This window comes from Ziziphus jujuba, chromosome 9, assembly GCF_031755915.1.
Source record: "Ziziphus jujuba cultivar Dongzao chromosome 9, ASM3175591v1".
Taxonomy (NCBI): domain Eukaryota; kingdom Viridiplantae; phylum Streptophyta; class Magnoliopsida; order Rosales; family Rhamnaceae; genus Ziziphus; species Ziziphus jujuba.
The window spans coordinates 24,856,348-25,000,526 of NC_083387.1; the positions used below are offsets into that span (position 1 = coordinate 24,856,348).

General features: G+C 33.6%; 8 protein-coding genes, 1 long non-coding RNA gene and 2 pseudogenes across 20 annotated transcripts; 3 read left to right on the top strand and 8 right to left on the bottom strand.

Annotated features, from left to right (window-relative positions):
- Nucleotides 1-15,979: 15,979 nt before the first annotated feature.
- Nucleotides 15,980-19,992, bottom strand: LOC125419837 (metacaspase-1-like). The gene is made up of 3 exons (XM_060811648.1): nucleotides 19,203-19,992; nucleotides 16,710-16,889; nucleotides 15,980-16,316 (listed from the first exon to the last, which is right to left on the bottom strand). The coding sequence occupies exons 1-3, from the start codon at nucleotides 19,308-19,310 to the stop codon at nucleotides 16,257-16,259; spliced, it is 348 nt and encodes a 115-aa protein (XP_060667631.1). The 5' UTR covers nucleotides 19,311-19,992; the 3' UTR covers nucleotides 15,980-16,256.
- A 7,013-nt stretch (nucleotides 19,993-27,005) lies between these two features.
- LOC132799423 (metacaspase-1-like) lies at nucleotides 27,006-28,979 on the bottom strand. Its single transcript, XM_060811239.1, has 2 exons — nucleotides 28,550-28,979; nucleotides 27,006-27,361 (listed from the first exon to the last, which is right to left on the bottom strand). Exons 1-2 carry the CDS (start codon nucleotides 28,977-28,979, stop codon nucleotides 27,006-27,008), a joined length of 786 nt encoding a protein of 261 aa, XP_060667222.1.
- Nucleotides 28,980-33,939: 4,960 nt separating this feature from the next.
- Nucleotides 33,940-37,226, bottom strand: LOC107421517 (metacaspase-1). Its single transcript, XM_060811647.1, is given in 3 exon segments — nucleotides 33,940-34,343; nucleotides 34,904-35,231; nucleotides 36,325-37,226. Coding segments are annotated over 3 exon segments (591 nt in total). The 5' UTR covers nucleotides 36,551-37,226; the 3' UTR covers nucleotides 33,940-34,306.
- A 10,006-nt stretch (nucleotides 37,227-47,232) lies between these two features.
- LOC107421552 (metacaspase-1) lies at nucleotides 47,233-51,920 on the bottom strand. 3 transcript variants are annotated; one of them, XM_060820169.1, is made up of 5 exons: nucleotides 51,175-51,904; nucleotides 49,865-50,084; nucleotides 48,687-48,798; nucleotides 47,960-48,151; nucleotides 47,233-47,572 (listed from the first exon to the last, which is right to left on the bottom strand). In XM_060820169.1, exons 1-5 carry the CDS (start codon nucleotides 51,587-51,589, stop codon nucleotides 47,513-47,515), a joined length of 999 nt encoding a protein of 332 aa, XP_060676152.1. In that variant the 5' UTR covers nucleotides 51,590-51,904; the 3' UTR covers nucleotides 47,233-47,512. The 3 variants fall into 3 exon arrangements, with proteins under 3 accessions (XP_060676152.1, XP_060676151.1, XP_060676153.1); XM_060820168.1 differs by having other exon boundaries at nucleotides 49,865-50,192; nucleotides 51,175-51,781; XM_060820170.1 differs by lacking the exon at nucleotides 47,960-48,151 and having other exon boundaries at nucleotides 49,865-50,192; nucleotides 51,175-51,920.
- Nucleotides 51,921-58,680: 6,760 nt separating this feature from the next.
- Nucleotides 58,681-65,083, bottom strand: LOC107427828 (uncharacterized). Of its 6 annotated transcripts, none has more exons than XM_048480809.2 (5): nucleotides 64,007-65,083; nucleotides 62,198-62,327; nucleotides 60,930-62,129; nucleotides 59,181-59,622; nucleotides 58,681-59,044 (listed from the first exon to the last, which is right to left on the bottom strand). In XM_048480809.2, exons 1-4 carry the CDS (start codon nucleotides 64,930-64,932, stop codon nucleotides 59,221-59,223), a joined length of 2,658 nt encoding a protein of 885 aa, XP_048336766.2. In that variant the 5' UTR covers nucleotides 64,933-65,083; the 3' UTR covers nucleotides 58,681-59,044; nucleotides 59,181-59,220. The 6 variants fall into 6 exon arrangements, with proteins under 6 accessions (XP_048336766.2, XP_048336765.2, XP_024933177.3 ...); XM_048480808.2 differs by having other exon boundaries at nucleotides 58,681-59,069; XM_025077409.3 differs by having other exon boundaries at nucleotides 58,681-59,622; nucleotides 60,930-62,039.
- Nucleotides 65,084-65,253: 170 nt separating this feature from the next.
- LOC107427824 (uncharacterized) lies at nucleotides 65,254-68,800 on the top strand. 2 transcript variants are annotated; one of them, XR_007243021.2, is made up of 4 exons: nucleotides 65,254-66,266; nucleotides 66,577-66,738; nucleotides 68,130-68,236; nucleotides 68,662-68,800. It is a non-coding gene; the product is annotated as an uncharacterized LOC107427824 (long non-coding RNA). The 2 variants fall into 2 exon arrangements; XR_007243023.2 differs by having other exon boundaries at nucleotides 68,134-68,236.
- Nucleotides 68,801-81,491: 12,691 nt separating this feature from the next.
- LOC107427823 (uncharacterized) lies at nucleotides 81,492-87,880 on the bottom strand (annotated as a pseudogene).
- Nucleotides 87,881-115,262: 27,382 nt separating this feature from the next.
- LOC107427819 (uncharacterized) lies at nucleotides 115,263-121,994 on the top strand. 4 transcript variants are annotated; one of them, XM_048481267.2, is made up of 7 exons: nucleotides 115,907-116,038; nucleotides 116,178-116,271; nucleotides 116,357-116,542; nucleotides 117,979-118,086; nucleotides 118,487-118,690; nucleotides 118,771-120,647; nucleotides 121,386-121,994. In XM_048481267.2, exons 3-7 carry the CDS (start codon nucleotides 116,429-116,431, stop codon nucleotides 121,942-121,944), a joined length of 2,862 nt encoding a protein of 953 aa, XP_048337224.2. In that variant the 5' UTR covers nucleotides 115,907-116,038; nucleotides 116,178-116,271; nucleotides 116,357-116,428; the 3' UTR covers nucleotides 121,945-121,994. The 4 variants fall into 4 exon arrangements, with proteins under 4 accessions (XP_015893700.3, XP_015893701.3, XP_048337224.2 ...); XM_048481268.2 differs by having other exon boundaries at nucleotides 115,916-116,043; XM_016038214.4 differs by lacking the exon at nucleotides 116,178-116,271 and having other exon boundaries at nucleotides 115,263-116,038.
- A 646-nt stretch (nucleotides 121,995-122,640) lies between these two features.
- On the bottom strand, nucleotides 122,641-124,910 carry LOC107427822 (2-carboxy-1,4-naphthoquinone phytyltransferase, chloroplastic-like; annotated as a pseudogene).
- Nucleotides 124,911-126,764: 1,854 nt separating this feature from the next.
- On the top strand, nucleotides 126,765-127,304 carry LOC132799424 (protein BIG GRAIN 1-like A). Its single transcript, XM_060811240.1, has one exon. It carries the CDS (start codon nucleotides 126,765-126,767, stop codon nucleotides 127,302-127,304), a length of 540 nt encoding a protein of 179 aa, XP_060667223.1.
- Nucleotides 127,305-128,810: 1,506 nt separating this feature from the next.
- LOC125424316 (DNA repair protein RAD5B) lies at nucleotides 128,811-130,893 on the bottom strand. Its single transcript, XM_048481382.2, has 4 exons — nucleotides 129,672-130,893; nucleotides 129,376-129,516; nucleotides 129,165-129,297; nucleotides 128,811-129,040 (listed from the first exon to the last, which is right to left on the bottom strand). The coding sequence occupies exons 1-4, from the start codon at nucleotides 129,845-129,847 to the stop codon at nucleotides 128,924-128,926; spliced, it is 567 nt and encodes a 188-aa protein (XP_048337339.2). The 5' UTR covers nucleotides 129,848-130,893; the 3' UTR covers nucleotides 128,811-128,923.
- Nucleotides 130,894-144,179: the final 13,286 nt, after the last annotated feature.

Consider the following 144,179-nt stretch of genomic DNA (forward strand, 5'->3'; position numbering starts at 1 on the left):
GGTATTGCATTTGGAGCAGCCATGTATCGGAGCTGTTCGAGGCACCGAAGGCAGAGCATTGCATGTTTTGCATTTTATGTTGTCGTAATCCATGCCTGCAGAGGTAATCGGAGAGGCGTGCTGTGGAGATCTAATCATCAATTGTTTGTTTTTCGGACAGCGAGTTGTAATCTCCTCTTGTTTGTTTTCTGGACACCGGGTTGTAATCCCTGCTCGTTTGTTTTTCGGAGAGCGAGTTCTAATCCCCTTATATTTGACCAAGCAATTGGTAGAAAACATTTCTTGAGGGAAGAAGCTATATAGCTTTTTAAGTTGATGATCAGAAAGTTATGACCTTGGTGTTTTATGTACGCGAGAGTTGGTCATTCATTTTGAGCAGAGCAGAGAAACTTTGAATTGAAGCTCATGAGGCTGTTGTAACAATAAAGCCTGAGTATTTTTATATTTTTTTTCTTCTTCTTCTTTTTTTTGCCTCTTCATCTTATGAGGCACTCCATCTATATTTTTTAAGTGCTAGCTGAGATATTTTCTTACAGACCTCTCTGAAGAAAGAAAGATGAATTATAACAATATGTGAGGATGAATGAAATATATGAGAAGATAATTAGTATGATGCTACTAGAAGATAAAGTCAGTGGCAATTTAATATCTTTAGAAAAACAGTGATTTTTATTTATTTATTTTGAAATGGAAAAGTGTGGATATATTTTTTAAAGAATTAAATTTTATTTTTATGGGAAAATATATAAGAAAATTATTCCTTTATGTGAAGATATCATTATAAGAATCCAATAAAAAAAATTTATATTTATTAAATAAAATCTGCATTTAATTTACTGTATAATATTAAATTTAATTACTTATAAAACTTAATTTTTCTAATTCTTACCAAATATAAAAGGAAAAAAATTCATTTCTAGAAATTATTTTTCAAAAACCTAAATTTCATAAATCAATTTTCTTTTAAATTTTGACATTTTCTAAATAGGATTTAAATTTAATTAAGATGATAATTTTAGACCATGCCATTTTTTCAGAAAAGAGTCTCCTGAGTTTTATTGGTTGACTAATAAAAAAATACCATATGTGATAATTTATCAAATTAATGGGTGGTTTATTAATTATTATTTATTGATTTGTTATTATTATTATTATTCTCGAAATGTAATGTAATAAGTTTAATGATCTCCAACTTAGTTTTTACTTATCTCAGATTTTTTATTTTAAAATAAACCATAAAAGTAATTTTTAAATATATTTTTATTTTAATATTTTAAAATGTTAATTTGACTTTTCAAATATAAAATCAAATTTATAAAATAAAATTGACTTAATTGATATATAATTAGCATATATAATTTAATCGTGAATTTGAAAGGCTAGATTATAAGGGGAGAAGGTAACTATTGTAAATTATAAATTATGCAAGAGTGAAATTTACCCTTCCTCATTATTGCCATATTTTTGTCTTTTAATATGGTACAAGTTGGCATGCTGTGCACCATTACTACAGTATTTTAGCTTATCTTTTAATGTTACTGTCATCCGTTTGATTTTTGATGGAAAACAAAGATATAAAACAATCAGAAAATGTGTAAAATTATAAATATTTATAGGAAGAAGTAAAAGAAAAAAAGAAGAAAAAAAAAACTCTTTTATCTAAAAGATGCTCTCTATTATTCTCTATTATTAAAAAAATGCTTTTCTTTTTCAAAGGTCAATTGAGGATCGATGCCGTTATTTATATATATATATATATATTTTTTTTTTTTCGTTTTTTTGGGTGAATACTTCCTTACATAGTCCGAGAGTGTGATATATTGCTTTTTTTTTCCAAAAAAAAAAAAAAAAAAACATTAAAGGGTGTAAATTGTTAATCGATTTGATGGAAGTATTATTATTTATGGTAATCAATTGAGCCAACAGTTGGCATGTTATGCAGGTCTGTACTAGTTTGTATTACATCTGTATTATTTTGTATGATATTAGTATGCATTGTATTATCATTATACGTCGTTTAGTGGAAATTATATAGTAAATATATATTATATATGTATTTTTTTGTATTACTATATTAAGTAATTTATCAAAATTTAAATTATATAAAAATAATACTTAATCAAATATTCTATTTTAAACTTTTAGTTTTACAAAAAATTAACAACAAATATAATTACAATATCTATAGCATAAATTATTTTAGAACTTTGGTTAAAATATTAGAAGGAAGAATTCATCTGTAACACAATTGAAAGATTTTATAATCAATCCCTTTTAATATAAAAATTAAATTTTAGAAAAGAATCAATTTCTATAATTATAAGTTGGAAAAAGGATATAATAAAAACTAATAACAGCATAATAAGTCAGCAAAAAAAAACAGGAAAAGAAGAAAAAATTCAAAGAAATAAAAAGTGATTCTTTGGAAAAAAGAGTTATTAAGTGAGAAGTAAAATAAGAAATTGAAAGATAAAAGGAGAAAGAAAAAAAAAAAAAAAACAAAGAAAGAAAAGAAAAGGATCGGCTTTGGTTTGTGGGCCCCAGTATTGTACAATTTAAACCCATGACCATGTGTCCCACATCAATTTTAAACATTGATTTTTTTTTTTATTTGACATTTTTTAAATCAAATATCAAACATTGAATTGATATTTGATTGTTTGTTTATGATTTTTTGTGCAGTTTAATACCATGTGCCAAACCTACAAATTAAGTGGAAATTAAGTGGGTGATAGACTCTTATTTCAGGTCGTTTGAATTTGATTATTATTAAAACGCCTATAACGTCAGAAAAATACCTTTTTTTGTAAGGGAAAAAAAAACAAAAAAAGTAAAAAGTCCTTTAATTGTCAAAAGCCCAAGCTCTCTTTGTTTTATTATGTTGGACTTGTATAGAAGGACTAGATATGTTGAAATATTTATTAAATTTATTTATTAAATAATGTAGTAGATAATTTGATAGTATTTAAATATTTTATTTTTTTAATTTATTCATTTAAAATTTTATATTTTTATATTTAAATTATATTAATATAACTATTAATAATATTTTAATATATATTATTTGATAAATAAATTTAATTAATATTTTAATATACATTTAACAATTAGCATCTCATCTAAAACTTTTTTTTTTTTGGTTTATTAATTTTTTTTTCTTCTAGATATCTTACATATTTGTTAGATTTTGTTTTTAGGATTTATATGAAATGTTAGTACGGGAACCCTCTAAATTGGGTTTTATGATTTATTTCAAGATATAATTTTTTTTTTTTAGCATTATGAATTTGGGAATTTTCTTTCATCTGATCAAAAAGTGCCCTATCTTTTGTGTTGGCATGGGTCTCGTACACAGTGACGCGTGGATTTTTTATGTCTTAATTACTTTCTCTATACTAGATTTTTCCATTTTTTTATTTTTTTATTTTAAATCGATAGTATTTCCTGATCAATCATCGGAATTGGGATACCTCTATTTTCAATATAATATATATATATATATATAGACACACACACACACATTAACATTTATCATATCAAATGTCGGTCCAAAAAGGAAAAAAAATAGAGTAGGTATAAAGAAAGGCCAAGAGAAACGAGAAAGCCAATCGAAGGAAAAAAATTTCAAATGTTTCCGGGAGCACTGAGAATTTGCTCCACCAGAAGAAGATCAAGCCCCATATCATTAAATTAATATGATAGAGAGGTTTTCTTATATCTTTCCTGTTGCTGCATATAGTACGTATAATATGAAATTAATTATACATGAGATCAGTATATATAGAATTTTAATATGATAAGAACGATATGAGAAACTTATGAAGAGAAACTTACGAAGAAAGACATACAACATGAACTGCTCTAGAAAAAAATATTTTACCAACCCTTCTTTTAAATAATTTTTTAATCAATTTTTATAAAGTTGAATTTATCATTAAATTAACACATAGTGCATGATATATTTTTTGTAGATTAATTTGAGGACACGGGTTATTTGTCCTCTTTGGTCTCCCTTCCTTCAATGAAAAATTAACATGTCATCTAAACTCTTAATTAGAGGAAACACAGTTTTATTTCCTTGGTTTCTTTTCTATTTTGCCGTCTACCCTTTCCATGGTTTTCCACATTTCTCTTCTCTTGCAATTTACTTTAACTGTTAAATCATCTAGAAACAGTATTTGTTGATTTCGGCAATGTTAAATCTGTCTTGAAATTTTTATGTGCTCATCCCATGAATGACTCCCAACCATTTAGCAGCCATGTACAAAATAGTAAGACTTGAAACCCCACAAGAGAAAAGGAAAGAAAGAGAAAGAAGGGGGGGAAAAGTTAGAAAAGCCACCACATGCAGTATTCAAGAAGGTCATGCCACCAAATGCCCAAAAACTATGTAATATTTTTAAGTTTTTAACCATGTGTGAAATTATCAAAAAAAAATAAATTAATAAATAAAACCATGGGTGTGCAGTACAATAAAGAAAAAGTTTGCAAATACACTAAAAATAAAAAAGAATAAAGCTTGCAGGTTTAGATGTGAGAAATCAAATATATAAGAAGCTATTTACCCAAAAAAAAAAAAAAAAAATCATATAAGAAGCTGAAGTAAAATATTGCGAGGAAAATATTGCGAGGAAATAGAGGAAAATAGAAAGGGGTGAATGAAAGAGAAAACCGGTAGTGAAAAGAATTCAATTTTCCAAAAATATTTTAAATGACATGTCAATCTCTTACAGGGGATAGGGATAGGGAAAAAGGAAAAAATCAGATGGTTTTTAGACTATCTATTTCTATACAATCTTCCTACGAATTTTTGACACATAACAAAAATTAATTAATATAATTTTAGAATAAAAAATATTGTTTGTGATCGTTGACCAATGAAATTTATATGCAAAGGTATTATAATTAAAGAGTTCACTTTTATATTTTTAAAATAAAATATAATAAATTAGATATTTTGATTAGATTGATATATAAATTAATAATTGTTATCAATCATAACAAATAATAAAAAAAATTTAAAATAATTAATATGATTTAATATTTTATTTTTTATTTTAATTTTCACTGAATGTGGCTTAAAGATCACATGATTTAGACGTGGAAGATGGGATAGAGGATGTGAGGATGCGCATCTTATATCTCTAACATAACATACTATATAATAATAAGTGGTGATTCTCATATATTTTTATGAATTGCTCTTTTCTCTATTTAGATTTTGTTTTCCAAAAATTTTAAAAATATTTAAACCATGCGTTATTATTTGATTGTGATGGATTGTTTTTGTTTGTTTATAATACATATAAATGTATTTTTTTGTTTATGACAATATTTGAATCCAATTTCTTCAACTCTCTCATATCATTAAAACAAGCCTTCATACAAAAGATTAGGTGATTTATTATGAAGAAATGTATAAACTCCATAAAATTTCTATAGATATTATTTCAATTTCAGCTTTATTTTCCTTTTTTCCCGCTTCACTCCCAAAACTCTGCAAATCAAGAAAACTAATTTGTACGTTGCTGACCGTAAATTGACATTATATCACATAAACACATCTGCATACATTGCAAAAATATTAAAAGTAATTAAGAATAAAAAATAGAAACAAAGAGAGTGAAGGTCCATGTTCTTCAAGAAAGAACAGCTATACCCTTGTTCCATGTTCTTGTCTGAGCAGCTTGATTAACGATGAGCATCACAGAATAAATTTCTTTGTGTTTACATCAAACTTTTCAGAGGACGATAGCATAGGTTCCTGCATAATTATACATATACATAATCAAATGTAAAACTATTGGTTGATTTCAATAATTAATTGTTGAATAATGAATTATGTGAATTAATCAAAACACATTTCATGAGTGTATGAGGTCTATAAACAGTACCATTCACCTCTCCCCTGATGTTTTTCGGTTTTCAGAAACTATAAATTGTACTTTAATTTCATCATAGGAACTACTTGTGGTTGGCACTGAGGAGCTAATTCAAGACAAATTTTAAGATTACAACAGAGAAAAAATAAAATCAATTGATAGAATTTTAAAACTATTTGGTTGCTTCTTGTGTGTGTGTGTGTATATATATATATATATATATGCAACAAGTAATGCATGAATAGGGAAATTAAGTATCAAAACCTGTATAACTTTTGTGACGGAACATTTTTCTACAGATGCCCGATTGGAGCATCCTATATGCATTAACTTGTTGGATGGCCTCGCTCATCTTGTTAAGCAAAGCCCCATACGTTATGTCTGGGTTTTGCTTCAATGCTTGACAAAGAATGAATGTCATCGCACCATTCATCGTCTTTGTTCCAGTTAGGGGTGGGTATGGATTGGGTTGGTTCGATTTTGGACTGAAATACAACCCAATCCATAGTTATCGTTTTTTATTTGTGGAATCCAAACCAAACAATTTATAATCGGATTAGTTTGGATTGGTTAATCGGCTTAAAACTTAATAATTTATAAATATATAATACAAATAAAAAAATTTTCAAATATAAAATATAAATAATAAATTATAATTATCCAAACATAAAATACAATTAGAATAATACAACATACTCTACAATAGAAAATAAAAAAGAAAATGTAGCAAATGTATATTTCATGCACTTATCAAATAGCAAGTATTAATGTCTTCATCTCACTCCTACAAAATCAAATTAAAATTGTTAGAACAAATAATGTAAAATAATATATTTATTAAAATTCATTCACTCAAGAATCAATGCATAATTCTTTTTTTTTTTTACCTTAAATTTTTGGCAAATCATAAGTTAATCAATGTTGACATGCTTACTAATTTTAGTTGATTCTGTAAGCTCTACAAAGATCAAAACAATAAAATTATCAATAAACTATATTTAAACATTTATATATATATAAGTAACAATTGGGTACAATATATGTAGATATATATATATATATTACCTGCATCCAATTTGTCATAATATTCCATATTTTCCATATAGAATCTATCAATAACCAAAGAAGCTTTAAGCCAATTTTGGGTGCACACTAAAACTTCCACCATCTTAGAGGTTAAAGAACTTCGAAAGGGATCAAGAATCTTTCCACTGGTGCTAAACGCACTTTCAGAAGCCACGGTAGAGACTTGGATTGCAAACACATCCTTTGCAAGTTTGGACAAGATAGGATACTTAGTACCATTAACCCTCCACCAATTAAGAACATCAAAATCCTTCTTTGATATATCTTCACAAGGATCCAATAGGTATCTATCCACTTCATTTTTAATCTCAATAGATTCCTTTACTGCCTTTTTCCTTTTAAATTTGGAAATTCTCAAGAGATTAATGTCAACTTCTGAATTTTTTTCATTAGTCACACAACTTTCAAGTTCTTTATCCTTTGAACTTTGATTGCAATCAAGAATCACTTCACTTGCCTTATACCAATCATACAAAGACATTAGAATTTCTTTCAAATTCTTAGTCATCAAACCAGCAACATCTTCAGCATAAATATCACCAAAACAATACTTCACATAGTCCAATTTATATCTAGGATCAAGCACAGCAACAATCAACAACAATGGATTAATATCATCCATTTTACCCCAATATTTATCAAACTTTCTCTTCATTTTAGTTGCCATATCACTTAAAAGATAATCACCACTTAAACTCCATGCATCTAATTGAGATTGAATTTAAACAAATTTCATGAAAATAAGCATTGGAACTAACATGTAGTGAAGACCTAAACTTTAAAGTTACATCATAAAAGCTTTTAAGGAACTTCACAAAAACAAGAGCATTGTTCCAATCAACAAAATTAGGTGGTCCAAGTCTTTTTTTCTACCACCATCGTCCTCTCTAAAATAGGATAGATAATGACCATCATCCTCTTCTAACCTTTCAAAAGCTTTTTGGAATTTCAAAGCTGCTTCTAACATTAAGTAGGTGGAATTTCACCTAGTTGGAACATCCAAAAACAAAAGAGAATTGCTCTCAATTTTCTCTTGAGCAGCATATTCCTTAAACTTCTGTAATCTAGCAGGAGAAGATCTAAGATATCTCACTGCATTACGAATACTAGCAATAGAGTCATGTGCTTCCCTTAACCTTTCAGACACAATCAAATTAACAATATGTGCACAACATCTTATGTGTAAGTGATCACCATCCAATACACACCTTTTCCAATTATTCAATTTCCTTTTAATATACTCTATTGCCACATTGTTTGCAGAAGCATTATCAACTGTGATTGTAAACACCCTCTCAATACCCTATTCATACAAACAATTCCCAATTAGCTTCCTTATTGTCTCTCCTTTATGATTAGGAATCACACAAAAATTTAAAATCCGTTTGTGAAGCATCCAATTAGAATCAATATAATGTGCGGTGAGAGACATGTAATTGATATTTTGAATGGAAGTCCAAGTGTCGATGGTAAGACTAATTCTTTGGCAATTCAAAGAAAATGTATTTTTCAATTGCAACTTCTCATCCAAATACAATGCATAAATATCTCTAACAATCGTTTTTCGAGACGGAGGATCAAATTTAGGACATGCTACATTGCAAAACATTCTAAAACCACGACCTTCAACAAAACTAAATGGGAGCTCATTTAAGATTATCATTTTAGCACATGCAAGCCTACATGCTTCCTTATTAAAACCAATAGCAAAAAGATTGCTCCCATCACTCTCATTTTGGACCCCAAAAGTTAAGATTTTTTGCTTTTTATCTTGCACTCTATAAGGGTACTTCTTACAATGATGATTTAAATGATTCAACAAAGTACTTGTCCCATATTTACTATTACAAGCATAGTCCACACCACAATATTGGCATTTACATCTAGGATTATGAGGATCTAAATTCTCCATTTTCTCATAATGATCCCACACCATGGATGGTTTCCTAGATGGTTTTCTTTTCCCTAAACTAGATGGTGGAAGTGGAAGAAGTGATGCAAAAGCTGCTGATTCTGATGGAGCACTATGAGTTTCAGTGTCATTACCACTATCCATATCTACCACACAAAACAAAATCCAACCAAAAATTACTAAATCTCAACACAAATATTACAATATCAAATATCAAATATTTTCAGTATAAATTTCCAATCAAATACAATCTCAAATACTTTCCTACATATATAAATTTACAATACTTTGCAGTTTGCACATATTACAATTTCACAAGCACATGTATATTCAATTAGATACATGGAGAAGGAAACAAAAAAAAGACTCATGGATAATAAATTTCATTTGTACTCCCACTGGTTTCTTAGGTATTTTTTTTTCTTTTAAATTTCAATTTTTTAATACCATCAAGACTCACGGGTCATATGAATGGCTCAGATTGCTATGCATATATTGAGCTGTTCCATTCATGACTCAATAGAGTTCATAGTAGATAAATCAACACAAAAGTTAAAAAGTAGCCCAAAAAAAGTTTTAAAAAAAAAAACAAAAACAAAAAAAAATCAATTATAGAACACACATTAACCTAGCTACATGTGTATACGTTTTGTTTTATTATTTTTACCATAATGTTGTTTGCTAAAAATACATGGATCGATCGAATGAGAGAGTAACACATTGTGAAATAATTGATATTTAGAATGAATCAATATGAACCAACCATTTATTATTCATTGTCTCGCAGCCTCATGCACTATTAAATTATTAAGCAACCTATGGAGGAAGATAATGATGAACATGTCAACAAATTAAGACAACAAAACAACAACTCTAGACAAAAATAGGAAACAAATAATTTTCTATATAAATGTAAAATACAAATGATTCATGGTCCCAATTACAGGCATCTAAAAATTGCAGCTGAATGAAACAACACGCAATCCTAGCTGCATTGCTTTTCTTTTTTGTCCCTTAGAACTAAAGATTACTAATTATTTGGCTTCTGCTGGGTTTCGAGAACAAGTTGCAGGGCAATTCTTAACCAACTCTATTTTTTCAAGCAGTGATTAAGTTTTTAGTTTAAAAGCATTGTAATCTTTCAACCTAATGAATCCTTCAAAAACCGATTGAAAAATCCCATGGATCACAAGCAACAGCAACACTCATCATCAACATGTTATTAAGAGAAGAACTTGACAAACCTGGATAAAATTCAACAACAAATGCGGTGAGACCTGTGAGACCCATGACTTTTGAAGCAGCAACTAGTGCTGGGTTCTAAAAAAAGAGAATGAGCAGATCCCATCATCATCATCATCATCATCATCAACAACAACGTGTTATTAAAAGAAGAAATTGACAAACCTGGAAAAAAATCAATAGCAGATGCGGTGAGACCCGTGAGTTTTGAAGCAGGAACTGGTGCTGGGTTCTGAAAAAAAGAATGAGCAGATGCCATCATCATCATCATCATCATCCTAACATGTTATTAAGAGAAGAAATTAACAAACCTAGACAAAATTCAACAGCACATGCCGTGAGACCCCTGAGTTTTGAAGCAGCAGCTGGTGCCGTGAGCCTTGAAGCCGTGAGCCTTGAAGCCGTCAGTCTTGAATCGAAGCTTGGCTTTGTTATGGTGATGGAGGTGGGTGGCAATGGAGGTAAGGTATTTAGTTTAGGGTTACTTACACGATTTGGGGGGATGTAAAAAAAAAAAAAAAAAGAAAAGAAAAAAATCAAAAATTAATATATAAAAATGGAAAAAAAGAAGTTAATATATAAAATAGAAAAAAATATTAAAATTAACTTATAAAAATAAAAAAAAATAAAAAAATATATAATTTTTTAATTATATAATATATTATTTGGATTTGATTGGATTTATATTTCCAATCCATAACCAATCCAATCCATACAATTTATAATATTTTGAACCCAATCCAATCCAATTGATGTGAAAATTCAATCCAAACCATTAAAAATGGATTGGATTGGATGGGTTGAGCGGGTTGGATTGGATTTTTCCCACCCCTAGTTCCAGTACCGAAAGCATGCCACCATTTTTAATTTTCAATTTATATATATATATATATAATTAGATCTAGCATTATTCCCTGGATATAATTAATTTTACATTTTCATAGAAAAATATTTAGTTTTTCTTTTAATCTTTTGTATATACAAGAATTCTTTAACTAGTGATCATCTCCAATCTATATATCTACATAGATATATATATATATATATATATATATATAAGTAGAAGAGTATGAGCCATGTGTTATCATATTATTATTCCAAATTTCCTCTAAAATTATCAATAAAAAAATCATCTCCATTTATTATTGTTATCTATGATTCTTTCAAAATAATTAATCAACAGCAAATGGAGCAGCTATTTAAAAGTATAAAATTTTTTACCTTTATTCGTTGTATTCAAAAATATATATCATTATTATTATAATATTAGATAACTGATTGAAAAAATATATAAAAATAGAATAGTTAATATCACATATCATCATAATATTCTTTCAAATTTTTTCCAAAATCATCAATAAAAAATTATCTCTCTTTTTATTATTATTTAAAATCCTATTAAAATATTAATTAGTAATAAATTGAGCAGTTATTTAAAAACACGAGTTTTTTTATCTTCTACTGATTGTATTAAAAAATATATATTTTTATTATTATAATATTATATAATTGATTGAAAAAGTATAAGATTTTCATATATGTGGATCTCGGACCTATAAATGGAGATATTCCCAAAACTCACAAAGAAAAAAGAAAATGAGTTAGACCAAAAGAGAAGAAACTTGGACAAAAAAAAAAGTAACTTGGACAAAAAGAAAGGAAGTGACTTAGACAAATCTTTTTTGTCGATAACCTTAGACCAATCAATTGAATATTGACTAATACATAATCGATCGAACACTATTTGAAAATTAAAATGGCTCTTCTGCTCAGAAAAATATATATTTATTATAATGTTGTTAATATTATATATAATATTAGGATTTTATAATATTATAATATTATATATGTTTCTTTATTTTTATATATAATAGATTTGCACAATGAAAGAATAATATTTATGTGATATAAAAAAATAATACTTAATCAAATATTCTTTTTTAAACTTTTAGTTTTACAAAAACTTAACAACAAATATAAATACAATATCTATAGCATAAATTATTTTAGAACTTTGGTAAAAATATTAGAAGGAAAAATTCATCTGTAACACAATGGAAAGAGTTTATAATCAATCCCTTTTACTATAAAAACTAGATTTTAGAAAATAATCAATTTTTATAAATATAAGTTGGAAAAATAATATGATAAAAACTAATAACAACATAATAAGTCAGCCAAAAAAAAAAAAAAAAAACGAAAGGAAGAAAAAATTCAAAGAAATAAAAAGTGATTCTTTGGAAAGGAAAAAAAAAAAAGAGTTATTAAGTGCGAAGTAAAATAAAAAATTGAAAGATAAAAGAAAAAAAAGAAAAAAGAAAAAAAAAAAAAAAGGATCGGCTTTGGTTTTTGGGCCCCAGACGGTATTGGGAGATTTGTCTTGTACAGTTTAAACCCATGACCCTTAGGAGGATGTGTCCCACATCAATTTTAAACATTGACTTTTTTTTTATTTGACATTTTTTAAATCAAATATCAAACGTTGAATTGATATTTGTTTGTTTGTTTATCGAAGATTGATAGGCACTATTTAATATCATATACAAGATATTTTGTGCAGTTTAATACCATGTGCCAAAACTACAAATTAAGTGGATGACAGACTCTTATTTCAAGCCGTTTGAATATGATTATTATAACATCTATAACGATAGAAAAATGCTTTTTTTTTTGCAAGAAAAAAAAAAAGACATAAAAAGTCTTTTAGAGATTTTTTGGCCATCAATTTTAAAATAGTTTTTTGTTCTACAAAATAAAAAATTATTTTTAAAATAAAAAATTATCTGTTTGACCATCAATTTTTAAAAATAATTTTAAAAAATCAATTAAAAAAATAAAATTTAGAAAACATTAAAATGATGTTTTCTGTTTTCTGTTTTTTAGTTTTAAAAATTATTTTCAAACATCACTGACCAAAACATCATTGTTTTCAAAAAACAAATAAAAATAATTTTTTTATTTTTAAAATAATATTTTGAAAACTGAAAACAGAAAATATGATTAAACAGGACATTAATTTTCACATGCCCAAGCTCTCTTTTCTTAATCATCTCTGACTTGTATAAAAGGAATTGGAAGTTTATATCAGCAACTCAACATTTTCTTTTTTTGGCATTTTTTTAATAATATTAGATTTATTAAATTTATTTATCAAATAATGTAGTAGGTAATCTGATAGCATTTAAATATTTATTTTTTTAATTCATTCATTTAACAATTCATCTTTTTATATTTAAATTATATAAATATAACTATTACTAATATTTTAATATGTATTATTTGATAAATAAATTTGATTAATATTTTGATATATATTTAACATTTGCATCTCATCTAAAACTTCATTTTTATTAATTTTTTTTTTCTTCTAGATATCTTACATATTTGTTAGATTTTGTTTTTTGGATTTATATGAAATGTTAGTACGGGAACTCTCTAAATTAGGTTTTATGATTTATTTCAAGATATATTTAGATATATAATTTTATTTTTTTTTAGCATCATGAATTTGGGAATTTTCTTTCATCTGATCAAAAAGTGCCCTATCTTTTGTGTTGGCATGGGTCTCGTACACAGTGACGTGTGGATTTTTATGTCTTAATTACTTTCTCTCTACTAGATTTTTCAATTTTTTTATATTTTAAATCGATAGTATTTCCTGATCAATGATCGGAATTGGGATACCTCTATTTTCAATATAATATGTATATATATACACACACATTAACATTTATCATATCAACGGTCAGTCCAAAAAGGAACAAAAAAATAGGGTAGGTATGAAAAAAACACCAAGAGAAACGAGAAAGCCAATCGAAGGAAAAAAATTTCAAATGTTTCCGGGAGCACTGAAAATTTGCTCCACCAGAAGAAGATCAAGCCCCATATCATTAAATTAATATTGTACTTTAATTTCGTCATTGTTTGGGACCGCTTGTAGTTTGGCAATAAGGAGCCAATTGATGACAAATCTTTAGATTACACAGGGAAAATCAATTGATCGAATTTTAAAACTAGCGAGTTGCTTCATATGTATTAATTAAAAACTTGAAGAAAGCATCGGTTGCTTCAAATCACTTAGCTTAATCAATTGCTGCACCTCAACATTTACTTTTCCTTTTCTAATGGGTCTCACTCATCTAGAACTTTTTTTTTTTTTTCCTTAATAGTTTTCTTCCAGATATTTTTTATATTTCTTGGATTTCTTTTTGTCAGATTTGATGAAATTTTTAGTTTTGGGAACTCTTTAAATTTCACTTCATGATTTATTTCTATATATATATATATATATAAATATTTGTCTTTTGATTAGTTTGAATTTGGGGATTTTTTTTTTTCATATAATAAAAAGGTTTTCTTATATCTTTCCTGTTGCCGCATATAGTTGGTATAATATGAAATTAATTATACGTGAGATTAGTATATATAGAATTTTACTATGATAAGAACAATATGAGAAACTTATGAAGAGAAACTTACGAAGAAAGACATACAACATGAACTGCTCTAGAAAAAAAAAATATTTTACCAACCCTTCTTTTAAATAATTTTTTAATCAATTTTTATAAAGTTGAATCTATCATTAAATTAACACATAGTGCATGATATATTTTTGGTAGATTAATTTGAGGACACGGGTTATTTGTCCTCTTTCGTCTCCCTTCCCTCAATGAAAAATTGACATGTCATCTAAAATCTTAAGTAAAGGAAGTTAGAAAAGCCACCACATGCAGTATTCAAGAAGGTCATGCCACCAAATGCGCAAAAACTAGGTAATATTTTTAAGTTTTTAACCATGGGTGAAATTACAAAAAAAAAAAAAATTAATAAATAAAACCATGGGTGTACAGTACAGTAAAGAAAAAGTTTGCAAATACACTAAAAATAAATAAGAATAAAGCTTGCAGGTTTAGATGTGAGAAATCAAATCATATAAGAAGCTAGTTACCAAAAAAAAAAAAAAAAAAAATCATATAAGAAGCTGACGTAAAATATTGCGAGGAAATAGAGGAAAATACACAGGGGTGAATGAAAGAGAAAACCGGTAATGAGAGACTTCAATTTTCTAAAAATATTTTAAATGACATGTCAATCTCTTCCAGGGAATAGGGAAAAAGGAAAAAATCAGATGGTTTTTAGACTATCTATTTCTATACTATCCTCCTACAAATTTTTTGACATATAACAAAAATAAATTGATATAATTTTAAAATAAAAAATATTGTTTGTTACCATTGGCCAATAAAATTTACATGCAAGATATTATGATTAAAAAGTTCGCTTTTAGACTTTTAAAATAAAATATAATAAATTAGACATTTCAATTAGATTTTGACATATATAAGTTGATAATAGTTATACAAATAATAAAACTCTTTTAAAATAATTAATGTGATTTAATATTTTATTTTTTTATTTTAATTTTCACCGAGTGTAAAAAATTTATGAAAAACCCATATAAAATAAATGGCTTAAAGATCACATGATTTAGACGTGGAAGAGGGGATAGAGAATGTGAGGATGCGCATCTTATATCTTAGCATAACATATTATATATTTACCCAAAAAAAAAAAAAAAAAACATATCATACTATATAATAATAAGTGGTGAGTCTCATATATATTTTATGAATTGCTCTTTTCTCTATTTAGATTTTGTTTTTCAGAAAATTAAAAAATACTTAAACGATGCGTTATTATTTGATTGTGATGGATTGTCATTGTTTGTTTATAATACATATAAATGTATTTTTTGTTTATAACAATATTTGAATCCAATTTCTTCAACTCTCTCATATCATTAAAACAAGCCTCCATACAAAAGATTAGGTGATTTATTATGAGGAAATGTATAAACTCCATAAAATTTCTATAGATATTATTTCAATTTCAGCTTTATTTTCCTTTTTTCCCGCTTCACTCCAAAAACTCTGCAAATCAAGAAAACTAATTTGTAGGTAGCTGACCGTAAATTGACATTTTATCACATAAACACATCTACATACATTGCAAAATTAAAAGTAATTAAGAATAAAAAATAGAAACAAAGAGAGTGAAGGTCCATGTTCTTCGAGAGAGAACAGCTATATCCTTGTTCCATGTTCTTGTCTGAACAGCTTGATTAACGCTGAGCATCACAGAATAAATTTCTTTGTGTTTACATCAAACTTTTCAGAGGACGATAGCATAGGTTCCTACATAATTATGCATATATGTAATCAAATGTAAAACTATTGGTTAATTTCAATAATTAATTGTTGAATAATGAATTGTGTGAATTAATCAAAATACATTTCATGAGTGTATGAGGTCTATAAACAGTACCATTCACCTCTCCCCTGATGTTTTTCGGTTTTCAGAAAATATAAATTGTACTTTAATTTAATCATAGGAACTACTTGTAGTTGGCAATAAGAAGCTAATTCAAGACAAATGCTAAGATTACAACAGAGAAAAAAAAAAAAAAAAACAAACAATTGATAGAATTTTAAAACTATTTGGTTGCTTCTTATGTGTGTGTGTGTGTGTGTGTGTATATATATATATGCAATAATTAATACATGAATGGGGATATTAAGTATCTAAACCTGTCTAACTTTGTGACGAAATATTTTTCTACAGATGCCCGATTGGAGGCACCTATCTTCATTGACTTGTTGGATCGTGTTAAGCAGAGCCCCATACGTTATGTCTGGCTTTTGCTTCAATGCTCGACAAAGAATGAACGTCATCGCGCCATTCAGCGTCTTTGTTCCAGCACCGAAAGCCTGCCACCGTTTTTAATTCTCAATTTTTATTTTATATATATAGATATATATATATAATTAGATCTATCATTATTCCCTGGATATATATAATTAGATCTATCTTTAACTAGTAATCATCTCTAATCTATATATATATATATATATATAAAAGTAGAAGAGTATGAGCCATGTATTAGCATATTATTATTCCAAATTTCCTTCAAAATTATCAATAAAAAAAAATCATCTCTATTTTTTATTGTTTATAATTTTATCAAAATATTAATCAACATCAAATAGAACAATTATTTAAAAGTATGAAATTTTTTATCTTTATTGGTTGTATTAAAAAATATATATATATTATTATTATAATATTAGATAACTGATTGAAAAAATATATAAAAAGAGAATAGTTAGTACCACCTATCATTATAATATTGTTTCAATTTTTTTCCAAAATCATCAATAATAAAATTATCTCCTTTTCTTTTATTATTTAAAATTCTATTAAAATATTAATTAGTAATAAATTGTGCAATTATTTAAAAACATGAATTTTTTTATCTTCTACTGATTGTATTAAAAAAAATATATTTTTATTATTATAATATTATATAATTGATTGAAAAAGTATGAAATTTTTTTATAAAATAATAATAATAAATACATATTATTATTTATTATATCATAATATTTTTATAATATTATATACTTTTTTTTTTTTTTATATATAACAGATTTGCACATAAAGTGAAAGAATAAAATATATATTTATGTGACATAAATTGTATTTGCATATATATGATTTTCTTAATTAAACATATTTTAAATATTTTTACATATATAAATGTGATTATATGGAAATTAATAAAGATATCTTACTATTTGTATATAAAAAATAATAATAATATCATAAATAATAACTATTAAACATGAAAAAATAAGATTTATATTCAAAATAAATTATTTTATTATTTTACTTACTAAATAAGTCAAATACATTTGGTTATAAATTTGTAAATGACATTTTTCAGTTATTTAAAATTTTGTTGTTCAATATTTTATTGCTTGCTATTATCTCATATTTCTATTGTGGTTATTAAAGTTTTTTTGTTTTTATTGTTTAATTTCAATTTTTTTTTTATGGATCCTAATTATGATCACCTTAATCATGAGCATAATGTGAGTCATGCTATGGATTTTTGGTTGAATTTGACAATGTTGAATCAAAATATGCTGTAAAATTGATCAAAAAGAAGAAAATATTTTTAACAAAAATTCTTTATTGTTTATTAATTCATCTTCATGTATTAACCTTTTCAGGATGATAGAGGACAAAAATATAAAAAAGAGAAAACATAAGAGATTATTCAAACCAAGAGAATATAAAAAAGAAAAACATGATCATTCTAGCAATCAGATGGTACTATAATTTCTGGAGTTTGTGATAACTTTATTAAATAAGAAGCAATTTAAGAATATTAAACGTTTAGCCTAGATAATATAGTTGTTTTTTTCCTCATTATGTTTTATTTTTTAATTGAAATTTATTGTATTTGAACAATAATATTTTAATTTTTATTTGAATTGAAACAAAAAGAAAAATAGCTTTATTTTAATTGTTATAAATTATATTATAATACCTTAATAAATTGAAATTTCATTAATGCCTAATAGACCACTCTATCCCTTAATGCCTTCTCCAATTTTTTGAGTAATAACACATGTTTGTTATTGTGTTCAGAAAAATAATATAACATAACATATAACATTTTCCTTATTATTATTCAATTATTATTTATGTAATTACATATATATTATCTCTATTATATATAAAAATAAGATAATAAATTTTTTTATCACATGTCATCATTATATTTAAATATAATTAATTATTTTAAATTATTTTTAAAATCATCTATTATCATTATATATACCTAATGCATGAAAATCTATACTAATTTATTTCATAAAGGATGATTAAATGTTAAGGATTTCATTTCCTATATATGTATTTTTAGATGTAATTTAAATTTAAATAAAAATTGCTAATGCATAAAAAAATAAATAAATAAATAAGCGCACATGTACTCGCATAAGCCTTTATTGTCAATCAACTGCATCATAATCCCCGATAGGAAATTGGCTCTATTTATTGATATGTGTATTTAAGCAGTCTTACTATGATGGGCAAATTTGGACATTAAATTATATGTACTTCTAATAATTAACTTGTTATTTATGTGTAATTAAACGGTAAATTATTGAAATTACATTATCAGCAAAATTTTGTATATAAAAATGTAAATAAATGTAAGCCATTAAGCTTACCGAGGTCTCAGAAGCCATTTTGTCATCATTGCAAGCACTAATACAAATCGCCAATCCACCACCAGTACCATTGTCAACTCCTGATGGAGGCCTATTGTCTACCCACATGCTCCTGAAACACTCAACAAGAGAATCGTATAAATTCTCCTTATAAGCTGGAAAATTACACTCTCAAGAGGAATAATATAAAATGACAACAGTTTCCATATGTTTAGTATTACGAGGCCAATGAATTGACAAAGCAATTGCAATCAATCATCAATTTCCAATTTACCAAACAAAAGAAGAAAAAAAAATTCTATAAACATTGACCAATATTCCAATATGCTGTGAATGAAATAAACATTATTCTACTACCAAGAAAAAAAATAAAAATAAAAAATAGAGGCCCTCTATTTGGGCCTTTTGAATTTTACACTCAATCATAGCCTACTTTATTTTGCTTTTTCAGGGCAACCTAGCATAGGCCTTTTAAAATGTAGCAAGCGTGCAACAAAAATCATAGTAATTAAGGACATGTAATTCCATCAGCTGAACTATTGAGTTTTGTTTGTAGAATGTGCTACTAAGTTCCAATCATTGGTTGAATTTAGAGACTCTAAACAATAATTTATGAAAATTGGGTTATTAAACCAATCCGACCCCACTCATTTCACATTTAATATTTTAAAAACCCAAAATCCATCCAAGATTGTCAACATGGGTTGGGTCTCTTATGCCCAATCCGACCCGATTGCCATCCTGTGTCGATGGATCAACTTTTTGCGGGTTGAGTTTGCTTATCAAGACGCAAAGAAAAGTAAAATTTAAAGTAGAAGAATGGAGTGTTAGATTTTTATGGATCTAAATATACATAATAAATTCCATAAGTCATAATTTACTAACCTCCAAACGCAGCCATTGATAAATTAGATCTTTAATCCTGCAAAATAGAAAATAATGTAAAGTAGTGCCTATGGACACACTACTCTCAAACCACTCTCAGATCTCTGAAAACCCTAATATCAAAATAACGTATGGCATCAATTGTTTGCTTGCCCTAGACCTTTAAATAGTCTCTGCAAGTCAGACTTATCCATTAATTTTGACACACATAAAATAATAATAATTTGATAATATAATTATACTAGGAAAAATATGGATAAGTCATTGGGCTTATAAAGAGAGTTGGTCCTCCAGTCCAATGGGCCAACTAGAGTCTTATAGAGAGTGTGTGACCAAGGGCCCTACTATAAAATAATAAAATAAGCCAGTCCCATTAATGGCATAAATAGGTCCTGTAAGTGAGTAATTGATTATGCCAAGTCCACAAATATTAATTTAATTCAACATTCTCCCACTTGGACTGCATAATCATCATCATATAATCCAAACTCACTTACTATAGAATCTCCCGAACCATAATGCCATTTCATCCAAATATATAGTATACCGACAGGGCACAACAATATACTAGACTAGGCAGTAGAGATTCTCTCAGTAAATCTCCCAAAACATGTTACCATTTCAACTGAGCACTTTGCATGCCATAAACTCAGTCTAGGTAGTAGAGATTTACCTAACCATGTGCAATCCCCCAACACACAAAACCATTTCATTCAAGCACATTGCGTATCGACAGGATACAACAATATACCCAAACTAGGTAGTAGGGATTCACCATGGCACCTATGGATCAACATACACATATACATAGACTAATAGTCTCAACAGGCCTGTAAATATAAGGAGCAATAATATGTGTAATAAATCATCTCATAAATAAATAATGATCCACATACATCAATGTATTAAAATATTCAAAGAAATAAATAATTCTCAACATGGATATTACTACAGAAAACATAACAAACTCCCACTGACCCACAGCAGTCTCAACTGCTTAACAATCCCATACGGGACACATGCTCCTCAAATATGCCTACCGGTAAAGCCTTGGTCAGTGGATCTGCCACCATGCTATAAGTCGGCGTGTGAACAACAGTAATGAGGCCCTCTTCAACTTTCTCCTTTACCACAAAATATTTCACATCAATGTACTTCGCACCAGGAGTACCTTTTAAATTATTGGAGAAAGACACCGCTGCAGTATTATCACAATACATCATAATAGGCCTCTCAATGGAGTCAACCACTCCTAAATCACGGATAAAATTCCGTAGCCAAACTGCATGACGGGTAGCCTCATAACACGCCACATATTCTGCCTCCATAGTCGAGGATGCTGTCACTGACTGCTTGGCACTCCGCCAAGACACAGCACCTCCTGCCATGATAAATATATAACCAGTGGTAGATTTCTTATCATCCACACAACCTTTATAGTCTGCATCACTATAACCCACTACTTCAAGAGAGTTGGTGCGACGATATGTCAACATATGATCTTTAGTACCCTGAAGATACCTAAAGACCTTCTTAACTGCTTGGTAATGAATAGGACCAGGATTGCTCATAAATCTACCAAGCACACCCACAGCAAAGGCTATATCAGGCCGTGTACAAACTTGAGCATACATCAAACTACCTACTGCTGAAGAATAGCGAACATTCTTCATTGCCATCCTTTCTCTATCATTCTTGGGGCACTGATCCTTAGAAAACTTTTCACCTTTCGTAACCGATACACTTCCAGGAGAACAATTATGCATATCAAATCTCTTAAGAATTCTATCGATATAAGCTCTCTGAGACAATTGCACTACATAATTAGTCCTATCTCGAACAATCTTGATGCCCAAAACAAAAGAAGCCTCACCAAGATCTTTCATATCAAAATAGTTGCACAACATCTGCTTTGTCTCAGCTAATAGGTCAGTGTCATTAGTAGCCAAAAGTATGTCATCAACATACAACACCAGAAAAATAAAACTGCTCCCACTGGCCTTCATATATATGCATCTATCAACAACATTCTCCTTAAAGCCATTTTGGATGACAACCTCATCAAACTTAAGATACCATTGTCTTGAAGCTTGCTTAAGACCATAAATAGATTTCTTAAGCTTACAAACCAAATTACCATTCCCCGTTTGTTGGAAACCAACTGGTTGAACCATATATACATCCTCATATAAATCACCATTCAGAAAAACAGTTCTGACATCCATCTGATGCAACTCCAAGTCATAATGCGCCACAATCGCCATAATAATTCTAAAAGAATCCTTTGTGGATACAGGAGAGAAAGTCTCTGTATAATCAATTCCTTCCTTCTGGCTAAACCCTTTAGCTACAAGTCTAGCCTTATACCTCTCCACTTGACCATTGGAGTCCTTTTTAGTCTTAAAGACCCATTTGCACCCAATAGGCTTGCTACCCTCTGGTAACTCAACCAAATCCCATACTCCATTTGATGCCATGGATTTACATTTCATCTTCCATTGCATCCAACCAAAAATTTGAATTTGAACTGCTTATGGCTTCCTCATAAGTGACTGGATCTGAATCATCACTTATGTCAAACTCATGCTCCTGCAAGTAAACCTCATAGTCATCAGGAATAGCTGATCTCCTAGTCCTTTGTGACCTCCTCAAGGGTATATTAGCATCTGCAATAGCTGGAATATCTTGCTCTTCAACAATGATTTCATTCTGACCAACTACTGGATCAACAATATCTCTATCAGGAACAACTATACTGGGAATGAAAACAATTTCTTCTCTAAATTGAGATTCCCTTGGACCATTACTATCATCAAACCCAAAATCATCTTCAAAATAAATGGCCCTGTCTGATTCCACGATCCTGGTGGTGTGAAAAGGACAAAAGAATCTTGAACCCCTAGATCCTATACAATAGCCAACAAAATATCCACTAATGGTTTTAGGATCCAACTTCTTAATTTGGGGATTATAAATCCTTACTTCAGCTTTGCAACCCCATATTCGAAAATGATGCAAATTAGGCTTTCTTCCTGACCACAACTCAAAAGGTGTCTTAGGAACGGACTTACTTGAAACTTGATTCAAAATATAAGCTGCCGTCCTTAAAGCCTCTCCCCACAAATAATCTGGCAACCTAGAATTTTCCAACATAGACCGCACCATATCCAACAAAGTTCTATTCCTTCTCTCAGCTATGCCATTTTGCTGAGGTGTACCAGGCATCGTATATTGCGCATCTATGCCACACTCACGCAAATAAATAGCGAAAGGCCCTGGGTTCCTTCCAGTTTCATCATACCTACCATAAAACTTACCACCTCTATCAGACCTTACAGCTTTTATTTTCTTATTCTTTTGAAGCTCCATCTTTATCTTAAACTCTTTAAAGGCAACTAAAGAATCTGACTTCTCACGAATAAGCTCAACATGTCCATAACGAGAGTAATCGTCAATGAAGGTAATAAAATATCTATAACCACCCAAAGCAATTGGTGTAAAAGGTCCACATATGTCAGTGTAGATTAACTCCAAAACATCTCCACACCTAGCTAACTTATCCTTTCTTACCTTGGCAGTTAACTTCCCTTTCACACATTCAACACAAGTCAACAGATCAGAGAAATCAAGATTAGGAAGTATCCCATCCTTCACTAACCTTTCCATTCTGTGCCTAGAAATATGTCCCAAACGTTTATGCCATAACATTGAGGAATTGTCATTAACTCTTGGGCGTTTGGAAGCAACAATAGAATTAACAGAGAAATTAAGACCATTATTAAATAAATCAAGCTTATATAAATTGCCACATAAAGTTCCAAAACCAACAACTTTACCATCCTTAAATAATTCAACTTTGTTATTTCCAAACAAAAAACTATAACCATGACTATCCAAAACAGAAATAGATAACAAGTTTCTTCTTATTGAAGGTACATAAGAAACTTCTTGCAACTCCAAAGCATATCCAGTGGAAAGCTTCAACTTGATTGTTCCCACAATGTCCACCTTCACTCTTGAGCTATCTCCCATATAAACATGCTGCTCAAGATTGGTTGGGCCCCTTCGGCTTATCATCCCCTGCAATGAATTAGTAACATGAATTGTAGCTCCAGTATCTAACCACCAAGAATTCATAGGCACATCAATAATATTGGTCTCAATCATTAAAATATTACCTTTCTTCTCTTGCTTTCCCTTTAAGGTCCAACAGTCTATCTTCTTGTGCCCAACTTTATTGCAGTATCCACACCTTCCATTGAAGTACTCTTTCCTTTCTCTAATCTGAAAACCACCATCCCTAGGTCCTTTAGGCTTCATACCAGAAAACTTCTTCCTATTGGGGTTAAAACCCTGCCCAGGCTTGAAACCTTGTCCTGGCTTGAATCCATGTCCCTTCTTTTGGAAAAACTTCTTGGACTTATCTACCTGATGTGAAACCATAGCAACAGACCTAGACTTACTTAATTTAATATCATCCTCTTCCTTGACAAGGATAGTAGTCAATTCCTCCAAACTACAACCTTCTTTCTTAGTATTCAAACTCGACCTTATATTATCAAACTGTGATGGAAGACTCCTCATTATAGAATAGGTTAAGAACTCCTCTCCAATGTCCATCTTAAGATCCTTCAGCTTATTATAATAGGAGGAAAGTAGCATAATATGGTCTCTTACTCCTTTAATACCATCATACTTGGTATTGTTCAATAGGTCCAAATAATGATGCTTCTCATTCATATCAAACTTGATAAACTTCTTTCCTATCTCCTCAAGAAGTCCCTTTGCAGTATCCACTTTAGGAATACTAGCATATATGGCTTCATCCATGTAATTCTCCATCATCATCATACAACACTTATTAGAGTGCTTCCAATCCTCATAAAGTTTCTTAGCTGCTACAGTACTTTCATCAGTCAGAATCTCTGGTGGATCTATCTCCAAAGCCAAATCCAATTTCATGAAGGTCAAATTCATAACTAAGGTTTTCTTCCATTTCTGATAATTTGTCCCATCCAATTTCATCATGGCAGTCATAGGCATAAGATTTGGGGTGCTACTAGCTGTAAAAATAGTAAACAACAAGACATTTAAAAAATTTAAGACAATTCAATTACTATTTTCCAGCCCCTCAACACAAAAACACAAACACAAATATCGCTTAGGGTCTTTGTAGCACTAAAGATACCCTTACGCGGGCCAGGGACAGTCAACCAAATAACCACAATCAAATGCATTGAACTGAATCACCGACAGGGCAACTCAGAACCTGCAATACATGGCATTTAATTAACTTCCACTGCCATTCCAGGCGTCATACAAAGCAACTAAAACTACCGACAGGGTAGCTTAATTACCCGCATAGACCCTGGTTAATAAATGGGAGAAAATAACATATTGGCAATTTCATGAAATAAGCAAATATAAAACATCCCATCCACTATGCCAATATACATTACATTGGTACACATAATGCAGATAAAATAAGTCTCACGACAGGTGAGTACCTAAAATCCCACACTACTATACCAACTAGGCACAAAGCCTCTTTGGGTAAGCTCACACAATCCAATTTTCCAATCACAAATATTTAATTTAATTTAATAAAATTGGAATGTGATAATTAAACAAATAAACAAACAATAAATAAATAAATTGAACAATTGAATCACTAAATTAATTAATAAATAAACAAAAATAAATCAATAAAAATAAATAAGTTTTTTTTTTTTTTGGCCTGCTGACGTCATCTGCTGACGTCAGCAAACGACGTGTCGTGCTGACGTCAGCAGATGATGTCAGCAACCACCCAGAACGACACGTCGTTTCTCTCTTCTTCTTCAGCCAACCGGGTCACGGGTGACCCGGTTCCAGTCCAAACAGGTCACGCGACCCGCGATTTTACCCGGCCAAATCTCACCTTTCCGGCCACCGTTTCCGACGATTCCGGCTGCATTAGTTTCGTTTTCCCTTGGGCAACGTTTCCCACAAACAAATTTGATTAAAAAACAACTCAAAATAAACATCCAAGCTAGGTTTATTTTCGGCCAAAAACACAAACAAAAACCCATGGAAACACAAGAAATTCGAGCAAATTTTAGTCAAAATTGATGCTGTTTGTTTCGTTTATTCTTGGGAAACTTTTACCCAAATTAATTTGGTCCAAAACCCAGAAAATCAGTATGTGAAATTCATGGCCGAAAACCCAGTTTTTTTTTTTTTTTTTTTTTGAACAAGCCCGATATTTACAAATAAATTTTTTTATTTTATTTTATTTTAAGAACAAACAAAAACGACCATGAGTATATATATATATATATTAGAACACTGATAATAATGGCAAAAACACAGATCAATATTCACATGCTAACTGCAATAAACTCCAAAGAAATTTACTATGCATATTAACCATGTGCTCTGATACCAATTGTTAGATTTTTATGGATCTAAATATACATAATAAATTCCATAAGTCATAATTTACTAACCTCCAAACGCAGCCATTGATAAATTAGATCTTTAATCCTGCAAAATAGAAAATAATGTAAAGTAGTGCCTATGGACACACTACTCTCAAACCACTCTCAGATCTCTGAAAACCCTAATATCAAAATAACGTATGGCATCAATTGTTTGCTTGCCCTAGACCTTTAAATAGTCTCTGCAAGTCAGACTTATCCATTAATTTTGACACACATAAAATAATAATAATTTGATAATATAATTATACTAGGAAAAATATGGATAAGTCATTGGGCTTATAAAGAGAGTTGGTCCTCCAGTCCAATGGGCCAACTAGAGTCTTATAGAGAGTGTGTGACCAAGGGCCCTACTACAAAATAATAAAATAAGCCAGTCCCATTAATGGCATAAATAAGCCCTGTAAGTGAGTAATTGATTATGCCAAGTCCACAAATATTAATTTAATTCAACATGGAGTGCTAACTTGTGATGGTCGTAGACATGGACAAGATCGAGAATAGCTCCACTTTGACAAGCATCGACAATCGCATGAAGGGTGACACCCTTCTTGAGGGGCTTAACAATGTCGGTATTTATATCGCTGTCGAGGATCATTCCTTCCTGCAAAAAATCAACGGGACAAATAGTTTCATCGAATCCATCCCCTTCATCATCTTTGAAATCAGGCTGCCTTAAGCCGTGTCCTGAGAAGTAGAAGACCAGTGAATCTCCAGCTTTACACCCATCCACCAGCCATTTAAGGGAGTTTTTTATGTTGTGCTTTGTTGGAATAAGCTCCCCTTTCTCATATTCTGCACATAATATATTCTGCTTTTCATTATTAAAATTTCACAAACTAATTAACAATTCTTAAACCAAACAAAACCAACCTATATATTATTACCCCAAAAAAAAAAAAAAAAAAAAACAACCTAGATACGTATATACACCCACACCGTAGACACCCTATGGTGATATAATATTATAAAGAGCATATGACATTAAGCAACGTTAAGTATTCTTTACTTTAATTTGCTGCGGGAAAAGAATTCAATTCCCCTTAAGCTTAAGAGAATCTTAAAGAAATAATCTTTTTGCAGAGCATATATCTTTTTCCACATTATTCTTTCTTGTACCACTTTCTCTCTCTCTCTCTCTCTCTTTATATATATATATATCTTAAAACCCCTTTAATATCGTCCTGGAGACTACTTTTTTTTCCCTCTTTATCTTTTGTTCCTTTCTCATCTACCCATCCATTCCTCCCAGTGCTCTTTGGATCTCTTAAAGCATCATCTTAAATAAAATATGGATTGAATTTTTAAAAAAAATTGCTTTAAATAAAATATGGATTGAATTTTAAAAAAAAATTGCTTTAAAATAGTAGTATTTAGAATGAATGTTAATTTAAGTATAGCCTGGACATTAAAGTGAATATGGGACTTTACAATCCTCTTCCTTTGGGGCCAATATGGACTTTACAATCTTCTTTTTTTGGGGTCCAGCGTCCTCGCTGGCACACCGATCCGAGTCGGCCCAGTCCACACGGTTTTACGTTCCCTCATGGGAACGCCTCGCAAAGAAAAGGTATCTACACGCTTATAAACCATGCTTAATTCCCTTTCCAATCGATGTGGGACTTCACAATATTTACTTTTAAAATTTTTTTTCAGACATAAAGAAAAATTTTCTTAAAAAAATCAAAATTTTCAAAAAATAGGAGTTAATAAAATATATAATTAAATTAATACTCATAAATAGTTTTTGTGTAAGTTAGAAAACAATTTTAAAATCGATTGTATATTTATATCTCTAAATTTAAATAATATCAATTTTCATATAGTATAAACAACAATTTACAATTATATGCTCTTGATTATTATATCAAAGATATAAAAGCTCTACTCGTTCTTAATTAACAATCAAATTAATTAGTACCCGTAGGTAAGGAAAAGGAATACCTCATATTAAACAAAGATTAAGCTAATTAATTTATTTACCTGTCATGACTTTAATGAACTCAGGAGGATAATGAAACTGATTAATCAACAACTCTTTCATGTTGATGACATCATTAACAGTTCCTTTGAGCCTGTATTTCCTTGTATTGTAGGCCACCCCGCAAAGAAGGGCACGCTTATTCCATCGTCTAGAGATAGTAACAAAGGAGCTATGAATATTGCCGAGAGAATCTGGGTAAGGAGAAATCTCTTCTTGTTTGTTTTCTGGACGGCGAGTTGTATTCTCCTCTTGTTTCTTTTCCGGACGCCTAGTTGTAATCCTCTTTCCTTTTTTTATCCGAACGCTTTCTACAACCCCCTTATATTTGTTGGTAGAAAACATTTCTTGAGGGAAAAAGCTATATAGCTTTTTAAGTTGAAGATCAGAAAGTTGTAGCCTTGGTGTGTTATGTACGTAAGAGGTAGTCATTCATTTAGAGCACAGCAGAGAAACTTTGAATTGAAGCTCATGAGGATGTTGTAACAATAAAGTCTGAGTATTGCCTTTTTCTTTTTTCTTTTTTTTTTTTTTTTTTTTTTTTTTTTGGTTATTTTGGCTTGTTCATCTTATGAGCCACTCCATCTGTACTTTTTGAGTGCCAGCTGAGATAATTTCCTACAGACCTCTCCGGAGAAAGAAAGATGAATTAGGACAACATGTGAGCTCGGGTGAATGAAATTTATGAGAAGATACTAGTTATGATGCTACTATGAGAAAACAGAGTCGATATTTAATTGAATAGTTCTACATAGATGAATTGGATTCCTGCATGCGTGTTTTTAACTCTAAGGTTCAATTGGATAATGGAAAAATTAATAATAATTTATTTTTTTTTTAAATAATAATTTTTTTGTTTATTTTAAAATGAAAAAAGTATAGAGCTAAAGAATTAAATTTCCAACTTTGTGGAAAAATATATAAAAAAGTGTTCCTATTTATGAAGGTGTTGTTATAAGAATTTTATGAGAAATAATTTTATATTTTTTAAATACAAATATGTCTTTAATTTATTATACAATATTAAAATTTATTACTTATAAATTTTAATTTTCTAATTTTAACCAAATATAAAAATAGAAAAATTTATATTTAGAAAATTAATATTTCAAAAATTAAATCTTATAAATCAATTTCCTTTTAAATTTTGACATTCTTCAAATAAAACCTAAGTTCAATTAAAATGATAATTTTAGACCACGGCATTTTGATGGAAAAGATTCTGAAAAATCTTACGGCATGTGGTAATTTATTAAATTAATGGATTGTTTATTAATTATTATTTGTTGATTTGTTATTATTATTATTCTTGGAATGTAGTAAGTTTAGTGATTTCCAATCTAAGTCTTTACTTATTTCATATTCTTTTTTTTTAAAATCAATCATAAAAATAAATTTTGATATTTACATTTTATTTTAATTTTTTAAAATTTTAATTTGACTTTTCAAATATAAAATCAAATTTATTAAATAAAATGAACTCAGTTGTAAACAATTTATATATATATATATATATAATTAGAAAATCATATATTCGAAATGCTAATGCTAAGGTGCAAGGGACGGAGGTAATTATTGTAAATTATAAAAATATGAGAGTCAAATTTACTTTTCCTCATGATTGCCATATTTTTTTTCATTTAATATAAGTTAGTATGCTATACACCATTACTACAGTAATTAGCTAGTTTTTAATGTTACTGTCATCCATTTGATTATTGATGGAAAAGAAAGATATAAAATAATTAGAAAATGCGTAAAATAATAAATATTTATAAGAAGAAGTATAAAATTAAAAAAAAAAAAAAAAAAAAGCTCTTAAATCTAAATGACGTTCTCTATTATACTTTAAAGTTAAAAAAATGCTTTTCTTTTTAAAAGGTGAATTGAGGATCGATGCCCTTATTTTTTTGTTTTTACTTTTAAAAAGCCAAAATATCCTTTTTTTTTTTAACTTTTTTCTTTTTTTTTTTTCTTTTTTTTTTTTTTTTTTGGAATACTTCCTTACATGATCCAAGAGTGTGATATATTGTTTTTTTTTTAAAAAAAAAAAAACATTAAAGGGTATACACTGTTAATAGATTTGATGGAAGTATTATTATTATTTTTTTGGTAATAAGATGGAAGTATTATTATTTGTGGTCAGCAATAGAGCCAACAGTTGCCATAGTACGCATGTCTGTATTATAATAATCTGCATTGTATTATCATTGTACAGGTATAAAATTATATAATAAACATGTATTATATATATGTATTTTTTCTACTACTATATTAAGTAATTTAACAAAAATTAAATTATATAAAAAATAATACTTAATCAAATATTATATTTTAAAATTTTAGTTTTAAAAAAAAAAATTAACAACAAATAATTTGTAAATACAATATTTATAATTAGAACTTCGGTGAAAATATTAGAAAGAAGACTTCATCTATAACACCATGAAAATAGTTTATACTTTATAATCAGTCCCTTTTACTTTAAAAGTAAAATTTACAAAAGAATCAATTTATATAAATATAAGTTGGAAAAAATATAATAAAAACTAATAAAAACATAATAAGTCAGAAAAAAAAAAGAAGAAATTCAAAGAAATAAAAAGTGATTCTTTGGATAAAAAGAGTTATTAAGTGAGAAGGAAAATAAGAAACTGAAAAATAAAAAACAAAAAAAGAAATAAATAAAGAAGAAAGGGTGCTTGAATCTGCGGATACCAGCGCCCCCCCCCCCCCCCCCCCCAAAAAAAAAAAAAAAAAAAAGTTGATTTTGGTTTGAAATAGATGTGGGCCCCAGTCGGTACTGGGGAGATTTTTCTTGTACAATTTAAACCAATGAGTCAATGACCCTTAGGAGGTGGTATTATTTTTATACGGGTCTCACATCAATTTTAAACATTGATTTTTTTTATTTATCAAATATCAAACATTTTTTTTTATTTGTTTGTTTGTTTGTTTTTTTTTTTTTTTTTTTTGGGGTCAAATATCAAACATTGATTTGATATTTGTTTGTTTGTTTATCAAACATCGATTTGCATTATTTAATATCATACAAGGCATTTTATGCAGTTTTATGTCATGTGCCAAACCTACCAATTAAGTGGGTGATAAACTTTTATTTTTATTTTTTGCTAAATATAGACTCTTATTTCAAAGGTCCGTTTGATATAATCTATGAAAATAGAATTTTAATTTATAAAATTTTATATAATAGATATTTTTGAAAAAAAAATTTTATTAACAAGTTAATAAGTATTTAACTGTAAATAAAAAAACTATATTAAATGCATAATGAATTTCCATATAAATTAAAAAAAATATATTAAATACTCATTAAGTTTTCATATAAACTAAAAAAATAATTTTTTTAAAAAAGCATCTAAAACAGATTAAAAAAATTAATTTTTTGATTAACAAATACTTGTTGATTTTTGTCAAATACTTTTAATTTTAACATTTGGCCTTAAAGTAAAATTTTTGAACCAAAAAATAAAAAAAAAAAGGCTTTTAATTCCTTCGTGCTCAATCTCTTTTCTTTATCATGTCGGACTTGTATAAAAGGAATAAGAAGTTTATATAAGTGACTCAACATTTTTTTTAAGGATATTTTTACAATAATATTAGATTTATCAAAATGTTCACCTAATTTATTTATCAAATGATATGGTATGTAATGTGCTATCATTTAATTTATTTATTTATTTTAATTCACTTATCCATTTAAAAGTTCATCTATTAATATTTATGATCATCAATAATATTCAAGTATATATCATTTAGTAAATAAATTTATGAAGATTTTGGTATATGTAGCATTTGCATCTCATCTAAAACTTTTTGGTTGTTTATTAAAAAAAATTTTCTTCTAGATATTTTATATGTTTGTTATATTTTGTTTTTTTCTTTTTTCTTCGATTTATATGAAATGTTAGTACGGGAACTCTCTAAATCAGGTTTTATGATTTATTTCAAGGTATTTTTTTTTTTTTGAACATCATGAATTTGGGAATTTTCTTTCATCTGATCAAAAAGTGTCAGATCTTTTGTGTTGGCATGGATCTCGTATACGGTGACGTGTGGATTTGTTATGTTTAATTACTTTCTCTATACTAGACTTTTCGATATTTTACTTTTTATTTTTTTATTTTAAATCAATAGTATTTCCTCTTGTTGTCGATGATCCAAATTGGATACCTCTATTTTCAATATAATATATATATACATATTAACATTTATCATATCAACAGTCAGTCCAAAAACAAAAAAAAAAAAAAAAAAAATAGGGTAGGTACACATTAACATTTATGTGCCAATCCCATGAATGATTCCCAATCACTTAGCAGCAATGTACAAAATAGTAAGATTTGGAAACCTGGCCACTGGAGAAACGGAAAGAAAGAGGAAAAAAAAGTTAGAAAAGCCACCATATGCATTATTCAAGAAGGTCATGCCACCAAAAAAAACTAGGTAATATTTTCGAGTTTTTTACCATTGGTGAAATTATCAAAAATAAATAAATAAATAAATAAAACCATGAGTGTGCAATACAGTAGGAATAAAAAAGTTTGCAAATCCACTAAAAATAAATAAGAATAAAGCTTGCAGCTTTAGATGAGAGACCAAACCATATTAGAAGCTGAAGTAAAATATTGTGAGGAAATAGAGGAAAATACACAGACGGCGAACGAAAGAGAAAACCGGAGTGAGAGAATTCAATTTTTTATAATTTTCTATAAATATTTTAAATGAGACGTCAATCTCTTATTGGGATAGGAAAAAGGGGGAAAAAAAGACATCTATTTCTACATTATTCTTCAACAAAGTTTTGATAAAATTTTAAAATAAAAATGGTATTTATTATCATTAGCCAGATTGGGATTTACATGTAAAATATAATTTAATTGGTTATTATTAAATAATTTGTTTTTAAAATTTTAAAATAAAATTTAATAAATTAAATATTTTAATTACAATTTACGAAATAAATTTATGATAATCATTAATAATATACAATAAAATCTTTTTTAAAATGATCAATGTGATTTAATACTTGAATTTTTTATTATAATTTCTGCCGTGGGTTAAAAAATGAGTGAAAAAAACTAAAAATAGATAGTTTAAAGATCATCTGATTTAGACATGGAGGATGGGATAGAGGATGCACATTTTATACCTTTAACATAAGATAATATATAATAATAACTGGTGATTCTCATACACATGAGTTGTTCTTTTTTCTATTTAGATTTTGTTTTTTTAAAAATTAAAAAATATCTAAATGATGGTTATTATTTGATTGTAATGGATTCTCATTATTTGTTTATAATAAATATATATATATATATATATATGTTATTTATAACAATATTTGAATCCAATTTCTTCAGCGCTATCGTATCATTAATACAAGCGTTCGTACAACAGATTAGATGATTTTTTTTTAATGAGGAAATGTATAACTTCCATAAAATTTCTATAGATATTATTTCAATTTCAGCTTTATTTTCCTTTTTCCCGGCTTGACTCCAAAAACTCTGCAAATCAAGAAAACTAATTTGTAGGTAGCTGACCGTAAATTGACATTAGATCACATAAACACATCTACAAACATTACAAAATTAAAAGTAACTAAGAATAAAAAATAGAAACGAAGACAGTGAAGGTCCACGATCTTCGAGAGAGAACAGCTATCCTTGTTCCATGTTCGTGTCCGAACAGCTTGATTAACGATAAAGATCACAGATCAAATTTCTTTGTGTTTACATCAAATTTTTCAGAGGACGATAGCATAGGTTCCTGCATAATTTTACATATATATTGGTTAGTTCCAATAATTAATTGTTGAATAATGACTTGTGTGAATTATTCAAAATACATTTCATGTGTATATGAGCTCTATAAACAGTACCATTCACCTCTCCCCTGATGTTTTTTGGTTTTCGGAAAATATTAATACTACCTTAATTTCGTCATCGGAACTACTTGTAGTTGGCAATAAGGAGCTACTTGATGACAAATTATAAGATTACAACGGAGAAAAAAAAAAAAATCAATTGATAGAATTTTAAAACTATTTGGTTGCTTCTTATATATATATATATATATATATATTAATATCACATTGGGATATCCAACAGGTTTTCCCAAATCCAATTCGACCCCACTCATTTCAAATTTAATATTTTAAAAAACTAAAATCCATTTTTAAGATTGTCCACATGGATTGGGTCTCTTGAGGCCCGGTCCAACCCGATTGCCATCCTATCTTAGATTGATGGATCAACCTTTTGCGGGTTGAGTTTGCTTGTTAAAACGCAGAGAAAGTAAAATTTAAAGTAGCAGAATAGAGTGCTAACTTGTGATGGTTGTAGACATGGACAAGATCGAGAATAGTTCCACTGTGACAAGAATCGACAATGGCATGGAGGGTGACACCCTTCTTGAGGGGCTTAACAATGTCTGTATTTATATCATTGTCGAGGATCATTCCTTCCTTCAAAAAATCAACGGGACAAATAGTTTCATCGAATCCATCCTTTTCATCGTCTTTGAAATCAGGCTGCCTTAAGCCATGTCCAGAGAAGTAGAAGACCAGTGAATCTCCAGCTTTACACCCATCCACCAGCCATTTAAGGAAGTTTTTTATGTTTTGCTTTGTTGGAATAAACTACCTTTTCTCATATTCTGCACATAATATATATATTTTGCTTTTCATTATTAAAATTTCACAAACTAATTAACAATTCTTAAACCAAACAAAACCAACCTATATATTATTACCAAAAAAAAAAGAAAAAGAAAAAAAAAACAACCTATATACGTATATACACCCACACCGTAGACACACTATGGTGACATAATATTATAAAGAGAATATGACATTAAAGCAACGTTAAGTATTCTTTACTTTAATTTGCTGTGGGAAAAGAATTCGATTCCCCTTAAGCTTAAGAGAATCTTAAAGAAATAATCTTTTTGCAGAGCATATATCTTTTTCCGTACATTATTCTTGCTTGTATCTGTCTACATCTATATATATATATATATATATATAGATATAACTTAAAACCCATTTGTACTATCTTTGCCTCTATACAAATATGGTCCTGGAGACTATTTTCTTTTTCTTTCTCTATCTTTTGTTCCTTTCTTATCTACCCATCCACTCCTCCTAATCCTCTCTGGATCTCTTAGAGCATCTTAAATGAAAATATGGGTTGTGATAAGTAATTTTAAAAAATTGCTTTCAGATCATAGTGTTTATAATGAATAATAATCTGATGTAGCTTAGACATCAATATGAATGTTCACTTATAAAAATTCTTTTAAATGTGAAGAAAAATTTTCTTTTAAAAAAAATCAAAATTTTCAAAAATGGAAGTTAATAAAAATATATAATTAAATTAATAACCATAAATAACTTTTGTGATATTAAAAAATAATTTTAAAATTGATTGTATATTTATATTATTTAAATTTGGACAATGTCAATTTTTATAACACATAAAAAGCAATTCATAATCATTATTGGAGATGCTCTTAATTATTATATCAAAAATATCAAAGCCCTATTTATTCTTAACAAACAATCAAATTAATAGGTATCCAAATGAAAATAATACCCATGAAGAAAAATAATAATTGATAATTTGTTAAAATAATTTTCCCCCCAAAAAAAAAAAAAAAAAAAAAACAAAAACAAAAAGAACCAAACAAAAAACATGAACAAAAGCAATACCAAATATTGCACAACTATTAAGCTGATTAATTTATTTACCTGTCATGACTCTAATGGACTCAGGAGGATAATGAAACTGATTAATCAACAACTCTTTCATGTTGATGACATCATTAACAGTTCCTTTGAGCCTGTATTTCCTTGTATTGTAAGTCACCACGCAAAGAAGAGCACGCTTATTCGATCGTCTAGCCGTGGTAACAAAGGAGCTATGTATATTTTTGAGAGAATCTGGGTGAGGAGAATCAATCTCCTTGTCTTTCATGTATTTGGAAGCAAAATCTCTCAAGGAGTTACAAGGGCTGCTGTATCTTTGGTGTCAAGCAATTGATGCTGTTGCATATAGAGCAGCGTTGTAACGAAGGTCAAAGCAAGAACACCGCATGTTCTGCACGTTATGGTGTAGTAATCCATATATGTATGATCCATAGGTGCCTGATCAGATATTAACTCCATGCCTGCAGAGGTAATCGGAGAGGCGTGCTGTGTAGATCTAATCATCAATTGTTTGGTTCCTGGACAGAGTTGTAATCTCCAGCTCTTGTTTGTTTTCCGGACATCGAGTTGTAATCTCCTTTCGTTTATTTTTGGGACAGCGCGTTCTAATCCCCTTATATTTATGGATCAAGTAATTGGTAGAAAACATTTCTTGAGGGAAAAAGCTATATAGCTTTTAAGTTGATGATCAGAAAGTTGTAGCCTTGGTGTGTTATGTACGTAAGAGGTGGTCATTCATTTTGAGCACAGCAGAGAAACTCTGAATTGAAACTCATGAGGCTGTCGTAACAAATAAGCATGAGTATTGCTTCTTTTTTTTTTTTGCATGTTCATCTTATGAGGCATTTCATCTATATTTTTTAAGTGGCAGCTGAGATATTTTCCTATGGACTTCTGAGGAGAAAGAAAGATGAATTAAAACAATATGTGAGGGTGAATGAAATATATGCGAAGACACTAGCTATGATGCTACTAGAAATAGAGTCGATATTTAATTGAATAGTTCTACATGGATGAATTGGATTCCTGCATGCGTGCTTTTAAGTATAAGGTTCCATTAGAATGATAAAACTAACGGAAATCTAATTTATTTGGAAAATTAATGATTTTTCTTTGTTTATTTTGAGGTGGAAACTGTAAATCAAAGGAATTAGATTTCCACCTTTACGAAAAAAACATGTAAAGAAATTATTCCCTTCTTTTAAAACATCATTATAAGATTTCAATGGGAAATAGTTGTATATTTTTTTAAATATAAATTTATTCTTAATTTATTCAACAATATTAAATTTAATTACTTATCAGTTTTAATTTTCTTAATTATTATCAAATATAAAAGAAGAAAACTTATTATTAGAAAATTAACTTCTAAAAATCAATTTTCTTTTTAAATTTTAACGCTTTCAAAATAAAATTTAATATATCTATTTGAAATGGCTCATTTTGCACCAGAAAAGCCGATGTACGAGTAAAGATTATTTTTACTTCCCTACCTAGCTACTTTAGGTTGGAAGGTAGGTTCTGGAGGAAAGCTCTAGACACGTTTCCATATTTTGTATTTGGAGTAATTCACTAAATTCTCTCCACCAATGATTAAAAAACTAGATAGTTGAAAAATCCAATTTATTCTTTTACCATAAAAATTTAGAAAGAAGACTTCATATATAACACAATGGAAATAGTTTATAATCAATCCCTTTTACCATAAAAATAAAATTTAGAAAAGAAGCAAGTTCTACAAATATAAGTTGGAAAAAAATATAATAAAAACTAGCTAGTAACAACGTAATAACTCAGCCAAAAAAAAAAAAAAACAAAAAAAAAATTCAAAGAAATAAAAAATGATTGTCTGGATAAAAAGAGTTATTAAGTGAGAAGTAAAATAAGAAATTATAAGCTAAAAAACAAAAAGAAAAGAAAAAAAATTATAAAAAGTTGGTTGAATTTGTGGAACCCAGCCACAACAAAGAAAAAAGGTTGGTTTTGGTTTGAAATAGATGTGCGCCCCTGTCGGTATTGGGGAGATTTTCTTGTGCAAATTAAACCCAGACCCTTCAAACATTGATTTGATATTTGTTTGTTTGTTTATCAAACATTGATTTGCAGTATTTAATATCATATACAAGACATTTTGTGCAGTTTTATACTATGTGCCAAACCTACCAATTAAGTGGGTAATAGACCCTTATTTCATCACCAAAAAAAAAAAAAAAAAAAAAACAAAGACTCTTATTTCAAGTCGTTTGAATTTTATTATTATAACGCCTATAACATTAGAAAATGTGTTTTTTTCCCCAGTAAAAAAAAAAAAAAAAAAAGTTCTTTTAATTCCCATATGCTCAAGCTTAATTTTCTTTATCATATCTTACTTGTATAAAAGGAATTGAAACTTTATATCAGCCACTCAACATTTTTTTAAAGAATATTTTTACAACAATATTAGATTTATTAAAATATTTATAAAATTTATTTATTAAATGATTTGTTAGGTGATGTGTAGCAATTAATTAGTTTTTAAATTTATTTATTTATTTAAAATTTACCTTTTTATATTTAAATTATACAAATATGATCATCAATAATATTTTAATGTATATTATTTGACAAATATTTTGATATATGTAGTATTTACATCTTATTTAAAACTTTTTTTTATTAAAATTTTTTTTCCTAGATATTTTATATCTTTGTTAGATTTTGTATTTTTGGATTCATATGAAATGTTAGTACGGGAACTCTCTAAATTAGGTTTTATCATTTATTTCAAGATTTTTTTTATTTTTTTTATTTTTTGAGTATCATGAGTTTGGGAATTTTCTTCCATTTGATCAGAAAGTGCCCTATCTTTTGTGTTGGCATGGGTCTCATATACAGCTACGTGTGGACTTGTTATGTTTAATTACCTTCTCTATACTGGATTTTTCGATTTTTTATTTTTATTTTAAATCAATAGTATTTCCTCTTACCAATGACCCGAATTGGGATACCTCTATTTTCAATATAACATATATATATATATATATATATTTTATGTCAGGACCCGTCCAGAATTCCTTCCCCGGAACCCTAGACAAGCCCTGATCCCAGGGAAATACTACCGAACCTTCCAACGGAAAATCCGGCAGCACCTCCCCTAAGGGATTTACTTACCACAAATTACCTGCACTGAAAACACACTTCTATAAACATTCCCTTATTCCTCCCGCAACTACAAATTGATTCCACAAATTTCAGCACTTCAAAATAAATACAGTAATCCAGTGCAAAATAAATACAACAAGAGTGAAGAAATAGTGCAACTGCAATAAAAGAAGAACAGGGCACAGCACGAACTAAAATAGCAAGGAATGTCAGATCCGCTCCGAATGAACACCGACAACCTGGTACCTAGAGGAACGGAATTTAAGAGTGTGAGATGCTAATCTCAGTGAGTGACCCTATCTACTACACACTATAATACCACCGTAATAAGTAGATAAATAATAATAAATTGAAATAATAATTTCTCTCAAAACCCTTACATTCTCTCAGTTGGAAAAGTTCCCCTTTTAAAACATTTTCACAAAACCCTTTATTCATATTCCCCGAAAACCAAGACATCAAATAAATACCAGAACAGTAATAGTTAATTTTTAATTCCCATACATTTTCAAAACATTTTATTTTTAAAACACAGTTCTGAAATCATTTGATGCACCCACTATATACCAATGGCGCCAGAGTACCCAGCGTCCCGAGGTACTGCCAGACAGGAGGTTATAGAGAGAAACCGGCATACGGTCGCGTGGCGTCCCACTGCGCCGCTGCTAACCTGGTGTCCCGGCCAAAGGGGGGTGGCCGCCCTCTCCGATGGCATCCACAGGACACCCTCATAATATCAACCGCGCGCTACTCACACCCACCTGCGCGCTAATCACATCACCTGCGCGCTAATCACACCCACCTGCGAGCTAATCACAACCGTGTGCACACTAACCATATCACATATACCATATCACATAATCAGAACACCAGTACGTGCACGGTGCATCTAAAAATCATAAAATCCATAAATTTAAATCATAAAACAAATTTCACATTTTTCATAAGCATAGCGGGCATAATCCATCCGCTTGAACCGGGAAATTCTCCACAATTTCTTTATAATCAATGCCATAAATTCCATGATTTTCAAATCCACCAACTCCCAAATCCATCAATTCAAATATCCACATTTTTCCAAGCATAAATAATTTCTCGAAATATCATAATCAAATCTCATAATATTCCACGGGCATATTTTATAAAAATTGAAATCACCAACATAACCAAATATTTTCCTTGGAATTTGAAATTCAAATCGTGCCCAATTTAACATTAAAACCACACCAATTTCAAAATTCTCAAAACCATAAATTAATTTCACATGGCATAAATTTGTAAAATGCACATTTTCTTAAATCCAATAATTTCATAAATAATTCCACAATAAATCCAGTAAATATTTGGCACATAGGAATTAAATTCCAAATATTTAAATCACATATAATATATTCACCAATTAATTTCCCAAAATTAATTTGAAGGTGGGTCACTCACCTAGAGCACGCAATTAACCCATGATCCACCACGGGATCAATTCTACGACTCACCGGTGCTCCTAGAACAAAATTCACAGACAGTCAAATAAATTAATATTTTAATCGGGTAAATAATACCCGGTACCCGGGGGGTCAAACACAAACGATAACTAAAATTTACGAATCATATACCGAATCGAAGCTCGAGTGATGCTAATCACAGATCCGGTCTTAATTTCCGAGGATCGTACTCGACGGGGTCGGAATTTCGCCGGGAAGCTTTTCGGGTTTCGGCTCCACAATTCTCCCAAACCATCACGAATTGGCGGAAACGGAAGCCGGATTCGGGTTCAGGAGGTCGAACACTGCAGACTGGAGCTGGCCGGAATTTCGGGTACTCGCCGGAACAGTAATTTCCGGCAGGCCGCCACGGTCACCGGCAACCGTCGCGGGCGGTGAGCCGTTGGTGGTGCAATTTTGCAGACTTGTAGATCGTGAGGAGAGCAATCCAACGGGACCGGCGGTGAGCAAAACGGAGGTCGGACGGCGGAGAAATCACCGTTTGAAGATTTCCGACCCCTCGCCGGAAAACGCTCCGATCCCGGCGCGTCGGTGGTCCGATGGCCGTGATTTTTGGTGGGTAGGCCGGACTTGAGGAGAGGGTGATGGGTGTACGGCGCGTGTACTGTATATCGGCCGGAATAGGGTCGATTCGCGGTGGCCGGCGGTGGAGGGGAAAAACTCGCCGCCGAACTTCGGAGCTCCGATCCGGCGCGTCCGACGGCCGTTCGCCGTGAAATTTGGAGGTTTTGCCGGAAATGAGGTGGGCAATCTGGATGGCCGGCGCATGTACAGTAGCTAGGCCGGAAAACTTGAAAAAGTCCGGCGGCCGGCGGGTCCTCTCTCTCTCTTTCTCTCTCCTCTCTCTCTTTCTCTCTCTTCTCTCTCTTTCTCTCTCTTCCCCGAGAGTTTTAACAAATAAAAACCCTGTGTGACACTGTTCATGCCACGTGGACCAATCAGAAGCTGACACGTGGCGTTACTGTGCACTAAAGCCAAATATATTAAAATAATACGGTACCCGGCGAATTTCAAACGTCCGTAACTTTTTAACCACATGTCCGATTTAAGCGTGCCGCTAGTCTATGAATTCATATCGACGAGTACTTTACAACCATACAAGAGTCAACTCAAAATTACATCACAAGAAAAAGTCAACTCCCGGCACCTTTTGGACAGTTTGTACCGCAACTTGTTTCATCCATAGCTTTCAAACCGTAGCTCCGTTTTCGACGTGCTACTAGTCTACGGACTCAGGGCGTCATGCACTTCGCCACGGTACCCTAGTCAACTTGAAATTCCCACTAGAGCAAAAAGTCAACTTTTGACCCCCTTCGGTCAACGGTCAACTTCGGTCAACGTGCACGGATTCCGGTGCGATTTGGGACGAGGTGTTACATTTTACATTAACATTTATCATATCAACAGTCAGTCCAAAAAGAAGAAAAGAAGAAAAAAGGATAGGTATTAAAAAAAATTAATAAAAAATAAAAACAATATGAAAAAAAAAAAAAGCACTAAGAGAAACGGGAAAGCCAATAGAGGGAAAAAAATTTCCAATGTTTCCGGGAGCACTGAAAATTTGCTCCACTAGAAGAAGTTCAGCTCCACATCATTAAACCGATATTGTACTTTAGTTTCGTCATTGTTTTGGAACCGTTTGTAGTTGGCAATAAGGAGCATTGATGACAAATTTTAAGATTACGATAGGGAAAATCAATTGGTACAATTATAAAACTAGCTTAATCAACTGCTGCACCTCAACATTTACTTTTCCTTTTCCAATGGATCTCACTCATCTAAAACTTTTCTTTTTTAATGGTTTTCTTTTAGATATTTTTTATATTTCTTGGATTTCTTTTTATCAGATTAGCATGAAATTTTTAGTTTTGGAAACTCTCTAAATTTCATTTGATGATTTGTTTCAATATACGTATATACTTTTGTCATTTACTTAGTTCGAATTTGGAATTTTTTTTTTCATCTGATTAAAAAGGTTTTCTTATATATTTCCTGTAACTGTGTATAGCATATATAGTCTGAAATTAATTATATATGAGCCTAGTATATAGAGTTTTGATATGATAAGGATGAGAAACTTATGAAGAATGGCATACATAGTGAATTGCTGTAGGAAAAAAAAAATTATCTAACTTTTTTTTAAAAATAATTTTTTAGTCAAATTATATAAAGTTGAATTTATCATTAAATTGAGAGCTGATATATTTTTGGTAGATTAATTTGAGGACCCGGATCATTTGTCCTCTTTGGTCTCCCTCCCCTCAATGAAAAACTGACATGTCATCTAAAATCTTAATTAAATGTAACATCCCGTCCCGAACCATGTCGGAATTTTTGCACGTTGACCGAGGTTGACTGTTGACCTTTGACCGAAGGGGTCAAAAGTTGACTTTTTGATCCAGTTGGAATTCTAGGTTGACTGAGGTATCGTTACGAAGTACACGTTGGCACGAGTTCGTAGACTAGTAGTACGTTGAAAACAGAGCTACGGTTTGGAAGTTATGAGCAAAACAAGTTGAGGTCCAAACTGTCCAAGGGGTGTCAGAGTTGACTTTTTATTCATGCAAAGTTGAGCTTTGACTCATGCATGGTTGTGAAGTGCTCATCAATACGAGTCCGTAGACTAGCGGCACGTCCGATTTGGACATGTGGTTTGGAAGTTATGAACCTGTAGAGTTTTTCAAATATCGTATTATTTTAATATTATTTTTAAAACGCGTAACGATGTGCCACGTGTGACTTAATGAAGGTGACCATGTGTCACCATGCTGAGAATCCACATGTCAACCATGTGTAATATCGAATTATTTTTATTATTATTTTAAATAATAATATTATTATTTGATTATTTGATTATTTTTATTTTCTTTTTTCTTTTTCTTTTTCTTTTCCTTTTTCTTTTCTTTTTCTTTTTCTTTTTCTTTTTCTTTTCTTTTCCCCATGTGGGAAAACACCTCCTTTTTCTTTTCTTTTCTTTTTTTTTCTTCTTCCCTTCTTCTTCCCCGAGCCATCAAAACACCAGCAGTTATTTTCTCTCTCTCTCTCTCTCTCTCTCCTTTGACTCTTTCCCTCTCTCTGTTTGACAGATCGGTTGGCCGGATTTCAGTCACCGGAATGCCACACGCGCCGGCCACCGGTGTAGCCCATCTCCTCGCGATCTCGGCCTCCAAATTTTCCGGCCAGTCACCGCCGGACGCGCCCAGATCGGGCCGGTGAAGTCGGCGGCGGCCGGTTACGTTTTTCCGGTGATTCTCGCCGTTTCCGACCAACCCAGCCCGACCCATACCTCTATTGCATCATTTTTGACCCCTCTGAGTCCATTTCCGGGGTTAGATTGCCCAAAATCCCCACCGTTTGAAAGATCCCTCAAGTTTAAATCCGGCCGAAGCTTTCCGGCCAAATTCCGGCCATCTCCGGCGGAATTGGGGTCGATGGAGACCGGATTTGTAATCCTCGTCGCTCAAGCTTCGATTCGGTATATTATTCGACTATTTTAGATAACGTTTGTGTTTGACCCCCCGGGTACCGGGTATTATTTACCCGATTAAAATATTAATTTATTTGACTGTGTGTGAATAAATTCTGCTCATGTGGTACAATTTGGTTATGGTTTTACTGTGGTTTAAATTATTTGTTATGCATGAGCAAATTATATTTCGGTAATAATTGTACGTGGTTTTAAGTATTATTATCGGGCATAATTGGGTTAAATATTTTATGAAAATATTTGTTTAAATTTTATAAATTATGCCCGCGGTATTTTTATTGTATAATCTCGTACTTCGAGAAAATTGTGGTTGTTTATTATCGAGGTTTCGTACCGGTTTAGTTAAATAAAAATATGTGGGATGGTAAGTGTGAGAATTTAATGTATTTCCCACGGTAATTTTGGAAAATGGTACGGTTGGTTAATAACGAGTATTTTAGACGCACCCATACAGTATTGGTGTTCTGGTGTATGGACATGTGGTAGCGCGCAAGTATTATGTGGTTTAGCGCGCAGGTATTATTTCTCCCATTGTTGCCATTGGACCGTGGGCAGGCAAGTTTGTTTTTGGCCACAGCCGCCCCCCTCCTTGGCTGGGAGATGGTTTTAGCAGCGGTACAGTCGGGACGCCGAAGTGCCGTTTGCAAGTTTCTCTCTTTAATCTCCCCGCCAGTCGGTGCTCGGGATGCTGGGTATCGGAGGGCATTACTGGTATATGGTGTGGTGTGTCAGGTATAATTTTCAGATAAAGTTTCAAACCCCAAAGAGTACAAAATTATTTATTATAATTTATTACATTTTAATTATATATTGGGGTATTTATTATTTATTGTTTATCAAATGGTTTGATTCCTTGGTTTTCGAGAAGTACGAATATTGGGTTTTATGAAAATATTTTAAGAGGAGAACATTTCCAACGGAGTGAATAGTGAGGGTTTTGAGAGAAATTGCTACTTCAAATGTTTATTTATTTATTTATTTAATTGTTCGGTATTGATTAATTAAATCCTTTTATTTGGTATACTATTAATATTAAAGGTGTTCAGTAGTTAGGGTCACTCACTGAGATGATTAGCATCTCACACTCTTAAATTCCGTTCCCCTAGATCCAGGTTGGAGACGTTGATTGTCCGGGGCAAGCCCAACGTCTCAGTTCGTTGCCGAAGGTTCAAGAAGTTTTTCTTCCCTTTTTCCTCTCTATCTTGTATTACTTCTCATTTGTCATTGTATAAATTCTACATTTAATTGTATAATGCTCTGTATATTGTATTGAACGTGTAGTTTTTGTTTATGCATTGGGTTGCTGCTGTTTTTGTTGTGAAGTGCTGTAATTTGTGGAACCATTTATAGTATTGTGGGAGGAATAAGGGGATGTTTATAGAAGTGTGTTTTTAGTGCAGGTAATTTTTTTGTAAGTCCTACCCTTAGGGGAGGTGCTGCCGGATTTTCCGTTGGAAGGTTCGGTGGTATTTCCCTGGGATCAGGGCTTGTCTAGGGTTCCGGGGAAGAAATTCTAGATGGGTCCTGACATAAAGGTAAGAGAGTTTTGATTCCCTGGTTTCTTTTCTATTTGTCGTATACCCTTTCCATGGTTTTCCAGATTTTCTCTTCTCTTGCATTTTACTTCAACGGTTAAATCATCTAGAAACAGAATTTGGTGATTTCAGCAATGTTAAATCTATCTTAAAACTTTTATGTGCCCATCCCATGAATGATTCCCAACTACTTAGCAGCCATGTACAAAATAGTAAGATTTGAAAACCACACAGGAGAAGGAAAGAAAGAGAAAGAAAGGGAACAAAAAGTCAGAAGAGTCACCATATGCAGTATTCAAGAAGTTCATGCCACCAAACGCTTAAAAACTAGGTAATATTTTTAAGTTTTTAACCATGGGTGAAATTAACAAATAAAAATAAATAAATAAATAAAGTGTGCAATACAGTAAGAAGGAAAAAGCTTGCAAATACTATAAAAATAAATAAGAATAAAGCTTGCCCGTTTAGATGTGAGAAATCAAATCATATAAGAAGCTGAAGTAAAATATTGTGTGGAAATAGAGGAAAATACACAGAGGTTGAACAAAAGAGAAAACCGGTAGTGAGAGAATTCAGTTTTCCATAAATCTTGTAAATGATGTGTCAATCTTTTAATGGGACAGGAAAATGAGAAAAAAATAGGTGGTTTTTGAGCCATCTATTTCTATATTATCTTTTTACAAATTTTTTATATAACTTTAAATTGAAAATTGTTGTTTGTCAGCATTTGGTCCCTAGAATTTATATGTAAAATATATTTTAATTGGTTATCATTAAAAAGTTTATTTTTAGAATTATAAAATAATATTTAATAAATATCCTAATTAGAATTTATCATCTAAACTAATGATAATCAATAATAATGATAAATAATAAAAAAAAATTAAAAATAATTGATGTGATTTAATGTTTTGATTTTTTTATTATAATTTTTATTACATGTCAAAAATTTTATAAAAAAAAAGATCATATAAAAGTAATGGTTTACAAATCATCTAATTTGGACATGGAGGATGGGATAGAGGATGCACATTTTATACCTCTTACATAACATAATACAAATAATAACCGGTGATTTTCATACACATTTTATGAATTGCTCTTTTCTATATTTAGATTTTGTTTTTTAAAAAATTAAAACATATTTAAATAATGTGTTATTATTTTATCGAGATGGCTAGTCATTATTTGTTTATAACAATATTTGAATACAATTTCTTCAACTCTCTCATATCATTAAAACAAGCCTTCATACAAAAGATTAGGTGATTTATTATGAGGAAATGTATTAATCCCATAAAATCTATAGATATTATTTTAATTTCAGCTTTATTTTCCTTTTTTTCCCGCGTCACTCCAAAAACTCTCCAAATCAAGAAAACTAATTTGTTCGTAGCTGACCGTAAATGGACATTATATCACATAAACACATCTACATACATTGCAAAATTAAAAGTAATTAAGAATAAAAAATAGAAACAAAGAGAGTGAAGGTTCCATGATCTTCGAGAGAGAACAGCTATCCTTGTTCCATGTTCTGGTCCGAACAGCTTGATTAACGATGAGCATCACAGAATAAATTTCTTTGTGTTTACATCAAATTTTTCAGAGGACGATAGCATAGGTTCCTGCATAAGTATACATATATATATAATCAAATGTAAAACTATTGTTTAATTTCAATAATTAATTGTTGAATAATGAATTATGTGAATTAATCAAAATACATTTCATGAGTATATAAGTTCTATAAACAACACCAATCACCTCTCCCCTGATGTTATTTGGTTTTTGGAAAATATTTATTGTAGTTTAATTTCGTCATAGGAACTACCTGTAGTTGCAATAAGGAGCTAATTGATGACAAATTTTAAGATTACAACAGAGGAAAACAAAAAAAATTCAATTGATAGAATTTCAAAACTATTTGGTTACTTCGTGTGTACATATATATATATATATATATATATATATGCAATAATTATTGCATGAATAGGGAAATTAAGTATCGAAACCTGTATAACTTTGTGACGAAATATTTTTCTACAGATGCTCGATTGGAGGCACCTATGTGCATTGACTTGTTGGATGGCCTCACTCATCGTGTCAAGGAGAGCCCCATACGTTATGTCTGGGTTTTGCTTCAATGCTCGACAAAGAATGAATGTCATCGCACCATTCATCGTCTTTTGTCCAGTACCGAAAGCCTGCCACCATTTTCAATATTTATTTTGTATATACATATAATTAGATCTATCATTTGGATTTAATTAATTTTTCATTTTCATAGAGAAGTATTTAATTTATATTTTAATCTTTTGTATATATAAGAATTCTTTAACTAGGAATCATCCCTAATTTATTTAATAAATAAAGGATGATTACACGTTAAGGATTTTATATCCTATATGTGCTTTTAGATTTAATTTAACTTCAAATAAAAATTGCTAATGCATAAAAAATAAGTAAATAAATAAATAAGCGCATCGCCATATACTCGCATAAGCCTTCATGACTAATCAACTACGTCATAATCGCCGATAAGAAATTGACTCTGTTTATTATAATGGGTAATCTTGAGCAGTTTTACTATGATGGGTAATTTTGGCCATCAAATTATATGTAATTCCAATAATTAACTCAGTATTTTAATGTAATTAGAGGGTAATTTATTGAAATTATGTTATAATAGCAAAATTATGTATATTAAAATGTAAGTATATGTAAGCCGATTAACCTTACCGAGGTATCAGCAGCCAATTTGTCATCATTGCAAGCACTAATACAAATCGCCAATCCACCACCAGTACCTTTGTCAATTCCTGATGGAGGGCTATTGTCTTCCCACATGGCCCTGAAACCCTCGACCAAAGAATCGTATAAATTCTCTTTATAAGCTGGAAAATTACACTCTTAAGAGAAATAATATAAAATGATAACATTTTCCAGATATTTAGTATTACGAGGCCAATGAATTGATAAAGCAATTGCAATCAATCATCAATTTCCAATTTACCAAACAAAAAGGAAAAAAAACAAAAAAAACAAAAAGAAACAAAATTCTATAATCATTGAACGAATACTCAAATATGCTGCAATATGAAATACTCAAAATATACATTATTCTACTACCAAGAAAAAATAATTAAAAAAAGCCCTCTATTTCGGCCTTTTGAATTCTGCTTTTTCAGGGCAACCTACCTTAGGCCTTTTAAAAAGTAGCAAGCGTGCAACAAAAAATCATAGTAATTTAGGACGTAAAATTCCATCAGCGGAATTATTGAGCGTTGTTGTTAGAATGTGCTAAGTTCCAAGCATCGGTTGAATTTAGAGATCCTAAATAATAATACATGAAAATTGGGTTATTAAACTTTAAGTGTTAATATTTTAAGGGTGGAACTTCAAAACTCAGTATTTGTAACACTATGTGCTTAATCATGGTCTATTAAATTCACAACTTGATAAGCATAATAATAAGATTCTTTGTTAATGAATTCCATCCACCTATGCATTGTTGCATGACAATGCAATTGTACGAGGAATGGCAATCAGATTGAATAAAATCAGATTCGAAGAATTCCAATCTGACCCGTAGGATTTCATGCCCTAATACAATCTGACGTGGTTAAAGGGGGATAAAAACTCCAAAAAAACATGAATGTCTACCATATATATATATGTTTTTTTTTTTTTTTTTAATATCGCATGGGAAATCCAACGGGTTTTCCCCAATCCAATCCGACCCCATTCATTTCAAATTTAATATTTTGAAAACCTAAAATCCATTTAAAATTGTCCACATGGGTTGGGTCTCGTGAGGCCCAGTCCAACCCGATTAATTGATGGATCAACCTTTTGCGGGTTGAGTTTGCTTATCAAAACGCAAAGGAAAATTTAAAGTAGAAGAATAGAGTGCTAACTTGTGATGGTTGTAGACATGGACAAGATCGAGAATAGTTCCACTGTGACAAGAATCGACAATGGCATGGAGGGTGACACCCTTCTTGAGGGGCTTAACAATGTCTGTATTTATATCATTGTCGAGGATCATTCCTTCCTTCAAAAAATCAACGGGACAAATAGTTTCATCGAATCCATCCTTTTCATCGTCTTTGAAATCAGGCTGCCTTAAGCCATGCCCTGAGAAGTAGAACACCAGTGAATCTCCAGCTTTACAACCATCCACCAGCCATTTTAGGGAGTTTTTTATGTTTTCCTTTGTTGGAATAAACTCCCCTTTCTCATATTCTGCACACAATATATATATTTTGCTTTTCATTATTAAAATTTCACAAACTAATTAACAATTTTTAAACCAAACAAAACCAACCTATATATTATTACCAAAAAAAAGAAAAAAAATAACAACCTATACACGTATATATACCCGAACCACAGACACACTATGGTGATATAATCTTATAAAGAGAATATGACATTGAAGAAATGTTAATTATTCTTTACTTTAATTTGCTGTGCGAAAAGAATTCAATTCCCTTTAACCTTAAGAGAATCTTAAAGATATAATCTTTTTGCAGAGCATATATCCTTTTCCACATTATTCTTGCTTGTATCTGTCTTTATATATATATATATATATATATCTTAAAACCCATTTGTACTATCTTTGCCTCTGTACAAATATGGTCCCGGAGACTATTTTTTTTTTCTTTTTTCCTTTCTCTAGCTTTTGTTCATTTCTCATCTACCTATCCACTCCTCCTAATGCTCTTTGGATCTCTTCAAGCATCTTAAATGAAAATATGGATTGTAATAAGTAATTTTAAAAAATTACTTTCAAATGATAGTGTTTATAATGAATATTAATTTGATATCGCATAGACATTAAGATGAACATTCACTTTTAAAAATTCTTTTAAACGTAAAAAAAAAAAACTTTTTTTAAAAAAAATTAAAAATTTCAAAATACAAAAATTTATATACTATCTAAATTTAGACAATGTTAATTTTTATAATATATAAAAAGCAATTCAATCATTACTAAAAATGCTCTTAATTATTATATCAAAGATATCCAAGCCTTATTCGTTCTTAACAAACAATCAAATTAATTAGTACCAAAATGAGAATAATATCCATGAAGAAAAATAATCATTAATAGTTTGTTAAAATAATTTTCCCCAAAAAAAAAAAACAGAACCAAACAAAGAACATAAAGCAAAAGGAATACCACATATTAAACAAAGATTAAGCTAATTAATTTATTTACCTGTCATGACTTTAATGGACTCCGGAGGATAATGAAATTGATTAATCAACAACTCTTTCATGTTGATGACATCATTAACAGTTCCTTTGAGCTTGTATTTCCTTGTATTGTAGGTCACCCCGCAAAGAAGAGCACGCTTATTCGATCGTCTAGAAGTGGTATCAGAGGAGCTATGAATATTGTTGAGAGAACCTGGGTAAGGAGATTTGAGCTTCTTGTCTTTACAGCATTTGGAAGCAAAAGCTCTAAAGAAGGGACACTGATATTGATCATTATTATTATTAGCAGAGGGCTGCTGTATCTTCGGTGTCATGTAATTGATCTTATTGCATTGGGAGCAGCGTTGTTGATAAGCTGTTGGAGGCACCAAAGTAGAAGCACCGCATGTTTTGCATTTTATGTTGTCGTAATTCATATATGTATGATCCAAAGTTGCCTGAGATAACTCCGGGGCTGCAGGAAAATGAAGGAAAAGGAAAAGATGATGACAATATGTGAAAGAGCTTTAGGGAGATCGTGATGATGAAATATGGAAATAGGGATATTCAGGTATAAATAAGGCCAAGAGCAAATAAGAGAAACCCCAAAAAAAAAAAAAAAAAGGGACCAGGGTCATTTAATCGAATGGTTAATTATATATAAGCAAAAAAATAAAAAAATAAAAAATAAATAAAAAGAGACCAGGGTCATTTAATCGAATGGTTAATTATATATAGGCGGTTCATGGATATAACTTTTCATCAAAGCTAAGCTAAATGATGATCACGAGATCAATTCATGATGATTTCACAGCCCATTTCGGAATCAAGATTTCCATTTCTTGTGGCGATTTAATTTTCGTTCAGTATTAAATATCTGATTAGATATTTGTTCATGAGGTGACCGATTATTATTTTTCATTTTCAAATTAATGGGCGGTTATGATTTTATTGAATATCTTTTTCATTTTCTATTATTATCATTACTATTACTGTACCAGGGGCGGCCAACAATATCCCACGGGCGGCTGGCTATATCCCAAAAAGAAAAAAGAAAAAGGAAACTAGATATATACACTCAGAAGTGATTTTTTGGAACTATATCTCTTATTTTATCTTAAAAAATATAAGGTAGACAGTAAAAATTGGATCAGCGTTCTATTTGATTTTACATATTAATTCTTTAATGTTTTTTTTCATTTTAAAAATGTAATATGGAAAAAGCATTTAAATTTTTATATGGTCCTGTGCATCCTACTTTTAATACAAATTAACATATCTTCGCTAGGAGATAATAGAACATTTGTAATATATTCATGCATTTAACCATTCTTTTGGAATGTGTGCAAAATTCCCTATATATAGAGCTCTTTCAAGAACTCAAAAACTTATTAATTCATATAATTCTGGTTAAGGCTGTCAAGCAATAATCTAATAACATTTATTACATTCTCTGTAAATGTGAAAAACAGAAAAATCATAAGTTGCTTGAAGGATTTCTATGGATGGAGTCATAGAGATTCATCGATCCTTGAAAAACCACAATATATATTAGAATAGAAGTACTAATACTTTTTCAAAACATCCAATATTTTTGTAGCCAATTTAAGAATATATATATATGGACTTCAGCCAAAGCACAGCTAGCTAGACTTTCCCAGCCAGATCTTGCTTTAAAATTCATTAGTCAATGTTAAATTTGATCGAAGACTAATCATTTCGCGCTTTTGCAGCTTATAAAAAGCATTTCTGCTTCATCTTTTACAAGTTCCCAACACTCACAAACTTCATATCCAAATGCATATATATAAATTCAAAAAAAAAAATGCATATATTTAATTCTCGATTATTTCCTTAAGGTATTTCTAAGCAAAAAAAAAAAAAAAAAAAAAAAAAAAAGGAAGGAGAAAAAAACTTTATTAAAAAATGCTTAAGAGATTGCTGTTACACTTTTGCTTTTATCTTCATATGGATCGTCCATTGATGTTCGCACTTCACAATCAAAATCAACAAAACGGAGGAATCAATATTATAGTGAAAACACAAAAAAGTCCATGCCTTTTTAGTAAAAGATAACACAGTCCCTTGGAGCATGTCATAGCTGTCAACATTCAAGCCCTTCTTTTTCTTGCCAGCATATTATTGAAGCATGATGTAGTAGACTATACAAACTTTCTGGGGGTCACTTTGAGATTTCAAATGCCATTGGTTCTTGTTAGGTTAACAAGTGTATAAAACCAAATTTAAACATTGACTCACAGAGAAATAACAAGAGGAACATGTAGGAGTTAACACAAGGATTTTACATGGTTTAGCTGCAAGTGAAGCAACCTACGTTCTCGGACAAAAATAAGGAAATATAGATTTATAACTTTCAAGAGGAATATAGATTTAAGCTTAGAACAGCTTATCAATGGCATATCATAAAACAAGCTAATGGACTCTCGCTAGACAACTTTCTCAAGAAAAAGAATGTTTTCAGCTCTAGCTCATTTACACATCACACACTTCACCACATTCATAAAATATATTAATATGCTAGCCCTCATGCCATGTAACTATTCCACCTAAGCAGCAAATCTATTTTGGAGTTATAAATATTGCAGTTTTGTTACTCTGACACCGAATATTAATAAATAAGTGCCACACAATCACAGATCTTCAATGTCGTATATTTTCAATTTCCTGCATTGCATATAAGATCGAACTAATTAGCTATTTATTACATTATGATATGAAAACGATTAATTAATTGAGGGTAGCTACATACTTTAACTTCTGAACTATACCCTTTTTTTGTTTGTATTTTACCGTTAAACCACAAAACCTCTTGTATTATATATGTCTCTTTAACTATTACTTCTTTCTTTTGTTTGCTTTCTAATCAAGCAGTTTTCTCTAATAAATTAGACAAAAATTAGTCATACATTAATTATATATGAACAATGTTATCAAATTTATTTTTCTAAATGTATTATTGACTAAACTGATGAAAATGGTAAGAAAATGAAAAATAAAAAAATAATTCCTAATCTAAAGGGGGTAATGTGTAGGTTTTTTTACTTTAATGGTCAAAGTATAAAATATGCTACAGTTTTGGTCATAACAATAATTCCTAATCTGAATGGAAAAGAATAATTCCTAAGCTAAATGAAAAGAGAGGCTTGTTTTGAACCATTACTTTGAATATGGGGCAATGTATTAAATATATGGTCCAGTTCAGTGGCGAAATATTGCCCCACTCATTTCCTAAGCTCTTTTAAAGACATAATCCAAATTAATTACAATTATTAATTAATTATAATGTGTTTGTATTAACCAAAAAAAAAAAAAAAAAAAAAAACGAATCTTGTCAAAGCATTCCCAACCTCTACTTTAATACATATATATATATATATATATATTTATGTATATATGTAAGAAATATAGCTTGAATGTTCTTAAATTTTTCTCGTAGGTCCACCTTTCGACATTTGGACATTCATACTCTAGCAGGTTAACGAATACGTCACTTATTTTATATATATATATATATATATATATATATATATTTTTTTTTTATATACTAAAACGAATATGTCACTTATGATGGTTAAGGTGGACAACATCTTTATGGCTTATACATGCATGAAATAAATATTTCAACGTTTAGCCATCGTGTCTTCATGTTTAATTGACCAAATTTTTTTGTTTCTTTTCTCTTTTTTGTTTAATTACACTTTTATAAATCTTTTTTAGAGGACCAAATAAAAATAAAAATTAACTCTAAATGTAATATATTAATTTTGTAAGTTTAAGTTTTGCAAATATATATGTATTTGTTATATATATATATATATATATAGTTTATAATTTTTTTTTTTTTTAAATATCTATGATCAGTTATCCCCCCTCTCCCACTGTACGTTCTAGAAATTCATGCTCATTTACTTATAATTTCAAAAGCTAAAAGATTTATGTATTCTACGATTGAAGTAATTTACATATATAAAAATGAAGTTTTGATGGTAATGATCATAATAAAAAAATGAAAGAGTATTGGAAATTTGGAACTAAAAAGCTAAGTTAAAGTAACGTTGAGCGACAACAATAAAGACAATTAAAGATTTTCTTTTGTGGGAGTGGGACAGCTTTTACCCCTCGCTTGCGCATTTGAATTGTGTTTTTAACCTTTTTTTTTTTTTTTTTTTTTTTTGGGTTGTCTTTTTGGGTTTCAAGTTAGAGATATTCTCATTGTGCCTTGCTTTTATCTTTTGCTTTTGTATTGTCATAAAGAAGATCGTCCTTTAGACAGGGTGGAATGAATAGTGAGAAGACCATTCTTTAGACAGAATATATGGGTTAGCAATTTACCGCTTTCTTTATACGACTTTATCCCAAATTGTTGCATGCATGGATTGCATAAGTGGGCAACCTGGCCTCTCTCATAATTCTATTTTTAAAGAAAAGAGGAAACTGTTTTTTAGATTAACAAGCAAATGCCATCTGTTATGGAAATTATTCATTTGGAAGTTTAGTTATAATTTTCTTGGTTTGCTCTGAATTAAAAAAATAGAATTTAAGGGCTGAAAAATTGAACGATGAATGATTGTTGGATAAGTGAGGATGGCCCAAGTGTGAAACCTCGAATACCCATGCTCTTGAAATTGTTGGCTTGAGTCACCTGAATTTAAAACAGCTGTTGGATTCTATTTTGAATTACTTTTTTTTTTTTAAATAAAACCTAAATAAGGAAAAAAAACAATGCATAAAATCTGTGGGATCTAATATTAACTTATTAAAATAAAACTTATTATTGGTAGATTCAATTTTTTTAAAGTTAGATTAGTTTGCACTTTTTTACTATATAACAGAAGACAAAAAAAAAAAAAAAAAAAAAAAAGACAGCGGATCATAGCATTCCATAAGGTAACAAGCATCATTCTCTGCCGACATGGCTTTATTGTTTGCCATGCTAAGCAAGAAGTATCAGATGCCTTGTCTTTTCCAGCTGACGGACTCTACCTCGCTTTTTTTATTTTGGTGTCTTTGATTCCCATGATTGGAACAGTGTAGCCATGAAATATAACAAGAATTCATATAAATTTAGTATTTGCTTCATTACCATATCTTCCATTTTAATTTTAAATTTAATTTTTTATTGATATTGGAAGTGAAAAAATTAGCACTTGATCATTGTCTAAGAAAACGGAATTAACCATTAAATTTTCCCTGCAAAAGACATTTATTTTAATTTAAAAGATTATTCCTAAAAAAATTAAAATTGTATATATATATATTATATAGAGCATAATAAATATACAAAAATGTAACTGTAGGCAAAGTTGCCTACTCGACAGGCTAGAGAATTAACATAAAATATTAAATATGCCATACTTAAAATTATTGATCTAATGGGCAATTTGCTAAACTGGCAACCATGATTAATATGGGCTTAAAAGTAAGTGTATAAACATAATGTCAATGGAGAGAAAGAGAGAATTAACATAATGCCATATGTTATTTCATATTCTTATTCTTATTAATCCAATTTAATCCCAAAGAAGCATTAACTTTGATATCTTATTCTTATTAAACCAATTTAATCCCAAGGAAGCATTAACTTTGATGCGGGTCATACCGCTTTCTGAATTTGCTAAAGGTATCTGTTGTAATAATATATTTTAGTTGCACAATCCGATCACTTCAATCGGTTTGGTCCTTTGCTTTTGCTATAATACAGTTAATCGAACCAATTATTCTTCAAAACCGAATATATTTAGATATTATTCTCTAATTGAATTTCTTTGCCAAGATACAGTTCGTGCTTTTTCCTATTTCTTTTTTCCAAGTCATGCATGGCAATATATTCTTCCTTCAAAACATCACACATTTTTTTCTGAAAAATATTGGAAAATTTTATTTATTACTTGCTTTGCCTCTAATTGCATATGAAACACCCACAGTGGACTAAATCTCCCACCGAATGGTGTGGGACTTAAGAGGGGGAAAAAAATAATTAAAAAATAAAAATAAAAAGAAGAAGAGGAAGAAAAAGAAAGAAGAATGTGGTTCTACGTCCCACAAAATGTGTCACCCACCATTCAGTGGGCAACCTCATCCATTTTAGAAAAATTATATATATATATATAGAGAGAGAGAGAGAGAGATGGAGCGGGAGTTCAATGAAATTTAGAACAGAATAATTTAGCCATCTCAACTTTTTTTTTATTTTTTTTTTTGTGGATTTCATAATAAATCTACCATTTCCTAAAGCTACGAGGCAGTACACAGATGATCACCATCTCAATTCTATTGTACCAAAATGGACAATAATATATATATATATATATATATAAAACAGGCCTTTATTACCTCAGATCTAGGGTGCCACTCTAGAAAAACCTCTTATCACCATATTAAAACCCATTTCTACAGCTAAATTCTGCATTCTACTGAAAGCCAATGAAAAGTAAGCACTTTGACATAGCAAATCACCTGCCAAACTAAAAATAATGCTTAATACCATTACAGCCAATAAAAGGAAATGTACATTATACTAGGAAAAATGAACCAACTTTTCAACTTTAGTAATACTAATGATCCAGGCAACCAGACATTCGAATATTTTACGATGCAGAAACTAAAATAAAAACACACAGCATGGATTCGTAGCATGCAATATCATTTCATTTCTTTAAAGAGTACCAAAACAAACAAATTGATCAACAACTATCCATTTTACAGCCAACCCCAAACAATGTTTTCAAGGACACACGGTAATTCAGATATCTGACAAAGATACATTTCACAACAATTTGCAAATCCAAATGACTCTGCAAAGGCATAGGAAAACTAAAAAGACCAACAGATTTGAACTTTACCATACATACCAAAAGCTTTAATATTTATCTCCGACCATAAGAAACCAAACATGTAGAGTTGTTTCAGTGAATCTCCCTATCCTCCATTAATAAAGTTTAAAAAATCCATCATATAGCATACCATGTGCAATAAAACAGTGATCTAGAAAACTCAAGGTAAACTCTGCAACAGAGTAACCATTATTCAAAAACTGCATCTACTTTTGAACCAAATGGTCCATAATGTTTCAAATATCCATATAATAATATGTACTAAGTGCCATGAAGTAACAATTTACATGATTCATAAAAATCTAGAAACAATAATCAATATGTGGAATTAGAAACTAGAAAGATCTTAGGGTATGTTTGATATGGCATTCTATAAGGATTAGCTCTTCTTGTGTTTAATATCTTTCTCCATTTCTAGAAATAGCTATGCTTTCAATTTTAAAGAATAATTATCCCTTTTCAAAATCACATACTACGCATTCATTCATTCTAATACGGATAAACTTTAAACATATGCTTTATTATATTTTCCATAAATTTTAATTTGAATGGATTATCTTATAATAAAATGTATAAACATACACAAACCTAACTTTAATTAAACATGAAGTTTTGAAAATAAAAATAAATAAAAAAATGAAAATTATAAGGGCTAAATATTGAATCTCATCCAATGTTGCATTCAAACAACTAAATAGGAATTATTGCTCATTTTTACAATTTTTTATTCCAGAAATAGCTATTCCTCTTCCATAAAGTATATATACATGTATATATTATTGTTAAACATAGTAGAACAAAGAAATGAGTGCAGCATCCTCTGCCCCCTCTCACTATGATCAACGATGACATCTATTAAGGTGTCACTTCATCTACTTCATCTACAGCTAGATTTATTACATTTATATATCAAAGTAAAAACATTTTACTTCGCCATAAATGTCCATGATGCTAAGGTTTCCCTCCTCCTTGATGATACAAAATACTTGTAAAGTAGCAAAATTCACCAATTTCAATCAAATAGTGGCCAAGCAAGAACTGGTCATGACAAATGGAAGAAAACCTTCATGTACCCGAAGGGAAACTGCCGTGATTATACAATTCTAAGTAATGAATGTAAAATAGTAACAACATTCCTAATCAGCAATATCATTTGAAGAGAAATAGAAAGTACCTAGGATAAAGGAACACATAAAATAAAAGAGCACTCTAGCTCAGAGACTATGAGGATGCACCGGAGAGCCACTATCCAACACATTAAGTTGCCCAGATATTTTTGCTTTGCAATTTGGACACATGAAACCTACAGAATCTGGTTGTAGTTCAGAATCGACAGTCTCATGGTTAAATTCTACTCCACACCATACACACACAGTTGTAAGCTGATGTCTGCCATCCACATTCAACATCACATCTTCTGATACAAATTGAACAGAGGAACCAAATTCCCCTTCCATCTCTACAGTACTTGTCAACTCTATGGGTACCTCCTGAAGGGGAAGAGACTCTTGCACAGTTTCAAAGTTATACTTCATAGCTTCAAGTTCATCCAGTCTCAGCTCCTCAAACCCTGTTATATTTTCATTTTTCTGATCAACACCAGAAACTTGTTCACCCTGCCAATCAACATAGAACAATTAATTAACATTAGAACATTAAGTGTATAACATAACAAATAAAATGTTGGCTTGATGCAAAATGGAAGGAAATATTTGAATCACGTAAAATAAATGTGAAGCATACTTTTACGAGAGAAAAAATATCTTTAAACATGGAAAGTAATGTCTATTAAGACTTTACATTATCAGATAATTTGTCATTTTATGTAAGCAGTCAAACTCAGTTTCAAACACCAAGCTTGGAAGGAATAACAGAATATAGGAAGGACATGGACGGTAGAAAAAGAGTGCAAGGACAGGGATATGTAAGGCCATAATCTTTACCTTCTTGATTGCTAGAAAAAGTAGGAAAAAAAAAAAACGTACATATACAACTTATATTTATGCTAAATTAAACACCCTGCCCCTGCTCGCTCAACTTTGAGCAAAATGATTTAGGTGGTCAGGAGATACAAGGTCCATAGTTTTTCCACTTTTTATCTCTTCTCTTTTTTCCATCCCTCCCCCTTTCCTTCCTAATAAGAATATGGAAGGACATTTAGAACCAATCCAAATTGCCTAACATTTTTTAAAGTATTCACATTAAACTCTTTTAAATACATGGAAATGAAGTCTCCAAAGTTAAGACTTTTACAATAAGCTCAACAAAAACATAATTCAAAATAGGTCAAGTACTATTAATATAGAAAGGGTACATTTTTACATGTTACATCTTCCATCCTCAAATTGAAGTTTTACTCTCACCCAAGTCACCAAACCTTTTCTGTTTCATGGGAGAGGTAGTTGATTCAGTTAGCTTTGCACACAAGTTCAATTCTCACTTTGGTAGAACTTTCCGACCTTCCTTTCATACCTTACAAGCCACACCATGCCCAGTCTGACATTTTCAAGAACACTTTGGGCAAGGCTGTGCTCGAGTTGAGGATTACTCACCTCAGGCTAAGCTCAGAGATATATCTCAACTGAGATTATTGGTGGAGCCTTCTTCCTTTCGACATTCTATAAAGTCATATTTTATTACCAAAGTGAATAACAACTAAATTCCTATGATAACTATAACTAAAGGCTTGCCCTTACTAAAGATATGAAAAGCAATAGCGAAAGTAACCTCAGACACACTAGGAAAAATATTTTGGCTCTCAGCAGAAAGTCTTATGTTAGAACTTTGTGAGACAAGAAAACAGAATTTTCCAAAAATACAGAGAGACAATATCAATTTCAGTTAAATACTTGGGAAAGTTCCCAAGTGTGTTCAACAAACTGTGAACCCAAGAATATAAAAAAAAATATAAATTTCTCAATACCTTATCAGATGCTGCATCAAATGGGGGGAAACAGTGTGATTGTTGCACCATGGACATTGAAGAGTCAGATACCCCACCTTGGAGTTCCTTTCCTTCAGAAGTTTTCTGTATGGAGTCGGTCATAATATCATTAGTTGGCCTATCATTGCTGCTATCAACATCAACTTTCATTTCATTGCCCTTGTTATTGATTTCAACAGGACTCACACACTCTAAATTGTCATTCTCATTTATATTTGCTTCACTGTCAACATCACAAATAACATGATGACCTGAAGGAGAAACTCCACCACTTTCAGAAGCTCCTTCCCTCTCAAAGCAAGACTTGTTTAGTTCATGTATGATAAATGCTAAGCCTTCCTTTCCCGAAAAGGTTTTAGATGCATTACCATCTTGCTTTTTAATAGGAAAGAGATTTGTATCATCCAGACAAGCATCCATCTTCACATCTACGATTTCACTTCGATCACTGGGTTTCTCCATACTTCCATCTGCGCTCATATGCGCACTATCTTCTGGATCATTTTCCTTTTTAATCATTCTACCTTCCAGTTCCTGTTCACTCAAAGGAGAATCAAAGTTCATTTCTTGATCAGAATTGGAAGCAGGAATTTCTGGACTTGAAATTGGGTGAGGTTGATCAGGTGCAGAACCACTTTTGGATCTTTCATTAGGTCCAGCAGTAGCATTTTCTAAAATTGAACTCTGAGCAATTTCTATCAAAGCATCCATTTTAGAAATCCTAGAAGTTGAAGGCAAATCATCCCTGGGTGGAGATTGAATTCTCTTTTGACGTATAGGAACAGGCAATTCTTCTACCCTCCTCACATAATTCCTTACATGGATACCCACATGACCATTGTAGCGACGCCTTTCCAGAAATACCTTATGGCAGAACTGGCATTCATATTTTCCATCTTTAATTATCACTCCATCCCCAACAGAAGAACCAAGTCGATACCTTCTTGTGGTTCTTTGGTGAAAGGACAAAAGATGCTGCAAATATGAATCCTTCTCATCAAAAGTCATACTGCATTTGTGACACTCAAAAAGGTCATGTATCTGAACCTCTGCAAGGTTCTCCATCCCCAACAAGGCAATTTCCTTCTCCTGCTCGTTAGATATATTAGTAGATAAAGGTAAGCTGGAATTAATGTCTTGCTTTTGATCTCCATCCCAATAGGTTAACCCTGCATGCTGCTGAAAATCCCATAAACCTCATTGTAAATGTTAAATATACCAAAGAGCAGAGCAAATAGTTCACTTACACTTTCAGCAGTTGGTCTGTACTCTGGAATATTTTCATCCCTCTGACCATTTGGCCGTGTGGAACTGATACCAAAAGATTGCAAATATGAAGCAACATCTTTGCAGCATATGAAATGTTGTCCGGTAGGGCTGGAAAATATTAAACAACAGAACTGTTAAGGCCAATCCACAAAAAAATGAAGAGAGACAATAATACACGTACAACTTTGTAGTTATAGGACATTGAGAAAGAATTGTGCGAGAAAAACATTAATAATTACAAGAGTTATGCTTTCTGTAAGAAATAAAAACATAAGACTCAATCAAGTTGCGACAACTCCACTACAAAATTAGTCAATGACCACCAACAAGCAAACAAAAACTGACTATATTTTTAACTGAATACTTCCAAGTAAGTCAACAACCAATTTTTTCTAACTGAAAATTTCCTAATAATTGTTTGATGTGCAGCTAAAATGCATACTTTTATAAATAAAAGCTTTATGCATTGGTCATTTTTACATAGGCATTTTGATCCTCTCTCTCTCACAACAACATTTTTTGAACAATTCCAAATAATAATTTATCTGTGCAACTAAAATGTATAGTTTTCCTAACCAAACCTGTACCAGTTAGTCTATTCTACATGCTCTCCCTCCCTCAAAACCTAAATATATATACTGTTTCTGCTTCTTCTGATACCATTATAAAATTTATATCAATTGATCAACATTCATCATTTAGAATCCCAAACACAAACATACACATAAACCTTCTTGTTTCTGCATGTTGTGACACCAGTTTAGCAACAGTTTACACAAAATGAATCATGATTCTCTTTTAAAAATACAATATATTTTCTAGCCATAAAAGTTTAAAAAAAAAAAAAAAAAAGTACCCACCAAGCGATGATCAACATTTCATTATGGCATTAGTTGTTAACCTATCAGGCTATCTCTCCAATGCAAATACCATACCTTGCCAGGTGTAGTGATTAATTCCCAAAAATTGTGCAATTGTAGTAGGAGACCACCCGTGCAGTGATTGTTAAAATTCACTGCAGTACATCCAGTCTCTAACCTAATTTAAATAACCAAGAACCTCTTTCTACCACTAATTTGCCAGAACATAGGGAACAAACAAGTTTAAAGCTAGCATCGCAAATTGAAAGTGCATCTGTAGCCTGTTAGTAATATTGTTTTCATAAACATCCAATGAAGTTATTTGTGTGTTTCATTTTTTGGGTGAATATTCCCTTTTGTTATTCATTTATCTAATAAATATAACAAACTAGTACATCTTTAACCTCTTCCTAATATGTATGCCGAACATCTAAACTCGTAATTTTGGATGTATTTTCACAAAAGTAGCTTAACCCGTTATATTATTGGTACATTATCATTAACGTTTTCCAGCAGTTTTTAGTACAAGAAGAAAATGAAAGTGCAGAAAATGAAAGTGCATATCCGTAATCTACTATAGAGCACCAATACCACATGCAACTACTGATATAACAAACCTAAAACAATATTTGTGCAAAGTTCCTGAGATGAATGAAGTATAAGCATAAACCATACACCTTCAGTTTAGTTTTATCAAAGGAAAAATGCATTGAGATTAACATTAACCAGCATTCACTTCATGGTAGATCAAATTAATTGAAGAGGTTATTTATCAACAAGTTGCTATCAAATATACTAATAAAGTTAATCTTTTTTTTCCAAATAACTCACTACTCAAATTTTTATCCCAAAAGCCAAAAAAATCAAATCCAGAAGGTTTAGTACAAACAAAAACCAACCAAATGCAGAAGGCGTACAAACAAAAACCTTATGTATCTGCGGCAGTAAATCCATGCACGACCTTCTTTCCTTTTGAGGCCCAGCAAAAGCTTCCAACCCACCGGCAAAGCATCGCCGAATTCGCTGGCATCTACAATCTTCCTCTTCTTCCTTCTACTCCCCCATTGACCACTCAATTCCCTCATAAACCCCAACAGCTTCTCTTCGCTATCCAACCCAAAAGTTCTCCTCTTCAACTCCTCTCCATAAGGATCTTCCATGTTCGCCAAACTTAGAAGATCAACAGCAACACCATTCCTATTCACCATCTCCAAACCCAAATAACCCTGAGTCTCCAAATTCAAAACCTTTACTTTGGGCTTCCTTCCTCTCTTCCTCTTCCTCTCACCACCAAAACTCGGCAAACCCATTTCACCTCTCCCTTCAAAAACCCCAATGCTGCGGTACTCCACCGGATTCTCACCAATTTCAACCATCGACGCCGACAACGACGGCGGGGACAGTTCGACGTAATCAAATTTGGGATCTTGGGAAATCAAATGCTTGAGGTGATTGAGGATAGCACGATTCTCATTCCGTTCGGGATCGTCAGCGGGTACGGGAGGGAGTTTGGGTACGGGAAGGAGGCCGGCGACACGGCGGCGGTGGCCGGTTGGAGCGATTGCGGCGACGGAGGAGGAGGAGGTGGGAGATGAGGATTGAGATCGGCGGGGGCGAGAGTAGGTCTGGCGGCGGGAACCGGCGCTCTCGTTGAAGAGAGAGCGGTCGATTTTCGGGACCACGAGCTGGTCGGTACGGCGGAGGTCGAAGGCGGAGGAGGAGCAGAGGGAGAGGGAGTGGAGCTCGGATTGGGAGAGCGTGGATGTGTCTATATGGGCTAGCAGGGATGAATGGAGTTTCAGAGAAGGTTGTGGTGGTGGCGGTGAAGGATTGGAGCTAACCACCATCGCCATTGGAGGATATGGAACTGCAAAACTCTCACACTCTCTCTTTCTCTCTACCAATTTAGGATTTCATGGAAGGACGATTTCAGTTCCCACACTGTATACAACTGAGTGATGATTACCTCCCAAATTAAACAGTCTGTAATTAATTAAAAATATATTGTATAAAAAAAATATAATAATAGACCAATAAAGATTTACATTTTACATTTTACATTTTAATTTCATCAAATTGATAAAAAGATATTTGATTGACCTAAAATTATAAAAACCCAATAGTATGTGAAAAAGATTTTATTATTTTCGGGGCTTCTTTGTATAATTAAATTCATTAAACATATAAAAATACAAAAATACAAAAATCATCAAATTTACATATATTTGATTAGTTGAACTAAAATGATAAAAAATAAATAATTATAATCTCTGTAAAAACATTCTATTGGCTTTTATTCTCTTCTTTTCTTTTTTTTTTTAATTATAATTTCAGTGGCTTTTCTTGATTAATGATTGAAAACAAAAATTCAAATTCCCGCCCTCCAATATTAAATAAGATGGTAATTATTATATGTTTTTCTTCAAGTAATAATCTAATAATGATTTGAAATGAATTTTATAATTTTGAGGGGACTTGGAAACTACCCTGGTCACTGGCTGCACACCACCCTCTTGCCCAGCCGACTGCACAGTCGCCGGAGTTTCCACCGGAATCTTGGAATCCGAGCCGCCGGTCATGTATTACATAATCTAAAATCACACACAGGCACGTTGCCCAACACATCGTATATAGGGGGAGGGGGGAAGGTAAGAGCGTTCATGGAAAGAACTTCAGCAGCTTGTGCGATGGAATGGAGCATTGAACTGGAAAAGGGTCTCCGTTCCAAGTTACCAGGACGACCTTTGGAAGCTATCTCACGTTTGGGTCCAGACTCCAGCTCTGGAGCCAAGACCCAGAGCCTACTTTGGCTGTATACCACATGTTCGATCTTAGTCCTGGGGAGGACAGGCTCTTTGCCAACGCCATCCTCTTGCGCCTCGCTGAGGCTTTTCGGGTGGGCGATGAAAAAACCCGGGTTTGTGTTGTCAAGGTGTTTCTATCAGAGTACAAGCATCGCAAACAGAAAGGGAAAGGGTATAAAGGGTTGTTGTCCAAGTCCAGAGCGCACAGCCAATTGGAGTTGCTGAATAGAGTGAAGGCTTTGTTTGATAATGGAGATGTTAATTCCAGGACTTTGGCTTTAGCTCACTTTGGTTGTTGGGCTGACTTTGCCAACGACAAAGCTGATTGATAGACGTTACTTGGTTCTTTCCAGTCTTGTCCCTCCTCATGTTTTGGAGGTGAGGTCAGTGTGCTTTTCTTTTTGTTTTAACTTTTGTTTTTTCAATGCTGTTTTTATGATTTGAAAGTGAAAGAATAACTGTGCAACAAAGTTCTGCATTTTGTTTTTATAATTAGTGTGTTTTTCATTTATAGGGATGTCTGTATCTATAGATACATTTAGAGTGCATGTTGGAAGATCTTTTCTTGGCAGTCATAACGTTTCTATCACGGCCTTTTGCAGTGTTTGTTGAATTTTGAAGTTCTGAAATGATTATGTTTTGCAAAGCTCACTGGGCTTGGTTTTGACCATTTGATTTATTTGGTTCCTACAGGTAAACATCTTTATTTGCTGCAGGATGCTTTTGCAAGCTATCAGATGACTTTTCTTGTATTCTCTTGGAAATGCTGCCTAACGTGATGGCTTTATCTGAGCTGCAGCTCGAGTCTTTGCAAAAATGGATGCCACGTATTCAATTACCAATAAAGCTTACAAGGTTCTGTACCTTAGATTATTTCTTTACAAGAATTTTCCATGAAAAGAGTTCACTTATCATGTTGCTGTTTTACGTTTATTCAAGTTTCTTTTTACTATTAAGATTGGAAATTCTTCCATAATTTCAGCTTTTCTGGAAATCGGCTCTAGTTGTTACCTATGGCTATTATTTTGGATTGGAATCTCTCTGTTTTACTTTGTGGTTTTTTGTAGTTTTTTATAAGTTCTCTAGCCGTTCGGTTAGAAATCCAAATCTTAGTAAGTGAGGAGTACTAGAAGCATACATCAATGAGTCATGCATGGACGTACATCTTTGTTGGAAAATAAGTTTAATGCTATTTTCCTTTGGTTTCTCTTTTATTTACTTGATTCAAGCCCTACTCCATGCTCTTGTATTTTTCTATTTCATCAAGATTCAAGACTATTATTCCCTTTCTTTTTGAAAGTCCAATTCTATCTACTATAAATAATCTTGAGAATCCAACAAAATTTGCTACCTTTTTGTCTTGGTTATTTTTCACTTGTAACTTTCACAGTTATTTTAAAAATCATCTCTTTCCAGTCTTAAATAGACTTCCAAACCCATTTAAATGTATGGTAGAATTTGTGTTCACATGTTGTCCACCAAATAGCCTTAAGACTCATGGTTCTTTGGTTTTTATTTTTATCATATTGTCTACATGATGAATAAATTCATCTTCTTTCCATCTTAAATAGACCTCTAAACCAAATTTCAGTTTCCTGTATTTTTAAAACCGCATAAGCACAATTTTAATTTTTACCTGTTTCGAGTAAATAGCTTCAAGATCTTCATTTTTTTTTTTTAATTTCTTTATTTTAGTTTTATTATTGTTATATTTTTATGGTAATGGTTATAACACAATGATGAATCATTAATTCTCATTTCCTTAATCCCATCCATCCCAATTTATAGAAGGAAAGCTAAAGTGGGCAATTAAAAGATTACACCGATCTCTCTTTCCTTTATGGCCATCTTTCATATCCTTTCCTTGTCTCTTCTTTCTAATTCCTCCATCCACACCCTAGAAATAATAGTCTTTATCCTATAAATATAGATTTCATACAAATATGGAAAGAATTTTTATTTCTGCTCAAGAAAAAAAATGTGATCTTTTTATTATTTTCCTAGGTTCATTACATATTTGTACGCAGCTATTATTCTCAAGACTGTAACATAATTGCTTACTGTAAGTCTACAACTGATTATTTGTGCTTCGGTGTACTTAGCACTTGAAACGTGCAAGATACTTTGACTTGATCTCCAAGCTGGATCCCTTTTCTGGTCATGTTATTTCATGCTGTGGATATTGTACAAGCATGTAAATTGCTGCTAGCATGACCTTGGGCCCAACTCACTTAATGTTGTTACAGACAGGTCTACAGTTGTTTTTAGACACTTCAGAAGAGGATTTTCAGGTTGCAATGCTGGTCTCCTTTCAAAGCATGCTTCCATGTCCATGATGCTAATCTCTAAGCAGGTACCTTGGTGCAGTCCTGGAATTTACAGGAATATATTTTGACTAGAGCTAGGATTAAAATGCAATTTCAGTCAGTAATGGATATGTTATGTGATGAGAAAATAAGGACAAAATGAATCAAAGTCTTGGAGTATTCCACCTCCATGCATGGGTTTGGGAACAAATCTGATCTCAATCATTGAATGATTGATTGCACTAGAGAGAGGAATAAAACTTCCAAACATGTTTAGAACAAAACTTTAACTGTTGAACTTATCTGACAAACTTTAACTGTTGAACTTATCTCATAAATTTTACATACTCTAGTTCAAAATTTTGCATTGAATTTTATAAATTAAAATATTCTCTGCATTTGCAGCTTATGTTCTTGTTTGTTAGGAGTATTTATTAATTATTTTCATCTGATTATTGATATCTTAATACAGGTTGAATTTCTTTTCTCATTCCTTAACCAAGAAAAGTCTTTGCGTGTACGAGCAACAGCACTAAGATGCCTTCTTTTCATTATCAGTAAACGAGCGTGTCAATTTCCTGTTAATGCATATATGGTTAAAGCATTGTCTATCATGTGAGATGAACCTGAGCTTCCACTAACCATGCAATGTGAAGCTTCAAAAATAACAAAGTGCAAATAATCCAAAAAAGTGCTGAAAGTTCAGTTATTTCACATACCTCCACTCAAGAAATAGTACACATACCAATTAGTATTGAATGAATTTCTTAAAGCCTATACACCACCACAAATTAATTAAAAGTCAACCATGTGTAATTCTAGTCTTCTTCTTTAATTTTCATATATTGGTTGGTTGCCTAATTAAAATTCTTCTTTTATTACCAATAAATGGTAAGGTTTAGTCTCAAGAGCTTTTAAGACCCAAAATTGTAGTTAGAAAGTTGAAGCATTAATAAATATATCAGAGTAAGCTACATCTTCATTTAAATATAAAATCGATGTAAGGGGAATTTCATAACCTTGGTTGGTAAAGGGTCACACTTCTTTTGCTTGAACATACCCTAACACCACTAACAGGTACCCAAAAATATATAACCGATGTAGAAACATATACGTATTTAATTTTATTAAAAACCTTATTAAATTCAAAGACTGCGCAGTTTAATAAAATTAATTGTAATCATAAACTTAATAGACCTTGAGTTTGTATGACAATGGAGTAGCTATTTAGCCGTTTAATTTAAATTTGGCATAACAACTTGTACATTTTAAATTAATGCTCCTGACATTTTCCAGGATTAATTAGTAGTCCTCCAACTCAAATTATAATTATTTCTTACTACTTGTTTTGTCAGGCCTAGAATGCAGGAAACTCAAATTATTATTATGACATGACCAAAATCCGATTATATATGTCTGACCATACTTAACATATATAAAATCTTGAAGTTGAATATGTATAACCACTACCAAAAAAAAAGTTCAAAGCAAAAAAATGTAAATAAAAACTACCACAAAAGTCAAAGTCCAAAGAGGATGGTCTGGTTGCTGCGAAACTATGTGTGATAACCAGATCACCATGACATGGCCGCAAATAGAAAAATTAGCGTTATATAGACTTTGGTTTTTTTGATTTATAGAGTTTGCCATATAAACTTTTAATTTTTAAAACTAACAATTTAGGTTTTTAATTTTTTAATTTATTACAGATTAGTTTAATTTTTCAATTTAGTTAAACAAATTCGTAATAATTATGTTAAAAAACTTGTAACAAAGATTAGAGTGTCAGAGAAGAATGTGATAATGTGAATAAAACTATAACCAATTTATTTTGTCAAGTTTAGAATTGAGGATGTAAATTGCTATATTTGAAAGTCAAATATCTAAATTGTGAAAGTTAAATATTTAAATAGTAAAATTTAAAAATTTAGAATATCAAAACGTAATTAATTCAAAATTATATGATATTAAATGAAAAAAATAGTATACATAATAAATACATATAAATGAAAACAATAATGCTAGGGGTAGCACTGTTTACTGACTTTTTCAACACCCAATTAATTTTTTATTTAGTTTATGTTAATTTTTAATTAATTTTTTACTTAGTTTATGTTAATTTTTCTTTAATTATTAATATAACATCAATATATGACCACCATAAAGTTTGCCAATTGATGTGGAAAATTTTGTGACACTATTATATTGAAAATAATTGGTAAACAACTTGATCACAACTTCATTTATGTAGCATTATTTCGTCAATATAATTCTTACTTCCACAATACATATATATATATATATATATATTTCTTACATAAACCTACAAATTTGTATGGTATAGCCATTTATATTATTGCATTATAATCAAGGTTCAAAATTTTGGTATCGATGGAAATATCGAAAGTTCCAAATATGAAAATTTTCATGAAAATATCGGAAGATATCAAATATCAATAAAAATTCACAAAAAATTATGAAAATTTATTTTAAAAAAATGGAATTTTTGTTAAAATTTTAGTATTAACTTATTTAAACAATCAATTATCAAATTGATTATAAAAATTGTAAAAATATTGAATAGATATTATATTTTTCTTAATCAATTTAGTTTATAATAAATGGTAACAATCATAAATAAACTATTATTGATAAAAATATGCCCAAAAAAAGTATATATTTGATAAATTGTTTATTAGTTAAGATAAAATAATCATTATAATTATATTATATTTTATAAATATTATCTTAATACTCATAGAATTTTTAGATAATTAAAAATTATTAGTATCTTTCTCGTTCTCATTTTGAGTTGTGAAATGTGAAAAATAATTATTAAAATATGTATTTTTTTAATAATTTTTATGTCATTATTAATATGTCAACCATAAAAATCTTGTATTAAATATAGTTGTCCTTGATGTTTAGTATAATATATTATATCATATTTTTATTTTTATTTGCTTAATGTTATTAATTTAAATGTTATCAATATCAATTCTACATAATATTGTATTTTTACATTATTATTTTTCATTCTTATATAATCATTTATTAACTTGTAATGATGAGATTCTAATAAATCTATTTTATACAAAATGTATAGCAAGTATATATATTTTATCAATGAATAGAACTTACTAAGGTTATTGAATTCAATTCATTTCATTTTATTTATATCATTTAATACTTAAAAAACAATTAAAAGGTTAAAAAAAATATTACTAAAGTTAATTTAGTAAAATAATTTATTAAACACCAATAATATTTTTGAATTTTTTTATAAAAAATTTAAAAAATTTCATAAATATTTCTAAAATTTCTATGGAATTTTCTGAAATTTAAATGGAAATTTCTGAAATTTCGATAAATATTATGGATTTTTTAACCAAATTGCTAAGAATTTGATATAGATATTTTGACAAAAATTTCCATTGAAATTTTGACAAAATTTCAAAAATTTTGATAAATATTATGAAAATTCTATCCCGTTTCTATTTGAAACCTGTATTTTATTTTGTCCCTTTAAAAAAATAAAAATTTTGAAAAAATTTAAAAAAAAAATTTTTAAAATGTCAGATATTTCAAACCTTGATTATAACTAGTAATGTCTAATAGTGCAAACAAGATAAAAGTAGGCCATGTGAATTGTGCTACAATAGAAATCGTAGGTTGTAATATGGTCCTTGATTAATGATTACCTTTTAAAAGAATTTTGTTTTTATGATCTAGTGTTAAAAGTTACTATTTTTACGAATAACGATTTAAAATCGAGTTCCTTAAACTTTAATATTAAAAAAAATGAAAAAACTATTTCATTAGGAAAAAAAAAATACTTAACAATCTTAGTAGGAAGATAACTAAGTATTTTAATACACATAATAATTTTAATTAATCTAATATGAATAATAATGTCACTTAGCTTAACTTTATAGGGAAAAATGAAAATTACATAAAACTTTTCTAAACTATTTAAGTAATTTCAAATAACCCTTTATTATTTTAAATAACGTTTTAAATTATTTAAATGGTACAAATAATTTATTTCATAGAAGGCATATTTCATTTAGATTCCCTCATTTTAATTATAATTATATTTAGATTCAATATTTTTGAAAAATTATTATTAACTTTTAGTTTTTTATATTTATCAAAATAGACTCGTTTGTCAATTCTTTCAGCTAATTTTTACAATTTAAAGCCACAAAATTAAAATATTAAAAATTAAAATTTCATGATTGAATAATATTATAAAAATATAATTGTGGTTTTTAATTGTTATAATTAACTACTAAAAACTAACATATAAGGTTTAAATACTAATTTTTCAAAAGCATAGAATTTAGTTGTAATTTTACGATTAAATAATACTATAAAAATATAATTATGATCTTTAATTATTATAATTAACTGTTAAAAACAGACAGATAGAATTTAAATTTTGATATTTTAAAAATATAAAATTTAATTGTGATTAAAACCTATTAAGAAAATAGGTGCTAATGGTTGGATCCTGTTAAACCTATTAAACCCATTTTATATAAGGTATATTTGTAATTTTATATTATATAATAATTTTATCCTAAGACTAAAATAATAAAATATTTACTGTTTTTTTAGCCTTTGTCCTAGATTGAAATATTATGATTCTCTTATCTTTTAATTTCATGAATTTTTATCTCTATTTTCTTTTACTCAATAAAATTTATTGAATTTGAAAAACTATTTTAGTATCATTGTAATTTGGAAATTCAAAAAAAAAAAAAAATTAGTTGTGCAGACAAATAAACATGCACTAATTAATTCCATGCCTTTGATAACCCAATTTGTAATTTTTCTTTCGTTTTTTTTTTTTTTTTGGCCTTCGATAACCCAATTTGTAATTTTTCTTTTTCTTTTTTTTTTTTTTTTTTTTTTTTTTTTTTTTTTTTTTTTTTTTGGTTTTCCCTGCTTCAGCAAATGCAGAGAGCATCATTTCTTTGTACCATGAACAAAAACTATTCGCCTTTGAATTTTTTTTTTTTTTCTTTGGAACTGAATTCAAAATCGTCAATGCTTTTCGCAGATTTATTTTTTCAACGTAACAATTTCTTTCCGGAAAAAGTGTCAACGTAACAATTAGAAATTATATAGCAACTTTAATTTAATTTAATTAATCAATTAAAATAACAAAAGATAAATTTATGCAAACAGTGTTGAAAAAAAATAAATAAATGCGGACACCCAATTAGCTAGATTGAAAAAGTAGACAAGATCCAAAAAAATATAATACACTAATTAAAGCATATATGTCTTGATAAAAAAAAAATTTAATAATAATAATTTAAGCATATATGATAAAAGCTCAAGAAATTCAAAGTTAATCATATACCTTATAACGTCCTAGTTAGTCCTAACAAGAATCTTAACTACTAATAAAAGTAATAAATTTTTTATGGATAACCACTAATTTCTATGCCTCAAATCATCACAATAAAATTTTGACCGAGGCAGCTGCAGCACCAGCAAAGACAGCCCAGGCAACCGACACTGGGAGACCATTACGGCAGTCTACGATGCCAGCGGCGGATCCGATGGCTCCGACGAAGTTCCAAGAATCCTCCACTCCGCGAGCATGGGCTAACGTGCGTTCAAAAGCATCGGTCAAGCAGCAAAACACGACGAATCGCCCCGCATGGAAAGGCAAACGAGCCGCATTCCTTCTGACAGCCTGTAAGCCACCGCCGACGACACCAGTAGCCGTACCGGCGGGGGTGTTGACCAAACCATGGATGAAGCGCGGTGCGGTGTGCAACGTCAGTCCAAGCCCCAAGTATTCGAAAACTTGAAAAACGTAGTCGATTGGTTGCCCACCAACAGTCTTTTTTTTTTAATTTTCTTGGGTAATATGCTCACCACCACCACCACAAATTTTCTAGGGTTTCTTTCTCTCTCTAAAGTGTTTTGTGAGTCAAAGGCTTTTCAGTGGCATGACTTAAGGAGCATATTATGTAAATTTATTGGCCATGTCCATCTATTTTTACTTGGTCCCAAAGAAAAGGTCATAATCTTTATCTCTTTTTATTTTTATTTTTATTATTTATTTATTTATTTTTTACTTCGTCCCAACCAAAGAGTTATGATGGGGATTTTATATTTTCCCCCAAGGCAAAAGTGGGTAAATTGGAACAACCATTTTGACCCATCTATGATTCTCATAATCGGCTCCAAGCTTGATCCCATTTTATCTATCTTCCAATCAATGTTAGCCCGTGTACATTCTATATTTATAGGTTTAAAAGAGTAGATTTTTAAAGGACAACAGTACTATCAATTTTTTTTATTTATCAAAATTTAAATAATTAATTATGTGGCAGTTTTTGAATAATAGTTAAATGTTGTTCTATATTCATAAAATAATAAATTATTTAAAAAATGGCAAATTATAAATATCAAAATTTTAGTAAAAAAAATTAATCATTTTAGATTTATCCATTTTTAAATTGTTACATGTTTCAACACCTCTTGACATATAATTTCCCTCTTTTCCCCCTTTTTTTTCTAATTATTTTCAAAATCGTCAATTTTTTTCATAGTATTTTAATACACAAACTGATTTTAATTGATATAATATGAATAATAAATGTCACTTAACTTACTTTATAGGGAAAAATAAAAATTACACAAAACTTTTCTAAACTATTTAAGTAATTTTAAATTATTTAAATGGTGCAAATTATTTATTTCATACTAGAGCATATTTCATTTAGATTCCCTCATTTTAATTATAATTACATTTAGATCCAATATTTTTGAAAAATTATCATTAACTTTTAGTGTTCTATATTTACCACATAATTAAAATATTAAAAATTAAAATTTCACCATTAAATAATACTGTGAAAATATAATTATGATTTTCAATTGTTATAATTAACTGCTGAGAACTAACATATAAGGTTTAAATGCTGATTTTTCAAAAGGGTAAAATTTAACTGTAATTTTATGATTAAATAATACTATAAAAATATAATTATAGTCTTTAATTATTATAATCAATTGCTAAAAACTGAAAGATAAAATTTAAATGTTGATTTTTCAAAAATATAAAATTTAATTATAATTAAAATAAAATTAAAAAAATCTAAATAAAATACCAACTAAAAGATTATTAGCAAAATAAAATAAAATAAAAAGTTCACCTCAATTCATGTGAAGCAGAGTCCACACACCGAACTACTCAGATTTTGAATATTTATACAGACCCTCTCTGAACCTCTAGATTTGGGCTCTAGAAAACTTTGTCATCACATAGGTAGACCTTCTGAATCCATAACCATTAGGCTATATCTACATGAAGCCCATGGGTCCAATGCCTATAATTGGGGGCTTAGAAGAAAAATGTCCAATTCACGTTGTTCACCAAAAAAACTTCCTACATTAAAAAAAATAAAGTTCTTACATAAACCTATAAATCTGTCTGGCATAACCGTTACATGACCCATTAAATATCTGCACCATAACTTATAAAGTTGGAGTCTATGATATTAGATTAAATCAGTACTAATGTCACACAATAAGATCCATTAAGAAAACGATGCTAATGGTTTAAACCTATTAAATCCATTAAACTTTTTATATAAAGTATTTTTGTAATTTTATATGATATAATAATTTTACCCTAAATTAAAACAATAAAATTTTTGTTGTCTCTTTAACCTTTGCTCTAAACTGAAATGTTATGATTCTCTCGTTTTTTAATTTCATAATTAAAGAACTCTTCATCTCTTTCTTTCTTTTTTTTTTTTTTTTTTTTTTTTTTTTTTTTTACTCAACAAGATTAGTTGGATTTGAAAATCTATTTTAGCATCATTGAAACTTGAAAATTCATGGATCTAAAAAAAATGGTTGATTAAAAGTAATAAAGTAAGATTCTATTTTTATTTTCCAGTCCTTCAATCTTAATTTAGTATTAAAATCTATCATATTACATTTGAATTTACTAAGAAAATCCATGATTTTTAAATCTACATGCTCTTTTTTTTTTTTTTTTTTTAAATACCTTTGTACCAAATTTGTTTGTTATAGAGATAGGACGACTATTCATGAGTAAATTTATATTTTTTTTATGTTTATAGGATTTATTGTTCCAGATTAAAAGTTGTATATAAGTTAACATATACACACATCCACATACGATTTTAGCAATAAAATTAACTTTTATTCACTTTTCAATATCGCATTGGAGTAGAAAGAATGGTCTCTAAGATAAAAGTAATAATTTTCCATACCTCGCAAATAATACAGTGAAATAGTAAAGATTAATTAACATAAGGGGTGGTGCGAACCTGGGGCTTTGAAAAATGGAGCTAACATGCATATGATAATGTGCGGTGGTGAGGTGAAGTTAATGTGCAAAGGAAGACTTTGGAGGCTAATAGGTAGACTAACCCAAACAGAAGATTTTGAAAAACATAAAAAATAAAAAATAAAAAAAGGAAGAAGAATAGACCGTCCGAAAACAATGTCCTATATTATAAATCATATACTACTTTATATATATATATATATATATATATATTTATGTATATGTGTATAAGTTAAGCAGCTAAAAGCCAAACTATATATAATAAATGGGATGAGAGGGCGAAATGTCATTCCCTCATTCAAATTAACTTTCAATTGAGTGCTCATTTTGATTACTTTTTTATTAACTATTTATTGGCTCTCATATAAACTGATTTTTCATAGCTGCCATTTAATCATATTTTTATTTGCATATTCTGATGATAGGAAAACAATTCTAGAAGTGGAATTGCTCTCTTTTTTAATTTTTGAAAATTTCTTAACTCATAGCCAGTTTGTGTAAAAATTGAAATTTTAAATCATCTATTATTTTTTTGCATTGATTAGACAAATATTGTTTATTGTAAACTTAATTCTGCTATCAGATGCTAACATTAGTTTATATTAAAGTAATAATATATTTGATTTTTCAAATGTATGTAGATGGATCCAATCAATATTGATGAAGACTCTATTAAAGCTTCAACTAAAGTAGGTGCTTGGTAAGTAAGTTTTAACTCACTTATTTTGTTTTTTATAATTTAATTATTTGTGAAAAATTAAAGTATTTATGATTATTTAGATATATTTTTGTATATTTCTGTAGATAAGTTCTAAAGTGAAATTAAATCTAATTTACATGGTTTTAAGACTAATTTGTATTTTTCTACTATTTAACAGGAGAAAAAAAAAAGGCAGCGGATCATAGCATACAATGAGGTAAGAAGCATCATTCTCTGCCGACATGGCTTTATTGTTTGCCATGCTTGCAAGAAGTACCAGATGCCTTGCCTTTTGCCAGCGGACGGACTCCACCTTGCTTTCTATTTTGGTGTCTTTGATTCCTATCCTTGAAACAGGGTAGCCATAAAATATAAGGAGAATTCATATATATATATATATATATATAAAAGAGAATTTTCTCATGGGAAATGGAACCAAGACAGCCCAGGTGAATACCGCGCGCAGAACGTTCAAACACCCAGATTATCCTAGTTTTAATTTTAATTTTTGTTTTGTTTTGTTTTTTTCTTTTTGGGTTGATATTGGGGTGCGAAAAAATTGGCATTTGATCATTATCCAAGAAAACCATAATAACCATTAAATTGTCTCTGCAAAGACATTTATTTTAATCCAAAATAGTATTATTAAAAAATTAAAATTGTGTATTACTCTCGAGGATACAGTGTGAATCTATACATGGACGGTCCATATGCAGACCAATATCAAAATTGATATTTTTAAAAAAATATATATATATATATATATTTTGCTGTATATGTATAATAATAAACCTAATGCTTTTTTAAAAAATATCAATTTTATTCTAATCCATATATAAACTGTGCATATCATAATCTCATTCTCTATATATATATATATATAAATATTCTATAACGTTGATAGTTCATATGTGAACTTATTTAAAATTAATATTTTTTGACAAAAATTTTAATTTTATTGTATATATTCAAAACCAATATCTTTTAAATAAACCCATCGATTTTATTATATATTATATATATCAAAATCGATATTTTTATTTAAAAAATATTAATTTTAGAAGCGAACATGATGGATACCACCGCACCTCTATATAAAAGCCGCGATCTCCAGCATTATTTCAATCTTCGGATCCCCTTCAAAGTACAGATATGCCCTTTTTTCTCTTCTCAAATTACACTGTTTTAACACTATATTGCGAGTTGTATAAATGGCCAAATTGGACATTACAACGATTTCAATGAAAAGCACATTTTTCGACACCCGCTCATACACTTGCCCTTTCCTACCTTTGCCCTTTCCTGCATCCACCACGTGTCTTCTACATTTTACAAAACCAAAGCATATTTTAATTAAAACAAAAGCCATGGAATTTAGTATATATTACGAAACTGCTATTCGTTTCTTTTACAGGAATGCAAATCCAGTTTTAAACTTTTTTAACAAAGTAACGTTAATTTGTTTTATAATTAAAATGAAAAAAACAATAATTGTTCATTTATTTCTAATTAAAGTAAAAAATATAAATTATAAATGGGTTTATAAAAGTAATATAATTTAATAAAAAAATATTGTAGGAATGAAAAAGAAAGGAAAATTTTAATAAACAAATTAAAAAATTCTAATTTAAAAGGAAATAAAAATATAATTTACATATTTAATTAATTAATGATATATATTTATTAATTTATCAAATTTTATTGATTATTTTAGTTTTTGAATAATATTAGTTTTGTAATTATATCATATAAATTTGTTATAGTTTGAGTTATTTTTTTTTTTGAATATATTATCTAAATTACAAACTATTTGACAAAGAGGATTAACTCTAGTGATTGAGCATCTCTATTTATATCCACAAGAGTACGAGTTTGAATCATGGAAAAAGAAAAATTTTGGATAGATTGTAATTTAGATAAATTGTTCAAAAAAAAAAAAACCAAATTCTCCGCCTCCCGACTCGAACTCGTACTCTTATGGACACAAATAAGAATGTTCAACCATAGCTAACCTGCTTCATCATAATTTAAGTTAGTTAAATAAATAAAAATGGCTAAGTTGAAAAACAAATGTGAAATAAAAGTTTTATTATATTAAAATATTTATTTTGCTTTAGTTAAATATATAGAATGAATATCAGTTTTATAATAGTGAGGAAAAGTGATGAAAATTTTTTATACTTTGTTTTTTTATTTTTAATTATATGTAAGTTAAATATGTTTTTTTTAGCCGTTTAAGCCTTTTTGTATTTTTTTCAATCATCTAAATTATTTGTATACCTTATTTATCTTTTAATCCTAATTCTTGAATTTTAAATTTGAATATAAAAATTATGAGCATAATCCTATATATACACACACACACACACACACACATATATATATATATATATATATTTGTATATATATATTAAAAATTTTAAATGGAGTTGTTTATCCCCATCCAAATAGTATCTTTCATCTTAGGGTCCATTTGGAAAATGTCAAAGTTGAGAGGGAAAATGATTATCAGAATTTATAGTTTTCTGGATTCAGTTTCCTGAAAAATAATTTTTCTTTTAGTTTGTTTGGTAAGTAATAGGAAAGATGAGATTTATAAATAATTAAATTTAAAATTGTATAATAAATTAAGAGTAAATATGTATTTTAAAAAAATTTCAAACTAATTTATCTAAGATTCTCAAAATGACACATATATATATATATGGGAACAACTTTCCTACATATTTTCGGGAATCTAATTCTCTAGATCCATACTTTTTCACTTTATAATAAACATCTAAATAAAAAAAGTTATTATTTTCCTAAGAGAATTAGATTCCCACTAACTTTATCTCTATCCAAATATACCGTTAGAAAAAAAGTCAAAATAGTTTTATCCTATTCCAAATAACATTGTTTAAAATTTATCAACAAAAAATAATAACAATATTGATACATACACAAATCTATACATATTAATTTTAATTCTCTATACTATTTTATTTTTTGGATAAAACTTTTTTGAAGTTAATAATATCATTTGTAATATCTTAAATGTATATTATAAGTCAATAAATTTTTATTAGATAAATAAAATTATTTAATTTTATATATAACAAAAAATTAATAAAATAATATTTAACATTATTAAATATCAGTCTATATTAAAGTATTATATAAAGAGCATAATATACTAAAAATGAAACAGTGGGCGAAGTTGCCTACTCCACAGTGGTCAGAGATAATTAACATAAAATATTAAATAAGCTATACTTGAGTTAAAAATATTGATCTAGTGGGCAGTTTTGCTAAACTGGCAACAATGATTAATATGGGCAAAAAATGAAATGTATAACATAATGTCATAATGCTAACATAATGCCTTGTGTTATTTCATATTCTTATTCTTATTAATCCACTTTAATCCCAAAGAAGCATTAACTTTGATGCGGGTCATTACCCTTTTTTATATTTTTTAAAGCTATCTGTTGTAATAATATATTTTAGTTACACAATCCAATCACTTCAATCAGTTGGTCCTTTACTTTGGTTCTAATACAGTTAATGGAACCAATTATTCTTCAAAACCGAATATATTTAGATATTATTCTCTAATTGAATTTCTTTGCCTAGATACATTTCGTGATGGCAATATATTCGTCCTTCTAAACATCACACATTTATTTTTTCTGAAAAACATTGGGAAATTTTATTTATTACTTGCTTTGCCTCTAATTGCATATAAAACCCACAGTGGACTCTAAATCTCCCACTGAATGATGTGGGACACAAGAGAAAAATAATAATAATAATAATAATAATAATAAATAAATAAAATAATAATAATAAAATCAAAAAGAAGAAGAGGAAGAAAGAGGAAGAAGAATTTGGTTCTACGTCCCACAAAATTTGTTGCCCACTGAATTCAACCATTTTAGAAAAATTATATATATATATATATATATATATATGTATAGAGACAGATATGGAGCGGGAGTTCAATGAAATTAAAAACAGAATAATTAAGCCATCTCAACTTCCTTTTTTTTTTTTTTTTTTTTTTTTAATCTTTTTGGGACTTCATAATATAAATCACAATTTCCTAAAGTTACAAGGCAATTTACATAGATGATCATAATGAACATAAAATGCAACAACATTCCTAATCAGAAATATCATTTATAGAGAAAAAGAAATTAGCTAGGATAAAGGAACACATAAAATAAAAGAGCACTCTAGCTTAGACACTATAAGGATGCACTGGAGAGCCACTATCCAACACATTAAGTTGCCCAGATATTTTGCTTTGCAAGTTGGACATATGAAACATACAGAATGTGGTTGTAGCTCAGAATCGACGGTCTCATGGTTAAATTCTACTCCACACCATACACACACAGTTGTAAGCCGATGTCTGCCATCCACATTCAACATCACATCTTCTGATACAAAAGAAGAACCAAATTCCCCTCCCATCTCTACAGTACTTGTCTCTATGGGTACCCTCCTGAAGGGGAAGAGAGTCTTGCCCAGTTTCAAAACTATACTTCATAGCTTCAAGTTCATCCAGCCTCAGCTCCTCAAACCCTGTTATATTTTCATTTTTCTGATCAACACCAGAAACTTGTTCACCCTGCCAATCAACATAGAACAATTAATTAACATTTGAACATTAAGTGTATAAGATAACAACTAAAATGTAGGCTTGATGCAAAATGGAAGGAAAGATTTGAATCACGTAAAATAAAATGTGAGGCAAACTTCAGACCGGTTACACTACTTTTACGAGAGAAAAAATATCTTTACGCATGGAAAGTAATGTCTATTAAGACTTTAAATTATCAGACAATTTGTCACTTTATGTAAGCAGTCAAACTCAGTTTTAAACACCAAGCTTGGAAGGAATAACAGAATATAGGAAGGACATGGACAGCAGAAAAAAGTGCAAGGTTAAGGAGATGTAAGGCCATAATCTTTACCTTCTTGATTGCTAGAAAAAGTAGCATAATAAAAACGTTCATGTACAACTTATATTTATGCTAAATTAAACACCCTGCCTCTGCTCCCTCAACTTTGAGCAAAATGATTTAGGGGGTCAGGAAATAGAAGGTCCATTCTTTTTCAACTTTTATCTCTTCCCTTTTCTCCATCCGTCCTCATTTTCCTCCTAATAAGAATGAAGGACGTTTGGAACTAATCCAAATTGCCTAACATTTTTTAAAGTATTCACATTAAACTCCTTTAAATACATGAAATAAACAGTATCCAAAGTTCGTTTTACAATGAGCTCAACAAAAACATAATTCAACATAAGCCAAGTACTATTAATATGGAAAGTGTACATTTTTACCATAATCTTACATTTTACATCTTCCATCCTTAAATTGAAGTTTTATTCTCATAGTGACCAAGCCTTTTCTGTTTCAAGGAAGAGGTAGTTGATTCGGTTAGTTTTGCACACAAGTTCTATTCTCACTTCAGGAGAACTTTCTGACCTTCCTTTCATACCTTACAAGCCAGATCATGCCCAGTCTGACTCGAGAACATTTTGGGCAAGGCTGTGCTAGAGCTGAGGATTACTCACCTCAGGCTAAGCACAGAGATATATCTCAACCCAGATTATTGGTGGGGCCTTCTTCCTTTTGACATTCTATAAAGTCATATCTTATTACCAAAGTGAATAATAACTAAACTACTATGATAACTATAACCAAAGGCTTGCATTTACTAAAGATATGAAAAGCAATAGCGAAAGTAACCTCAGACACAATAGGAAAAATATTTTGGCACCAGCAAAAATATCTCAACCCAGATTTTTGGTGGGGCCTTCTTCCTTTCGACATTCTATAAAGTCATATCTTATTACCAAAGTGAATAATAACTAAATGACTATGATAACTATAACTAAAGGCTTGCATTTACTAAAGATATGAAAAGCAATAGTGAAAGCAATCTCTGACACACTAGGAAAAATATTTTGGCACCCGCAGAAAGTCTTATGTTAGAACTTTGTGAAACAAGAAAACAGAATTTTCCAAAAATACAAAGAGACAATATCGATTTCAGTTTAATACTTGGGGAAGTTCCCTAGTGTTTTCAACGAACCGTGAACCCAAGAATATAAAAAAATAGAAATTTCACAATACCTTATCAGACGCTGCATCAAATGGGGGAAAACAGTGTGATTGTTGCACCATGGACATTGAAGAGTCAGATACCCCACCTTGGAGTTCCTTTCCTTCAGAAGTTTTCTGTATGGACTCGGTCACAATATCATTAGATGGTCTATCATTGCTGCTATCAACATCAACTTTCATTTCATTGCCCTTGCTATTGATTTCAACAGGACTCACACGCTCTAAATTGTCAGTGTCATTTGTATTTGTTTTACTGTCAACATCACAAATAACATGATGACCTGAAGGAGAAACTCCACCACTTTCAGAAGCTCCTTGCCGCTCCAAGCCAGACTTGTTTAGTTCAGGAATGATAAATGTTAAGCCTTCCTTTCCCGAAAAGGTTTTAGATGCATTACCATCTTGCTTTTTAATAGGAAAGAGATTTGTAACATCCACACAAGCATCCATCTTCACATCTACAATTTCACTTCGATCACTGGGTTTCTCCATACTTCCATCAGTGCTCATATGCTAACTATCTTCTGCATCATTATCTTTTTCAATCATTCTACCTTCCAGTTCCTGTTCAGTTATCAAAGTTCATTTCTTGATCAGAATTGGAAGCAGGAATTTCTGGACTTGAAATTGGATAAGGTTGATCAGGTGCAGAACCACCTTTGGAACTTTCATTAGGTCCAGCAGTAGAAGTTTCTAAAATTGAACTCTGAGCAATTTCTATCAAAGCATCCATTTTAGAAATCCTAGAAGTTGAAGGCAAATTATCCCTGAGTGGAGATTGAATTCTCTTTTGATGTGTAGGAACAGGCAACTCTTCTACCCTCCTCACATAATTCCTTACATGGATACCCACATGACCATTGTAGCGACGCCTTTCCAGAAATACCTTATGGCAGAACTGGCATTCATATTTTCCATCTTTGATTATCACTCCATCCCCAACAGAAGAACCAAGTCGATACCTCCTTGTAGTTCTTTGGTGAAAGGACAAAAGATACTGCAAATATGATTCCTTCTCATCAAAAGTCATACTACATTTGTGACACTCTAAAAGGTCATGTATCTGAACCTCTGCAAGGTTCTCCATCCCTAACGAGGCAATTTCCTTCTCCAGCTCGTTAGATACATTAGTCGATAAAGGTAAGCTGAGATTAATATCTTGCTTTTGATCTCCATCCCGATATAGTAAACCTGCACGCTGCTGAACATCCCATAAACCTCATTGTAAATGTTGAATATACCAAACAGCAGAGCAAATAGTTTACATACACTTCCAGCAGTTGGTCTGTACTCTAGAATATTTTCATCCCTCTGACCATTCGCCGGGTGGAACTGATACCAAAAGATTGCAAAATATGAAGCAACATCTTTGCAGCATATGAAATGTTGTCCGGTAGGGCTTGAAAATATTAAACAATAGAATGGTAAGGCCAATTGACGAAAAAATGAAGAGAGAAAATAATACACGTAAAACTTCGTAGTTATAGAACATTGAGAAATAATTGTGCGAGAAAAACAGTAATAACTATAAAAGTTATGCAATTGTTCTCTTTCTGCAAGACATAAAAACATAAGACTCAAACAAGATGCGACAACTCCGCTACAAAATTAGTAACAAAAAACTGACTATATTTTCAACTGAACACTTCCAAATAAGTCAATGACCAATTTTTCTAACTGAAAATTTCCTAAAATGCATACTTTTCTAAATAAAAGCTGTATGCATTGGTAATTTTTACAAAGGCATTTTGATACTCTCTCTCTCTCACAACAACATTTTTTGAACAATTCCAAATAATAATTTATCTGTGCAACTAAAATGTACACTTTTCCTAACCAAACCTATGCCAGTTAGTCTATTCTACAAGCTCTCCCTCCCTCAAAACCTAAATATATACATATATATATATACACATACTGTTTCTGCTTCTTCTGATACCATTATACAATTTATGTAAACTGATCAACGTTCATTATTTAGAATCACAAACACATACATACGCATAAACCTTCTTGTTTCTGCATGTTGTGACACCCGTTTAGCAACAGTTTACATAAAATGAATCATGATTCTCTTTTAAAAATATAAGATATTTCTAGCCATAGAAAAAAGTACCCACCAAGAAATAATCTTCCATTTCACTATGGCATTAGTTGTTAATCTACAATGATCTTCCATTTCACTATGGCATTAGTTGTTAATCTATCTGGCTATCTCTGCAATGCAAATACCATACCTTGCCAGGTGTCAGAGTGATTAATTCCAAAAAATCGTGCAATCGTAGAAGGAGACCACCCTTGCAGTGATTGTTAAAATTCACTGCAGTACATCCAGTGTCGAGGGCCGTCTTAACAACTTTTGAGGCACTAGGCCAAAAACAATATTTGGGGCTTAATTAAATATTATTTTTAATAAAATAGAGTTTTTTCATATAAAATCTATATATTTTTGCCTTTTTTAATGCAGAGTTATTAATTAAATTTTTATATTAAAGATTTAATAATAAATCTTTCTTAATAGATAAAATTGCTAAATTGTTTAATAGTTAAACATAAATAAGATTTTATTAATTTTAATTTGTAGTTGAACATAAATAAAATTTTAATAATATTAATTTTGAAAAATTTCTTTCCACTTAAGCTACATTAACAAAAAATAATAAATTCATGCACTGGGAAAAAAATTAATTTTTTTTTAAATTTTAATATCTCAAGTGCTATGTTTGTTTATAAATTTATTTTTTCTTTTAGACTTTTATTTCTCAAAATAAGTCTAATCAATTTATTCGAACTAAGATATAAATAAAAAAATGAAAGCGAAAACTAGAGAAACACGAAGTCTAGTTTTTTATGAATAGCAATAACAGTTAGTAAATAATTAAAATCATAAATTCATAGAAAATAAAAAAAATAAAAATATTATAAGAATGAACAATATAAATTCATTATAATTAATAATAACTTACGAGTTATTTTTTCTTTTAGAGTCATCTGGATTAAAATTGCAAATTATATATGTTCGATATTAAAATTAGACAAATATAAAATATGAGTGAATAAGAAAAGATAAAAATAAGTAAGCCAGGTAAGAAAAAAGCATAAACAAATTAGAAAAAATGTATAAATAAAAGAAGTATTTAACATGTTTTTTTCCTTTTTTATCATTAAAATCCAATCAATTATAGAATATAAAATGTTTAATTGAACTTAATTGGTGTTATTTCCAAAAGATAAAAATAATTAAAGATAATTATCACAATAAATGATCAATTAAAATTCATCTAAAAAAATAAATAACCAATTAAAGATAATTTAAAACTCTTTTTTTAAATTAAAATTCTTATATTTCCAAATAAATTAAAAATCATATTCTATTTAATAAATACATGTATATATCATATATATGGAATTCTATTTAATAAACACATGTACATATTATATGCATGGAATCTTTTTTGAGGCCCCAATAAAATAGGGCCCTAGGCATAAGCCTTAGTAGCCTATGCCTTAAGCCGGCCCTGCCAGTATCTACCCTAATTTAAATAACTAAGAACCTCTTTCTACCACTAATTTGACATAACCTAGGGAACAATCATAAATTGAAAGTGTGTCTATATCCTGCTAGTAATACTGTTTTCATAAACGTCTGATATTTTTTTTTCTTTTTTCGAGTGAATATTCCCTTTTGTTATTCATTTATCTAATAAATATAACAAACTAGAACATCTTTAACCTCTTCCTAATATCTATACCCAACATTTAAACCCATAATTTTGGGAATATTTTCACAAACGTAGCTTAACCCAGTATGTTATTGGCACATTATCATTGATGTTTTCTAGCAGTTTCTAGTACAAGAAGATAATGAAAGTGCAGCCTCCATATCCGCAGTCTATTATAGAACACCAATATCACATGCTCAAATGCAACAACTACTGATATAACAAACCTAAAACAATATTTGTGCAAAGTTCCTAAGATGAATAAAGTATAAGCAGAAACCAATACACTTTCAGTTTAGCTTTATCAAAGGAAAAATGCATTGACATTGACATTAACTAGCATTCACTTCATGGTAGATCAAATTAATTGAAGATGTTACTTATCAACAAGTTGCTATTAAACATACTAGTAAAGCTAATCTTTTTTTTCCCCCCAAATTATACATTAAAAAAATTCTAATATGAATTATGCACTAGTACTAGTCATTCAATATTGGCTTTCTCCCTCCTCAAGCTTTTATCCCAAAAGCAAAAAAATTCAAATCCAGAAGGTTTAGTACAAACAAAAAACATATGTATCTGCGGAAGTAAATCCATGTACGACCTTCTTTCCTTTTGAGGCCCAACAAAAGCTTCCAACCCACCAAAAAAGTACCGCCAAATTTGCTGGCGTCCATGACCTTTCTTTTCTTCCTTCTACTCCCACATTGCCCACTCAATTCCCTCATAAATCCCAACAGCTTCTCCTCGTTATCCAACCCAAAAGTTCTTCTCCTCAACTCCTCTCCATAAGGATGTTCCATGTTCGCCAAACCTAGAAGATCAACGACAAGATGGTTGGTGCAGCGAAGGTCGAAGGCGAAGGAGGATTAGAGGGAGAGGGAGTGGGGCTCGGATTAGGAGAGCATGGATATGTCTATGTGGGCAAGCAAGGATGAATGGAGTTTCAGAGAGGGTTGTGGCCGTGGGCTAGCCACCATCACCATTGGAGGACATGGTACTGCAAAATTCTCACACTCTCTCTACCAATTTAGGATTCCATGGAAGGAGGATTTCACTTCCCCACACTGTATACACCATGTATGATGATCAGTTTACCTCTCAAATTTGAAAGATTAAGGCAAACTGTGTGTGATGATCAGTTTATCTCTCAAATTTGAAAGGTTAAGGCAAGATCAAACTAAAGAGAACAAAATGTATAAGTTGTTGGAAATTGATTTTTGGGTGGGTGTGCTTGGCTTCTTTTGATTAAGCTGCTAAAAGAATTTTCCAGCAAAGCCGGTTTTGATTTTCTCTTTGTTTCAAATGGAAACTACAGTATTTTTCTCCAAAAATCAACACACATTTTCATTGAAACATTGTACATATTTAAAGCATATAAAAGTGGTGTGAAAGAACACCATGGCCGGTCATATAAACCAATTTTTTACAAGTATTTCCTGGGGAAGCAAAACACATATGTAAAGTAACTTTATCACATGCTTCTTAGTTTATTTACAAGTGTTGCTGCCTCGTTGAGTGCTTCATATTGAAATAGTCCTCATGCATGATGACCCATATCCTCACATGCATTGTGTCACGGTCCTACATTTTATGCAGTGGAAATAGACTGTGCGGCACCAAGACTCTCTAGTCGAGACTAGCATTCTCACTATCCGAGTTCATATATCGACCCATCTGATACCAATTGTATGCCCCTGAGGTTCACCGACGAGAACTATTCTCGCGAGTCTCGCATATAGGCGACTATGATTGCTTCCCAGCATCACGGCTAATAGCCTAGATGCTCACCCCATCTATTGGTTCTCATAATCATCATGGCTTATGCCGCCCAGCAAGCTAGCCCGATGGCCTCACGCCCACTTCAGTAGCTTGTTACTCAATCTTATGCTAAGATCTAGCCAGCAACCCAGCTCTTCACTGGGGCCTTGGTCCATGCACATCCCGAATAGCATTCGACCCTGGAGCATGCACGCCAGCATCTTGCCAACATGCCACCCAAGGTAGCAACACAAGAATGGAAGCCCACATACGAATGTCACCCGATGGCACGGTGTCGCCCCGTCCATGCCTGTTTAGCTTCCGACCCTCTTGAGGGAGGCAGAACCCGAGCCCCCATTCACTGGCACATTTGCCACAACCTTGTAACAAAGGCCTACGTGTGTTCTTGGTATAACTGATAGGAAACAGTATAGCGAATGCTACATTCAGCCTCTGACACAGGAGTGACGCGCAATACCAGCTCGAAGCACCTATCGGTACTGTCCTCGAGACTCCCTATCCCTTGGAGACATAAGCCCACCTCCGTGGTACTTTATGTCTTCTCCATGGCTTTCCGTCGCCCATGGGAGGCTCGCTTAGCCCAAGCTCGAAGCCGGAGCCGGGGGCCGTGGAGAGCCAGACACGGACCACCCCCCTAAAGAGCTTATTGAGCCATTTCCTTTCTGGCAGTAACAGATATCACTTTGTGCGAGGAATCATAATGGGGTTTTCTCTAGCAAACCTTCAAATTTTGGCCTGCCATTCGACATGCACCATCCTAGTGACATTCTTAAGAAATTCCCACAGCCCGGGATCGAAGATGACGATCTTCAAATATTTACAAAAATGCCACTAGGCCATTCCAAATGTGCGGACCGTCACACATTGGATGATAGAGAGAGGATGAATGGTTAAGCTCCATGTCACCAAGCAGCTTCCATGTCACAATCCTTGTCACCGAGGTGCTTTCCATGTCACCAAGATGCATAGTTTCTTAAAACCTTAATTTGACTAATACACTTTAATTAACATATTTTGGTGTCTTTGTGCACCAACTTAACAAGCCTAAATAACAGAAAAAGTGACTTTAACAAATTACAAAATAAAGTACAAAAATAAACTAAGGAAGTGACCACTCGGCCAAGGCACCTTTGCTTGGTCTCGGGTTTGGCTTGTTCATGGCTAACAATTGCCATGACTATCTAACATTCCTCATTGGCAATGTTAGGCATGATGCGAAGAAGACTATTAGCATTTGAAGTCTTTCTTTTAACAATAGTTTTGTAAGAATGTTGGTCAGCTGGTCTTGAGTGGTACAATGCACCAAATTGGTTTCTTTGTTTTTTTCAATCTCTCGGATACTATGGTACTTCATAAGGATGTGCTTGGTTCTTCTATGTTGTACTAGATTTTTGGTGATGGTAATGGTTCGACTCAAGCGAGTGAGTGAAAGGCATGGCAAGAGAGCAAGTTCGACTCGCGAACGATCAGCAAGTGAAGGATCGATCCTTTTGTGCCAGTACTGTTGCGAGACTGGTACTTGGTGGCTCACGAGCAACATATAGACTAAGGTTGCCCATCACTCTTTCGCTCTTTTTTGAGGGCCCTTCCTATTCTCTTTCTAGTATGGTTCCTCCATAAGAACACTGAATGCCCAGCTTCGCAGGGCAGCTCTCTCCCTAGCCCACAGCATAGTGTGGAATTTGTATCGTTTCATCGAGCACCATTTCTTTTAGATATAAAAGTGTTCTGACTCTATTGGATCAAGTCATAACCTACGCCTTCTACTAGTATACTACTATGGAGAGACTAAGCTCTATTTCAGATATTGGACTCTCTTTACGCCCCTACTACATGTTATCATAATAAATGATAGTTGCATTTGTTTGCTTGCAACCTATGTTATCAAGCAATTTCCTTAACCAAATTGCTTGATTTGATGTTACCGCCACCGAGATGTATTCAACCTCTGTTGTTAATTGTGCCGTGGTTCCTTGCTTGTGTGAACTCCATGAAAATGGATCTGAATCAAACATAAACAAGTATCCAGAGATACTCTTCATATCTTCCAAGCTACCTGCCCAATCACTATCACAATAGCTAGCTAACTCACACATGTTGCCAAGCTTGTATAGTATTCCAAAGTTGGCTGAGTCTTTCATATATCTTAGGACTCTTTTTGCAGCTTGATAATGGTTCTGAGATGGTGCACTCATGAACCTTGATAGCATACTTACAGCATATACAATATCAGGTCTTAAAGCACACAAATAAAGTAAGCTTCCAATTAAACTTTTACAAACCGAAGCGTTCACTTCTTCACTTCCATCATTTAATTCAAACTTGGCATTTTGCATCATAGGTGTTTCAACAATTTTGACATTTTCTAGTCGAAACTTATCAAGCAAATTACAAGCATATCTTTCTTGGGATAGAAATATACCTTTCTTTGTTTGCTTGATTTCCAAACCTAAGAAGTAATTCATTAGGCTAATGTCAGACATCTCAAAAGTTTCTTTTAGTTTGTCTTTGAACTTTTGAATTCCTTCAGTGTTGTAACCTGTTATAAGTAAATCATCAGTATAAGGAGAGATTACCATTTCATCTTCATGTGAGTTGGCTTTGATGTAGAGGGTAGGCTCATTATCACTTCTTAAAAAACCTTCTTGAGTGAGGTAATCATCAATTCTTGCATACCAAGCTCTTGGAGCTTGTTTGAGTCCATACAAAGCTTTATGAACCTTGTACACTTTCTCCTCCTTTTCTTGTATGACAAAGCCTTTGGGTTGCTCTACATATACCTTTTCTTCCAATATACCATTTAGAAAGGCTAATTTCACATCCAAATGATATATTTTCCATGAATTGTTGGCGGCATATGCAAGTAAAAGCCGAATAGTTTCATATCTTACTACCGGTGCAAAGGTCTCCATGTATTCTATTTCATATTGTTGAATGTATCCCTTTACAACTAGCATTGCTTTGTGTTTGTTTAAGGTGCCATTAGGGTTTAGTTTGGATCTAAACACCCATTTAACACTCATAACATGCCCCTTTCTTTAGTTTCGGCACCAAACTCCAAGTTTTGTTTTTTTCTATCATCATGTGAAGCTCCTCTTCCATTGCAACTTGCCATTCTTTGTGTTGTGAAGCCTCACTATATGTTGTAAGATTAGATGTTGCCATCCTTGCTCTTGCATGAAGTTCAGCAATTGATGTAACACCCCGTCCCGAATCGCACCGGAATCCGTGCACGTTGACCGAGGTTGACCGTTGACCGTTGACCGAAGGGGTCAAAAGTTGACTTTTGACTCGGTGGGAATTTCGAGTTGACCAGGGTACCGTGGCGAAGTGCACGATGCCACGAGTTCGTAGACTAGTAGCACGTCGAAAACGGAGCTACGGTTTGAAAGTTATGGGCAAAACAAGTTGAAGTGTAAACTGTCTAAAAGGTGCCGGGAGTTGACTTTTTCTTGTGATGTAATTGTGAGTTGACTCTTGTATGGTTGTAAAGTACTCGTCGATACGAGTTCATAGACTAGCGGCACGCTTAAAACGGACATCCGGTTAAAAAGTTATGGACGTTTGAAGTTTACCGGATACCGTATTATTTTAATGTTTTTGGGTCGTGAACAGTGAAATGCCACGTGTCAGCTTCTGAGTGGTCCACGTGGTATGAACAGTGTCACGCAGGGTTTTAATTTTGAAAAACTCTCGGGGAAGAGAGAGAAAGAGAGAGAAGAGAGAGAAAGAGAGAGAGGAGAGAGAAAGAGAGAGAGAGGACCCGCCGGCCGCCGGCCATTTTCACGTTTTCCGGCCTAGTTACTGTACACACGCCGGCCAGCCAGATTTCCCACCTCATTTCCGGTAAAACCTCCAAATTTCACGGCGAACGGCCGCCGGACGCGCCCGGATCGGACGTCCGAAGTTTGGCGGCGATTTTTCCCCTCCACCGCCGGCCACCGCGAATCGGCACTATTCCGGCAGATAAACAGTACACGCGCCATACACCCAGCATCCTCTCCTCAAGTCCGGCCTACCCACCAAAAATCACGGCCATCGGACCACCGACGCGCCGGGATCGGAGCGTTTTCCGGCGAGGGGTCGAAAATCTTCAAACGGTGATTTCTCCGCCGTCCGACCTCCGTTTTGCTCACCGTCGGTCCCGTTGGATTGCTCTCCTCACGATCTACAAATCTGCAAAATTTCACAGCAAACGGCCACCGTCGGAAATTACTGTTCCGGCGACGGTTGCCGGTGACGTGGCGGCCCGCCGGAAATTACTGTTCCGGCGATTACCCGAAAATTTCCGGCCAGCTCCAGTCCGCAGTGTTCGACCTCCTGAACCCAAATCCGACTTCCGTTTCCACCAATTCGCGACGGTTTGGGAGAATTGCGGAGCCGAAACCCGAAAAGCTTCCCGATAAAATTCAAACCCCGTCGGGTACGATCATCGGAAATTAAGACCGGATCTGTGATTAGCATCACTCGAGCTTCGATTCGGTATATGATTCGTAAATTTTAGTTATCGTTGTGTTTTGACCCCCCGGGTACCGGGTATTATTTACCCGAATAAAATATTAATTTATTTGACTGCCTGTGAATTTTGTTCTAGGAGCACCGGTGAGTCGTAGAATTGATCCCGTAGTGGATCATGGGTTAATTGCGTGCTCAAGGTGAGTGACCCACCTTCAAATTAATTTTGGGGAATTTAATTGATGAATATATTATGTGTGAATTAAATATTTGGAATTTAATATCTATGTGCCAAATATTTATTGGATTTATTGTAGAATTATTTATGAATTTATTGGATTTAAGAAAATGCGAATTCTACAAATTTATGCCGTGTGGAATTATTTTATGGTTTTGAGGATTTTGAAATTGGTGTGGTTTTAATGGTAAATTGGGCACGATTTGATTTTCAAATATTTCAAGGAAAATATTTGGTTATGTTGGTGATTTCAATTTTTATGAAATATGCCCATAAAATATTATGGGATTTGATTATGATATTTCGAGAAATTATTTATGCTTGGAAAAAATGTGGATATTTGAATTGATGGATTTGGGAGTTGGTGGATTTGAAAATCATGGGATTTATGGTATTAATTATAAGGAAATTGTGGAGAATTTCCCGGTTCAAGCGGATGGATTATGCCCGCTATGCTTATGAAAAATGTGAAATTTGTTTTATGATTTAAATTTATGGATTTTATAATTTTTAGATGCACCGTGCACGTACTGGTGTTCTGATTATGTGATATGGTATATGTGATATGGTTAGTGTGCACACGGTTGTGATTAGCGCGCAGGTGGGTGTGAGTAGCGCGCGGTTGATATTATGAGGGTGTCCTGTGCATGCCATCGGAGAGGGCGGCCACCCCCCATGGCCGGGACACCAGGTTAGCAGCGGCGCAGTGGGACGCCACGCGACCGTATGCCGGTTTCTTTCTATAACCTCCTGTCTGGCGGTACCTTGGGACGCTGGGTACTGTTGGCGCCACTGGTATATAGTGGGTGCATCAAATGATTTTCAGAACTGTATTTTAAAAATAAAATGTTTGGAAACTGAATTGGAATTAAAAATATAATTGTTACCGCTTCTGGTATTTAATTGATGTCTTGGTTTTCGGGGAATATGGATAAAGGGTTTTGTGAAATTGTTTTAAAAGGGGAACCTTTCCAACTGAGAGAATTGTAAGGGTTTTGAGAGAAAATATTATTTCCAAATAATTATTATTTATACTTATTACTGTGATATTATATGGTATAGTAGTAGGGTCGCTCACTGAGATGATTAGCATCTCACACTCTTAAATTCCGTTCCTCTAGGTACCAGGTTGTCGGCGTTCACTCGGAGCGGACTTGATCTTCCTCGCTGTTTTAGTTCGTACTGTACCCTGTTCTTCTTTATTGCAGTTGTACTATTTCTTTCACTCTTGTTGTATTTATCTTGCACTGGATTACTGTATTTTTGTTTTGAAGTGCTGAAATTTGTGGAACCAATTTGTAGTTTGTGGGAGGAATAAGGGGATATTTTTGAAGTGTGTTTTCAGTGCAGGTAAATTTGTGGCAAGTAAATCCCTTAGGGGAGGTGCTGCCGGATTTTCCGTTGGAAGGTTCGGTGGTATTTCCCTGGGATCAGGGCTGTCTAGGGTTTCTGAGGAGGAATTCTGGACGGGTCCTGACAGTTGGTATCAGAGCATAGGTTCTTGTAATCCTAAGGGACTGTGCATTGTTGTGCATCCTATCCGTGTTTAATCTCTCGTTTTACCCGTGTGAAAGCGTTCTTTCTGTTTGTCTCGAAGTAAATTCGTTGTCCGAGTTTGAATAACTCTAATCTTCGAGGGTGTCAATTAGGATCATCTAGCCTAACGGGAAATTCCTATGGCCTAGTCGATGGTCGAGGATGCCTTTTCTTTTTGAAGGTCAAGCTTATCATCGTGAATGGTATCCGTTTCGTTCATGGAGGAGAAAGATGATTGCCTAAGGATGTGTGTCGATCGATCGATTTCAAGGCGTCGAAAATATTTTTCCGATCGATTATCAAAATTAAATACTTTTCAAAGTGGTATTTGAAATTAAAGATGTTTTATTCAAGTATTTTTGGTTTGTGCTCGTACATGTATCTGTATGTTATATTGTTGATATTATACTGCACCATATGGAGGCGGCGAACCAATGTGGTCCATGTAGAGCTAGCCCCATGATCATGTTGCCTACGAGTTCAGGGGATTGGACGGCCAATATAGGCAACCACCCTGGTTTGTATTGGTAGCAGAGTGTCGGCGACAGTTGGAATCATGGATTACGTAACATGTAGAAGGTGTTGTACGTACCTCCATTACAAGCGTGCATATTTTATTTTATGCTATGGATTTTAAGATATGAATTTCAATGTGGAGTTTTAACAATTGCCTATGCAAGTTAGGTATATTTGAAAAATATATTTTATTATTTGTTTTATGTTATGGTTTTTCCAAGAGCGACTTAAGGGTTAAGTATTGCCAGTCGAGAATCCAAAGCAGGGTATCGTTGAGTTCAAAAAGCAGATCTTAAAGGAAGCACGCGATTCAAAGTATGCGATACACCCCAAGGGTACCAAGACGTATGGAATGCTCACTGGATGACATGGTGGTTTGGCACGATAAAGGAAGTTGCAAGATCCGAATAAAGGTACTTAGGTCACCGACAAGTAAAGTAGGGAGATGTAAATATGGATTTCGTGCTTAAACTATCATTCACAAAGAGAAGGTACGACAGCGTTTAGAGAATCAAGCAAGCTCCGGATAGCGACTAAAGTTCTACTTGGTGGTTGATGAGGTTAATGAGATGAGGATGATTCCTTAGGCATGGTTGGATGTTTAAGCATGGTTATTTTTCATTCTAGAAGCTAAGATCTTGATATCTTATTTCCTTGGAGATTTAAGGTTCGTATTGATGGTGCTTCATCGATTCAAGGTGGTTGATATTGTTGGTGATAATTTACAATGATAAGGAGTATGATTTTTGGGACGGAGTTAGAATTTAAGGAGTGTGGAATACTTTATTGGGTTAAGGATCTAGTGATTTGTTCATAGTATTGGTGGTGATGCTAGAATTAAGATTTAAATTTCTTATTGCTTGAGGTGTGGATTCATGGAATTTATTTGAAATGGGGGAAACTTAGGGTTTTCAAGAATGATATTTGGATGTTGAGAATTTTATTCATGACCTTGATGAATTTAGTTAAAAGAAAGATTGATGTTTGTCGAGGTTAAGACTATTGGTTAATCAATGAGGAGCAAGGGTTTTATAATTGTAAGTACTAGGAGGGTAATCGAAGACAAGTGAATTAATCTCAACCTTAACTTGGTGATACCAGTATTTGAGGAAATTAGACTTAAGTTCTAATCTAACCTTTTAAAGTGCTGATCGAGTCACGAGAGTTGGTTGTTGGTTTAAGGATGCATGCTTTAGAAGCACCTTATGGTTAGCGTTCGACTATGACCAAGACTTGCAGATCGTGTTCTCGTGGACCAATTTGACTATCCTTAATTAGTGGGCATGAGAAGGAAAGTTGCACAAGAGGGAAGTTAAAGTCACTATTAGGCGAATGTAGTGGCAGATGCTTTGAGTAGGAAGGCTACTGGATCCCTTGCTCACATCCAAGTCATCCAACTACCTCTCATGGTGGAGTTGAAGAAGATGGGGGTGTTAATGCATATGCATCCTTCAGGAGTTCTTATGGCTAGCTTCCAGGTACGACCGGTGTTGGTGGATCGTATAGTAGAGACCCAAATGGAAGATCCTAAGTTGAGGACAATTAAGGGCAAGGTACAAGAAGGTCTTGATCCGGAATTTTCCATAAGGAGGGATGGAGCCCTCGTGTATAAAGGACGACTTTGCGTTCCGGATATCCCAGGACTCAAGCAGGAGATTTTGGAGGAGGCGCACAGCTCGATGTATGCGATGCATCCGGGAAGTACCAAGATGTACCGGACGCTTGTTAAGTATTATTGGTGGATTGGTATGAAGAGAGAAGTGGCAGACTTCGTATCAAAGTGTTTGATTTGTCAACAAGTGAAAGCAGAAAGACAGAAGCCTTCGGGACTACTCCAACCTTTACCGATTCCCGTGTGGAAGTGGGAAGAACTCAACATGGACTTCGTATTCAAGCTTCCTTCCACACCTAGAAGGTACGACGGCATTTGGGTAATCATTGATCGTCTCACCAAGTCGGGACACTTCCTACCGGTACGAGAACGTTTTTCGCCCGAGAAGTTAGCCCAGTTGTTCGTGCAAGGCATACGTGGGATCAGTTCAAGATGGCCTTCTCTACTGAGTTTTGTCCTCCTGCCTACCGTGAAGCAAGAAGGAGAGAGTTCGATGAACTACGACAGGGGAACATGACGGTGACAGAGTACGAGAGGAGATTCCGAGAACTATCAGAATTCTACATGCACCTGATTCCCGACGATCACACGAAGAAGGTGAGGTTCATAGACGGATTGAAAGAGAGCATCGGCTACACCCTTTCCGGATCAGTACATCCCACCTATCAGTCCGCCAGGGATGCAGCGCTCGAGCTAGAGAGACAGGAGGAGATACACAGACCCTCAAGGCGCAGATCTTTCGAAGGTTCGTATAGCGGAGTACCTCGACAGGGGGCAGCTAAGAAAGGCCATAGCTCAGGCTCAGATAGTGATGGGTTAAGCCCACGAGGCAGATTCCAGAGGAGAGATAGTTATCGCATGCCCCAGCCAGCTCGCCATTCGATCAGTGTGGATGCAAGCTTGTATCAGCAGTCACGCATTAGTTCTCCGCGGATTTGTCCACTTTGTAGGGGGAATCATTCTGGGCAATGTCAGATGGATGGGTTCTGCTTTCGGTGTGGGCAGCCAGGTCACATAAGGAGGGATTGCCCTTATGGTAGCAGCAGTGTGCTAGAAGCAGGTCGACGGACACAGCATACGGGGATATTTCCAGGACAGAGTTCCCAGGGGAGTCAGCCAGTAGGAGTTTCTTCGGGATCAGTCCAGCCGTCTGCAGGATCGAGTCGAGGTAGAGGAAGGAGACCCCAGCAGACAAGTCAAGGCCGGGTGTTTGCTATGACGCAGCAGGGAGCCAGGACTACGCCCGACAATTTCACAGATCAAGTGATGGAAGCAGACCTGATCCTGTTGGATCTATCCGGACTTGGAGTAGTGTTGGGCATGGATTGGTTGGCAAGGAACTACTTAGTCGAGGAAGCGACATGGGAGCCCGAAGCGCAGGTGCGTGATCAGAACCCTTGTTTGTTCCAGTGACGTGCGGAAATTTCGAGGACGAAATTTTTGTAAGGGGGGAAGGCTGTAACACCCCGTCCCGAATCGCACCGGAATCCGTGCACGTTGACCGAGGTTGACCGTTGACCGTTGACCGAAGGGGTCAAAAGTTGACTTTTGACTCGGTGGGAATTTCGAGTTGACCAGGGTACCGTGGCGAAGTGCACGATGCCACGAGTTCGTAGACTAGTAGCACGTCGAAAACGGAGCTACGGTTTGAAAGTTATGGGCAAAACAAGTTGAAGTGTAAACTGTCTAAAAGGTGCCGGGAGTTGACTTTTTCTTGTGATGTAATTGTGAGTTGACTCTTGTATGGTTGTAAAGTACTCGTCGATACGAGTTCATAGACTAGCGGCACGCTTAAAACGGACATCCGGTTAAAAAGTTATGGACGTTTGAAGTTTACCGGATACCGTATTATTTTAATGTTTTTGGGTCGTGAACAGTGAAATGCCACGTGTCAGCTTCTGAGTGGTCCACGTGGTATGAACAGTGTCACGCAGGGTTTTAATTTTGAAAAACTCTCGGGGAAGAGAGAGAAAGAGAGAGAAGAGAGAGAAAGAGAGAGAGGAGAGAGAAAGAGAGAGAGAGGACCCGCCGGCCGCCGGCCATTTTCACGTTTTCCGGCCTAGTTACTGTACACACGCCGGCCAGCCAGATTTCCCACCTCATTTCCGGCAAAACCTCCAAATTTCACGGCGAACGGCCGCCGGACGCGCCCGGATCGGACGTCCGAAGTTTGGCGGCGATTTTTCCCCTCCACCGCCGGCCACCGCGAATCGGCACTATTTCGGCAGATAAACAGTACACGCGCCATACACCCAGCATCCTCTCCTCAAGTCCGGCCTACCCACCAAAAATCACGGCCATCGGACCACCGACGCGCCGGGATCGGAGCGTTTTCCGGCGAGGGGTCGAAAATCTTCAAACGGTGATTTCTCCGCCGTCCGACCTCCGTTTTACTCACCGTCGGTCCCGTTGGATTGCTCTCCTCACGATCTACAAATCTGCAAAATTTCACAGCAAACGGCCACCGTCGGAAATTACTGTTCCGGCGACGGTTGCCGGTGACGTGGCGGCCCGCCGGAAATTACTGTTCCGGCGATTACCCGAAAATTTCCGGCCAGCTCCAGTCCGCAGTGTTCGACCTCCTGAACCCAAATCCGACTTCCGTTTCCACCAATTCGCGACGGTTTGGGAGAATTGCGGAGCCGAAACCCGAAAAGCTTCCCGATAAAATTCAAACCCCGTCGGGTACGATCATCGGAAATTAAGACCGGATCTGTGATTAGCATCACTCGAGCTTCGATTCGGTATATGATTCGTAAATTTTAGTTATCGTTGTGTTTTGACCCCCCGGGTACCGGGTATTATTTACCCGAATAAAATATTAATTTATTTGACTGCCTGTGAATTTTGTTCTAGGAGCACCGGTGAGTCGTAGAATTGATCCCGTAGTGGATCATGGGTTAATTGCGTGCTCAAGGTGAGTGACCCACCTTCAAATTAATTTTGGGGAATTTAATTGATGAATATATTATGTGTGAATTAAATATTTGGAATTTAATATCTATGTGCCAAATATTTATTGGATTTATTGTAGAATTATTTATGAATTTATTGGATTTAAGAAAATGCGAATTCTACAAATTTATGCCGTGTGGAATTATTTTATGGTTTTGAGGATTTTGAAATTGGTGTGGTTTTAATGGTAAATTGGGCACGATTTGATTTTCAAATATTTCAAGGAAAATATTTGGTTATGTTGGTGATTTCAATTTTTATGAAATATGCCCATAAAATATTATGGGATTTGATTATGATATTTCGAGAAATTATTTATGCTTGGAAAAAATGTGGATATTTGAATTGATGGATTTGGGAGTTGGTGGATTTGAAAATCATGGGATTTATGGTATTAATTATAAGGAAATTGTGGAGAATTTCCCGGTTCAAGCGGATGGATTATGCCCGCTATGCTTATGAAAAATGTGAAATTTGTTTTATGATTTAAATTTATGGATTTTATAATTTTTAGATGCACCGTGCACGTACTGGTGTTCTGATTATGTGATATGGTATATGTGATATGGTTAGTGTGCACACGGTTGTGATTAGCGCGCAGGTGGGTGTGAGTAGCGCGCGGTTGATATTATGAGGGTGTCCTGTGCATGCCATCGGAGAGGGCGGCCACCCCCCATGGCCGGGACACCAGGTTAGCAGCGGCGTAGTGGGACGCCACGCGACCGTATGCCGGTTTCTTTCTATAACCTCCTGTCTGGCGGTACCTTGGGACGCTGGGTACTGTTGGCGCCACTGGTATATAGTGGGTGCATCAAATGATTTTCAGAACTGTATTTTAAAAATAAAATGTTTGGAAACTGAATTGGAATTAAAAATATAATTGTTACCGCTTCTGGTATTTAATTGATGTCTTGGTTTTCGGGGAATATGGATAAAGGGTTTTGTGAAATTGTTTTAAAAGGGGAACCTTTCCAACTGAGAGAATTGTAAGGGTTTTGAGAGAAAATATTATTTCCAAATAATTATTATTTATACTTATTACTGTGATATTATATGGTATAGTAGTAGGGTCGCTCACTGAGATGATTAGCATCTCACACTCTTAAATTCCGTTCCTCTAGGTACCAGGTTGTCGGCGTTCACTCGGAGCGGACTTGATCTTCCTCGCTGTTTTAGTTCGTACTGTACCCTGTTCTTCTTTATTGCAGTTGTACTATTTCTTTCACTCTTGTTGTATTTATCTTGCACTGGATTACTGTATTTTTGTTTTGAAGTGCTGAAATTTGTGGAACCAATTTGTAGTTTGTGGGAGGAATAAGGGGATATTTTTGAAGTGTGTTTTCAGTGCAGGTAAATTTGTGGCAAGTAAATCCCTTAGGGGAGGTGCTGCCGGATTTTCCGTTGGAAGGTTCGGTGGTATTTCCCTGGGATCAGGGCTGTCTAGGGTTTCTGAGGAGGAATTCTGGACGGGTCCTGACAGTTGGTATCAGAGCATAGGTTCTTGTAATCCTAAGGGACTGTGCATTGTTGTGCATCCTATCCGTGTTTAATCTCTCGTTTTACCCGTGTGAAAGCGTTCTTTCTGTTTGTCTCGAAGTAAATTCGTTGTCCGAGTTTGAATAACTCTAATCTTCGAGGGTGTCAATTAGGATCATCTAGCCTAACGGGAAATTCCTATGGCCTAGTCGATGGTCGAGGATGCCTTTTCTTTTTGAAGGTCAAGCTTATCATCGTGAATGGTATCCGTTTCGTTCATGGAGGAGAAAGATGATTGCCTAAGGATGTGTGTCGATCGATCGATTTCAAGGCGTCGAAAATATTTTTCCGATCGATTATCAAAATTAAATACTTTTCAAAGTGGTATTTGAAATTAAAGATGTTTTATTCAAGTATTTTTGGTTTGTGCTCGTACATGTATCTGTATGTTATATTGTTGATATTATACTGCACCATATGGAGGCGGCGAACCAATGTGGTCCATGTAGAGCTAGCCCCATGATCATGTTGCCTACGAGTTCAGGGGATTGGACGGCCAATATAGGCAACCACCCTGGTTTGTATTGGTAGCAGAGTGTCGGCGACAGTTGGAATCATGGATTACGTAACATGTAGAAGGTGTTGTACGTACCTCCATTACAAGCGTGCATATTTTATTTTATGCTATGGATTTTAAGATATGAATTTCAATGTGGAGTTTTAACAATTGCCTATGCAAGTTAGGTATATTTGAAAAATATATTTTATTATTTGTTTTATGTTATGGTTTTTCCAAGAGCGACTTAAGGGTTAAGTATTGCCAGTCGAGAATCCAAAGCAGGGTATCGTTGAGTTCAAAAAGCAGATCTTAAAGGAAGCACGCGATTCAAAGTATGCGATACACCCCAAGGGTACCAAGACGTATGGAATGCTCACTGGATGACATGGTGGTTTGGCACGATAAAGGAAGTTGCAAGATCCGAATAAAGGTACTTAGGTCACCGACAAGTAAAGTAGGGAGATGTAAATATGGATTTCGTGCTTAAACTATCATTCACAAAGAGAAGGTACGACAGCGTTTAGAGAATCAAGCAAGCTCCGGATAGCGACTAAAGTTCTACTTGGTGGTTGATGAGGTTAATGAGATGAGGATGATTCCTTAGGCATGGTTGGATGTTTAAGCATGGTTATTTTTCATTCTAGAAGCTAAGATCTTGATATCTTATTTCCTTGGAGATTTAAGGTTCGTATTGATGGTGCTTCATCGATTCAAGGTGGTTGATATTGTTGGTGATAATTTACAATGATAAGGAGTATGATTTTTGGGACGGAGTTAGAATTTAAGGAGTGTGGAATACTTTATTGGGTTAAGGATCTAGTGATTTGTTCATAGTATTGGTGGTGATGCTAGAATTAAGATTTAAATTTCTTATTGCTTGAGGTGTGGATTCATGGAATTTATTTGAAATGGGGGAAACTTAGGGTTTTCAAGAATGATATTTGGATGTTGAGAATTTTATTCATGACCTTGATGAATTTAGTTAAAAGAAAGATTGATGTTTGTCGAGGTTAAGACTATTGGTTAATCAATGAGGAGCAAGGGTTTTATAATTGTAAGTACTAGGAGGGTAATCGAAGACAAGTGAATTAATCTCAACCTTAACTTGGTGATACCAGTATTTGAGGAAATTAGACTTAAGTTCTAATCTAACCTTTTAAAGTGCTGATCGAGTCACGAGAGTTGGTTGTTGGTTTAAGGATGCATGCTTTAGAAGCACCTTATGGTTAGCGTTCGACTATGACCAAGACTTGCAGATCGTGTTCTCGTGGACCAATTTGACTATCCTTAATTAGTGGGCATGAGAAGGAAAGTTGCACAAGAGGGAAGTTAAAGTCACTATTAGGCGAATGTAGTGGCAGATGCTTTGAGTAGGAAGGCTACTGGATCCCTTGCTCACATCCAAGTCATCCAACTACCTCTCATGGTGGAGTTGAAGAAGATGGGGGTGTTAATGCATATGCATCCTTCAGGAGTTCTTATGGCTAGCTTCCAGGTACGACCGGTGTTGGTGGATCGTATAGTAGAGACCCAAATGGAAGATCCTAAGTTGAGGACAATTAAGGGCAAGGTACAAGAAGGTCTTGATCCGGAATTTTCCATAAGGAGGGATGGAGCCCTCGTGTATAAAGGACGACTTTGCGTTCCGGATATCCCAGGACTCAAGCAGGAGATTTTGGAGGAGGCGCACAGCTCGATGTATGCGATGCATCCGGGAAGTACCAAGATGTACCGGACGCTTGTTAAGTATTATTGGTGGATTGGTATGAAGAGAGAAGTGGCAGACTTCGTATCAAAGTGTTTGATTTGTCAACAAGTGAAAGCAGAAAGACAGAAGCCTTCGGGACTACTCCAACCTTTACCGATTCCCGTGTGGAAGTGGGAAGAACTCAACATGGACTTCGTATTCAAGCTTCCTTCCACACCTAGAAGGTACGACGGCATTTGGGTAATCATTGATCGTCTCACCAAGTCGGGACACTTCCTACCGGTACGAGAACGTTTTTCGCCCGAGAAGTTAGCCCAGTTGTTCGTGCAAGGCATACGTGGGATCAGTTCAAGATGGCCTTCTCTACTGAGTTTTGTCCTCCTGCCTACCGTGAAGCAAGAAGGAGAGAGTTCGATGAACTACGACAGGGGAACATGACGGTGACAGAGTACGAGAGGAGATTCCGAGAACTATCAGAATTCTACATGCACCTGATTCCCGACGATCACACGAAGAAGGTGAGGTTCATAGACGGATTGAAAGAGAGCATCGGCTACACCCTTTCCGGATCAGTACATCCCACCTATCAGTCCGCCAGGGATGCAGCGCTCGAGCTAGAGAGACAGGAGGAGATACACAGACCCTCAAGGCGCAGATCTTTCGAAGGTTCGTATAGCGGAGTACCTCGACAGGGGGCAGCTAAGAAAGGCCATAGCTCAGGCTCAGATAGTGATGGGTTAAGCCCACGAGGCAGATTCCAGAGGAGAGATAGTTATCGCATGCCCCAGCCAGCTCGCCATTCGATCAGTGTGGATGCAAGCTTGTATCAGCAGTCACGCATTAGTTCTCCGCGGATTTGTCCACTTTGTAGGGGGAATCATTCTGGGCAATGTCAGATGGATGGGTTCTGCTTTCGGTGTGGGCAGCCAGGTCACATAAGGAGGGATTGCCCTTATGGTAGCAGCAGTGTGCTAGAAGCAGGTCGACGGACACAGCATACGGGGATATTTCCAGGACAGAGTTCCCAGGGGAGTCAGCCAGTAGGAGTTTCTTCGGGATCAGTCCAGCCGTCTGCAGGATCGAGTCGAGGTAGAGGAAGGAGACCCCAGCAGACAAGTCAAGGCCGGGTGTTTGCTATGACGCAGCAGGGAGCCAGGACTACGCCCGACAATTTCACAGATCAAGTGATGGAAGCAGACCTGATCCTGTTGGATCTATCCGGACTTGGAGTAGTGTTGGGCATGGATTGGTTGGCAAGGAACTACTTAGTCGAGGAAGCGACATGGGAGCCCGAAGCGCAGGTGCGTGATCAGAACCCTTGTTTGTTCCAGTGACGTGCGGAAATTTCGAGGACGAAATTTTTGTAAGGGGGGAAGGCTGTAACACCCCGTCCCGAATCGCACCGGAATCCGTGCACGTTGACCGAGGTTGACCGTTGACCGTTGACCGAAGGGGTCAAAAGTTGACTTTTGACTCGGTGGGAATTTCGAGTTGACCAGGGTACCGTGGCGAAGTGCACGATGCCACGAGTTCGTAGACTAGTAGCACGTCGAAAACGGAGCTACGGTTTGAAAGTTATGGGCAAAACAAGTTGAAGTGTAAACTGTCTAAAAGGTGCCGGGAGTTGACTTTTTCTTGTGATGTAATTGTGAGTTGACTCTTGTATGGTTGTAAAGTACTCGTCGATACGAGTTCATAGACTAGCGGCACGCTTAAAACGGACATCCGGTTAAAAAGTTATGGACGTTTGAAGTTTACCGGATACCGTATTATTTTAATGTTTTTGGGTCGTGAACAGTGAAATGCCACGTGTCAGCTTCTGAGTGGTCCACGTGGTATGAACAGTGTCACGCAGGGTTTTAATTTTGAAAAACTCTCGGGGAAGAGAGAGAAAGAGAGAGAAGAGAGAGAAAGAGAGAGAGGAGAGAGAAAGAGAGAGAGAGGACCCGCCGGCCGCCGGCCATTTTCACGTTTTCCGGCCTAGTTACTGTACACACGCCGGCCAGCCAGATTTCCCACCTCATTTCCGGCAAAACCTCCAAATTTCACGGCGAACGGCCGCCGGACGCGCCCGGATCGGACGTCCGAAGTTTGGCGGCGATTTTTCCCCTCCACCGCCGGCCACCGCGAATCGGCACTATTTCGGCAGATAAACAGTACACGCGCCATACACCCAGCATCCTCTCCTCAAGTCCGGCCTACCCACCAAAAATCACGGCCATCGGACCACCGACGCGCCGGGATCGGAGCGTTTTCCGGCGAGGGGTCGAAAATCTTCAAACGGTGATTTCTCCGCCGTCCGACCTCCGTTTTACTCACCGTCGGTCCCGTTGGATTGCTCTCCTCACGATCTACAAATCTGCAAAATTTCACAGCAAACGGCCACCGTCGGAAATTACTGTTCCGGCGACGGTTGCCGGTGACGTGGCGGCCCGCCGGAAATTACTGTTCCGGCGATTACCCGAAAATTTCCGGCCAGCTCCAGTCCGCAGTGTTCGACCTCCTGAACCCAAATCCGACTTCCGTTTCCACCAATTCGCGACGGTTTGGGAGAATTGCGGAGCCGAAACCCGAAAAGCTTCCCGATAAAATTCAAACCCCGTCGGGTACGATCATCGGAAATTAAGACCGGATCTGTGATTAGCATCACTCGAGCTTCGATTCGGTATATGATTCGTAAATTTTAGTTATCGTTGTGTTTTGACCCCCCGGGTACCGGGTATTATTTACCCGAATAAAATATTAATTTATTTGACTGCCTGTGAATTTTGTTCTAGGAGCACCGGTGAGTCGTAGAATTGATCCCGTAGTGGATCATGGGTTAATTGCGTGCTCAAGGTGAGTGACCCACCTTCAAATTAATTTTGGGGAATTTAATTGATGAATATATTATGTGTGAATTAAATATTTGGAATTTAATATCTATGTGCCAAATATTTATTGGATTTATTGTAGAATTATTTATGAATTTATTGGATTTAAGAAAATGCGAATTCTACAAATTTATGCCGTGTGGAATTATTTTATGGTTTTGAGGATTTTGAAATTGGTGTGGTTTTAATGGTAAATTGGGCACGATTTGATTTTCAAATATTTCAAGGAAAATATTTGGTTATGTTGGTGATTTCAATTTTTATGAAATATGCCCATAAAATATTATGGGATTTGATTATGATATTTCGAGAAATTATTTATGCTTGGAAAAAATGTGGATATTTGAATTGATGGATTTGGGAGTTGGTGGATTTGAAAATCATGGGATTTATGGTATTAATTATAAGGAAATTGTGGAGAATTTCCCGGTTCAAGCGGATGGATTATGCCCGCTATGCTTATGAAAAATGTGAAATTTGTTTTATGATTTAAATTTATGGATTTTATAATTTTTAGATGCACCGTGCACGTACTGGTGTTCTGATTATGTGATATGGTATATGTGATATGGTTAGTGTGCACACGGTTGTGATTAGCGCGCAGGTGGGTGTGAGTAGCGCGCGGTTGATATTATGAGGGTGTCCTGTGCATGCCATCGGAGAGGGCGGCCACCCCCCATGGCCGGGACACCAGGTTAGCAGCGGCGTAGTGGGACGCCACGCGACCGTATGCCGGTTTCTTTCTATAACCTCCTGTCTGGCGGTACCTTGGGACGCTGGGTACTGTTGGCGCCACTGGTATATAGTGGGTGCATCAAATGATTTTCAGAACTGTATTTTAAAAATAAAATGTTTGGAAACTGAATTGGAATTAAAAATATAATTGTTACCGCTTCTGGTATTTAATTGATGTCTTGGTTTTCGGGGAATATGGATAAAGGGTTTTGTGAAATTGTTTTAAAAGGGGAACCTTTCCAACTGAGAGAATTGTAAGGGTTTTGAGAGAAAATATTATTTCCAAATAATTATTATTTATACTTATTACTGTGATATTATATGGTATAGTAGTAGGGTCGCTCACTGAGATGATTAGCATCTCACACTCTTAAATTCCGTTCCTCTAGGTACCAGGTTGTCGGCGTTCACTCGGAGCGGACTTGATCTTCCTCGCTGTTTTAGTTCGTACTGTACCCTGTTCTTCTTTATTGCAGTTGTACTATTTCTTTCACTCTTGTTGTATTTATCTTGCACTGGATTACTGTATTTTTGTTTTGAAGTGCTGAAATTTGTGGAACCAATTTGTAGTTTGTGGGAGGAATAAGGGGATATTTTTGAAGTGTGTTTTCAGTGCAGGTAAATTTGTGGCAAGTAAATCCCTTAGGGGAGGTGCTGCCGGATTTTCCGTTGGAAGGTTCGGTGGTATTTCCCTGGGATCAGGGCTGTCTAGGGTTTCTGAGGAGGAATTCTGGACGGGTCCTGACAATTGATATTTTGTGCCTCTCCTCCCCACATGATCTTCATTGGCTAGATCATCAAAATTATTCTTGACAATATCAAGGTCACTTTGATCGGTGGAAGGAGTTCTTGATGGAATAAAAATGTTTGCTTCCACTTTATGTTCTTTTCAATTCCAGTATGAGTTCTCATATATAATAACATCTCTAGAACAACAACCTGCGTCTTAGACACATTAAATATTCTATAGCCCTTTGAAACCGAGTTATAGCCAACAAGGATGCCAATATTTGCTTTTTTGTCTAATTTGGATCTTTTGGTGTCATGTACATGCATATAACAAATATTTCCAAAAACTTTTTAGTGAGCAATTGAGGGTTTAAAACCATACCATAATTCATTTGGAGTTTTGGACCCAATTGCCTTACTTGGAAGTTGATTTAGGAGGTATACACTTGTGTTGGCAGCTTCGGCCCAAAATTTCTTTGGCAAGTACTTCTCAAACAACAAGCATCTTGACATCTTCATGATAGTTCTGTTCTTTCTTTCACTAACTTCATTTTGTTTTGGTGCATATAGAGTTGTGAGTTGATGTATGATGCTACTTAGCTTGCAAATAGCTTGAAAAACTTTGGAAATATAGTCATCACCATTGTCAATTCTGATTACCTTGATGGTTGTTTGTGCTTGATTTTCTACAAGTGTTTTGAACTCTCCTCTAAGATTGAGTAGCTGCATTTGTCTTGTTCTTATGTTTCCTTGAAACTTTTCTTGAAGCCTTTCCCAAGCTTATCTAGGTGTTGTGTAAGTTATAATTCTTGTAAAGATTTCATCAATCATAGCAGCTTGTATGGCTATGAGGGTTTTCTAAGGTCTTGCATTTTCTTCACTATGGAGCTTTATTTGGTTTACAGTAGCTCCTGTCCTTAGTGGTTCTACTTCATAATCAACTTCAACTGGCCCTCAAAGGTCATAGGCTTGAAGATAGACTCTCATTTTGATTGCCTAAACAGCTGAGTTTCATTTAGTTTTTGAGAAGGGATTGATGAAAATGACATCTCTGATACCAATTTGAAAGGTAGGTTAAACTAAAGAGAACAAAGTTTATAAGTTATTGGAAATTGATTTTTTGGATGGGTGTGCTCGGCTTCTTTTAATTAAATTGCTGAAAGAATTTTCCAGCAAAGGTGGTTTTGATTTTCTCTTTATTTCAAATGGAAACTAAGGTATTTTTCTCCAAAAATCAACACACATTTTCATTGAAACATTGTACATATTTAAAGCATACAAAAGTGGTGTAAAAGCACACCATGGCTGATCATATAGACCAATGTTTTACAAATGTTTCATGGTGAAGCAAAACACATGTGTAAAATAACTTCATCACATGTTTCTTAATTTGTTGACTAGTGCTGCTGCCTCATTGAGTACTTCATGTTGAAATAGTCCTCATGCATAATGATATATGTCCTCACATGCATTGTGTGACGGTCTGCACCTTTGGAATGGCCTAGTGGCATTTTTGTAAATATTTGAAGGTCGGGATCTTCGATCCCGGGCTGTGGGAATCTCTTAAGAATGTCACTAGGATGGTGCATGTCGAATGGCGGGCCAAGATGTGAAGGTTTGCTAGAGAAAACCCCATTATGATTCCTCGCACAAAGTGATATCTATGGGTGCCAGAAAGGAAATGGCTCAATAAGCTCTTTAGGGGGGTGGTCCGTGTCTGGCTCTCCACGGCCCCCGGCTCCGGCTTCGAGCTTGGGCTAAGCGAGCCTCCCATGGGCGACGGCAAGCCATGGGGCGGACATAAAGTGCCACGAAGGTGGGCTTATGTCTCCGAGGGACAGGGAGTCCCGAGGACAGTACCGGTAGGCGCTACGAGCTGGTATTGCGCGTCACTCCTGTGCCAGAGGCTAAGTGTAGCATTCGCTATGCCGTTTTCTATCGGCTATGCCAAGAACACACGTAGGCCTTTGTTACAAGGTTGTGGCAAATGTGCCAGTGAGCGGGGCCTCGGGTTCTGCCTCGCTCACGAGGGTCGGAAGCTAGATAGGCACGGACGGGGCGACACCGTGCCATCGGGTGACATTCGTATGTGGGCTTCCAATCTTGTGTTGCTACCCTGGGTGGCATGTTGGCACGATGCTGGTGTGCATGCTCTAGGGTCGGATGCTATTCGAGATGTGCATGGACCAAGGCCCGAGTGGAGAAATGGGTTGTTGGCTAGATCTTGGCACTAGATTGAGTAACAAGCTACCGAAGGGGCGTGAGGCCATCGGGCTAGCTTGCAGGGCGGCATGAGCCATGATGATTATGAGAACCTCAGAGGCATACAATTGGTATCAGATGGGTCGATATATGAACTCGGATAGTAAAAGGCTAGCCATGACTAGAGAGTCTTGGCGCCGCATGGTCTATTTCCGCTGTATAAAATGTAGGACCGTGACAGTTGGTATCAGAGCCCGGTTTGTCCTGCGATAGGCGAACCGAGGAACGGATGATGTTGGTTGGTGATGCTTGGATCCGTAGAACCCCGATGCTACTGTGAAAGGGGCATTCTTGCATGGTGCGTGGGTAGTTGTGGCGGCATGCCCAACTTGAATATGATGTGGGGATGTTCACCAAACGAGTACCAGTGTGCGACACAAATACACTTTAACTGGATGCTTGAGCAGCGAGGCAAATGCAAAGTTCTTGAATGGGACAAGCATTTGGAATAAGCGATTGGTGCTCAGAAAGGAATTCATGCATTTTTAAAAGGGGAATACAAGCCGTGAGTAGTGTAGTTCTCTTGGGTAGTCGAGGGCTTGTTAGCCATGTGTTTCTTTTGGGGTATTGGTCTTAAGAATTACAAAAAATACCAAAAATAGATCCATTTTAACGAAGAGTCTTGACAGCCACAGAGAGTGGGGAAGAAAGAACAAGCCAGTGCGGCTGGGTGGCGGAGGCCACGCTTGTCCAAGAGAAAAGACAACCTTGTCGAAGCGAATAAGAAGTCAAGACGAGTGGGTGCGAGGGTGTATGTTCTGAGGGAGACTCCCGTTGAGCATCATCGAATGATGGGGCCATCAGGGCCAAAGTTTAGATGCCATTAAGGCACAAGTACAGGCGAGAATTGGAGATTGGGCCAAAAAGGGCCAAGAATCGTGCATGCCATGAAGGCATGATGGTGGGCATGAACTCAAGAGATCAAGCCAGCGGGGCCAAAATTATGGCTGCCACAGAGGCATCAAATGCAAACAACATAGCAGATAAGGTCGAGAGGGCCAAAGGATTGCCAAAGAAAAGGCAGAGAGCAAGAGACGATGACAACAAGGCATGAAGGCTGAATGTTGAAATGCTGTGGAGGCACGAGCTTCAGAGGAAGCACAACTGGACCACAGAGCTTGGGTAGCCTCAGAAATATTGGTGCACATGAGCACAAAATGTCAGATGTGGAGGCAAAGGACTTCAATAGAAGCAACAGCCTTGAGGGCATGGTGGTCAGTGCCATAAGGGCACGAGACTCTAGTGCGAGTCCATAAGGAAGCCAAAGTGAGCCGGTTCGGTGAGAGAGTAAACGTTTGCTTGGGTGGAATTCGGACGAGCACTGGAGGCAGGCGTCGAAGGCATAAGTGGGGGAGTGTTCATTGTATTGACACCCTACACCTTGGGCATAAAGAAGTGACGGTTTTGGAGGACTAAATATGAGATAGGCAGCGTGCATTGAAGCAGAAGTCTGGTCGAAGAAGTTCCTGAGGGACAACACCTTATGCTTAAATCTTTTGGCCAGATTTGGATGGAGCCAAAAAGTAGGCCCATGATCACGTAGCCTTGTAAAGTTTAAAAACCATTTGTGGAGGGATAAGGCCAGACAATGATGAGTCCAGGGAAACCCAGAACCTCACAAAAGCGAAGTGCCAAAAGACGTATGTAAGCATGGAAAGGGAAAGGACTATGATGGAAAAGTCTCAGCGGAGACCAATAAAATGTCCTTATATGACCAAGAGGGTCAAGTTTGAGTGTGGTAAATTGCCGGAGAGCAAGATTTAGGTTCAAGAAGGAACCTTGGATGCGTGGAGCATTGTAAATTTGCCAGAAGGTAAAACTGGCTCAGAGGAGGAGCCGAGATACAAAATTGAGCAAGATTGAGGCAAAGAACTAAGGAAAGGACTTAGTTCAAGGTGACACTAGGTGTCAATAGCCGAAATAAGGGGGTCGTAGAGGAGAGGACCTCCATTCAAGATGTGGTGACTCGTCGAGTAGAGGATGCCACTTGCGTAGGAGATTGGCATTGGAAGCCACAAGAATAAATGCACACTTGAGAGATGTTGTGCATCAAATTGCCATTGGAGAAGGCAAAGCTAGCTGGAGAATTGCTAGCACATCACCATCATGAGGATGGAAATTTGAGCGCGGGAACAAGAGCTAAGAAGGGAAACTTAGCTCGTCACGGCAACAGAGTGCCGAGGAAGCATGAAGTGGAGTTCAAGAGAGAAAAGAACTACCACAGGAAGAACTCTCGAGTTTGGGTACCGTTGGGACAGTTGACGTAAGGGGCAACACCTGAGAGGAGACGGTGTGCTCGATGAGAGGGTCAATGTCACCATTGGATTATTTGGTAGAGTTCGGTCCACGAGAGGACCTTGAAGGCAAGAGAGTGCCTTACTTTAGAGCTCGGGAAGCTATTCGTCCAAGAAGGGACATGAAGTTGGCTAAGAGTGATGCCAACAAGTGAAGAAAGCATTCGTCCAAGAGGGACAATAAGCGTTGGCTTGGGTGCCAATGAAGGAAGAGAACATCGTCCAAGAAGGGACACGGAGTTGGCTAAAGTGAATGCCAACAAGTGAAGAGAGCATTTGTCCAAGGGGGACATGAGTCTGGCTAGGGTACCAGCGAGATACACAAGAGGCAGAACTCGTCCGAGGGGGACACTATCTGCATATGGAGCTGAAAGTGCGGGGCGAAGCACTAATTTATGCACAAGGAGGTGCACGTTTTGAGGAAAGCTTGAGTTTGGGTGAACGCATGCAATAGGTCCTTGGCCAAGTCCAAGAGTGGGCGCGCGAAGGTCGTCACAGAGGTGATTCTACAGAGGTAGAGGGACGAAGTATGCAGGATCTTAAGTTTGAGCCGGAAGAGCTTATGTGGATGAGAAGTGTTGCGCGGAGTGCAGGAGTCTTGAGGATAGCCAGTGGGCACGTCGATGAGGGCATCGACATAATGAAGTGGGGGAGGATGTGACGGTCCGCACCTTTGGAATGGCCTAGTGACATTTTTGTAAATATTTGAAGGTCGGGATCTTCGATCCCGGGCTGTGGGAATCTCTTAAGAATGTCACTAGGATGGTGCATGTCGAATGGCGGGCCAAGATGTGAAGGTTTGCTAGAGAAAACCCCATTATGATTCCTCGCACAAAGTGATATCTATGGGTGCCAGAAAGGAAATGGCTCAATAAGCTCTTTAGGGGGGTGGTCCGTGTCTGGCTCTCCACGGCCCCCGGCTCTGGCTTCGAGCTTGGGCTAAGCGAGCCTCCCATGGGCGACGGCAAGCCATGGGGCGGACATAAAGTGCCACGAAGGTGGGCTTATGTCTCCGAGGGACAGGGAGTCCCGAGGACAGTACCGGTAGGCGCTACGAGCTGGTATTGCGCGTCACTCCTGTGCCAGAGGCTAAGTGTAGCATTCGCTATGCCGTTTTCTATCGGCTATGCCAAGAACACACGTAGGCCTTTATTACAAGGTTGTGGCAAATGTGCCAGTGAGCGGGGGCTCGGGTTCTGCCTCGCTCACGAGGGTCGGAAGCTAGATAGGCACGGACGGGGCGACACCGTGCCATCGGGTGACATTCGTATGTGGGCTTCCAATCTTGTGTTGCTACCCTGGGTGGCATGTTGGCACGATGCTGGTGTGCATGCTCTAGGGTCGGATGCTATTCGAGATGTGCATGGACCAAGGCCCGAGTGGAGAAATGGGTTGTTGGCTAGATCTTGGCACTAGATTGAGTAACAAGCTACCGAAGGGGCGTGAGGCCATCGGGCTAGCTTGCAGGGCGGCATGAGCCATGATGATTATGAGAACCTCAGAGGCATACAATTGGTATCAGATGGGTCGATATATGAATTCGGATAGTAAAAGGCTAGCCATGACTAGAGAGTCTTGGCGCCGCACGGTCTATTTCCGCTGTATAAAATGTAGGACCGTGACACATTGGATGAGAGAAAGGACGAATGGTTAAGCTCCATGTCACCAAGCAGCTTTCATGTCACTATCTTTATCAACGAGGTGCTTTCCATGTCACCAAAATGCTTAGTTTACTAAAACTCTAATTTGGTTAATACATTTTAATTAACATATTTTTGTGTCTTTGTGTACTAACTTAACAAGCCTAAATTATAGAAAAAGTGGCTTTAACAAATTACAAAACAAACTAAGGAAGTGACCTCTCAGCCAAGACACCTTTGTTTGGTCTCAGATTTGGCTTGTTCATAGCTAACAATTGCTATGATTCTCTAACAAAATTAAACAATCTCTAATTAATTAAAAACATATTGTATAAAAAAAATATATATAATAATAAACCAATAAAGACTTACATTTTAATTCATCAAATTGATAAAAAGATATTTGATTGACCTAAAATTATAAAAACCCAATAGTATGTGAAAGAGATTTTATAATTTTCGGGGTTTCTTTGTATAATTAAATTCATTAAACATATAAAGATACAAAAATAAAAAAGATCATCAAATTTATAGATATTTGTTTAGTTGAACTTTAAAGCAAAAATAATAATAATAATAATAATAAATAATTTGTTTAGTTGAACTAAAATGATAAAAAAAAAATTTAATTATAATCTCTATAAAAACATTCTATTGGCTTTTCTTTTCTTTTTCTTTTTTTATTTTTATTTTTATTATAATTTCAGTGGCTTTTCTTGATTAATGATTTAAAAAAAAAAAAAATCAAATTCCCACCCTCCAATGTTAAATAAGATGATAATTATTATATGTTTTCCTTCAAATAATAATCTAATAATGGTTTGAAATGAATTTTATAATTTTGGGGGACTTAGAAACTGCCCTGGTCACTGGCTGGCCATCAGAAAATACTCTAGGCGCCTCTCCCACCACTGGACACCACCCTCTTGCCCAGCCGACTGCACAGTGGCCGGAGTTTCCACTGGAAGCTCGGATTCCGAGCCGCCGGTCATGTATTACATAATCTAAAATCACACATAGGGCACGTTGCCCAAGAAATCATATAGAAAAAATAAAAGTAAAAGTGATCATGGAAAGAACTTCAGCAGCTTGTGCGATGGAATGGAGCATTGAACTGGAAAAGGGTCTCCGTTCCAAGTTACCAGGACGACCTTTGGAAGCTATCTCACAGTTTGGGTCCAGACTCCAGCTATGGAGCCAAGACCCAGAACCTACTTTGGCTGCGTACCACATGTTCGATCTTATTCCTGGGGAGGACAGGCTCTTTGCCAACGCCATCCTCTTGCGCCTCGCTGAGGCTTTTCGGGTGGGCGATGAAAAAACCCGGGTTTGTGTTGTCAAGGTGTTTCTATCAGAGTACAAGCAGCGTTGCAAACAGAAAGGGAAAGGGTATAAAGGGTTGTTGTCCAAGTCCAGAGTGCACAACCAATTGGAATTGCTGAACAGAGTGAAGGCTGTGTTTGATAATGGAGATGTTAATTCCAGGGCGTTGGCTTTAGCTCTCTATGGTTGTTGGGCTGACTTTGCCAACGACAAAGCTGATATACGTTACTTGGTTCTTTCTAGTCTTGTCTCTCCTCATGTTTTGGAGGTGAGGTCAGTGTGCTTTTCTTATTTTGTTTTAACTTTTGTTTTTTCAATGCTGTTTTTATGATTTGAAAGTGAAAACAATAACTGTGCAACAAAGTTCTGGATTTTGTTTTTATAATTAGTGTGTTTTTCATTTACAGGGATGTCTGTATCTATAGATACATTTAGAGTGCATGTTGGAAGATCTTTTTTTGGCAGTTATAACGTTTCTATCACCGCCTTTTGTAGTGTTTGGTGAATTTTGAAGTTCTGAAATGATTATGTTTGACAAAGCTCATTGGACTTGGTTTTGACCATTTTATTTATTTGGTTCCTACAGGTAAAAGCGTCTTTATTTGCTGCAGGATGCTTTTGCAAGCTATCAGATGACTTTCCTTATATTCTTTTGGAAATGCTGCCTAACATGATGGCTTTATCTGAGACATTGTTGGCTATAAGGGTTGCTGGAGCTCGAGTCTTTGCAAAAATGGATCACACATATTCAATTGCAAAAAAAGCTTACAAGGTTCTGTACCTTATCTTAGTTTATTTCTTTACAAGAATTTTCCATGAAAAGAGTTCACTTATCATGGTGCTGTTTTAGGTTTATTCAAGTTTCTTTTTAGTGTTAAGATTAGGAATTCTTTCATAATTTTGGCTCTTCTGGAAATCGGCTTTAGTTGTTACTTGTGGCTATTATTTTGGACTGAATTGTTTTTGTTTTACTTTGTGGTTTTTAAATTAGTTCTCTAGCCGTTTAGTTAGAAATCCAAATCTTAGTAACTGAGGAGTACTAGAAGCATACATCAATGAATCATGCATGGACGTACATAGTTGTTGGAAAATAAGTTTAATACTATTTTCCTTTGATTTCTCTTTATGTAGTTGATTCCAATCCTACTCCATGCCCTTGTTTCTTTCCATTTCATCAAGATTCAAGGCTCTTAGTCCCTTTCTTTTTGAAAGTCCAATTCCATTTGCTATAAATAATCTTGAGAATCCAACAAATATGCTACCTTCTTGTCTTGGTTATTGTTCACTTGTAATTTTCACAGTGATTTACACAATCAGCTCTTTCCAATCTTAAATAGATTCCAAACCAATTTAATTTCTTGTCTTTTTCTAAAACTCTATAGTAGAATTTGTGTTCACATGTTGTCCACCAAATAGCCTTAAGACTCATGGTTCTTTGGTTTTTATTTTTATCATATTGTCTGCATGATTAATAAAGTCATCTCCTTTCCATCTTCAATAGATCTTTAAACCAAACTTCAGTTTCTTGTATTTTTAAAACTGCATAAGCACAATTTTATTTTTGACCTGTTTCCGGTAAATAGCTTGAAGATCTTCAATTTTTTTTTTTTTTTTAATTTTTAATTTTAGTTTTATTATTGTTATATTTTTTTGGTAATGGTTATAACACCATGGTGAATCATTAACTCTCATTTCCTTAATCCGATCCCTCCCAATTTATAGAAGGAAAGCTAAAGTGGGCAATTAAAATATTACACCAATCTCTCTTTCCTTTATAGCCATCTTTCATATCCTTTCCTTGTTTCTTCTGTCTAATCCTTCCATCCACACTGCTAAGGAACCATCTATAGATTTCCTAGAAATAACAGTCTTTATCCTATAAATATAGATTTCATACTACTATGGAAAGGATTTTTATTTCTGCTCAAGAAAAAAATGAAAGTGATGCTTTCTGTTATTTTCCTAGGTTCATTGCATATTTATATATGGCTATTATACTCAAGACTGTAACATGATTGCTCACTGTAAGTCTACAACAGAGTATTTGTGCTTCGGTGTACTTAGCACTTGAAATGTGCAAGGTACTTTGACTTGACCTCCAAGCTGGATCGCTTTTTTGGACATGTTATTTCATGTCGTGGATGTTGTACAAGCATGTAAATTGCTGCTAGCCTGACCTTGGGTCCAACTGACTTAATGTTGTTACAGACAGGTCTACAGCTGTTTTTAGACACTTCAGAAGAGGATTTTCAAGTTGCAATGTTGGTTTCACTTTCAAAGCTCGCTTCCATGTCAATGATGCTAATCTCTGAGCAGGTACCTTAATGCAGTCCTGGAATTTACAGGAATATATTTTGACTAGAGCTAGGATTAAAATGCAATTTCAGTCAGTAATGGATATGTTAGGTGATGAGAAAATAAGGACAACACGTATCAAAGTCTTGGAGTATTCCACCTCCATCCACGGGTTTGGGAACAAAATCTGATCTCAATTATTGAATGATTGGTTTCACTAGAGAGAGGAATAAAACTTGCAAAACATGTTTACAACAAAACTTTAACTGTTGAACTTATCTCATAAATTTTACATACTCTAGTTTAAAATTCTACATTGAATTTTATAAATGAAAATATTCTTTGCATTTGCAGCTTATGTTCTTGTTTATTAGGAGTATTTATTAATTATTTTCATATGATTATTGATATCTTAATGCAGGTTGAATTTCTTTTCTCATTCCTTAACCAAGAAAAGTCTTTGCGTGTACGGGCAACAGCCCTAAGATGCCTTCTTTTCATTATCAGTAAACGAGCGTGTCAATTTCCTGTTAATGCATATATGATTAAAGCATTGTCCATCATGGTAGATGAACCTGAACTTCCACTGACCATGCAATGTGAAGCTTTATGTATTTTGCATAAGGTATGTGTGAGCTCTTATAAGTAAACTTAGATTAATGCCTTAAAGTTTATTGTCTATTGGCTCACACTTGGCAATTGCAGATGCTTTTATATGCTGTCTTACCTGACCTGTCAGGAGACTTGCTTGAGTTTGTTAAGCTGTCAACCATTATTGAGAATGCATCTCTATCTCCAGTCATGTCTAAGAGCCTGTTAGCCTTCAATGTTCTGGTCGAGCTATCAATCAAACTTAAGGAGAGTAGAGAAACTAATTTTTGTTGTTCCTCCCCTACACTATCCAAGGTTATCTCTCTAATTACTAACCGCATCACCTTGCTTGTGAAGCCATTCTTGGATCTGTACCAGACTGAAACCTTATTTTATCAAGAAGTTAAGAACCTGCTGAATCTTCTTCTTCTTATAGTTGGAGAAGACCCAGACTTGGGTGTGATAGTGCTGGATCATATTTTCATATTAATCAGATTTCTGTCCATTATGGATGATAATCTCATGGCTAGCACACAAGCTGATAAACTAGGACATGATGTTGTAGAAATCAAAGGAAAGAGAGGCACAGTTACCAGATTGAAACTTGTATATATCGTTTATAGATTTGTGGTGACCTTTCTTGAAAGTCTTAAAGAAGCTGCTGCCATCACCACACTAGTATTTGACAAAGTGAAACTTCTGGTTGAAAATATATGTGATTGCAATTTATTTGATTGCCATACACACACAATATATTCTCTGTTGTTGCATTGCCGAGTCATTTGGGGTCTCAATGTGAATGGAAGTAGTGAAAGTTCCAGTCTTTTCAGTAATTTAGGTGCATCTCGTGATAGCTACTTGGTTGAGCATGAACTTATTACCATTACATTTGCAAAGAAGTTGGTGACAGAAAATAATAAATGGCCTGCTTACAAAGTAGGGATTTATTCAGCATGTCAAGGTGCATGGTTCATGGCTACTTTTATATTTCAGCAGTTAATAATGCAGGTCCATTCTGATTCATGCCATTGTTGGTTAAAGTCACTACTTCAATTTGCTGATTCTGAGAGAAAATTTGAGCTGCTGATGCTATCAAAGCAAGATCTCAGCTTAGCAACCTGGTTAGAGTCGAAAATATCTCCTCTTGCTAATGGTAATGAAGATAATATCAATAAGCCTGATTTTAGGAAAGAGTTTGAAGGGGTTTACAACAGTATTTGCTCCTCTCAGGAAACGTTAGAGGTGGCTTCTACAGCAAGTCAAGAATTTTATTTCCAGAGATGGTTTTTGTCTTTAAGAGTTAAATTATTACAAGCTGTAACAGATGTACTTAAAACTCTGGGAACAACTCGATTTGTCAGGGAATGCATTGGCAATAATGGACACCATGACGAAAGTTTAATGGTTGAGTTCTGGGTATCTTTACAACAAATTACTCAAATCTCACCGCAGTTGAATAGTCTAGCAAAAGAATTTGATCTGGTCACTACATCTTTTTGTGATATGGACAGAAATAGTTCAAAAATAATTTCAGCGCTTGCATTGAGTTGTTCACTGCTGGCCTTTATTACGAGTTTTGCTCTCTTCATTCCAAACCTACCCGAAACTTTTACAATTTGTGGTCTGGAGAACCCAGAAAATGGTCTACCTGCACATCTAGTGCAGAATTTAGCTAAAAGGTTATGGCATTTGGACCATGAAATCAGTACAAATCTCTGTCAGCTTGTGGAGACTAGTGGACAGATCAAAAGCTGTTTTCACTTGCAGTCAAGAAAACAAGAATATGACAATGGTTGTGAAGCAAGGCATGTGCTTGCTGTTTGTAATTATGCTGTTTCTGGTGTTGTTTGCTTGATAAGTGACGGAAACAAATCAAATGATGAGGAGACCATCCTACAAGTTATTAAGGATGGATTACAACTTCTATTTACGACTCTTACAATGTGGATGCAAGTACCTTTCAGGACTCCCAAGCACTACTTCCGATTAAGGTATGCTGAACAGTTTTCTTCTGATGAGACACATAGAATATACCTTCTTCTTTTTTTTTTTTTTTTTTTAATCATTGAATTTATCCATTTCTGCAAGACTAGCTTCTATATGCTTCGATATTAAATGTTATCATAGACTCTGAACTTACAGTTGTTTTCTAAAGCATGAGCTCCCTCTTATTTTGAAAGGTTTCGTTGATAGAAAGTAAATTCTTAACCATTTGATCTCTACTCAAACGGTGGGTAGGGCTGAGTTTGTCAAGTCAAACTATCATGGGTTCAAGACTTTTACCAATTCATATCAACCATTTGAGTTTATTGCAATAGGATTCTAAATCACATGGTTTTTCGACTGTTCAAATCTTAAGTCTTAACTATAACATGGACCTCAGAACTACTCTTGGCAGTCTTTGGTACTGTTTCAAAAATGTCACTGTCCTGATTACTTCAATTATTCTCCTTATTATGACCACTTGAGGTTACAAGTCCATAGATACTTCCACTGTACAAGGAGGCAAATTGCATTTTATTCTGCTCTTAACCATGTTCTACAACATACTTACCTGGAGTAGGAATAAGTTAGTTGGGATAATAATTGTTAATGCTTCTAGAATCTCACTTGATTAATGAAACTTGTGATTATTTTCTTTTAAAATATCTTTTTAATAACCTATTACTGTCACATTGCTAAATTTTCGCTTTAGTGTTTTTACAAATGTGATTGGCATATAATTTCAGGCCAAGAATTGGATCAGAACTCTTCGTCGTCAGTGAAACAAAAAACAGAGAAGGAATATATATTTTGCCAGGCTACCACTTATCATTAAGTATTTGTCTTCAGTTGAGAAATATACCATCAGATATCCTAGTTTGTGTAACCAAGTTGTACTGCATGCTGGAATGTAGAATACCCTTTCAGGAGCCAAAAACAAGCCAAGAAAATAACGAACAATCTAGGCGCGGTTATAAATTCTGGGAAAATAACAACATGGTAGAATTGAATGACAAGCTATTCAGGTATGTGACCGAGTGCAGTATGAAAAGATCTAATAAGGGTAAGCATTGCGGTAGGGTTTATAATGATGGAGGGTGTGTGAATTCATTTGTCTGTTTTAAACCGAACAAGAGAGGACAAGGGTTTTCAAGTTGCTTACTTGATATTTCTGGATTTCCAGTGGGTTCTTATAGAATCAAATGGCACAGCTGCTGTATTGATAATGAAGGTAATTATTGGAGCCTCATCCCATTGAATGCTGGACCCATTGTTACTGTACAAAAGTCTATGGTTGTAGCCTGATTATGTGTTACAGATGTTTTGGAGTATGTAAAGTTTTTATGTTTGCAGAATTGGCCTTTTTTTTTTTTTTTTCCTTGTTTCTTTGTTCTTTTAAACAATTTTTGGATTTTAAATTCTGAAAGCAATTTTTTTTTTTTTTTTAAATTACATGGATATATAGTCTTAGACCACAGAAGATATGCAAAGCAATAAATTGAACAAATTATGAAGTTAAAATTCCCGTTTGGTTGTGTTGTTTTTGTTTATGGTTTCGAGGTTTTAAGGTTTTGTTCTTAGGCCTTTTCGGAAACTGAATAAATTTGCTTTCATTAAGAATTGACCTGTTTTCATCATTTGGAAATTGCTTTCAGTTTTCACTATAAATATATATATATATATATATATATAAATAATTAGTGGATTGTTGTCCTAAAGTTCCTGCTATGATTGGTTGTGCTTTTGCATTCCAAATGTTAATTTCATTTTATTTTTCACTCCAACCCAACACCCAAAGGTCATCTTTGTTTTGCCTCAGTATTATAACTTATGCCATGGTTCAGAGCCATAGCATGCATTTAATTCATTAGTTTGTTGGGTTGGGATTTTTTTTTTTTTTTTTTTTTTTTTTTTTTGGGGGTTGTTGTTTTGGTATCGCTTTCTCTACATTCTAAATCTTTCTAGTAATTTTCCAACACTTGTCATCCGTGGAGATAAATTCTAAGAAAATATAGCATGTGGCATATATCTTTGAGGAACCAATCTAGCTACCACTAGTCCAGCAGTCAATGCAGCTCCAAACAAAGTATGCAGTCTAACATAGTAATGCTTTGCCATGAAAATCTTTTGCTTCTGCTGTCAAGTAAATCATCAAGAAGCAAAGTTAGAAAACAGTATGTAGAAATGCTAATGCATGCAATAAGACTAGAATCTGAATTTCCAGTAATTTCAAGTTTTTTTGTTTATTTTTTGTGGGGAAAAAATACCATTGACCACCTTAATTTTTGGCATAAGTACATGTATTGAAAATTCATCAGCTTCTGCTATCATTAATATATAATGTCTAATTTTATCAATTTGAAACACCATTTTGTTGTTAGAAACTGGGATTTTTCAGGTACAATTTCATTGCACTTGGTGTCAAAAGTGGACTTATCTCTTTTATGAGTCATGAGTCATGTTATAGCTAACAACTAATTTTGCCATGGGTATAGTCAGGGCACAGAGAAAGTGGAAAAATAAATAAACCAATATCAAAAAAATCAAAATAGAGAATAGAAAGAAGTCTAATTCATCAACCGCATCAACTTCAACATTTGTGAATGAATTACAACGCAAGTAAGAGGAAGAGCACTGAATAGACCAGAAGTTAACAGAAGAATATACAGTGCTATGACTGCCAAATTCACTACCACTGAACCTCTTTGTGTACAAATTCTAACCTACATTCCAATCAAAGACAAATAAAGCAACTGTGTCAGTCTTTTTCTGGTTAGGTTCTTGAACAACTTAAGAGCTTGGCCAAGCATGTTTACCAGAGGAGACATTTTCCCAACAGCCTTATCTCCTTCATTCTGAGTTGTAGACATTCGTGTTAATTGACACACTGATACACATGGGTCTAGAATATCTAAATTTAAATTGCTGTATGTTTAAACGCACACAATGTAAGAAAAGGATAAATAAAAAAATCTACTTGATGAAAACGACTACAGAAAAGAAATAAGGATGTTGTGATGCCAACAAGGGAGTGATGCAGAAAGAATTGAACCACTCAAGGGAAGATTGTTCATCCTACTGTCTAAATAATAGGAATTAAATACTATGCTGAGAAAACTGAAATCTAAAACTACGGCAATTGTTCAATCAGGTTATATCATCTTGAGCTGCCATGCAATAAGTAAAAAGCTTTTGTAGCAAACGGATCAAATGCTGCAAAGCATAGAGGCTCCCACAGTCCTTGATAACTTAGCCCGGATAGTAGGCTCTGCACTTAGTATGAGAACAGACATAAAATACAGTATTTCCCATGAAAACAAGGATAGGTTAGTTTATCTTCCACACAGCATAAATTCAATGTTATTGTGACTGATCCTTTCAGCTTAAACTCCATTGGAAAGTGGCTTGCATCCTCTAGCGGTAAAATATTTATCATAACAACAGAGGCCAACCAAATGACTTTTATCAAGAAAGCAAGTGCAATATTTAAGATTCTTAAGCAAACCGAGCAAGAAAGAAAGTTCTTTCTACTTACCTGATATATATAACCACAAATGATTGCACATGAAGTAATAATATTGCATGGTTATTTCCTGCCTCAATGGATGCTTGAGTCAGCAATATGAAGCCAAGAGCAAGAAATGAGTAGGCAGATACGAAGGTCCCTGTACGGCTTCCCGAACACATTATAAAGAATATTTGGCCAATGTATATTGTATATTATGCAAGATATTTAAAAAAAATAAAAAAATAAATAAAAGAAGTAGAAATAAAACTAATTGTAAATACAGAAAATAGAGATAAGAACAAAACTTACCTGCCAACAAGGTTTACAACTGATTCTTGTTTATTCTTATCTGCTCCTGTATCAAAATCATAGGTATCATTGCTGCAAAATGAATGGACAACAGATAAGAATTTTCAGGTTTCAGACAGCATAAAAGAATTTTAATGATTCAATGGATACCTGGAGGGATTAACAAATTTGAATAGTCTATTAATGGTGAAATTAGATACTAAAGGAAATCTAAAGCAGAAAGGATTCCGGTATGTATTACTTACAAACCTTATGTTATTTAAGTTTACTGAAGCATTAAGGTTAAAACAAGGGCACTAATCACCCACGATTAAAGACTATGTTTAACTTTGAACATGTAAGCCCTATTACCCAGAAAATAAGAATGGGAATGACAGTTAAAAAAGAGGAAACAAAAATACAATATTAACATTACCATATCAAAATGGGGCCATTTAAGTCTACCAAGAGCCATTTAGTCATCATCCTCTTCCACAATTGTTTTTTCATCCATCTAAGCATAGATATCCAAGACTCTTTTTCATTTTTAGTGCATAGATTTTACTCGGAATAAAAGAATTATCTGGACCATTATTTCATTAAATGAAGTTTACTTTTTTTTCTTTTTCCCCTCCCTAAAAATGGCCTATTTTCGTTATACACTTCATTGTTCTTAACTAAATACATACTTCATTTTAATATAATAATAATATTAATAATAATTATTATTATAATACATGCTTCATTAAGAGTAACAAAATATATGTGCATATCCATAGAAAAGAATGCATAGTAGTAGTAGTAATAGTAGTAGTAATAATAATAATAATAATCATGCGTGGATTTTTTTAACATAAAATAATTGTTTTGCATACCAGTATTAGCTTATATTTTTATTCTCATGATTAAAATGGGATACCTAGCTACCAAATTAAATTGATCTTATATTGTATATATATATATATATATATATAATTGTGTGTAAATACATATACAAATCCTCATACAACCTGTACATATATAAAAACATAAGACACAAAATACTTTATGTCACATCTATATTATTAAAAGAAACAAGCTCTGTATGCTCCCCCCCCCCCCCCCCCCCCCCAAAACAAAAAAAAAAAGAACAAAAAACAAAAAATATATATATATATATATCTATATATATATATATATATATATAAACAAAATGAGAGAAAAGATTCTTTTTCGGCAATATTACCATATATTAGATGTGGTTACTCCAAATATTCATTCACAATATATATACATATATATTCACATATATATATATATATATATATATATTGGAATAATTTTAAGCCTATAATACTCCTGAAACCTACCCCATTCATAACAATTATTCTCTTTTTTTATTCTTCTCGTTAATTTCTTTATATAAATAAGAGACTAATATTTTATTTTGGCTATTAAAAAACTTAGGTCATGTTTAGTTTAGTATAAAGAAAGATTATTCAGAATAGAAATAATTATTCATAAAAATTAAATAAGGAAAAAGGAATAGTTATTTTATTGACATGATTGGTTATTATATTGGACTTTTTTTCTTTCCAAAAATATTAAATTACATAAAAATTAATTATTATGTATTTTTAGTGTATGAAAATCAATCTAGATTTAAATATATTTTAAATATGGTAACCATTTTATCATTGAAAGAAAGGAATATCAATTTTGAACTTTTAAAAATTAATAACTATTTCTTAAATTAGGAGAATATGTATTTTTATGGAATAAATAATTTTAAAATTGAAATATACCAAAAAAAAAAAAAACTAGTGAATTGTATTCTTATGGTAAATTTATATTTGAACAAAAATAGCTATTTATGGGGATAAAAAGAAAGAAAGAAATTAATTATTTTTATTTATATGTTTGGTAAGAATATTAAATTAGATTCAAAATTTAGCTTTTTATAAATATTTTAAAAAAATCAAATATGGTCAAAATCGATATTAAAAGTAAACTTTTATATTTATTAATCTATTTTTACCATATAATGAACTATTTAAGTTTAATTTTTTTTACAAATATATAAAAAATATAAGTAAAATTTATCTAGATTATAATATGGAAACAACAATTATCAACCTTTTTAATTTCATCAGTCATTGAATTGTGTTAATGTTTTTATATGATTTTCAAATTAAAAATAAATTAATAAAATATGGATACCCAAAAATTGAATGGCCAAAACGGATTATTTTTAAGGAAATCATATAACTGCCATATAAAGAATAGCAGATGCCGATGCCATATAACAGCTATTCATTGTGTTTACAGAAAATAATCCGCCATATAGCCGATGCCGAAGCCGCCAAAGCCTGTTCGATCCGTGACCGAAACAGAGAAGAACAGCACAAACACTTGGACTAAGCTTGACGAAATTTTGAAATCAAGGGCTTTGAAGATTTGCAGCAAGGTGAAACAGCCAATTCATTTCCTTAACTCTCTTTTCACCGCCAAGAAATCCAAGAGCTCGTCCTCCGCCCATGCCGTTCAATCACTTTCAACTTGTTCTTCGGCCACTTCGTATCCCAGATCATGTTTAAGCAAAAACTCTTCACCTTCTGGTAGGAGTGGAAAACTTAGTACTGATGGGGTTAAAAAAAGGGTTCGTTTCAACCCTGTGACTGTTATTGTGGATGAGAATGGTCGCTCATGCGGTCACAAATGCTTGCACGAACCAGAAGAACAAGAAGTCGGCTCGACTCTAATGTCTGTGATTGCTCCTACTGCATGGAAAATCAAACGGTCGCCGAAGAGGAAGATGAAAGAAGATGATATAGTCCAAGTGTCCGAGAAAAAGCGGCGAGTGGAAGAACAGCCAGAGAGGAATTTGTGAGGTATTATCGTCAAAGGCAATTGAGTAACAGCGAATTTAAGCTGAGAGATTTTCTGTGCGATGTGGAACAAGTGGATGACAATGCAGTTTTCTGTTCAAGTTCTGATCGTTTCGAGCTTGAAAGTCTTGAGTAGATCACTGCATCGTTATCCATTTGTCCCGTATCTCATCGAAAATTTCTGGGCTTTTAATTTGCTGTTTTTCATTTGGTTACAATGATAATACCTCATGAACTCCTCTTTGTTATTTCTTTCACTCGCCGCGTTTTCTCAGACACTTGGACTTCATCATCTTCTTCCATCTTCCTCTTCGGCGACCGTTTGATTTTTCATGCAGTCGGAGCAATCACAGGCATGAAACAACACATGTTGATACAATCCGTGTCATAGCTAATTAATGGCCTAATAATGTAGCATTTGTTGTTTAATATCATATGCAATAATATAAACCAGCATTTTTTTTTTCTTTTATATCTTTTCTGCTTATTATTATTGTATTGTATTAGTCTTGTTGATGTTGTTTCATACACACTGGCATTGGCCAAAATATCAGATACCAGAAATCTGACCATGACAACGTTTTCTCTTATTCTACGATAATATAAATTGTGTTTAAAACCTTTGGTATATGCCATTACTTTCCTCATTGTTTGTTTTTATTTTCTTATTGATAATGATTGCTTTGCATCAAAAACTAGTCAAATTTAGATTATCTATCGGCTTGTCCTCCCTTTTACTTCCACGTTGCATTACCAACGAGGAATTCCCAAAAAAATAAAATAATAATAAAACTATATTTTTTAAAATATTATTTTTTGGAGATCTTTATGAGTAATGCAACTTTTCCATTTCTGTTTTCTTTTAATTTTGATTTATACACTATTTTATAAAGAACGTAAATGAATATATTACCAAAAAAGGACTTCATTGAATATACATGGAAAACATTAGCTGTTTTAACCCACCAAAAAAAAAAAAAAAAAAAGAAGGAAAAATTAGTTGGTTCACATGCACTTTTATAAGAGTAGACAGGAACTATATAATATTCCTGATTCATTGACATCTTTGATCTTGAATTGTATTAGCAATATTATGACTTGATTTTATTCCCTTAATATAGTCCTTGTATCTATCTACATGTACCCAAGACAATGTTTTTTGCCTGGTTCCCACGCGATCCTTTGCATAGTCAGGGATGATAGGGAAAATGGGTTAAATATAACCATTCCTATTCCCATCCATCAAAATAATAATAAATATACCTTCTTCTTTTTTAAACCAAAAAATCTTGGCATAATTAATTACTTTATTACTATTTATTAGAACACATTCAAATAGATTGTCTTATTACCTTAAATTTTCTTCTCAACTTGCTCTCATTCACCTTATTTACCTCATTCTGTATTTTTTATATTTGTTTGATTTTGGTATGGATTTAGGAAAAGCTATTGAAGTAACTTGCAAATTTTTGCATTAAAAAAACCGCTTTTTGTGATGGTCCGAAATCTTCAAAATGATTTATTTATTTATTCATGAGGTGTAAAATAAATAGAATTGAAAGAATAAGTTATACATTCATTCATTCAACATTTATAACACCGAAAGGCAAGAGCATTTCATTTAAACTATGCAGATTATAATGTCGAAGAAATGTAAAATGAACAAGAGAGTAGCTCCACATACTTCTAAATTTAGTAGGCGCTTCCGAGAATCAAGTTCCTCTGGGGTGAACTCAGCCTGGTTAGAGAAAAACATGAACATTATTTTGAAGCAAGATAAAAAGATAAATAACATAAAAAAAAAAAGAAAAAGAAAAAAGGAAAAAGAAGAAGTGTTTGACGAATAGAAAATTAGAAAGTACGTTCTGATACGGTCTTATTTTCAGCAATCTGAAGAGAGTGAGGAGAGGATAAACCGTGGAGTCGATGTTTGAAGCATTTAGCTTCCAAGAATACATGTCAACATCCGTAAATATTGAATGGTGTATATAAAAGCTGCAAAAAGCATAACAATGATGTTAAAGATAAATTTGGAAATCAAGGTGCTAAATGATAACAAAGCAAAATTCTTACCTCACATACAACATGATGTCTTGCATCATGAAGAGAACTGGTGGCGCAGCTACACAACGCGCATTAAGTTCAACCTTACCAGAATTTACAAGAGGAACAACACATTTTGTCCACTCCATTGGAAGTCGACCAATCTGAAAACTAATGCAAATAGGAAAACTTCACTTGCAACTCCTAGATGATAAAGCACCCATAACTTAAATCATATCGTAGTTCACAATAAATGAAAACTATACATAACTTTCTGGGAAAAAAAATATTAATTTGGATGAACAATTAAGGAAAAGCATATGTACCTCCCCAAATCGCTTTGTTGCAAAGCGAACAATGGAGTTGAATTTGCCAATTGAGGTAGGAAAAGAAAAATAGACAATCTCATTGTCCACCAATTTCCCACCTTTGCTTGTTGAAATTGCAGTGACGACTGTTCTTCCCACCAAAAACCAACCAGGCTCTTCAGGGAAGTCCCCATCCTCCACTGGAAGAGAATTCAAAACTGGATCTTAGCTCTTTCCTTCTTCACATCAGAGGGTTTCTTCGAGCCTGTTTGTTCTCTATTCTTCATAAACTTCTCACGCATCGCTTTACAATCATCAAATGGCCGCGGTTGATTACTAACCGTTTCTTCATTCACAGAGACCTTTTGCTCAACCCTCGAAGCATGTTCTTCTTTTACTGCCACAGTGGGTTTGTACTCGTTAACCGGCTCAGCTTTTACAGACACCAGCACCACTGATTCCTGTTGTTTCACTTGGGCATTTAAACATTCATCTTCAGGACCAACTTCACTCGTTAAGACCCCTATTTTGTTCAGATGCTCATTGTCATTCTCGATATCAATACCATTTTCCTCCTTGACCCGAATCTTTTCACTCAACCCACAAAGCGATTCAGCATACTCCGATCCTCAAACAAGTTCTTCTTTCATCTGGGTATCGAGATATTCTTCCGTTGACATTACTTTTTGCACTCGTAGCCCGAACAAACTCATCGAATTCCGCCATTCTTAACTCCATTCTTGACTTTGGGCTTATCGATTTCGATCTATGAAGCAAATGGCTCTCTTCTTGTTCATTTGAGACCTCTTGCTTTATCTGGGTTGAAATCCGAGCACCAGTGCTAGTGACAGTCCGCATAGTGGTTATAGGCTTAGCGTTGTTGAGGATGAACTTCATTGCCGCATCTGGGTCGTAGTGGGATTTCGAAAGCGCCCGTAAAATATCCGATTCTGGGATTTCCGGACCGAAAAATGACTGGACCTTCTTGAAACTCTGTTCCTCTTTTAAGTGATCGATTGCCATTTGTTAAAATCATATACAATACAAAACCCACAAAAGAAAAAGGTTACAGAAATATTGGATTCATATATGCAACTAGAGGTTTGAGAGCATGAGCTTCTCTGGTTTTCAGAGAAGCAGAGAGAGAAAGAAAGAGGGAAACTGAGAAAACTAGGAGGGAAACTGTAGGGGACGAAATGGGGTTTTGAGAATTTGGCTTTTAAAGTGGGCGAATTTTGGCGCCAGACAAATCTACATTTCTTCGAATTCGCGGTTTTTTTCCACGCAAGCTGGTAAAATGGACAAGTAAAAATTTTGACAAGTGGATTCTCACAGGAAAAGCATTTTTTTTGTTTTTTTTGGTTTTGTTTTTCAATACATTGTCGTTTAAAATGGACAAGAAATTAAATTGAAAAAACGACTCTTTTGGATGGAAATACGACATTCCTTGATTATGCAAATCTGAACGTGAAAACAAATATTGAAGCTGATTTGCTCAAAAAGAAAAAAAAAAAAAAAAAAAATTTTTTAAGTGACATGATAATATTAATTGCGGATGCTTCTTATCTAGATACCAGTTCTTATTGGTCTTATTTTTATCTAAGATAATTATCTACTTTTAATTGTTTTTATTTAGATACTGGAATAAGACCCTCCCCTCTACATAATATGCACTTAACGTACCCTCTCATCCTTATACATCTTTCTTATCATTGTTTTTATCATTTTTATATATTTTTATAATAAGAAGGTCATTTTTATTTTATGGTACTTTGATAAATAGGAATAGAGTTGTCAAAATGAAACTGACAGCGAAAACATAACACATTAAAATTAAACACAAACACATAAACACATAATAAATTTTGACGAAACACATAATAAAGCATAACATAAGCTCGTGATATAACTGATTAAGCATGCCACGAATCACAACGGATCAAACGCTACACATTGCCATGAACCTATAATGGGTTAGATGCGGTGCATGCACATGTTAATCTTTTCAAAATAATCAATATGTATAATACTTTATTAAATTAATCTTTATGATATGTATTTGAAATCATTTATTTGCAATTTTTTTAAAATTATATAATTTCTTTTATGTATATATTAATTGCATAACAAACCAAAAATAAAATTTACCATAATGAATTTAAATTATTTGTTATTTTTACTTTTTATAATATATTAATCAATAAATAAAAAATATATTGACACAAATACAAGACTCACTAGCATAAGCAAGAATGTGCCACTACAAGTATGACACCATAAAAAAATGAGCTAGTACTGAAATTGTGCCAGCACGATCCGATCCATTTAACACTTCTAAATTGAAAAGAGGCACATAGAGGTGGCTCCTCACTAAATTATTCCATGATTAAAGGATGAAAATTTACTGTCTCGTTGCATAAGAATTACTGAAGCATTAAGGTTAAAACAAGGGCACTAATCACCCACGATTAAAGACTGCGTTTAACTTTGAACATGTAAGCTCTATTACCCAAAAAATAAGAATGGGAATGACAGTTAAAAAAGAGGAAACAAAAATACAATATTAACATTACCAGATCAAAATGGGGCCATTTAAGTCTACCAAGAGCCATTTAGTCATCATCCTCCTCCACAATTTTGTTTTCTCATCCATCTAAACATAGATATCCAAGACTCTTTCTCGTTTTTAATGCTCGGAATAAAAGAATTATCTGGACTATACTTGATTAAATGAAGTTTACTTTTTTCTCTTGGCCCCCCCGCCCCCTCTCTTTCTCTCAAAATGGCCTATTTTCGTGATACACTTCATTGTTCCTAATTAAATACATACTTCATTTCAATATAATAATAATAATAATAATAATTATTATTATTATTATTATAATACATGCTTCATCAAGAGTACCAAAAAAATAACAAAATATATGTGCATATCCACAAAAAGAATGCGTCCAATAATAATAATCATCATCATCATGCATAGTTTTTTTTAGACTTAAAATAATTGTTTTGTTTTGCATGCCAGTGTTAGTTTGATTTTTATTCTCGTTATTAAAATGGGATACCTAGCTACCAAATTAATTGATCTTATATTGTGTGTGTGTATATATATATATATATATAATTGTGCATAAATACATATACATATCCTCCGTAGAACCTGTACATATATAAAAACATGAGACACGAAATAATTTATGCCACATCTATATTATTAAAAGAAACAAGCTTTGTCCCCCAAAAAATATAAACAAAATGAGAGAAAAGACTAACTGTATTCTTTTCCGGGAATATTACCATATATTATATGTGGTTACTCCAAATATTCATTTACAATATTATATATATATGTATACCATATCAATTGGAATAATTTTAAGCCTACAATACTCCTGAAACCTACCCCATTCATAACAATTATTCTCTTTTTTCTTCTTCTCATTAATTTCTCGATATAAATAAAAGATTAATCTTTTATGCTGGCAATTAAAAAACTTAGTACATTATCTAATCTAGATTTAAATATATTTTAAATATGGTGACCATTTTATCATTGAAAGAAAGGAATATTAATTTTGAACTTTTAAAAATGAATGCTATTCCTTAAATTAGGAGAATATGTATTTTTATGGAATAAATAATTTTAAAATTGAAATATACCAAAAAAAAGAATAGTGAATTGTATTCCTATGGAAAATTTATATTTGAACAAAAATAGCTCTTTATGGGGATAAAAACAAAGAAAAAAAAATTAATTATTCTTATTTATATGTTTGATAAGAATATTAAATTAGATTCAAAATTTAGCCTTTTTAAATATTTTTAAAAAATCAAATATGGTAAAAATCGATATTAAAAGTAAACGTTTATATTTATTAATCTATTTTTACCATATAATGAACTATTTAAGTTTAATAGTTCAAACAAGGGCACTAACCTTAATGCTTCAGTAAACGTAAATAGCTTTGATGTACCTTTCAGATACCTCTTTTCAGGATTTAAAAGAAATCTACTCACGACGCTTACTGCATGAGCAATGTCTGGTCTGGTACACACTATTGCATACATAAGACTTCCTACCACTGAAGAATAAGGTACGGACGTCATCTCCTTTATCTCTTCTTTGGATGAGGGCACAATCTCTTGCTCAACTTAAAATGGTTTGCAAGTGGAATGTTGACTGGTTTGGTTTTATCTATGTCGAACCTCTTTATCACTCGTTCAACATACTTCTCCTGAGTTAGCCATAACCTTCTATTTTTCCTATCTCGGATTATTTGCATTCCCAAAATTTGTTGAGCTGGTCCTAAGTTTTTAATATTAAAGGACTTAGACAATTCTTTCTTCAGTTGACTAATCTTTATTGTATCTTGTCCAACGATCAACATGTCATCCACATATAGCAAAAGTGCAATAAAGTTTCCACCTGAAAATTTTTGAATATAAACACACTGGTCTGCTGCAGTCCTTTTATAGCCTTGACTCACCATAAACGAGTTAAACTTCTTATACCATTGTCTTGGTGCTTGCTTGAGGCCATATAAACTCTTCTTCAGCTTGCATACGAGATTTTCTTTCCTTGAAACCTCAAATCCTTCTAGCTACTCCATGTAGATTTCCTCATGTAAATCACCGTGAAGAAATACTATCTTCACATCCATCTGTTCAAGCTCTAGGTTTAGACTTGTTACTAAACAAAAAATGACTCGAATTGAAGTCATTTTTACCACTGGTGAAAAGATCTCGTCAAAGTCAATTCCTTTCTTCTGAAGAAATCCTTTGACCACCAATTGGACTTTGTGTTTCGCTACCCTTCTGCTGCCATCTTTCTTGAGCTTGAACACCCATTTATTCTTTAGTGCCTTCTTTCTTGTTGGAAGCTCAACCAACTCATAAGTATGATTTTTCTACAAGGATTCCATCTTATCTTGCATTGCTTGCAGCCATTTTTCCTTGTCTTGATAAGAAACAGCTTCCTGGAAACTCTCTAGCTCCCCCTATTCAGTAAGCACAATATACCCAAATTCTGGAAATCTTTTTGATGGAATTCGGCCTCGCTCAGATTTTCGAACTTGTAAACCACTGGTTTCAAGAGGTGTACCATCATCTGATCGCTGTGATGGCCTTGCAGCTGCTTGAGAGGATTGAGTCCCCCCCTGCTCAATATCCCTTTCTTCCTCCTGGTCTGCTTCTGGCATATCTTCATGCATCTCATTATCCTCTGTGGCTATTTGTGTCGATGCTTGATTAGGATCAAAATTCTCGGCACTAAAACTACAATTAGGAGACATTCTAGGCTTTTCAGTATTTTCCATTGTCTGGTTTTCATGGAATACTACATCCCTGCTTCTAATGTAACAACCCGTCCTAAATCACATTGGAATTCGTGCACGTTGACCGAGGTTGACCGTTGATCGAGTAGGTCAAAAGTTGACTTTTTGTTCCAGTTGGAATTTCTAGTTGACCAGGGTATCGTGTCGAAGTGCATGATGCCCCGAGTTCGTAGACTAGTAGCACGTCGAAAACGGAGCTACGGTTTGAAAGTTATGGGCAAAACAAGTCGAGGTGCAAACAGTTCAAAAGGTGCCGGGAGTTGACTTTTTGTTGTTGTGTAATTTTGTTTTAACTTTTGTATGGTTGTAAAGTACTCGTCAATACGAGTTCATAGACTAGCAGCACGTTTAAATTGGACATCTGGTTAAAAAGTTATGGATGTTTGAAGTTCGCTGGATACCGTAATATTTTATTATATCTGGCTTAAGTGCACAGTAATGCCACGTGTCATCACCTGATTGGTCCACGTGGATGAACAGTGTCACCCACGGTGGCTTTTATTTGGCAAAAATGCTGGGGAAGAGAGAGAAGAGAGAGAGAGAAACGACCAACCGCCGGAAATCGTCCAATTTTCCGGCCGATCCTTGCTACACGCACCGGCCAGACGGGAGCGCCTTCCCATTTCCGGCCAAACCCCAAAATCTCACAACCGCCGGTCACCGGACGCGCCCAGATCGAGCCGGCGAAGCACGGCGGTGATTTTTCCCTCCACCGCCGTTCGCCCAGTTTCCGGCCATTTTCAGGCCACACGCGCCAGCCACCCCTCACCACCTCCTCAATTCCGGCCTGCCCACCAAATTTCACGGCCGCCGGACCTCCGACACGCCGAGATCGGAGCATTTTCCGGCGAGACGCCGAAAATCTTCAAACCCCGATCTCTTCGCCGTCCGGCCTCCGTTTGCCTCACCGCCAGTCCTGTTGGAATCCTCTCCCCTCAATCTACAAAACTGCCAAAAATCTCTGCCAACGGCCACCATACGCGCCGTCGCCGGTAACAGTTGCCGGTGACCGCGGCGGCTCGCCGGAAGTCACTGTTCCGGCGAGTACTCAATTGCACCGCTGATCCCTGTCCACTAATTCCGACCTCTTGAATCCAAATCCGACATCCTTTTCCTCCAATTCGCGACGGTTTAGGAGAATTGAGGAGTTAAATCTTGAAAGCTTTCCGGTGAGATTCCGGCCACCTCGGGTCCGATCTCCGAGAAGTAAGACCGAATCCGTGATCCTTATCACTCAAGCTTCGATTGGGTATATCACTCGTAATTTTTAGTTGTCGTTTGTGTTCGCTCCCCGGGTACCCATTTGGGAGTTACCCGATTAAAATATTAATCTATTTGGTTGGTGTACTGTGGATGTTTTAGGTGCGCGTGCGAGTAGTGGAGTTGATCCTGCGGAGGATCTTAGCTGATATACGCGCTTAAGGTGAGTGAACCACCTTTAAAAATATTTTAGGGCAATTAATTATGTTTAATTGGTATTTGAATTATGCTCATGTGGTGCAGTTTAATTATTATTTTATTGTGATTTCATTTTAATTATTATGTATAAGCAAGGTATTTTCAGTAATAAATCGTATGTGGTTTTAAATATTATATTTTGGGCATAATTGGTTTAAATATTTTATGAAAATATTTGTTTAAATTGGTGGTTTAATTTTATAATTATGCCCACGGTATTTTAATTGTTGAATCTCGTATTACGAGAAAAATTATTGTTTTATTGGTTATCGATGTTTTCGTACCGGGTTGTTAAATGAAAATATGTGGGATGGTAAATGTGAAAATTGGTATATTTTCCACGGTAATTTTGGAAAGAACGGTACGGTTGATTTAATAATTATTTTAGACGCATTCATACAGTATTGGTGTTCTGGTGTATGTATATGGTTAGCGCGCAAGTATTATGTCTCCCGTGAGTTGCCATTGGACCGTGGGCAAGCAAGTTTGATATTGGCCACAGCCGCCCCCCTCCTTGGCCGGGATGACGGTTTCAGCAGCAGTACTGTCGGGACGCCGAAGTGTTGTTTGCAAGTTTCTCTCTTTAATCTCCCCGCCAGTCGGTGCTCAGGATGCTGGGTATCGGAGGGCATCACCGGTATATGGTGTGGTGCGTCAAGTGTAAATTTTCAAATGAAATTTCAAACCCCAAAGGTGTTCAAAAAATTATTTATTATAATTTATTACATTTTAATTATATTTGAGGTATTTATTTATTTATTGTTTATTAAATTGTTTGATCCCTTGATTTTCGGGAAATACGAATATCGGGTTTTGTGAAAATGTTTTAAAAAGGGAACATTTCCAACGGAGTGATTAGTGAGAGTTTTGAGGGAAATTATTATTTCCAACCGCTGTTATTTATTTACTTATTTAATTGCCGGTATTACTTAAATTTTCTTAATTGTTATATTATTATTGTTAATATTAAAGGTGTTCAGTAGCTAGGGTCGCTCACTGAGATGATTAGCATCTCACGTTTTTAAATTCCGTTCCCTTAGGTGCAAGGGGTGGTAGACGTTCTTCCGGAGCAAACCAATTCTCCGCCGCTATCTTGTTTCGAGAAGTACTTTTGTGCTCGTTCATTTCAGTTGTATTATTTTTTTCATCTTTGTTGTATTTCTATTGAATAGCATTTCATGAAGCTCTGTATACTATTCTGGACACTTGTGTTTTATTTATGCACTGGGTTGCTGTTATTGTTGTGAAGTGCTGTAAATTTGTGGAATCGAATTGTAGTTTTACGGGAGGAATAAGGGAATGAATATAGAAGTGTGTTTTAGTGCAGGTAATTTTGGTAAGTCCTACTCTTAGGGGAGGTGCTGTCGGATTTTCCGTTGGAAGGTTCGGTGGTATTTCCCTGGGATCAGGACTTGTCTAGGGTTCCGGGGAGGAATTCTGGACGGGTCCTGACATCTAATAACCTTCTTTGTCTTTAGGTCCCATAACCTCTATCCGAATTCTTCATCTCCATATCTTATAAAGATGCATGGAGTAGATCTTGCATCGAGCTTCTGTCTAAGCTCCTTGGATACATGTACATAAGCTAAACAACCGAACATTCTTAAATGAGAGTAGGAGGGAATCTTACCCGACCATACTTTCTCCGGAATTTCAAAATTCAATGGTACGGATGGTGATCTGTTGATTAAATAGCAGGCGGCACGAACAACTTCTCCCCATAATGGCTTTGGTAGCTTAGCCATACTGATCATGCTTCTGACCTTTTCCATAATGGTTCGGTTCATTCTCTCGGCTATTCGATTATATTGTGGGGTGCAAGGGACCGTCTTCTCATGTCGAATATCGTGTCTTCTATAGTAGGCATCGAACTCCTTGGAAGTATACTCACCTCCATTATCTGAGCGGAAACATTTAAGCTTCTTTCCTGTTTCACGCTCTACCATGGTATGAAACAGTTTGAAGTAATCCAATACCTGGTCCTTTGTCTTTAAGAAATATACCCACACCTTTCGAGAAGCATCATCAATGAAGGTCAGGAAATACCTATTGCCACCTAATGATTCCACCTCCATGGGACCACAAATATAAGAGTGCACCAGACTGAGCAACTCTGATATTTTCGATGCAAAGGAACTGAAAGAGACTTCATGTTGCTTACCAAACAAGCAATGACTACAAGGATCTAGCATAGCATCCTTGCAGACAGTAATAAGCTTCTTCTTTGTCAAAGTAGACAATCCTTTTTCACTCATGTGACTGAGTCTTTAGTGCCACAGATTTTGAGATGCCTCACTTTCTGCAATGTTGAGGCTATCCGCACATATCTTCACATGATTCTTGTACTACGTTCCACAAATATGTCATCGGGCGACAACTATGGCACCTTTCGTCATTTTCCATGTACCTTTGCTGAAATGGTTTTCATAGCCTTGCTTGTCTAAGGCTGCTCCCAAAAGTAGATTAGGCCGAAGGTCTGGAACATGACGGACATCCTTCAGAGTGATTGTACAATCAACATTTGTTTTTACCTAATTATCACCAGTTCCCACAATCTTTGTGAAACAGGAATTTCCCATCTTTACCATACCAAAGTCTCCTGCTTTGTACATTTTGAAGAAATCTCTGTGTGGAGTGACATGATAGGATACTGTAGTATCAACTACCCACTCAACGTCTTGGGTTGATATATGAAGGCATGTCTATTTTTCGGTGGAGCAGAGTGCCACTTCTCTTGTAACAGTGACTAGAGTCTCTCCATCCTTCTTCGGCTGAGTACTTTGAAGTCTCTGCTCTCTCAACAACTTTCTGCAGTTCTTCTTCATGTGACCTTCCAGGCCATAATGATAGCACTTATATGATGATTTCCTATCGTCTGTAGATCTACCTCTGCTCTTGCTCCTGCCTCTCCCCCTATCTCGACCACCTCTTTGCTGTCTTCCTCTCTTTGTGCCTGGTCCATGCCAAGTCTTTTCTCCTGGCCTCTTCATTAAATAGGATATCCTTAATCATAGACATAGTAAGTTTACCATTCGGGGCCGAATTACTGAGAGAGACTACCAGCATCTCCTAGCTATCTGGAAGAGAGCTTAGAAGTAGGAGAGCCCGATCCTCATCCCTTAGTTGGTAATCCACAAAGATAATTGATTTACTAAGCTCTGAAACTCACTAGTATGCTCGGCTACAGAAGTTCCACTTTGTCATTTTAGATTTACCAATCGCTTAAGCAACAAGGCTTTGTTCTGAGTAGTCTTGGCCTGGTATATGTTCTCCAATTTTGTCCAGAGGGCATATGCATCTGTTTCCTTCGCTACATGATGGAAGACATTGTGGTCGATCCATTGTCTGATATGACCGATCATTTTCTTATTAATTTCTTCCATTCTGCTTCTCTACTGGGATCGGGGTTTACTCCTTTAGCTTCTATAGGATTAAACAAATCCTTACAATTAAGGAGATCTTCCATCCGAGGTCTCCAAAGTGTATAATTAGTGGCAGTGAGCTTAACCATAGCTCCCGAAGATGATTCTTCCATTGACATAATGGCTTGATAAAAACGGAGTCGAATTTGGCAAAATGGAGTTAATCTTTGCATCCAGAACGGCCGAAAATGGTGGACTGGACTCTTCAGGGTCAAAATACAATTACAAAAAATTTTGGGGCAAAAAAGTAATTTCCCAAAATTTTGGGATCAAACTGTAAATACAGAAACTACAGAGGACAATCTGTAATTTTTGCAAATATAGGGGCTGTTCTGCAATTTCAGAAACTTTTAATGATGTGGTAGATTGTGATGATGTGTCAACACGTGTCAGATGACGTGGCCATTATGTGGCTGACAATGTGTTGGGTCGCGTGGCAGATGACGTGGCTGATTCGTTGGCGTGTCGATGATGTGGAAGCTGATGTGGCCGTCTTCAACCTCCAAATGGCGCGTGCGGCTCGTGTTGCGCATTACCTGCTGCAGAAAAATTCGGGTGGCGCATGTAAGCGCGTTCAGCGTCGCGTTTCTCTCCGACGAACTTGGTTTTCTCGTCTCGTCAAGTTATTTCACCTAGTATTGTCAAATTATTGATTTGAGCAACTTTTCGAAGCACTAACTTGAAGAACAGAGGCTCTGTTTCTTCAAATTTTGAACCAAAGCTCTCAACCTAGAGCTCTGATACCACTTGTTGTGGTTCTCTGACCACTGTAGAGAAGAAATATGAGAAGAAAAATAAAAAGAATTCTATTACTCTCTTGAAAATAGAATACAAAGCACAAAACTTCTCTCTCTCGGATTCTCACGTGGAATCTCTCTCTATTTACTATCAAACTCTCTCTTGGAGTTTCAACTCTTCTCTCAAGCTCTCTTAGCTCTCAACACTCCTCACTTGGGATGATATTGAGGTTGCTCGGCTTGGCTTGGAGATGCAACGGGATGGAGCCTATTTATAGGCTCATAAGTCGGTTGCATGGCCACCATTTTCAACCGGTTTTGACAATTAGCACTGACCTCTGCCACTGCCCACAATTGTTGAGAGCAAGTTGTAGTTCGGTGTTAAATGCAGTAATGGCCATTGTCAAAAATGGTGAGCTGCTGGTTTCACACTGTCGGTGCAGTGTGGTGCGGCTGGACTTCACACTTAGGGCTTTATTTCCCCACCTTCCGATCCTTGTGTTCATGGCATCTTGCAAACCCATTTCTCTTATTGTTATCTCTGCTCTTTCCTTCTTCTTCGATTTGGACATTGAATCTGGCAATTGGAGTTGCGCTGAGTAGTACACGGCTTCTCTAACAGTTAAAGTCGTCACTAAAGTATCATCTTGTGTTACATATGCCTAATAAGTTCATAAAGTTAAGTTAGCTCCGAATTATAATTTAATTAGTGCACGCTCATAAAAAAAATTTTAAAAAAATTGTTTTTAATTGATATTCAATATAACATAAGGTTTGTAAATAATACATACCGATGTACCATAAGCCAAAGTTTCTTTACGTCCATTTGTTAGAACCTTCCCACTTTGCCTCATCTTTGTACTCAATCTTCCTTCAAATGTGAAATTATCATGCATTATAATCGACAAATTAAATTTTCTAGGGCAATATATATATATATATAGTTATGCTATGATAAGTGATGTTGTCCATATATGATTGGTTTGTTGCCTAATTATATATAATTCATAAAATATATTAGCCCAAAATTACACATAATTCGACCACATACGTACAGCCATATTGTAGTAGGCATCAATCTCCTATCACAAGCAACTTATGGATTGTGTTTATTGTTGGGATGTTAAAAAAGAAACAGGCAAGATAAGTACTTCCACCAAAGTTAATGGAATATATGTTCCGCACTATAATATAAACTATGTACCCCAACATAGAAAAATTGTACATTAATATTTTTGTGAAATAATTTTACTAATTACATAATATATATTAATAATAAAATATCAATTAGGTTTAATCAGATCTATAATCACGGAATTGATCACTATTAAATCAACAAATAAAGAAAAAATAATTAATATAAAAAATTTCACCATATAAAAAAAATAAAGAAATAGAAGGAATCCCACTAATCAAGATAGAGAAGACCGATATTTAATTGGTTAATTAGTTGACTTTTTACTTATGGAAAATTGTAGAATAATTGATTAATTTTTATTTCAGTTTTTTTTTGTACATCTTAAAGAAAAAAAAAAAAAACTTTAGATGGATATTTTGGAAAAGAATAAAATAAAAAGTATTAAGTCAATTTTTTTTATTATATACTGTAAATGTTGATACATATTATTTATTTATTACAAGTTTAATTAATTATTAGTTTATATATTTAATGGATCCTAAAGAATTTTTTTAACGAATTTATTCATTTAATATACCAATTCGAGTTAGGATCGGATAATTTTATTTATTTAGCATGATTATTCATTTATTAAAGTTTTATCATATATGAATATACACTTACCTCCTAAAGCATCAAGAAGAGTGGATTTGCCACAGCCAGAAGGACCCATGATAGCCAAGAGATCCCCAGGACTTGCAAAACCTGTAGACCATGGTGGATTGGTTTGGTGCCTTTCTTTTCATGTGCAACTGTCACCCAAAGTTCCTTCCATGTCAAGTAAGCTTCATTTTTCACCACACAAGTGGACATCTCCATGTCTACTTCTAATTCTTTAGTTTCCTGCGGATTGGGGTTCTGAGTTGATGGATTGCAATGTTCAGGTTTAGCATTGCATTGGAAATCGGAAAAGATGATAGAGGCCATGCTGAATTATATGGGACACTTTAGCTTAACTGGGAAAAGGGAAGTCTTTGCTGGTTGATTTGAACTTGTAATAGTGAAGCACCCATATAAACACCCATGTATATATATATATAAAAGCATAGATTAAAATAGTTTTTGAATTAATGATTTTTAATTTACCAAAAAAAATTAATAATATTGTAGAGTACTTTATGGACTCAATATAAACATTCAATGAATTGAGCCCTGCAACTTACATAAAAGATGGACCACTGAAAAATATCTTTACATATAATTAGGAATATCATTACTTGTATAGTACGTTCTAATTAATGATATCTTTGAAATTTTTTAACTTATAGATAAGTATTTGTATAGGAATAACTATGTTTTAAATTATAACAAAAGAGATATAATGATACAGTAAATGGTATAAATAACACCTCGGTTATTGATTTCAAATTAAAAATGACTTACAAATCTTTGTCTTGTTATAATTTGGAAGATAGGTCTATATGGATCTCATAGATGTCTCATTAAAAACATAAAATAGGACAATAAAAGGAGCCAAGGAAGGGCTCTGATCGTTTATCCAAGTTAAATTACAAAACGCACTTTGCTCGACGTGTCTGACGGGTGAATGCGTATATTCATACGTCATTGACTGGAATTATACTCACTATTGACAGCAGGGAGTCATGTCATGGCGGTATTCCCATTTTCTATGTGTGATTCTCATTGCCGTCTAACTTGCTCAACGGAATTTAATTTTTTATGGAATTAAAATTTTGTGGGTTCTATTTAAAATAAATTCATGATTTTGATCCTCAAGAAAACAGTTTTTTCCTTCCAATGATTTTGAATTCCAATTGTTTTTCCTCCTATAAATTTATATATATATATATATATATATATGCGTAAGCAAAAAAAATAAATAAATAAATATAAAGAACGAATTTGATTGAAGCCATTTTCAAAAGAACCTAAAAATGAAATATCAAACATAGAGAAGTGTGCCCGTAAGATCGTCTAGAAAATAAATTAGCCAAGGTGCGCGTAATTTGCCTATAACATTGTGACCATTAAACCTATAATTAAACAAATAAAAGAAAAATGATTGAGATTGCCGGCTGAAATACTGACTTAAGGTCTATATAATAATTTTTGGGCCGGATTTTGATTAGGAGTGAAATTATAATATGAATTTTATTATTCATAATGTTCACGAAAACAGAATGTACTTTTCATCAAAAAAAAAAAAAAATAGAAGGAGAAAATATACGTATATATTTTTATTTAAGATAAATTTGTATTCTTATATACTAAAATTTCATTAAATCTTTTGGTTATATATTTTAAAATAAATTTAATTGTTGCTCTTGTTGAAGCCGAAAAGCTAAGGGGTTTGCATTGAAAGCCGAAGTCCGGTGCCTATGGAAATAGGCTGCCCAACCCAGCTCAATAAATCTGGGAATGGTTTAACTCAACGCACA

Bases quoted from the DNA above. Each gene is read 5' to 3' on its own strand.
- LOC125419837 (XM_060811648.1), bottom strand. From the start codon at position 19,310: ATGTGGGTAGACAATAGGCCTCCATCAGGAGTTGACAATGGTACTGGT. The intron at 16,890-19,202 runs GTAAGCTTAATG...AAACGGTGGCAG, and splicing joins AAATGGCTTCTGAGACCTCG to GCTTTCGGTGCTGGAACAAA. The intron at 16,317-16,709 runs GTTTAGATACTT...ATAATTATGTAG, and splicing joins TTCGTCACAAAGTTAGACAG to GAACCTATGCTATCGTCCTC.
- LOC132799423 (XM_060811239.1), bottom strand. From the start codon at position 28,979: ATGACTACCTCTTACGTACATAACACACCAAGGCTACAACTTTCTGAT. The intron at 27,362-28,549 runs GTAAATAAATTA...TATTATGTGCAG, and splicing joins GTTCATTAAAGTCATGACAG to AATATGAGAAAGGGGAGCTT.
- LOC107421552 (XM_060820168.1), bottom strand. From the start codon at position 51,589: ATGAATTACGACAACATAAAATGCAAAACATGCGGTGCTTCTACTTTG. The intron at 50,193-51,174 runs GTAAATAAATTA...TATTGTGTGCAG, and splicing joins GTCCATTAAAGTCATGACAG to AATATGAGAAAGGGGAGTTT. The intron at 47,573-47,959 runs GTTTCGATACTT...ATACTTATGCAG, and splicing joins TTCGTCACAAAGTTATACAG to GAACCTATGCTATCGTCCTC.
- LOC107427828 (XM_048480809.2), bottom strand. From the start codon at position 64,932: ATGGCGATGGTGGTTAGCTCCAATCCTTCACCGCCACCACCACAACCT. The intron at 62,328-64,006 runs GTTTTTGTTTGT...AATATTTTCCAG, and splicing joins TACTGCCGCAGATACATAAG to CCCTACCGGACAACATTTCA. The intron at 62,130-62,197 runs GTAAGTGAACTA...TGGGATTTTCAG, and splicing joins ACAGACCAACTGCTGAAAGT to CAGCATGCAGGGTTAACCTA.
- LOC107427819 (XM_016038214.4), top strand. From the start codon at position 115,517: ATGGAAAGAACTTCAGCAGCTTGTGCGATGGAATGGAGCATTGAACTG. The intron at 118,087-118,486 runs GTACCTTAATGC...ATCTTAATGCAG, and splicing joins TGATGCTAATCTCTGAGCAG to GTTGAATTTCTTTTCTCATT. The intron at 120,648-121,385 runs GTATGCTGAACA...ATATAATTTCAG, and splicing joins AAGCACTACTTCCGATTAAG to GCCAAGAATTGGATCAGAAC.
- LOC132799424 (XM_060811240.1), top strand. From the start codon at position 126,765: ATGCCGAAGCCGCCAAAGCCTGTTCGATCCGTGACCGAAACAGAGAAG.
- LOC125424316 (XM_048481382.2), bottom strand. From the start codon at position 129,847: ATGGGGACTTCCCTGAAGAGCCTGGTTGGTTTTTGGTGGGAAGAACAG. The intron at 129,517-129,671 runs GTACATATGCTT...TATTTGCATTAG, and splicing joins CAACAAAGCGATTTGGGGAG to TTTTCAGATTGGTCGACTTC. The intron at 129,041-129,164 runs GTACTTTCTAAT...TTCTCTAACCAG, and splicing joins AAATAAGACCGTATCAGAAC to GCTGAGTTCACCCCAGAGGA.